Here is a 123,253-nt window from a genome sequence, read left to right on the forward strand (position 1 = left end):
ACACCAGGACACCCCCAGTCTGTGGGCACCCTTCAGGAACACAGAGCAAAATGATTAAGGCTCCTCACTGTGTTTACATGGCATTATGGCCAACTGGGGTTACGAAATTCCTAGCCAAAAACTTTAAGACCCTTCACAGAAGCACAATCTGTTAGTAGGTGCTAAGAAGGATTGTGCTTTTGTATAAGAGGATGGGTAATGGACCGTTAAGTCAGCCGCCTATGAATCCAGTGAACCAGTAGCAAGCCTTGTGATCAGTTCTGTCATATAAGTATTGATTACAAAGTCTAGAGCCCCCGAGACCACACAAATAAAGCCAATTACAATAGTTTATTTTACAGCTGAAATGCCACATAGCCTGGCTCCATGTGAGAGCATTTAACTGCAGGGAACATGTGTGTGCCTATGTAGTAGCGTACAAAGATTATTATATCAAAGATTTATTTTCTTTTGTACATGAAAAAATCATTACATCTGGAAGATATTTGGTCATCTTTAAAGAATTTGTTTTTAGTCGAAATTCACTATTAAACTGACAGCTGTCCATGTCATCAAATCCCAGTGGCAGATGGAAGCCATTTGCCTTTGTATGAATGGCAACAAACACATCATACTGTGAGATGCTATCACATGAAATAACAAGCACAAAGATGTTTCTAAATTACAGGTGCAAAAAGATCTTCTGCTGATATTGCACATAAAACTACTCAGGGTAACATGATCATTGTGTTCTGGACAGAAGCAATCCATTACTACTAGAGTTCCTCTATGTGACACCTTGATGTTTTTCCCACCTCACATTTGTCAGCAAAACCAGTGATATTTAAGTTAGGATATGAGGATTGTGCAACATCCCCCACCGGGGCCTAGTCTTATCTTGGGGCCTGGAGACAGCCGGGGCCCGGAATACCTGAGTGTCTGGCGGTTGCGGCCTAGGCATGCTAGTGTCACGGTGCTTGATATGGGGACCGGCAGGGTGGTGTTGGCAAGAAATTATGAGGGAGAGTCTGTTATAGTGGTTCTCCCTGGGGCAACCCTTTGGTGTCTGGAGTATGAGTCTCTGTATGGTGGATAGGGTGCCCGTGATGGTGACAGCCATAGTAGCAGGGACCAGACGGAGGCAAACGTTGAACAAAAATAACTTACAGTTCTTTATTGGAACCGTCAGGAACAGTAGCAACATGACTTGACAAATTTGAGATGGAACCACAGGAGTAGATCATCAGCCTGGATGCAATGGCAGGCTGGGAGATAGCTGTGTCCTAGTAGGATGCTTCAGCTTGTCCTGGGTTGCTTCAGATATCACCCTTGAAGGTAGGATGATACCCCTTTCTCTCACTAACTAGCTCTTCACTCCACTCAGGCAGTGAGCTGAGCTCTGGCTGCACACTGACTAACTAGATTCACTCTGCTATTCTGCCTCTAGAACTTTCCTGACCAGGGGTTTTATTACTCCCACTGGTCAGGTGGTGGTTCCTCCTCCAATCGCATCCCAGCTTACAGATACGAGATATAACACATGTGATTGTCTGACACATATTACATCACATTCTTCACTCAACTCCTGCCTTACCAGGCAGACTCTACCGCTGCAGTGTTCCCCTGTGTTATGTAGTGACCTGCTGTGGGGTTGATCAGACCCTTCACAGGTTGCAAGTTACATGGTGGGACGTATTCGCAACAACCCCTCTGCCTTGGATAGGCAGGGGTGTTGCAATTGTAATATTCCAAAAAGCTTTTCAGTGTTCAAAAAATAGAATAAGAGCAGATGAAATTGACAACTTTTAGGAACAGCCTAAAGTAACACATCTACTGTCCAACAATAAGCTTCAGGTCATTTGACATATAATTAAGGGATTCAGCACACCAAACATTAGCTTCAAAAAATAACTCTGTCCTTTATTGTAAAAATCTTATAATGTAGACTGTACAGGCAGATTGACGCATTTTGACAATTTATGCAGGGGCGTAACTACAGTATCAGGGGGCCCCGTTACCTGATCTGTCACTAAAGAATGGAGGATGTACACCATTATATACATATTATGCTACAGATTGTACAGGGTAATATGTATTTAACATTTATGTGATGTATATATGCTGTATATGTGTGTGTATCTGTGATGTGTATATGGTGTATAGTGTGTATTTACTGTATTTGTGTATATATGCTGTACATCTGTATATGGCACTGTATATGTGGGCGTGTATGTAATGTGCATGAGTATGCTCTTTATGTGTATGTGTTTTAATGTGTGAAAGAGTGTATAAATGTGTGTGTATGAGTGAGGAACTTTACGTTTATGTATATAGGTATAGAAATGTGTGTGTATATGTGAGTGTAATATGTATATGTTTAAGCGGGAAGGGGGGCCCCATTCCGCCATTCAGTCTGCCTCTTCCAGTTATGCCCCATGAATTGTCTTATTTTAGTTATGCGCAAATTTGCTAATCAGTCATGATCTGATATGCGCAAAATACGGATAATTATGCATGTCCCCGCCACCTCCCTATACTGGGAGAGGGAGTTGAATAAACGTCTCTCGCAAGACATGACCTCGCTCTCCCATGTTCCCAGCATGAGAAAGGGAAGTGGCGAGAGCGTGCTTAAATGTCAGCCCTGAGTGTCTTAAATGTCTTGTCCCTGTCCCTGTTCTGCTAATCATAAGTTTCTTCTCTAGGTGATTACGGCATGTCAAGACTAGTCAAGATGAATTTAAAGGTATAGTTTTTTTTCAGTGGTTGATTTCCTTTATAGCAGTGCTGGGTGTGTTGCTGTATGTGTGTATAGCAGTGCTGAGTGTGTTCGTTTGTGAATGAATGTATGTAGCAAGGATGAGTAAATGGATGTAGTCGAGCTATGTATGTGAATGAATAGATGTAGCAGTGCTGTGTGTGCCGTGCTTGTGCGTGACCAACAGAATTCCTAACTGGTTTAAAATATATATTTGTTTTTATGGATTACTAAATATGGTGTTCGTCTTATAGTAAGGTGCATCTTATAGTCCGTAAAATATGATAGATTTTTTGTACAAAAAAAGCGAAACATTTTTTGGCCAGATTTTTTTTGGGACTGTATGACCTTTTGATCACTGCTTATTAAAATTTTGATGTTTTACAAAGGTGCAAAAAAGGGGCAATTCGGACATTTGGGCGCAGTTTTGCTTTACGCGTTCACCGCTCTTATATTTTGTTAGGGCATTTTAGGAAGAGAGATAACTTACATGTTTATGATATTAGACTGATTGTTCCTAACATATTCTGCATTACTACAGGGTATACGATTTTCCTACTGGTCTATAACAGTGTGCCATGTGTCAGATTGTGCTGTATGACAGTCTTTGGAGTCTCATTCCAGGCTGTCACGGCAATGGATCATCTCTCAGTCCAAGATGGTGGTGCGCACTTGCTGCCAATAGCATTTAAATACGACCTGCAATTGGTGCCAGTGATGGATGTTTGCTACATAATGTAGCAGCACCCAGTGTGTATAAAAAGGGCTCAGTCTGAGAGTTCTTTTCATACAATACCGCGCCCTGACGTTAGGAAACCATTGACTAAACCCCAGTCAATTACAAAAAAAGCAGCCATATTTTCAACCCTCCAGACAAAACCTTTAACCCCTTACCGCCAATACCCTTTTTAAGTCTGCATTTCCATTTCTTGCTCCCCTCCTTTAAATATCCATTGTTTTTTTTTATGTTTTTGTCTACTGAGCTCTATAAGAGCTTGTTTGATGTGTAACAAATTGTACTTTTTAGTGACAGAATTTATATTCCATAACGTGTACTGGGATGCTGTAAAAAAATGTCATGAAAAAAAATTGACAACGTTCTGTTTTTAGTTTTCAAATTCTTTGTATTGATTTTTTTCATTTTCTTGCATTGTAAATAAACATAAAAAAACAGACACTTTAACATGGCCCAATATTAAGAAAGCTCAATGCCACCTGATGGTAAGTGATATATTTAGGTCCTTTTCCCATTGGCTGAGGTAAATGGGGCCTGGATCATTTGGGATTGACAGCAAGTATGAGTACGTTACGGACAAGGTATGTCTTATGCCGTTTGCATTACCACATAAGCATTCGAAGGTGGTTTTCTCTTTGGTGTATGTCACGGGTGGTCCCGCAATCCATATCGCAGATCGCGGGGTCACCCGTGCCTCTCGCTCTCCCCCGCCTGGGCGACGCAAGCGCAACTTACGGGTCCCGGCTCCTGTCCTGGCCTCTTCAGTTCCGGCTGCCACTGCTCCTTCGTCCTCGGCCGTGCGGGCGCGTCCCCTGCTCCTAGGGCGCGCGCGCACCAACTTCTGCAGATTTAAAGGGCTAGCGTGCCGCTAATTGGTACTGCCCATTTCAGGTAATCTATTTATTCCTGCCTCTTCCTGTGATCCCTGCTGGATCTTTGTGCCCTGTACCTTGGAGAAAGCTTTGTTTATGCCGTGTGCAGTTTATGTGATTTCCCGTTGTGACCCTGGTTCTGCTTTTGACTTCGCTCCTTTGCCGCCTGCCTTGACCTATTGCTACGTCTCTGACTCCGATCCTGTGCTGCCTGTCCTGACCTCCTGCCTGTCCCCGACTACGAGATTGCCTGCTGTTTCTGTACCTCGACCTTGGCTGCCATTGCGGACAAGTCACGCCTGTGGAACGACCTGGTGGTACCACGCCGCAGCAAGACCAACCTGCTTTGCGGCGGGCTCTGGTGAAAACCGGGTACCACTTAGACTCCAGTCCCAGGTTGTGGCTTGTGTCATCGTCCGCAGTGGTCCAGAGGATCCACAGCCTCGAATCCTGACAGTAAGATCCGGCCATGGATCCCGCCGAGGTTCCGCTTCCCACTCGGCCGACTCTGGCTACCATCGTGGTCCAGCAATCCCGGGAGATTGCCGCCCAACGTGAACAACTGGAACAGGTTACCGCCATGCTGCAGCAACTGCTAGCCAACCAGCAACAACAACAGGTTCCTGTCGCTGCTCCCGTGGCTCCCGCTATCCCAGCTAGTCTTCCCGCCGTTGAACCCAGGCCACGCTTGTCTATGCCCAGCAAGTATGATGGTGATCCTAAGATGTGCAGGAGCTTTATAACCCAGTGCTCCCTGTACATAGAATTCATGCCATCCCAATTCATCATGGAGCGTTCCAAGGTGGCATTCTTCATCAGCCTCCTCTCCCGGAAAGCCCTGGCCTGGGCTACCCCACTTTGGGACAGAGACGACCCGGTCACGACAAATCTGACGCCATTTCTGGCAGAGTTCCGGTCCGTCTTTGAAGAACCAGCATGGGCCTCTTCTGCTGAGACAGCACTGTTGAATCTACGCCAGGGGAACTCTTCCGTGGGAGAGTATGCCATCCAGTTCCGTACTCTGGCTTCAGAACTCTCCTGGAATGATGAGGCCCTGTCCGCAGCTTTTAAGAACGGACTCTCCTGTTAAGGACGCTCTGGCAGTCCGGGATCTGCCGTCTACCCTGAATGCTCTCATTACCCTGGCCACCCGTATTGATGTGCGATTTAGGGAGCGTGTCGAGGAGTTACATCTTGAACAACCCCAAGTCCGCCCACGACGTCTTCCCCGCCTGGCACCTACTTTCCACAGGCCGCTCCAGCCTCCTGTAGCACCATCTGCCGAGGAGCCTATGGAAGTGGACAGGGCCAGACTCTCTTCTCAGGAACACAATAGAAGACATAAGGGCAACCTCTGCCTGTATTGTGCCAGCCCTGAGCACTTCCTTGGGACTTGTCCCATCCGTCCCCAGCGGGAAACGCTAGCACCTAGGGTTCTTGGGAGAAGCGTCCCTAGTTGCAAGTAAAGCTTCTCCACGCCTGATGATTCCTGTTCTTCTCAGTGTTGTCTCAGTTGTTCTCAGTGAAGTCTCAGCTTTCTTGGACTCCGGTTCTGCAGGGAACTTTGTGGATGCCGCCCTGGTCTGCCGGCATCACATCCCCGTGGTTCGTCTAGAGAAGCCTTTGGTCATCTCCTCTGTCAGTGGCCAATTCCTCTCCGACCCGGTCCAGTACTGCATCAAGCCTCTGTCCATGCAAGTCGGTGTGCTGCACAGGGAGAGTTTGTCTTTTTATGTACTTTCGCGCTCCACCTCCTCCATCCTGTTGGGCCTACCATGTTTGCAGCTCCCTGCACCCGTTCTTGACTGGAAGTCGGGGGAGATCCTTCAGTGGGGACCTAATTGTCTGTCTCGCTGTGTGAAGATGTCTCTTCCAGTACCAGTCCTGGCTTCAGCTGTGGCTCCCAAGGCCCTGGAGGGTCTTCCTGCTTGCTATCAGGACTTTTCTGACGTCTTCTCAAAGAAGCAAGCCGAGACATTGCCGCCTCACCATCCTTACGATTGTCCTGTGGATCTGCTGCCCCGTACCTCTCCTCCGCGTGTGTACCCGCTTTCAGTACCTGAAACAGCGGCCATGTCTGACTATATCAAGGAAAACCTGCAAAAGGGATTCATTCGTAAGTCCTCTTCTCCGGCTGGTGCAGGTTTTTTCTTCGTGACCAAGAAAGACGGGTCACTCCGTCCATGCATTGACTACTGCGGACTTAACAAGATCACAGTTAAGAACCGCTATCCATTGCCGCTGATCACGGAATTGTTTGACCGTCTTCATGGAGCCAAGATTTTGGAGCCAAATTGGATCTTCAAGGGGCCTACAATCTCATACGTATCCGCCAAGGAGATGAGTGGAAGACCGCCTTTAATACCCGTGATGGACACTTCGAGTACCTGGTAATGCCGTTTGGACTTTGTAACGCACCGGCCGTCTTCCAGGAATTCGAGGACCTTGAGACCCACCAAGTTAATGTACGGCAAGTCCTCAGCCGTTTAAGGGCCAATCGCCTCTACGCCAAACTAGAAAAGTGCCTATTCCATCAGCAGAGTATCCTATTTCTTGGCTATATCATCTCTGACAGAGGCCTCCAGATGGATCATGCAAAGTTGTCTGCGGTTCTTCAGTGGTCCCGTCCAGTAGGACTACGCGCTATACAGCAGTTTCTAGGCTTTGCAAATTACTACCGGCAGTTCATCCCACACTTCTCCTCGCTGGTATCCCCTATTGTGGCACTCACCAAGAAGGGTGCTAACCCCCGACTCTGGCCTTCGTCTGCTGAGGAGGCCTTCACGAACTTAAAGTCCAAGTTCGCTTCAGCCCCAGTACTGGTACGTCCCGCCACAGAGAAGCCTTTCCATCTGGAAGTAGATGCATCCTCGGTGGGGGCCGGTGCAGTGCTCACGCTGAAGGGTTCCGAAGGTCGAACTGTCACCTATGGATTTTTCTCCAAGGGTTTCTCCTCTGCTGAGAGGAATTATTCCATAGGAGATCGTGAACTGTTGGTGATTAAGCTTGCCTTAGAAGAGTGTCGTTACCTCCTGGAGGGAGCTTGGTTTCCGGTCAGCATTTATACGGACCACAAGAACCTTCTCTACATCCAATCTGCTCAGCGACTAAATCCACTGGTCGACTGGTCACTCTTCTTCGCCCGGTTCGATTTCCTCATTCATTTCCGCTCTGCCGAGAAGAACATCAAGGCTGACGCCCTTTCTCGTGCCTCGGATGTCCTTGGGGAGGAACCAGCTCCTCAGCATGTCATCCCTCCTGACCGACTGGTACCGGCTGCGCCTGTGGATCTTCGACAACTACCCCCTGGCAGGACATACATACAACCTGCTCTACGTAGGAAGATTCTGTCTTGGGGTCATTGCTCACATGTGGCTGGGCACCCTGGGGTGCAGCGTTCTATCGCCCTCATTTCCCGGTTTTACTGATGGCCATATCTGGCCAAGGACGTTCGGGACTTTGTGGGGTCCTGTGCTTCCTGTGCCCGCAATAAGCCGTCACGTCTCAAGCCTGCTGGTCTTCTTCTGCAGTTTGTCGATACCCAGATGTCCTTGGACTCATATTGCCATGGACTTCATTACGGACCTACCGCCTTCATCTGGCAATACCGTCATCTGGGTGGTGACTGACCGATTTTCGAAGATGTCCCATTTTGTCCCTCTTCCAGGTTTACCATCTGCTCCACGTCTTGCCAGCCAGTTCTTCCATCACATCTTCAGACTCCATGGACTTCCCCAGCACATTGTCTCTGACCGTGGGGTTCAGTTTGTCTCGAAATTCTGGCGTTCTCTCTGCAACCAACTTCAGGTGAAATTGGACTTCTCTTCCGCTTATCACCCCCAGTTTAATGGACAAGTGGAAAGAGTTAATCAGACCTTGGGCTGCTATCTACGCCATTTTGTTTCTGCCCGTCAGAACGATTGGTCCACTCTGTTACGGTGGGCAGAGTTCTCCTATAACTGCTTGGACTCTACATCCGCGGGTTCCGCCCCATTTTTTGTTAATTATGGATTGCATCCCCGCCCTCCTCTACCCCTGCCCGTGCCATCGGAAGTTACTGATGTTGAGGAATTGGTGCGGGACTTTAAGACCATTTGGGAACAGACTCGTCTTTCCTTACTACAGGCTTCGGCTCGAATCAAGTTCCAGGCCCAATCAAGTTTCAGAACCAATCCTGGTGATAAAGTCTGGTTGTCCTCCAAGTATGTCCAACTTAAGATTCCTGGCTAAAAGCTTGGTCCTTGTTTCCTGGGTCCCTTCGAGGTGCTGAATAGCATCAATCCAGTCTCCTACAAGCTGCGTCTCCCTCCCACCATGCGCATCCCGAACTCCTTCCATGTCTCCTTGCTTAAGACTGTTATCTTGAACCGCTTCTCCCGACAACTCTCCCCTCCTGCTCCTGTGGCCGACTCCTCTGACATCTATGAGGTTAAGGAAATCCTGGATATGAAGACAGTGAGGGGTAAGCGGTTCTTCTTGGTTGACTGGAAGGGGTTCGGGCCTGAGGAGAGATCTTGGGAGCCCGAGGACAATATCTTGGACCAGGAACTCTTGCAGAGATTTCTCCAGCCCAGGAAGAGAGGGAGGCCGAAGGGGGGGGGGGTACTGTCACGGGTGGTACCGCGATCCATATCGGGGATCACGGGGTCACCCGTGCCTCTTGCTCACCGCCTGCGCAATTTACAGGTCCCGGCTCCTGTCCTGGCCTCTTTAGTTCCGGCTGCCGCTGCTCCTTCGTCCTCGGCCGTGCGCGCGCGTCCCCGGCTCCTAGGGCGCGCGCACCAACTTCTGCAGATTTAAAGGGCCAGCGTGCCGCTAATTGGCGCTGGCCATTTCAGGTAATCTATATATTCCTGCCTCTTCCTGTGATCCCTGCTGGATCTTTGTGCCCTGTGCCTTGGAGAAAGCTTTGTTTATGCCTTGTGCTGTTTATGTGATTTCCCGTTGTGACCCTGGTTCTGCTTTTGACTTCGCTCCTTTGCCACCTGCCTTGACCTATTGCTATGTCTCTGACTCCAATCCTGTGCTGCCCGTCCTGACCTCCTGCCTGTCCCCGACTACGAGATTGCCTGCTGTTTCTGTACCTCGACCTTGGCTGCCATTGCGGACAAGTCACGCCTGTGGAACGACCTGGTGGTACCACGCCGCAGCAAGACCAACCTGCTTTGCGGCGGGCTCTGGTGAAAACCGGGTACCCCTTAGACTCCGGTCCCAGGTTGTGGCTTGTGTCATCGTCCGCTGTGGTCCAGAGGATCCACAACCTCAAATCCTGATAGTGTATTTCTGACAGTGGAACAATGAGGCTAAGTAATGTCTCAGCTGACCGACTCTCCACACTCCAAGGGGACAGGGGTCTGTTAGTTCCTGGTTCGTCATCTAATTTGAGTCTTTAACCGGTTAAGGACCGGGCCCGTTCCTGTTTTTTCATGTCCAAAAAAAAAATCTATAACTTTTTTATTTTTACACGTAAAGAGCTGTGTGACGGCTTGTTGTTTTCTGCGTAACAAATTGCACTTCATAGTGATGGTATTAAATATTCCATGCCATATACTTCGAAGCGGGAAAAAAATTCCACATGCAGTGAAAATGGTGAAAAAACGCATTTGCGCCATTTTCTTGTGGGCTTGGATATTACGTCTTTCACTAAGCGCCCCAAATGACATATCTACTTTATTCTTTGGGTTGGTACGATTAAGGGGATACAAAATTTGTATAGGTTTTATAATGTTTTCATACATTTACAAAAATTAAAACCTCCTGTACAAAAATTATTTTTTTTATTTTGCCAACTTCTGGCGCTAATAACTTTTTTATACTTTGGTGTACGGAGCTGTGTGTCATTTCATTTATATTGTGGGACATATCATTTTTTGCGAAATTTGATAATATTTTCAATTATATAATTTTTAGGACTGTACGACCTTTTGATCACTTTTTATAGATTTTTTTATATTTTTCAAAATGGCAAAAAAGTGCCATTTTCGACTTTGGGCGCTATTTTCCGTTACGGGGTTAAACGCATTGAAAAACCATTATCATATTTTGATAGATTGGGCATTTTCTGACGCGTCGATACCTAATGTGTTTATGATTTTTACTGTTTATTTATATTTATGTCAGTTCTAGGGAAAGGGGGGTGATTTGAAATTTTAGGTTTTTTTACTATAATAAATTTTTTTTAAACTTTTTTTTATTTTTATTTTTACTATTTTCCAGACTCCCTAGGGTACTTTAACCCTAGGTTGTCTGATCGATACTATCATACTATCATACTACAGTATGGCAGTATATGGGGATTTTCCTCCTCATTCATTACAATATGCTATCAGCATATTGTAATGAAGGGGTTAAAACGAAATAGCCTCGGGTCTTCGGAAGACCCAAGGCTACCATGGAGACGGATCGCCACTCCCCGATGACGTCACGGGGAGCGACGATCCCAGGTAAGATGGCGACGCTCATGCGCCGCTATCTTTTAGAGGCTGCCAGCAGCTATGCAGCAAAGACTTACCGGCTATGGAGAGGGCTCAGCCCGTGAGCCCTCTCCATGCAGCGCGACCCGACCGCCGCCGTGAATACACGGCGGGCTGTCGCGAACCGGTTAATGCTCCGCCCTAAACTTACCCACTCCCCTCCACTGTTTGAAAGTTTGGTCTTCACAACCTGGCTGAAAAATCTGGATACCCAAGAATCGGAGTGAGAGGAGATTTCAGGGGAATGAGTCTGTCTCGGACAAGTTTGGATTGGCATATTGTCAAAGTGGGGCCTACCGTAGGATGTCTCTTTGAAGGTATCGTTTTAAAGGGTTCCAATCTGCAATGGTATTTGTGTAAAGGATTGCTCAAGGTGGACCCAAGGCTTCTCATTCTGGTTGCAGCACCAGTCGAGAACTCTGGCCATATGTGTTGCGTTGTAGTAAGTCCTGATATCAGGAAGACCTATCCCTCCTGACCTTTTAGGCCTAAACAAGGTATTGCAGCTAATTCTAGCTGGTATACCCACCCATACAAAGCCATGTTGTAGGGCATTCAATGAGCGGAAAAAGGCTGTGGGTAGGTGAATGTGAATTGCTTGGAATAGATATAGCAAGCGGGGTAGGATGTTCATTTTAAAAATGGCGAACACAAGAAAATTCCCTTGGACAACTTGGCACAGTCTTTCTGAATGTTTTGAAGAACTGGGGGAAAGTTCAATGCATATGATTTAGATAAGTCTGCCGGGAGGTGTATCCCGAAATATTTAATACTGTCTACGCAAATCTTCATGATGCAGCCTACCTGAGCATCGGGTCGCTCCCTGCTGACATGTGTTAGGACTGGTAACTAATCTCTCTTTTTTCAGTAATGTGCACATATTGTGAATAATCTATACATGGCTGGTTACTGCTATTTTTAATTAGAATATCATGTAATTTTGAACTATGGAGACCATTGTAATTGATTAATACATATATTTTTTAAAAACATTCCTATTGGTGTTCTATTTCATAATATTTATTGATTATTCTGCTCTCTACACTTGCAGTAACCCATTTGGAATATATACCGAGTGCACATTTATAATTACCAATTCATGAGTCCCACACTATTGTCTGTTTGTTCACTTCGTATGTCCGACTGAGGACTTTTTAATGGTTTTTAATTGTGTTTATGTGTACTCATAATAAAAATTACCTTGTTTATCTTGTACATATGCATCCCTCTTTTCTCTTTGTTATAGTAAATAAGTCTTATTGGATGCAGCTGGACTATTACACTCTGGCCCAACCATGATATATAGGATACAGAAGATGAGTGACGTTTTCTCAGAGAGTCTCTTCTCCTTGGTGGTGCAGGAGCATTTCTTGCATGGTCAATAGTGAGCCATTCATGGAGCGAAACTGGAGGCATATTCAGAAAAAGGAATAGTCCCGGCAGGTTTCCGGCTTCCTCAGGAAGTAGTAATTATGTGTGACAATTATATGAAACGGGTGTCTCATGTTCAAAGTACGAGCTGAGATGTCTGGATAAATGTGTATCTCGGAACCCTCCACTTGGATAACGCCCTCTGCCTAGACAGCTCTGGTAATCTTTTCTTTATCAGTGAAGTAGTGGAGTCTACACAGCACATCCCTGGGCATGGTGGGGTCCAGAGTAGACATGCGTGAAACTCTGTGGATATGGTCTATCAATAGCTCCGTGTCTGGGGGGGCAACATAGCAATTTGTTAAAGATGACTAATACTCTTTCAGACAGGTTGTCACTGGGGAGATTATCAGACAGGCCTTTGATGCAGACATTATTTCTTCTGCCTCTGTCATCCAGGAGGAGAGTCAAATGTTGCAGGTGCTGCCTAGAGTTGCTAATTTCCTGTTCCAGCACAGAGACCTTTTCATTTAAAGAAAGTCACATTTTCAGTGTTCACAGATCAGGTGGTAAGTGTCACCCCAAATTCTCTGTGAATCCCTTCAAGGCCTGCTGATGAGATGTCTCTACCCTTTGTAGCACAGAATCTAGGTCCTGTTGTGTGGCAAGGGCTTGGATCAATTCCCTAAGGAACTGGAGCTCAGTATCTATCGTGCCACCATATATATCTGTGGCAGGGTTGGGAGAGAGAGTGGCTCCTGGGGCTTTCATTAGGGCTAGCCCAACTGGGGCTTGGTGATAAGGCCGGCTCAGATACCTGATGTGCTTGCGAGGAGTGTGTTTACCTGTGTGAGGTGGGAAACTCCACTATTCCTGTGGGTTCATGTCTGGCTGCCGCCATGTTGGATTCTGCCATCGTCTCCCGTGGCTTGTGCCTGAATCATTCCAAGCTCATTTTTGGCACCGACGCTTTGTTCCCTCCGGTCCCAGAACATCCCACGCTCCTCCCCCTCCAGTTGGGCATGCCAGGGGTCAGGGTAAAGTGTCGCCGGACCAGGTAACGGCGCCTGTCAGTGCGGAGCTCCTGCGTCGAGCATCCTCACTCCGCCATGCTCAAGCCACGCCCCTTCACTGCTCATTTTGTGTAGTACAATCTGAGTTTTGTACCACCTGGATGTCAGTTTAAAGCTGGTTTCCTGGAGTGTGATACACTTTGAGGGGCCGCAGTATTTGACTGGTTGCGGTGGGATCTAAGGATATTTTGAGTTCCCTCTCCCTTACTGCATTGTAATGTGGAGGAGTGAAGCTATCTAAGTCTAACTATTTTTTGTATATTTTTGAGGTCAGCTTGGGATAGGGTGAGGCAGTGGACAACATTTTTACAAAATTTCTTCAATTATGTTAGTTTCATATGAAATGGTCCTATCTTTTGTGTTTTTAACATGGATTTGGGAATACCATAGGAATTGGATTCTGGGAAACTGTTGTTGGAGATCCATGAAGGAGGGTAGAGATCCCGCTTGCAAAATATCGCAGACTAGCTTGTTTCCTAGTAAATCCTGAGCTGGGAGCCAGTTAGATCACTTAATTTTGTGAGAGGGGATGGAGATTTTCCTAGATCAGTGATTTTGGAAGTGTTCTGCCAGGTGGAGACAACTGCTTGGGTTGGTACATTTTTTTGTTGTGGCCGTTTTTAGTAGGACCTGGGTTAGCGATTTACCCAGAACTTCCTCCTCAATATGAACATACGTTTTTGTGTTGTTGTGTTTGGCCCAGTCTCAGATTCTGGTAAGTTGAATGTCATTGTAGAATTGTTATAGATCTGTGAGACCTAAACCTCCATTTTTCTGCGTTAATACAGAATATGCTAGTCTATGGCCTTTTTTGTTCCCGTTAAAGGAGAGTGAAGGCCTTCTCATGCTGGTGAAGAATGAGTTAGGTAAAATGATGGGTAGGACCTGCATCATGTAAGTAATTTTGGGGACTAACATCATTTTATAGAGGTTGGTGCTCCCCGTCCAAGATATATAGGGAATTTTCATTTTCATTGTGTCCATGACTGAGGTCAGTAAAAGTTTGAAGTTAAGGTTTTACCACTGTGTATGGTCATTGGAAACATTAACCCCCGAGTATTTGATTGATGTCGTAAAACCAGGAGAAGGAAGAGTTTCTTTTGGCTTCTACTATGATCTTCCTGGGGCATGATATGTTTAAAGCTATTGATTTTTCCGTGTTGATCTTGAAGTTGAAGATTTGGTGGAAAAGGTTTGAAAGAGTTGGGTCGGGAATGTTGGAGGTTGGTGGTAATGATTAAAAGGTCATCTGCATAGGCCACTGTCACGTGAATCTTGTCCTGTTTTGCAATCCCCTGTATTTGGGCGTGTTGTGTAAATTTTTGGCTCAATGTTTCCAAATATGATAGGTGAGAGTGGGTAACCTTGACATGTGCCATTTTATATGTGAAATGATGGTGAAAGCTTTCCATTTACTCTTATCTCAGCTGAGGGTACAGTGTATAAGGACATAATTAGATCGGGAATGGCGGATGGTGTTGTCTTTCCCTTTTCTTCCAGTGATAAACTCTACTTGTTCAGGGTCAATGAGAGGTGGGAGCAGAGATTTGATTCTATTAGATATGAGCTTGGCAAATATTTTTATATCACTGTTTAATAAGGATATCAGGCGATAGCTGCCGCATTGTGTTGGGTCTTTACCCTCTGGGAAGTATAGCTATGTGAACCTAGAGGGCCATTTACTTGTGATTTCAGTTTTTATGGTTTTTGACTTCGCACTTTTGATGCTAATAACTTTATCATACTTGAGTTTACGAAGCTGTAAAGTGTAATTTCATTGTTCCCATTTTGGGCACTGTACGACTTATTGATCACTTATTTAAAGGACATCTACCACCTGGATGAAAGACAGTATGCAAATGAGCCTGAGGGGCTCCAGTCTCTCAAAGTGTTAATGGAACCTGGAGCCCCTCAGGCTCATTTGCACACAGTCTTTCATCCTTTAATTGTTTAAATGTCCTTTAATTTTTTACAAGTCTCAAAATGGCAAAAAAAAAATTTAATTTTTTTAATTTCTTTTTTTTATTTTTTATTTTTTTTTACTAATTTTAGGCCACCCAGGGTGCTTCAATCCTATGGTGTGTGATCAGTTCTTCCACTGTATTGGAGCATGAGGCAGTATTGTACATGATCATCGCCTCTCCATTAACACGCTAGAGGGTGACAAACTGATCCAAGATGGCGGGGCCCATGGGTCACTGGCTGTTACATGCTGCCAGCCTTTTTGCCAGTGATATGTAAAGGGTAAGCACCCGCGATCGTTGCCAGCAAACACCCAGTCTGTACGGAAAGGGCTCAGCGGAAGACTGATCTGCAATGGTCCAAAGTGCAACACGTTGATAAATCTCCATCATTGTACTTGTAGATAAAGGAAGTAAAGAAAGACCAAATAACAGGACAAATACTGACTGGTTTCATACAAATATGCAAACAGACATTTTGAAGACCTTTACTAGGTCTCCTTTTTAAATAACTAATGAACTGAAATGAACCAAAAATAATCACATGCACAAAAACATTGCAATAAAAATGGAAGAATGGAGGCAAAGGGGGGGGGGAGGGGGGGAGGCTGTGGTATCCGCATAAACAGAATGCTGTCCCCGCTGAGAATCTTCTTAGACCACAATTCTTATAGTACAAACACTTATGATTTTAGTGCCCCAGTTTATACAGTTTTTCTTATAAATAAAACACCTCATGCACAATATACATATCAAGTAATTCATGATTTTAGGTGGAGAACATTGTCTTGGGAGACAAGCTGTTTAATCTGAAATCTGATGAATTCTAGCTAGAGTTAGAGTTTCCATTTCATTTAGAATTCTTTGAAGTATGACTATATCCAAGCTGGCTTTATTAATAACTCTAAATACTGGGTTGTGTAGGTAACACCTCTTAAAATAATAAAATGGGTACCATGTATCTTTGGCATACCCTAGAGTCTTCTTCTAATTAATTGCATGACCCCACGCATGTTGCTTAACCAATGCAAGTTTTCACGTAAAATACTATAAAACTATTAAGAATGTTTGGCTTGGATAATTCTTTGGTTATTTGTTAACTTTAAGTGATCATTCACAACTTGTTATTGCACAAGTACAATTCAATGTAGAAAGATAAGGTATAAAACGTAACTTTTACGTAAATTATTAAAAACTAGATTGGCCCTATACATAGTAAACACCTCATATCGCACACGGTGACAGGAGTGACAGGAGGTCCCAATTTTTTCAAAATATTCATCAAAGTTTGTAAAAAGAAAAAGGATGGGACTTACCGCTGTAAGTGTTCACGGGAGGCATGTGGATTAAAGTCCAGGAGATGGGACTATTTGCATAAATAAGTTGTCAGGTGTAGTCTGTCCCTATAACCCCATGAAATGTATGAACTCCTGTCCTAACAAGGACAGTACCCACTGCTATCCCTGGCTGCGAATACCAACCCAGGAAAATCCAGATGCATTTCTGGTGCTGTTCGCACTTTCCTTAGGGGAGTTGCAGTTGGTGAGACATAAAAGGGATGTGCAAGCACTTGGATTGTGGCATTGGGATCACAACCGGCTTGCTATGGGTAGCGACGCATTAACATTAGTATGTGTTAAGAGATAAACTCAATAAACCCCTTGTGAGATTCATGCACAAACAGAGCTTGGTTGCTCGCAATAAAGAAAAATATTATTCATTGATTCTAATTACAAAGAGTAGATCAAAGCTAAGGACTAACAAACAAGAATACATGAAAAACAAGGTACACACAAGAATATATTTACATAAAATTTACATATATTTAAATGAGTCTCATGAATGTAATTTTGTTCACATTAGTCCTCCATGACAGCCCTCCATGGGGCCATTATGGACGACTAATGGAAACCAAATTTGGTCTAGTGAGCTGGCAGGTTGCAAAAAGATCCCATTGAGGGATAGAGAGTGGAAGACCTCTGGATTTAGGCACCATTTGTGGGAGCCCAATTTTTTTTCTGCTCAGATTTCACCATCTGGTTTTCTATTTCCCCAAGATGAGTGGCTTTCAGAGAAAGTAATTTTTTTCTGCCCAGGAGAAATTTCTTTGGGAAAGATTGAGAAGCTTCTCTGATTTTGTGTTGGCCTGTCTCTCTAGGCAGGGGACTGTCGTCATCATGTTGTCTGAAAGTATCCAAATGCAATGGTTGGTCAATAACTGAATTTGATTTCATTGTTTGCCAGATGGCTTTGAGCTCCCTGAAGTTTGTTGAACTTCTCTATGACTCCTTTCCCCAAGAGCCTTGTACAAGTTGATTGAGGAATTTGGTTTATGTTATACTTGTAACTCCTCCCAGCTAAAGGTTGCTCAGGTAGGTTACCACCCCAATAAGTCATATAGCTTATATGAAAATACCATTCCAGTTTATTGAAAAACATATGGCAATCCAAAATATTTTCACGTTTTGGTCTATTTGCCCTTCAGAAGCTGTTTGTTATGTACAGGAAAAAAAAAAGTAAAATGAGAAAGAAAATCCAATTGCTGGTGTACAAATGTCAAAGGTGAAGAGGTTTCAATATCATGTACATTTCAAGTATTGGGTAGAGAGAATTATATGAGATATCGTAGATAGGTATACAGTGCCTTGCGAAAGTATTTGCCTCCCTTGAACTTTTCTACCTTTTGCCACATTTCAGGCTTCAAACATAAAGATATAAAATTGTAAATTTGTTTAGTGAAGAATCAACACAATTGGGACAGGTGGGACACAAATGTGAAGTGGAACGAAATTTATTGAAAATTTAAAACTTTAGTAAAATAATAAACTGAAAATTGGGTCGTGCAATATTATTCGGCCACCTTAGGTTAATACTTTGTAGCACCACCTTTTGCTGCGATTACTGCTGCCAGTTGCCTGGGGTATATCTCAGTTTTGCACATTGAGAGACTGAAATTCTTGTCCGTTCTTCCTTGCAAAACAGCTTGAGCTCGGTAAAGGTTGGATGGAGAGCGTTTGTGATTAGCAGTTTTCAGCTCTTTCCACAGATTCTCGATTGGATTGAGGTCTTGAGGTATGTATTTGGCTCCATCCATCTTCCCATCAATTTTATCCATCTTCCCTGTCCCTGCTGAAGAAAGGCTGGCCCAAAGCATGATGCTGCCACCACCATGTGTGACAGTGGGGATGGGTTGTTGAGCTGTATTGTAGGTTGATGAGCTGCATTGCTTTTACACCAAACATATCCTTTGGCATTGTGGCTATAAAGTTTGATTTTGGTTTCATCTGACTAGAGCACCTTCTTCCACATGTTTAGTGTCTCCCAGGTTTTTGTGGATATATTTGAGAAATGGCTTTCTTCTTACCATTCTTCCATAAAGGCCAGATTTGTACAATGTACGACTGATTGTTGTACTATAGACAGACTCTCCCACCTCAACTGTAGATCTCTGCAGTTCATCCAGAGTAATAATGGGCCTCTTGGCTTTGATCGGTCTTCTCCTTGTTTGAGATGAGAGTTTAGATATGTCTTGGTAGATTTGTAGTGGTCTGATACTTCCATTTCAATATGATGCTTGCACAGTGCTCCTTGGGATGTTTAAAGTCTGTTAAATCTTTTTGTATCCAAATCTGGCTTTAAACTTTTCCACAAAAGTACCACGGACCTGCCTGGTGTGTTCCTTGGTCTTCATGATGCTCTCTCCTCAGAACCCTGAGACCATCACAGAGAAGGTGTATTTATATGGAGATTACACACAGGTGGATTATAGTTATCATCATCAGTCATTTAGGACAACATTGGATCATTCAGAGATCCTCGTTGAACTTCTGGAGTGAGTTTGCCGCACTGAAAGTAAAGGGGGCCAAATAATATTGCACACCCCGCTTTTTTTAAATTAATTTTGTTCCACTACACAATTGTGTCATATATGTTGTTACAAATTTGTTGATACAATTTTATATCTTTATGTTTGAAGCCTAAAAATGTGTCAAAAGGTAGAAAAGTTCAAGAGGGCTGAATACTTTCGCAAGGCACTATACATAGTTTACATATACAATGTAGAATTATCTATCCACAAGCATATCTAGGGCATCTCCAAGGATTGTAAATCACATAATGCTAACTTAAAGTAAATATAAACAAGACACAGTATAGTGTATAGTGATATCATGTTGAAGGCCCTTATGGCCCGGAGGCAGCGTTTACAAGTCACATGTATGGTCATTGACCAGTACAGATATATTGGGGACAAATCCGTAACCACTATTTGCAAATATTGAGGGTTATAAATGTATGCGCTTTTATGATCAAGGAATTTGGCACCCCATCCGGACTGGCTAGTGTCCGTCTGAATGGTAATCTGACAAGGAATCCTGATGGGTGATATGGGTTTTTGCCCATGAGGAAAGAATCCAGTCCTGAAGAGTTCTGTAATGACTTTGGGCCCAGGCAACAGACTGAATACAAGCGGTCATCTTCATGGTTTCCTGGATGGACACTTGATTCTTTTAACAAAAGAGTGGATCTGCTGGATCAGACCTTCATTTAAGGAATAGAATGAAGCGGAGACCGGATAAGGCTCCCTACTTTACAGCTAATCAGACATTCAGCAGAAGAATCAGCTAAAACCCTGGCCAATTTAAGGACAGGGATTGGTTCTAAGAGAAAGTCTTTAGGCTTATCTGTTTTAATATGGGATTCCAATTCATTAAGCCAGAAAAAAAAAAAAAAAAGAGTTTAGGTTACAGAGGAAGCGGCAATATAAGATTTAAGACTGATCATGGCTGCTTCCCAGGTCTTCCTGTCCATAGGATCCCTTACTCTTAGTTGGGCTGTGTCCTCAAAAGGAAGGTCACTATTTTTGACCACCTTAGACATCTGGGCATCTATTTTCGGGATATTACATTTTGGTTTCATTTGCATTGAACGGAAAACGCTTCTGAGATGCTCTAGTAAGCTGCAACCTTTTTTCTTTCATTAGTCTCTTACTAGCTTCCTTAAGGATAGGCAACATCCGCCTCTTCCTAAATCTTAAGCCACTAAAACAATTCGTCCCGAATAGACATTTCCGGGACAATATCCTCCTATTGTAGAGTATCCTGTACTGCTTTGACCAAATTATCCAGGTGGTCATTAGTAAAGGAGCAACTAAATGAAATATTTTGTCTAGATTTTTATCGGTTCCATCTTGGTTTATAAAATAATCATTGAAGCAATAATTATTATTTCTATAGTGCACACATATTATGCCGCGTTGCACAGAGCTTGCCAAATCAGTCCCAGTCCCCATAGGGCTCACAATCTAAGCAACCTACCCGTATGTCTTGGAGTGTGGGAGGAAACCAGAGGAACCCCACACAAACACAAAGAGAACATACAAACTCTTTGCAGATGTTGACCTGGATGGAACTTGAACCCAGGACCCCAGCGCTGAAAGGCTAGAGGGAACCTCTGAATCTGGATCAGATAATGAATCAGAGATAAATTCAGATAACCTAGGTATTTACATGGTAGTGGAAGCAGGAAGAGTGTCTGCAGTAGGAGGAATAATGTTCGATCCGAGGGCTGACTTAAATAGTTCAAACTTTAGGGCGGAGCGGCCTTCCATTAAAAGTCTATACAGGCAGCATTACATACTGGTCTCTTATGTTTATCACCTAGCTTATAGTTGCATAAACTGCATGTCCTAGCAGCCACTTTTTAGTTTTAGGATCCTCAGTGTCTTTTTTTTTTTTTCTTCATTTCCTTAAAGGGGACAAATCCTTAAAAGGGTATTCCCAAGAAGACAAGTTTTTTATATGTACTCAGGATCGCAAAAGAACTCATTTCACAGATATAAGTCCAACCTGTCTATCAGTCCTCCTGTATACAATGTCAGTTTCCCTTAGACACCATCCTGTAACTTCTGACTTGGGGGGTCGGTTGGCCACCATCTTGTGCCATCTTCTGTGCAACGCCGTGCATCTGGGATTTGTCTCTCTGCTCTGTGCCTGTAGCCCCGTCCCCTGCAGTCCAGCAAGGAGTTCACAGACTTGAGGAGAGAGAAGCTGCAAACTACAGGCAGATAAGTTATCCGGTGGAAGGGGGAGGCAGGCACATATCTGCGAGAACAGATATGTAGCAGAGCTGACAGTTTAACGTCTGTCAGCCTTTGTGTAATAAGCATCTCATGTGTCTCATCTCTACTTCTATGTATCAGTGAGTTAGTACAGTGTTAGGATCCAGATGAAAGTGTATATACACCTGTACCCTGATAATCTAACCACATTGTCACCTCACAAAACTAGATGGATGTATCACTGTGATAGGAGCCAAAACAGCAATAAAATAAAGTAAACAGCAATATTATAAAGTAAGGAGTTAAAATGATCTTATTGTGTAAACTTCACCAGTGTATTAAAATTAGAAAATTTCCTTTCATGGGAAACCCCCTTTAAAGAGAGAGAAAGGCTGTGTTAAGCCCAACATAGCTATAACAACCCCCTTACACAACACGATCCCAACAGCACCTACTTATAGTAACCTGGTAAAGCAGGGGACCAGGATCTGCCTCATCAGTCATAGTGGAGCGTCAGAAGAGCAAAGAGAAATAACTGGAAACCTCAGATCAATGTGCATTTCATACAATACATTTTATACAATACCGCTCCTGCCGGCATCCCATGCCGATTCTGTGGCGTTCCTGTAGTCACTTCCGGTTTCGGACCAGAGGTCGTCATACGTGTTCAAGTGCTGCATCTAATTTGCAGAGTATGCCGGATAGAAGAGGAACAGGACTGAGGCCAACTATAACCCCAGTGGCGCCAGTATAGCCTCCATGATGAGCACTAGGCAACCACCGGGAAGGATCCGCATGGGGGAAGGGGGGGGGTGTTTAGATTTCTGAGTGGTCCACGCCCCATTACTCTGGTCCTCTCCACCCACCTGAAGGGTGAGAGGAGGAGAGAAGAAATATTGTCTGCTGACAGCTATAGGGACAGGAAGAACAATGGCAGGAGGTGGTGGGAGGGGCCTTTTAACCTCTCTTTTTTCCTATAGAGGTCAAAGTGTTTCCTCCAGGTAGGCCGTCATGTGGGACAATGTGGAAATCACAAGTGATTTTAAAGTAGCTGCCAGCTTTCCAGCTAACACCCCCTCCCCCTTGAGCCACAAGAGGAGTGTCCCACTCATCCTAGTCACATGTGTCCCTCAGGAAATTTCTTAAGCTGATTCAACCATCTCTCCCATTCCTGAGGGAAAGGGAATGAGGGAGCTGAGGGAAACTTGCCGAATAGAAAACAGTATAAAGAGTTCTGTAGGATGGTGAAAATTTCAGATTTGTTGCAGGATATTGTCATCATGGTGTAAAATAAGACTCGTGTTTATAAGGCTATAATTCCAGTCACTTGTGCAACATTGTCTTCATGGTCGCAGGAGCTGTGCTGGACTCAGCTTCCGTCCGTCCGTGGCCAGCCATGCCCACCTGTTCCTATTCACAGTATTTTATATGCGGGACAGATATACGGAAGCTAAATCCAGCAATGCTCCCGCGGCCATGTTTGTTTAAATGGCGCGCATACCGGATCGACAGCAGCGCGGGTGACCCAGAGGGCGCCGGAACATAAGTACATCTATTTTTTTTTTTTTTTTAAAGCAGCCCACTCCCGTCACTTTTGTTTTTTTAATAAGTCTCGGACAACTCCTTTAACTTATTGTTTTGTAATGAAGAAAAACCTAAAAAGGGAGTGATCCTAGAATATGTACATTGTATTCATCTGAATCAGAACCAATAATGGCCTTGTATTTGTAAAGCTGGGACAGCACCAGGAACCGAAATTGTGATATGAAGACGAAGAGTTTTTCTTCCCTGTGTGAAAAGCAATTAATTTGGAAATGTGCCAGTAAACATTTATCATGTTTGCAACAGATAAGGAAAACAAAACTTGTGACACAAAGTTTTATTAAAAAAAAAAAATGTTTAATTCTTAAAATAGGTTTGCATAAACATTTAAATACTACACAGGGTAGTACCATTATACAAAACATTTTTTCCATTATATATTTTACTTTAAACTGTTAAACTTTATTATAAATTAAACGTCACAAAGAAAAATTGCACATAATTGACCACTCTTCGGCTCTGATGCACTGGCATTTTGCATTTAGTATAATTTTGTCTTCAAGTTTAACAGTCTTGGCTTTAAAGTCCAAAATGCAGAAATAAGGAAACAAAAGAAAAAAAAAAAGGAAAAAAAGGAAAAAAAAAAAAAAAAGCCCTCCCCGCCAAGTGCACTTTGCAGACTGACAGCCTTGCTGAAGACCTGCTGCTTTTTGCATGAACTCAGATTCCCTGATACCTCCCACCGTTCTATTAAAACAAGAAATGACCAAATTGGTGAAAGATTTAGACAGAGACCGATTGCTCAGGGTCTCACAGGCATCAGTGAGAGAGTCAAGCAAGTTAGAAAACATCACAACAAATGGGGATTGCAAAAAATAAATGAAGAGGGAAAGGGAGGAGAATAAACACAGAACAGACAGAAACAATAAAACAGCAGTCACTTAGATGAACTATACTTACGTACATGATGTATAGAGTATCTTGTGGGGCCATGAAGCAGGCCTGAGTTTGGAATTCATGTCTCCAGTTTTAGGTGGGCAGTATATGTATGTAGATACAGAAAGCATGGTTGACTCAGAGTAGGTCTGATTTTCACAGCCTAACCTGAATCAAACACTCCTTGACCATTTTGGCAATTTAGAATTAGACTTTGGCCTGACTGGAAAGTGTTCAGCGATTCTTGCTTTCTGTATGTAAATTTAAGAGCTCATCTAGGCTGACTCCAACCTCTTGGCACTTGGAAACTAGTTTTCTCAGGTTATCAGTTTTACCTCCTCCTGATGCTTCAAACAAGAGTTGCTGCAAAAGATGGGGAAGCACATGTGGTAAGCCCTGTGTCTTATACACGTGCCAAAAGGTATGGCAAGCAAAAACAACGTTACTATAACCCCCTTAGAGAAATAGAACATAAAGAAAACATTACATCTTTCCAGAGCTCAGCACACAGAGGCAACTTCTGCAGGGCTCTTTGATACAAGTGCTGGACCTGAAAAAACAAGATACATTTGAGAAGTACAAAGAGAGAGAAGGACCATAATACATAACACTTAGGGTTAAAAAAAACACAGCCGTGGTCAAGCATTATAGCAACATTAGTCCCCTTCTTCCCACAAAAATGGCAGCACCAAACACTGCTTTCTATATTCTTGGGAGTGATTTAGATTAGATTTTTTAAAAAAATATTTTATAAGTAAAATATGGACCATATATTGACTAATTTCTAAAGTGAAAACTGCCTGGGGGTCAGATACCAAAGTTAGTACGGATGCTGCACCTCCCTAGGGAACCAATGTCTTGCACATAGGTATAACTACAGTACAGGGCAGTGATCCCACAGAGAAACTTAAGATATCACAGTGGACTAAGGATACGTGGACAGTGTTCAGTACAGAATATATGACCATCATTTCACACAAACACCATATGTTGGCTTAGGGCTGCTTTTAGATCTGTAACAGTAATGCTACACAATGACCACTATGGGTGTCTAGTTTTCACCCATATGAATGGAAATATTTTTGCAGCATGAGCATGGGATAGTAGCTGAAACTGCTGTAAACTAGTATTACTGTGGCATAGCATAGCAGCACTATTCGTTTTGATGGACCAGTTATGCTTGGTCCTAAAATAAAACTCACCTCCTTGTGTCCCTTTAGGAAAGTCTCCACTGCAATGGCTCTAAACAACACAATACAAAATAAAACATGTTATACTCCTTACACAATCCTGCTGTGCAACACTATACAACCAACAGTCAAGAATGATACAGAAATTTTCTGAAAAAGTTCTAAGCTTCTGTGACGTGTGTGCCAAAAAGAGATTGTATTCTCGGCTAGCACTGGGTTTATAGATCCTAACCAAAATATACAGGTACATATGGGGCATAAAGGTTACAATACAATTTTTGAAGTTCTGTTCCGCCATAAATAAAATAACTATAACATGGATGTGATTGTTCCTGCATAAAATCTCTACCATTGTGAATCATTACCTGCACATTACAAGACAATAAAACAGAAACATTGAGTACGTTACATTTTCCAGGCAGACAGGCACATTGGGAAGTTATACGTTAACATCTTGGATTGCATTTTCACAATTTGTATATTGTTGTCATCCATTTCTTGTTTAAGTACCCTGTAAATAGATAGTGTAACACACACTGTATCCTGTTACTGGTTATTTGGCCATATCATTTATACATAACCGGTCCTGCAATTGTTGCATGTCCTAGTAACAGAAGAGCAAAGCGCACTGAAGTGTCAATCATATTGCACAACTTTGAAAACAAAACACAATCAATCATAGTAGACAGTGGCCTTCACCTATTTCTGGATCCATCCTCCAAATATTTACATGCTTCGAGGTAAGATCATGGCCTTTTCCCATTGGAAATGTATACGTTTTAGCCTTGTTAAATTATATGAATAACTTTGGTTTGCAGATCAATAAAAATGCTAAAAGTACATCAAACAAGGATTCACAACTTTACACATATCACCAATTACATTTCCAGCATGACAAGCTACTCCACTCACCTGAGAGCAAGTCCAAGATTCATAGGCATCATGGATGAGAAGCGGTCCAGTATCTTAGAATGCTGTCCTTTAGGGGCACAGCTTAAGTAGAAGAAAATGACCTGGAGATGCAAATCACAGAAATGAGCAGTGTAATGTTACCAACAGCTCTTCCCATCAGTTATTTGTTGACACATACATTTTAAGACTAAAACTACTTTTGCTTTTACGATAAAATCTAGTTACCAGGAACCCCTTACCGAATTGTGGAATTCATAGCTGGTCCAGTATTCAGCTGTGCTACAAGGAGTAGGCTGGCGCGTGGGAACCGTCAGAAGGCATCTGTTAACTAAATCTGCAAAATTCTTACTATCTTGCAATTTATTTCTGCTTCCCGTTATTTTGCTGTTAGTAAAGACAAGATAACTGAAAAGAAAAGGGCCACTAATTATTAGGACACTTGTGAAAGTGACCATTAGAACATAAACATGCTGCAGATACTCACTCCAGCCAAAGCCTCTGCAGAACATCCTGCTGCATCATCACAGCCCCTAATGCTGCTTCATATGCATCCACTGCCTCCTCTCTGGTGGCATGAAGAGACTGCCACAAGCTACAAGTCACAGCAAAGGAGAGATTAGCCTAAAAAAAGCTGGATACTGCCTTGACATGGAGGTTTCATTATAGCATCAAATATGCTTACCAGAAAACAAGCCAGAGGTATGGTCTTTGCATATCTGAAATGTCAAGAGGTTTATTTTTTAACGCTGGTGCTATGAAATCTAGTGGCACTGAGAAATTCAAGAGGAATCTGAAAATTAATGCAAAGGAGTAGTTAGATCTTTACAGACACCAAAATCGTAAATCTCAATAGTTTCGTAATAATAGTAGATAAGGTTAGGGGGGAAAATTGGCGCATCAAGTACAACCTATAAATGACAAATCAAATTCTGTGGGAAATACGCAATACATTTTCCAGGATGGATTGAGGAAAAACATTGCCTCTCTTGGCTACTTTGTAAGCATGACTTTCAGGAAGTCTAATGACGTGGGATTAAAGAAAAACAAAATTATCTATTTCGGAAGGAACAGATTCCCAAGTGTAGACAAGGCCATTTCCATGTCTTTGCATCTCGTCAGTTCAGTGAAGGGAACTAGTTTAGTTGAGTTAGAGGCTTTTCACTCGGGTCAGGAAGTAAGAGCTCTCCTTACAAAGACTTTGGCAATTAAGACTGCCTTGCAGGCGCGTGGAAGAGTAAAGCTATTGAATTTTTTTCCTTTTGATAGATACACACACTGGTTTGGCTTTAACCCCGCCTCATGTCATTACGCTTCTTGAAAGGCATGCTTGATGTAAAGTGGGCTTATTTACAAGGTGGCCAAAAGAGGCAATGTTTATCTTATCCCATTCTTGAAAACTTTTTTTTTGCATATTTTTCTAGAATCCCCCAGTGGAGCGCCAATAGCTGTAAGACTCCACACGTCTGCACAACTGGCAAAGTCGCTGTAAGGAGAACTCTAACTTCCTGACCGAAATTACATTTTCTGATATTTTACCATGGAGGCTAAGGCTGTTGCCTACAATCCCCATTTTAAGCATGGCATTATATGGAAGCTGTGGCAAAGTGGAAATCACCACTCTCTTGGTTTTCAGGAATATTCAGAGTATTGCAAGCATGTCCTTGGGGCCATCAATATCAGACTGAATCCATGTTTGAGCTGACCGTCTTGCAATATCATAGAAGTAGTGCATTCAAGTAAATAGGACAAAGCTGCAGTGCACCACTGCTCCACCAAATAGACAATTGTAAAGTGTGAAGAGGCCATAGCAACACCTTTGCACAGTGGATGAATGAGAATGCATTTATTACATTTATGTTCAATGCAAACAAATAAAATGATAATGTTACCTTATAAGGTCTGTTGAAGTGTATTTTTCATCACTGTTTTCATAGAACGACGTTATAAACTCTTCCATTAAAGTGGAAAGGCAATCTGCACGACCCTAAAAAATGTACAGATTTATAGTTCAACTCCAACGATATACACTATATAGATTAGCAGCAATAAAGAATGACACCAATGACAAACATAGGTCCAAGCTTAAACTAGCAGCGGCTATGCTAGTTGTTTTAAACTTTACTACATTGTCCAAATAGTGACTGTGAATAGGAGAAAACATTGCACTTCTCCAAGCCAGAACCACTGGCAGGTTGTCACTAGCACTGGAGTTTCCAGGACACAAGATCCTTCATTTACCTGCTGTACCAATAATTTGCAGACATTATAGAAAATTTGTGCATTCCCAGGATTATTTCTAAAAGCAGAAATCCAGACATCCATGGCATTTTCCAGATCTCCTTTCTTCATATACACAAAGCATAAAGCTTCCAGCAGATCACAATTGCTACTAGAATTCGCCAAGAGCTGTTTACAAAGATTCACAGCTGCAAAATACCTTAAGGAGACAAAAAAACAAAAAGTCATTCTCCACATTGGACATAGGTATTATAGGTAATAAAATATATGCCATTACCTATCATGCATAAGATGGAGTGAAATCATATTCTTATATAGTGGTAGACAAACTTGTATCCTTTCTTCTGCGTTCAAGTTTTCATCAGAGCAGGAAAATACAGCAGCTAGTAATAGAGGAAGCACAACCATTATATGGGCACATTATAGCATTAAAACCACAGCAGCTTCTATGTATGTATGCAATGTCATTAGAAATGCAATCTTATCAGTTAAGCTTTATTCATGCTATAGTATAGAGATTTTCCTACACAACTTATCGCTTATCCGCATGTGTGAATGAAGGGAGTCAAAGTGCAATGATCCAAAAAGATCACTAAACCAGGAATCCCCAAACAGCTGTCAGTTGTGTGGCAAATTATGGAGAAGTGAAAATAGATACAACATAATAAGAGAATTAGCACCATTATTAGTAGGTATATAGGATGCTAAATATGACTAGACTCTCTAATAGACCCTAAAATCTCAGTTCACGTCTGTGGTTTAGGTCAAATTTTTCTTTTACTTCAATAATGAATAGAGCAGGTAACCTTTGTAATGCTTAAGTAAAGCAACTTTTCTGTCTTGTTTATGCTCTTCCTCCTGCAGTAAGCAGTATATCTGAAAGAATTCAGAGGTCTATCCACTTTAGACAGATAAGGAGGCTAATGATTAACTCTTTCCATACCTAGAGAATATTTCCCTTTGAGATTCAACTTTCCGATAGTATTAGACTATTCAAGAACGGTCTATATAGAGTTAATTCACTAGGAATACAGTCCTTTATCTCTTAGCTGTCAGTGGATAAAGAGAAACCCGACTTACAAACTGCTTTAATAATGAAAGGCAGAGGGAAAAAAGAATACAAGAACATATCTCTTTAATGAAGTTCATTACAAAGTATGTGATCATCATCTGAACGATTGATAAATGTTGGTTGAAAGTTTGGTTGCGCTTTAAACCACACAATGGACACATCACAATGAGGTATGGCATATGATTGCCCTGTAGGCATGGAGAAGGGCATGGGTATAACATAACATTTAATAACATTCATAACATTAAAGAACCTTCTCTAATCATGCCTGCCATAGAAAAATAAACTTACATCTATGCTACAATGTGTCTGGTAACCACAGCAGTCCTCCAATTACTTACTGCCAGTCATCAGTTTCCACAAGAGCAGAGTGATTCCACATGTTGCATCACTTCTGTCTCATGAAAACGTGCGTCAAATCAGGAGACTTGAACTAGCAACAGTACGAACTAAGCTAAGTTGAAGGAAGAAGAGAAGGTATGCAAGCAAAACCAGCAACTATGTGACACACCTTCAAAAAGAGCAAGCAGCATGACAGGATCAGTCGTTACACTTTGGGGATTCAGCCAAGGTATTAGAAATGGCTCCTTGTTAACTATCCTGGAGGGGTTTGCAACTGTTGGGTCATAGAAATTAGCAGGCAGACTATTGAACTCCATGAGGTGAATGTAAGAAAGCCATGCTAAGCAGCGGTCCTTAGGAGTGAGGTGATCTGCTGTACTCTTCTCACAAGGAGACTTTAAAGCATTCTGTAAATTACATTTAAACAGAAGGGTGGATGTTAAAAGTGCTACAACATCTTTAATACATGACATATTAAATTAACACAATAACAACGTCTTAAAGCAAATCCATCATATTATAAGGCAGGCAGCTATACAACACAAATGATATATAGATGCAAGGGAAAATCTTCATTATAACTTTGCGATGTATTTATTCATTCCTCTTGTATGGTAGATGTATGTACAGTTTTACCATACAGAGGTAGCTGCCAGCCTTGGAAGTTTCCCCACAAAATTACAATAATCTGCTCCTCCTGCTATATAACATGCTGCCAGAGTGCACTGCATTTGCATGGTTTATGCTAGTTTCTCATTTACCTTAAATCAGACAATGAACATAAAATAGTCCACAGAATAAAACCATAGGACAGTGGTGGCGAACCTATGGCCCTCTCTGTGGGCACCCGGGCCATCACCCTTGCATGAAGTTCACCAGACAGGACTCAAAGAATCTTCCTACAATGATAGGGGAATTTGCCCTCCTCCTTTCAACTGCATTGGTGTCTTTAGGAGGCTGAACAATTGAAAGTTGTCATAGAACAAGGAGAAATAAATTACTGCTTATATTGCTGTGCTGGCACTTTGCAATAAATAAGTGGCTTTTGGTTGAAGTTTGGGCACTCAGGCTCTAAAAAGGTTCGCCATCAATCCCATTAGAAAAGAAAACAAAATATTACTTTGTGAACAACAGATGAGATTTGTATACATATAATGATGTACATCACATCATTAATATCCAGCTCCACTTTTGAGTCCAAATTCTGTTCTATTCTAATGATGTGAGGGAAGAGTATCTTGAATCGATATTATGTCAATGGCAGATGAGATTGGCAGTCATAAAATAGATGTAAAGATGGCACTGCATTACAAATGACTTAAGTGGATTTCTAAGATTACATTAAACCTCCATATATTATTCCTTTACATGCAGCTGTTACAACTGATTTCGGAGACCTGGCATATGTCATAAAGCAGATTAGAGTATGTATGGGAACACAAGTAATCTACCCAGTCTCTACTCACTTTCCACTTCGAAAGATGATGTTAAAAATAAAAGAATAAAATAACCTGTAAAATAGCGAGAGCGTTTTGAAGTCTTCCGGTGAAGAGGTTCACGTGTACACGGTACAATAACACTTCAAGACACTGCAGTGAGAGCAGCTCAGAACTCTTCCCTGCTTCTACCCGTTGTATCAGGTACTGTAATGTTCGAGCGCACACTTGGTCTTTCCCTTCAAAGGAATTCTCTAAAGTAAGGAACTGCAGAGGCAAAATATACACCAGTGAGCAAAAGGAAGATATCCAAACACAGTGCTGATATTAGCCCTAAAATGTTACACGTGAACAGATGACATGGTGAAAAGTACTGATGGAAAGTAATGGTGCAGAAGAAGAATAAAAGGATCAAATCAAAACAAATATATATATATATTTTTTTTTAAACACTGGTTGCTTGAGCTCCTCTTCTAGTACCCAGACCATCACACCAATAAGAACTTGTTAGACATCCCATCCAATCTGCAGCTTTTAAATTCTCTTGGGCATAATTGTTGTCTGACTCAACCCGTGTTCCAATCCATACTTATTAGTATTGATGTTGGAGATTGGAGTGGTAATTGTGTGGTTGTACTAAAGTGTGGTTGTAATAAAGTTATCACAACATGTTGTAACAACCCATTCAGAACTTTGTAGTGATGTCCATTTGTCAGCATTAAAAAGGGGTTGTCACACCTATTTAAAGAAAATCTACCATCAAAATCACAAGTGATAAACCAGATCCAGGCACCATGGCTGAAGTAATGGTATATTTGTCATCAGTGGCTTCCTTCCTTCTGGCTCATTCCCATAATTTAAAAAATTGATTTCAGAAGGGCTCTGGTTGGTGTCCATTAGCTATCGGTCTCCATTTTACCCCCTGCACTTGCTTTAATCTCTGCAGCAGTGAGCGGTAAGTTCTCCTTCAGAATGTAACAGCCTGTGAATCTACAGCACTGTTGGGCTCTGATATCACATCCAATAGTCTTTCTGGGTCATTAGCATTGTTTTTAAAGTTGATTTTAGGAGGCCATGGATCTATGAGTAAGTGTCCCTGGTCTTGACTGTAGATTTTCATTAAGTTATCCGCTGTATACATGATGAAAACTAGACCATTAGTAAGGGTCCGAATGCCGAGAGCTCCACGGATTGCATGACTAGAACACCCAGTAATCTGGAGGACAGGGATCAATGGTGGGTGGAGTTCTCCCACTCCATTCATGGTCTATGGCAACAGTGGGAGATAGCAGGACGCTGTGCTCAGCTATTTCTGTCATTCCCACAGAATTGAATGGTGTAGCAGGGAGCATACTATTCTCATACATCAGTGATAATAGGAACTCTGTTCCAGGAAGAACCGAGTGTCCCAGCAGTTGGAGCCTCAGAACAGCTTATGGATAGGCATTAACCAATACATAGGACAACCGTTTTAATACTATGCTTCATAGACTCCTAAAAATGCATGGCTATGTGCTTGAATGTATGCACCTTTTTGCTTCATTTATGACAAACAACAATAATTCAGAGGGTAGTCCATATATTTTGATTATATATTTACATAGAAAATTTCAGAAAATACTCACTGTCCGCCATGTCTGATAGGAAGGTGCATATTCTACAGCAGTTTCACACATTTCTTGGACTTCTTCTCTCGATCCTCTTTGGGAGAATAATTTGAGGTAGTGGCTCCAAATCTCAGGATTGTCTCGGTTATGCTCCAGTGCACGGGACAATACATTTAGTGCTGAATCCAAGCATTCCGAGGAAGTCCTGCAAGTGGAAATAATAATACTAATAATTCGCTTATTTCTGAGAAAGCTCTTAACTGGAAAAAGAAGGTTACACCCTGCATTCCCACCTAAATGAATTATCCAAGTCTGACCATCTGCTTTCTGGAACAGGAAAAAAATACATCATTAAATTAATAAATGGGTTGTCCAGTTACAGCAAGGAGGAGTGCTCGGCTGCTGCGGCCACATGTTAACTTCAGGGTGGAATCAGGACTAAACCATATGACACCATAGTTTTTCATAGTTTTTCTCAGTCAAATTTACTATAAAAAGTATGCAAAAGTACAGTACAAGTTCCTATTCAGGGCACAGAAAACAATACAGTATGAAAACTGTGCTGTTCTTAACCGATTAACGTCGTGCGCTGTACTAGTACGTCGAGTGTCGGGTCCAGGTGCATGGAGAGGGCTTGCGTGCTGAGCCCTTTCCATAGCCAGTAAGTCTTTGCTGCAAATTGCAAAGCAAAGACTTACCGGTAACAACCGTGATCGGTGCTAGCAGCAGGCATGGGCGCGGCAGGCATCTTGCCACGGATCGCCGCTCACCATGACGTCATCGGGGAGTGGGGATCTGCCGCCATGACAGCCTCGGGTCTTCCGAAGACCCGAGGCAGTCTCGTTTTAACCCCTTCATTACAATGTACTATATACTGTAGTATGGCAGTATATGATAGGATTGATCAGACAACCTAGGGTTAAAGTACCCTAGGTAGTCTGAAAAATAGTGAAAGTAAAAAAAAAAAAAAAAAAAAATTAGAATAAAAAATAAAAGTTCAAATCACACCCCTTTCCCTAGAACTGATATAAATATTAATAAAAAGTAAGAATCAAACAGATTCGGTATCGAATGCCGGTCAAAATATAATAGCGGTTTTTCACTGCGTTTAACTCCGTAACGGAAAATAGTGCTCAAAGTCGAAAATGGCACTTTTTTGCCATTTTTAAAATATATATAAATCAATAAAAAGTGACCAAAAGGTCCCACAGTCCTAAAAACGATAGCAATGAAAAACGTCGCAAAAAAAAAAAAAAAAAAAAAATTTACACCTCCAACAGCTCCGTACAGCAAAGTATGAAAAAGTTATTGGCGCCAGAAGATGGTAAAAATAAAAAAAAAATATTTTGTATAGGTGGTTTTAATTTTTGGAAATGTATGAAAACATCATAAAACCTACACAAATTTGGCATCACTTATCGCACCGACCCAAAGAATAAAGTAGACCTGTCATTTGTGGCGCACAGTGAAACCTATAAAATCCAAGCCCACAAGAAAACGGCGCAAATGCGTTTTTTCACCATTTTCACTGCATTTGGAATTTTTTCCTGCTTCCCAGTACACAGCATGGAATATTAATTGCGGTCACTATGAAGTGCAATTTGTTACGCAGAAAATAAGCCGTCACACAGCTCAGTACCTGGAAAAATGAAAAAGTTATAGATTTTTGAAGGTGGGGAATGAAAAATACAAATGAAAAAACAAAAAAAGGCCAGGTCGTTGAGGGGTTAAAGTTCCTTTTTAAAAAGATGTGGACTAAAACATGGTGTAAACCAATCCTCAAAAGGATCAAAATTTTGATGCCGTTTTCCAATAGAAAAATTAATTCTGAAAAGTTCTACATTAGTGGGGAGAACGTTTCAAACTTAGTTCTCTCTCCGCACAACTTTGCTGCTGCAGAGAGTGGCTACACCTTATAGGAAGATAAGAAATGGGGAATAAGGAACAGGCAAAGCTGTCCTAGTACACTGCACAAGAATCCTGATTTTCCAAGAAGACTCAGGTACCCTTAATGACGGTTACCAAGTTAAAAAAAAAATATATATTTTTTTTTTTTTTAAAAAGGAAAAATAAAACCTGCCCAGCTTGGCAACACAAACTGTCGGACGCGTTTGCAGAACATTTCTGAAATAGAGTTTAAAAAGAAAGAATTCCTGGCAAAAGAAAAGAACTGAACATGTTTCAATGTTTAGCAAGTCTGCAAATTAAGATTGCAATATCTTACCCTCCTGGGAAAAAGCAGTGATTTTGGCTGCATCAAGTGTTACTGATAAAATGACAGCCAATCAGATAAGAATACACATAAATCAAATAACCCAGAGGAACGGCTGCGTCATCTTCAGAGAAATGACAATTTTGGCGTTATTAACAGAATGGATCCCATTAGCTGCAGCGGCTCTGGTAATGTGCATTTGGCCCTGTAGATGTGTTAGGAGACAAACTATTTCTTATGTCTGCACACGGGTACAGCAAGCCTAGTCTTAGTCTATTCCAACCAAAGGCACAGAATTATCCAGGACAGGCCTCACAGCCACTTATCTGAATGGTTTGGGTTTCTTTAGCATTGCACAGACATCAGTAAGGATGACTTGCAAAGGACCTGCAGAAGAACAACCCATTACACATTCTAAATACAGATGTATGGTCCACAGAGGGCATTACTTATACAAAGTTTCATTAGTTTCCCATGGGCATCATAAAATATAACGAGGCTGTGATCTATTCTGTGTATAACCAATGGATACCTGGAAAATCTGACAGCCCTAGGACCATGTGTATGGAGCCCATGACTTGAATGGGTAGGTCTAGGTTTTTAAAATGGAAATAATAAACTTAGCCTAAACCCGCCTGTCCTCTTCTCCCAAAGCTAGTCTTCTACGCTTAGCACTGGCTTCCCGGCAGGGGCACGTCTATGATCTCTTCCCGCACGCGCTAGTAGGCCATGCTACGTCACAGTGTGAGAATGCAGGCAGAGAGCATAGACGTGGCTCTGCCCTCACCAACGGGAAGCCAGTACTGGGCATTGAAGACCAGCCGGGGGAGAAGAGGACACTGTGGGTTAGCTTATTATTATACACACTGGAGCGCTGCTTATACTCAAGTATATAGAGTATTCAGTGTTCAGTCAGATAAATACATGTGTGGCAAAATTTGTTGCATGAAAGGGTCTTTGCTGTATAAATAAGGATTTGAAGTTACCCAATATGAATGTCGTCCTTTTGGCCAGTCTGAAATACATACAGCAAGAAGATGGTGATACACGTAATGTCAATACATTTTACGATGGGCTTCCTCAAGTGGGTCTCCATCTTCACGAGTGAGTTTTAAATTTATGATAGAAGAGCTATTATCACTGTATATAATGAATATATACACACTGTATTGTGCTGATAGCGAAATATTGTGAGACGGGAAAAAGCTACTAACCCCTCATTTTGGTTTAAGCACTTATACGCTAGCTTGATCCACAGTTGTATATCTTGAGGGTTTTCAAGAACACTAGCTTCCAGGTTAGAAATGTCATCCGTTTCATTTGTGAAATATCGAACATCATCTGAGGTGACAACCGCATCTTGTACCTTTGTCTTTGAATCAGGGACACGGGCTGTAAAATAAAAAGATTATAGTAAATTTGTCTTTTCAACTAAATGAATCCCCACCTCTCACACTAGGAGCGAGGGCCCTGCACAGAGGAGCTTGCAGTCTACAAGTTCTCAGAGTAATTTAATAGTCTTACCATTGCTAACTGCTTTGGAAGAGTCATCTTCATCACTACTGCCACTATCCAACAATGGCTTTTTCCAATACATAGGCTTCCATTTCCGCTTTTCTTTGTAGGTAGTATGAGGGGGTGCTGTGAGATACAAAAGCTACACTGTTGGAATTAATATAACCAAAAATGACAAGAGATACAAGTATACTTAAAAGGCCAGTAATAAAAGATTCAACAAAATATACAACAATACTTTTCTTTACATTGAGAGCAAGCATTTGGTACTTGTACTTTTTGATTATATATAGATAGATAAAGAGGGAGAGATTGATATATTTTCATATTGTTATGACTTGGTTTCCTGGTTCTATTTACACACATTACAAAGCACGTGTCACCATCTATTATGCTGCATACCACAAAGATAGTTCAATGCATACTAAAGCCACATTTAATAGAAACATGCTCTTCAATAAAGCCTGCTTCTTGACACCAATTTTTCTGCAGGGGCTTTTGAAGCACAGCAGTATTCTTTGTTAGGGTCGGGTCAGTTAACCTAGGAGCCGATGTGTCATGGCAGCTGTAAACTCCCTGAGCCCTTTCCTCCATGACATATTGGTCCTGAGGTTGTAATGGTAAAATCACCACATTAAAAAGCCAATTGAAAAGTTACAAGTTTACTCACTGTGATGACGGCTTTCATTTACATGACTAACAAGAAGAACAGACATCAGATCCATGGACATGTGATCCCGTTTAACACCAAAGAGTTTGTCAACATATTTTTCTGAAAGAAAAACAATTAAAGCCAATAAAAACAAACTGTTTTGTATGTGTACATAGTAACACACACAATATAATAGGAAAAGGACACATTCACTATAGTAGAAGTTCCAGCATTACATTTACCAGCTTATTGAACCGAGATGAAGAGATTCCTAGGCTATGGCCTCTTTAGCAATTTATTTGGTTTGCCAACCTCTTGGACACATTGCAAGTACTTTGGAAAGCAATGCTCAGACAACAAAATGATACTTTATTGGAAAACTAGTAACATTTAAGTGCACTGGTATGTATCAGAGTAAAAGAAGTGCAATATTCCATTTTCTCTTGATCTGTAAACATTTGCATATCAACACATCAAAGTATACCACACATTTTACAAAGCCACTGTGGAGGAGAGAATCAGTAACATAAGAAATTTAACAATCTAAAAAAAAAAATAAAAAAAAAATCAGGAACTAACCTGCTGCAGCTACTATTTCTTCATCTGTACTATTCTCAGAACATCCAATAAGGTCCAGATTGTAAGACAAGATATCTTGAAAAAGTTGCTTCCTACTTAGAGTACAGTCACGCATATGCTGCCTAGAAGAACAAAGGAAAGGATAATGGTTCAACAAAACTGCTTGCAACATTTATGTAACCCTGATTTGGCTTAAGCTGTCATCTATACCATGAAGTACACTTACCACTGGCAGTCGTCATCATTACATGTGCCCGTAAGATCAAACCGACAGAAGAAAGTTTTAGGTTCGATCATGTTGCTGTGAGAAACAGTACTCAGCAGCAGTTTCTCTTTTGTGCGGAAATATGGACTAAACCTGAAAAATATGTTACTGTTTAATACAACCTTATTTATCAAAGACAGAAAAGAGATAAAGGCAGTCTGGCGTAGCCTAGCTATGACTCCCAGTACTTGGGAATCTTGTGTAGATTTCCATGAGGCCGGTCATCACATCTACATCGCTTAGTAAAGAACAGCCTTGCCTTGTATATGTCATCCTGATACGTCAAATGGTGCATGCAAATAATTTCAGTAAGTGGCAATGTGACATTGGAAAGGCCAACACAAAAGTCATCTGACAGGACTTTAAAGTTTTAGAATTGAATGCATGCATAACCACATCATCCAATCTATATCAGAGTAATGAAAATCAAGGTGTATCCATCTTTTGGCTTCTACCTTGAAGTGACCACCAGAAGCAGCTTTAAGGTCTCATTTGCTCATGAACAAAATGTCAGATGTATTTAAAGGGAACCTGTCACCAGGAAACCCATTTTTAGCATTCTCCCAGTCCCCACAGAGCATAGTACATACACTGCCAAAGTGTTTTTGTACCAAAAATTGGTTTTACAGAAAAAAAGATATGTTATATTGTACCTTTCATTAGCATCTGCTGTGTGACCAGGCAGTTGCCAATTAGGAGGGGCTGGAAAGGAGCAGTTCCCCCCCCACCCTTGGGAAACATGTGACCTTTTCAAATATATGAATAACTCCCCACACTCGGGATTGGCTGTAGAGGAGCAGGGGGCGTCGCTAAGCCAAGTGATGGGTGTTTTCATACATTTGAAAAGGTCACATGGAGAAGCTGTTCCCCAAGGGTGGGGGGGCAGGGGACAGCTCCTTTCCAGCCCCTCCCAAAAGGCAACTGCCTAGTCACACAGCAGATGATAATGAAAGGTACAATATAACATATCTTTTTTCTGTAAAACCAATTTTTGATACAAATACACTTTGGCAGTGTATGTACTATGCTCTGTGGGGACTGGGGGAGTGCCAAAAATGGGTCTCCTGGCGACAGGTTCCCTTTAAAAGAACATTTGTCTATAACCAACAATCCAATATTATATCTGGCAGCGAAGCAGAAACAATTTTAATCACTAGATAAATGAACCAAATTATGTTAATGATCAAGAATTTAAAAGGGTTGTGGTTGGAGAAAGGTGGCATTTCAAAATCCCAAGCCTGACAGCTGCACTTGGAAAAAATTGTGAAACGAAGCCACCTTGTGAGCAAACGTGGTATAAATGGCCATTTTTTCAGACTAAGAATTATAATAGAGATTGAATCTGTGTTTAACACAAACACAATACACTTACATTAATCATTCCAAAATATGGTAGTGTAAAGACTGTGCCTGGATGGAATGTGTGGATTTCAGTATGCCAGATTGCATAAGTAATTTGTAGATACTGCCACCAGAGAAATGTGGCCAATGCTTATTACTGCAACCAATTGCTAGTATGTATAAGGGATCCACAAGGGACAAGTCTGAAAGCAGTGATCCTGAAAGTACATGTTCCTCCTTGAAGGAAACCTACCATTTCAGATCGTCGGTGTAAGCTGTAAAATGGTAGATTTCCTTTAAGGAGAGGTTGGAAAATGTAAATTCTAAACACAGTAACTGCTTACCTATAGGATTTAAAAACAAGAAGTGGACTCCGATATGGACCAAAAGGAAATGGTTTTGCATCAGTCTGTTTTGTTTGAAGGGTAAAAAGATCTACATCCACAGGTATTTCCTGCAAAAAGAATAAAAAATTATAATAATGAACATCCAGAACACTACAAAATAAACCTCAAGCAAAAAAATTAAAAGAAAATGGAACATATGCAAAATGGGTCATTTTAGCATCGCATATTTCAGAATGTCAAAACCTAACATTTCAACAAACTTTCACAAGTAGACAAAGAAAAACACTTTATATCTTGTAATGTCCATACAGAGTGTGATTCACTTATGATGTATATCAAGAGGAGGGACCAGCCACTGACTCCAGGACAAGGTTCCCCCTATCTACGGTTTCAAAGGTGAACCACTATAGGCAGAAAAACTAAAAAATATGGTTGGGCCACTGGGAGAAGTGGCCACACATGTACAACTCTGTACAGGCAGTCCCCGGGTTACATACAAGATAGGGTCCGGAGGTTTGTTCTTAAGTCGAATTTGTATGTAAGTCGAAACTGTATATTTTATAATTGAAGGTCTAGGGATTTTTTTTTCTTTTGCCCCACTGACAATTGGAGTTTCAAAATTTTTGCTTTAATTGGGCCATGGATTATCAATAAAGCTTCATTTCAGACTCCTTACAGCTGATCACTGCAGCCTGGGACTATAGTAAAGCATCCAGAGAGCTTCACCAGTGGTCACAGTGCGCAGAGAGGTCCGTCTGTAACTATGGGTTGTAAGTCGGGTGTCCATAAGTAGGGGACCGCCTGTATTCAACTCTACGTGAAAAGCTACTGTGGCAGTTTGCTCAACCAATTTTTGTTTCCATATACTTGAATGGGAGGAGCTGTGCATATTAACCCCTATGTGACTGAGGGTTACCGATGCCTGAACGGCCATGTAGGTATCTTAAGAAAGGGTTTATATATCATAACAATTTTTACATTTTTTAAAATTGTTTTAGTTTTTATAACCTGTGCAACTTTAACTTTATAGCATAGTTTAATTACATTTTTTCTTTAAAAATTAGCCAATATATGACTACAAATGTGAAAAAATAAGCTCGTCATTTTTGCAATTAAAGTTTATTTTCATAAGTAGTAAAACTGAATAAACTTTTACTAGAAAATGTAGTGTCATCCTGTCCCTTTCAGGGGCATCTACCACCAGGATGAAAGACTGTATGCAAATTATCCCGAGGGGCTTCAGGTTCCATAAACACCTATGGAGCCTGGAATCCCTCAGGCTCATTTACATACAGACTCATCCTGGTGGTATATGTCCTTTAAAAGAAAGAGATGGACACAGGAAATTGGGCAGTTACCCAACAATTTCTGGCCGACAGGCTTTGTTTGACAATTGGCTCTTTAATTCTAAAACTATGGTCTTAAAACTACATCATTTTACAATGGATAATAGTTATTTATAGTACAATACACTATACAATAAATATACAACTGTTGACACATAAATGAAAATGGATATAATCACCTTCCCAGAGGAGAGTTTATCAGAAGATACAAGTAGTGTGTCACCCACTGACAGGAGCTGCGATAAGTTACTGGAGCTAGAATGAAGCCTTCTAACCTCATCAATATTCAAACCCAAGATTAGTTCTTGTCCTTCTGTGGCCATCTTGGAGGGTGTGCTAGAAATCTCCTTGTACGGAGTAAGGTCTGCATGTTTCAGATTCGGTTTAGTAAAAGAGTTGGAGTCACGGAATGACCTCCTCCGTTCTTTAACAGAGGTAGATAAATCCTCATCATCCGGCTCATTCTCCTCTGAGTCCAATGTTATCTTGTCCTGAGAAAGGTCATGTAATGACGGCTGTGGCAGTGTAAATTCTGCTGGCTCCTCTACCACAGGGGGGTTGAATACAGTCTGCTCTTTTATCTTTCGAGCTTGCATTTCCTTTAGTTTTTGGATTTTCAGGGCATATTCCTGTTCCAGTTCTTGCAGCCGTTTCTTCTCCCGTGCAATAGCCTCTGCAGACTGTCTGTTGGGACTGCCGACCAGGCCTGTATCTAATTTAAACATTTTATTTGCCTAAATGAAAGAGAAAATGGACTGACTTATCCATAGATTGGAACCCTAAAATATCCACATCATGCCAAAGCTCCAATAAGGCAGGTCTCTAAACTGCTCATGTGATCAGGCATGTCAGGTTTCCATTTCTGAAATCCAGACTGGTTGGCAGAATGCATTTACTACTACATCTACTAGGTAGATGAAAATATTGTGAAGCTCTCCCTTACATACTTTTTTACAGATCATATATGGGTTGGTCTATTAATATTTATTTACTCTATTCCTATTAAAAATCCTGATCAAGCAAATCTGTTTGTATATCATATACAAGGGAACAAAATGGCAGACACGTAGTAAAGTCCAATAGAACAATAAAAACAAAGGAACAGGGTAGCGGAAGTGGGGTTAACTTATCCCACAAATTGAAATTTACATGTCACAATGTATGGAATGGAATGTATGTGTATGGAAAACATTGGACTGTACTTACTGCCATATTGCTGGAGTCCAGCTTTCTTTTCCCTAGCTCCTTGCTAGCCACTGCTTTTGCTCGTGCAAGCTCTTCACCAAATTTCAGTGAAAGGGTCCTTTTTTCTTCAACTCTGTTCTGTACTTTCATAATCTAAAAAATAAGTGTGTTGCAGTGCATCAGAATGGACAAAGGAGCACAAATTAATAACTGCTTTGTAAGACACCTAGGAGAAAGGGTCCTAGAAAAGAGAGTGGAGCGGATTTATCAATCTGTTTACAACAGAAACCTGTCATAATTTGCATCAAAAATGGTTTTATATGCCTTGTACTGGATTTATCAAGGGTTAAAAATGGTTATTAGATGCTTTCCAATTAGTAAGAGAAGAGGGGGCTTGATTTTGCAGGAAAAAGTCCACACTAAAAGGAGGCAGAACTAATAGGAACCTAAGCCAACTAATAGGAGGTGCAAAGAATGACTAGACAATCTTATACTACACCAGATTATTCGGCATCAGAAACTTCACAAAATTTACACCATCCTTTAGAAGATGGTTTCACCAAGTTAGAATATTTCTTTAGTCCTTACCATTCCTGAGAAATTAACATCAATATTTTAGTCTCTCCACTGTCAAATAGGCTAGGTTCCCAACTCCAGACCAAGACTGACTGTAGAACTAAAATTACAATATTGGGTACTACACTGCAACTATGTTACTTAGACTCCCTACTGGCATTGGGCCGAATCAGAAAGCCAGACACCACCCATTTAAAAGAGAATTCAGAAATAGGAAGCAGCATAAACACCATCAAAAATCCCTTTTAAAGGTTGCAGATAAAATGAAATTGGTGAAGGTCATCTAACTTGTTAATGTTAAACATGACTAAAAGTTTCCTTATTAGTGAAAGAATGATGCTACTATTGATCGATTATATAAAGCTACAAAGTCAGTAGAAGCTGCGCTCACTTGTTCTTGCAATTTCTTCAGTAACGCACGATTTGCATTTAGAAACTTCTCTGTTGCTTGCAGCTGTTCTGCGAGTCGGGTAATCTTCAACTCCGCAGTTTTGATCGATTCCCGTTTCTTTTCCTCTTGTTGCAAGAGATGTTTTAATAGAGATTCATCCTTTAATAGCAACATTCTGAAAGAAGAACAATGAAGTCTGTCAATAAAACCAATCGCTATCTTTAGACAAGTCAGACAGGGGCCAAAAGCTTAACTGCTTAATGCTTTCTCTGCAATTTGTTGTTTAATGTTGGATTACAATGTTTAAATCTTGTACATTAACTTCTCGCTAAATAAAACTGGACTGTTTTAAATAAACGTATGCTTTTACAATCATTTCTATTTTTCTATGCAACTTGTAATCTTAATTTTTTAGTCAACATTTACCTCACCGTGTTAATTCACGCATGTCAGATTTGTTGCAACTTAAATTCAGTTCTATAGAACTAAAAACAGAAGATTGGCAACATTTTGATGTAGGCCATCAATATCTAATTAATGTGCCGCTGGCCATTCACAACGCAGAGGACAGAGCCAGAAGAACATGTCTCTGTGTAATGTGTAGTGCCTGTTTTAAGGAAGATCTACAGGCGAGTAAAAAAAAAAAGAAAAACTGAAGAGTGCAAATAAAAGAGAAGACATCACTGAGAATTCAATAGCTTAGATATAAAAATACCATAAATACTCGAGTATGCCAAGATTTTCAGCACAAAAAAAAAAGTCCTTTCTAGGCTTATACTCGCCATCGACACACTATGACTGATATCATGGTGCATGTTACGGGACTGCGTAGGGAGTTAAAGACAGCAGAGGACTTGCAGGGGGCATCGCAAAGATGAGTACAGAGATGTTTGTTTTTTTTACGGGTAAGCAGGGGGCTGCTAGTTATATACCAAGGGGGCAGGCACTGGCTATATGCTGGTGAGCATGTGCTTGCGGGCTATATAATGGGGGGACTGTGACTAATGCATTTCCCACCCTCGGCTTATACTCGAGGCAATAGAATTTCCCAGGGTTTTTTGTGTTAAAATTATGTGCCTCGGCTAATACTCTGGTATATACAGTAAGTAATATAATTTTAACCCATACACTTCTATTGATTTCAGTGATCTACACCAGTGAAAAATCACTAAAGCAGCAATGTGAAAAAAAACTACGCCAGTGTGAAAAAGCCCTTAAGTGAATACAGCGTGCTTTTGTTCCAATTATCAATGACAAACATTGTTATTCCATATAACCCACTTCTGTTTCAGGTGTCTTGATTCAGCCTCAGTAACTTTTGGATTTTTGGTGAGTCTTCTGCTGCCATCTCCTTCCAGGTCAGAATTTGTTGGAGACACGCCCGACTTTGACTGGTCTGTTTTCAACAGCTTCTGTTTTTCTCGACTGAAGAAAATGAAAGAAAATGATCTACAACAGTTCACATATTACCTGGAGGGAAAAAAGCAACAAGATCCAAGCTGCAAAGCTGCATTGCAATGTAGAAAGCAAGGATGGCACTCACCAAAAAGTAGTTGTGGATATCTTCTTTTTATTTCATCAAGTATATATACTCACAAAAAGTAGGTGCGGGGGAGGGAGTGGGAGCTGAACGCCCAAAGGAGGGCAACGGCCGTTTCGCGCTGTGCTGCGCTTCTTCCGGCCCTGAAGGTGAAGTGATTAAAAGCCGTGGGGTTTTTAAATGCTGGTGGATCACTTGGACACTCCCACAGGGGGAGTATCCGATGGCCACACTCTTTGGAGTAGGCTGATGGCACCCTGAACTCTGTAGCCAATCAAGGGGTAAGCAACACCCAAATGGGAAAAAGAAACAGCTGGGCTTACCTCTTGTGCATTGGGTCATTTTTCCTGCTGGGTGTGACGTATCCTCGCCGCCAATTGTGGGTTCCGGCGGGCGCTAGCCTATTCGTCCTGAAGCCGGACCGAGGCCCCGCCCCTTCCGGTATTTCCCACGTGGGGTTTGTCACGTGCGCGGACAATTTGTCTACACCCCTTTTCTTCCCGGTCATGTGACTCGTTGCCTCGACAACAAGGCACGGCGTCACTACACCAAGGTGATCGAGGGTTTTTTTTTTACACTGTCTGTACCTAGGGGATAGACCGCACTGTGCACTATAAAGAGGCATAGAGCCCGCAAATGCTAAAGAGTAGGTTGTGCCATGTACCTTGCCTTAGTTCTCCTGTTATATCATATAATGCATTATAAACCTGTATCTGAAAACGGCATGTATTAAAAACAAAAAGGTGAAAGACACCTATAAAAATCACGTTACACATATTACACAGTGCAAGATATCAGATACTTAAATACTGCACATACATTTTATGTTTGCTAGCATACATCTAGCCTATGTTTATACTTTGGCAGGTCAATGAATATAACATCTGTGGGTATTCATAAGAACACCCCCATATCTATTTTGTCGTTAAGACCAACGGGCCCCATAGCATTCGATCTCAGTATCCATCTGCTCTCTGCATGCAGTAGCAACCTCTGTCTGTCCCCTCCTTTTTTTGGGGGTGGGACCACCTCTAAGCCTGTGAACCTAATAGAGTCTATATTGCCCCCATGCTCTTCTCTAATATGTTGAATCAATCTCGGGGCCCCGGCTCCTGACTTTATGGATCCTAAATGCTCTCTGACTCTCAGGTATAGATTTCTTATGGTTTTGCCAATGTAGAATCTCTGGCAATCGCAGATAAGGATGTACACAACATAGCTTGTTTTGCAATTAATAAAACTTTTTACCTTAACTTCCAAACCACCAAATGACACTACCTTACTGTTTGAGTTATACGGACAGCACTTGCAATGACCACATTTGAAGTTCCCAACAAGTGGGTGTTCTTTAAGCCAGTTCCTATTCTTCTTCCCTGAATTAAAGGCACTGTGAACCAATTCGGATCTAATCAATTTACCTCTCCTGAAGCTAATAAGGGGTCCTCCAACGGCTTGCTCAGCGAGATCTCTATCATTCTCTATCAAATGCCAGTTGTCCCTCATGGCTTTTTTTATGGTGTCGGCTAAGGGAGTGAAGTCAAAGGAGAAGGTGAATCTTTCCCTCTCCTTCTTATCACTATTCCTCAAGAGTTCTTTTTGGTCTTTACTTTTAACTCTTTCATATGCCTGGTCAAGTATTCTTTCTGGATAACCCCTCTTTAGAAGTCTCTCTTTTAGCTCCCTGGCCTGTGTTTCAAAGCCTTCTGAGGTATTATGGACCCGTTTTACCCTTAGGAATTGTCCATAGGGGACGGCTTCTTTCACGTGCCTAGGGTGGTAGCTTTCAAAATGTAGGAGGGCATTGGTGGCTGTTTTTTTCCTGTGGACCGAGGTGCATATTTCGTTATTTTTTACTTCGACCAGTACGTCGAGGAACTCTAGTCTCTGTTTGTTTATGGTGCACGTGAACAACATGTTCATTTTGTTGGTCTGGATGAGGTACTGCACCATTTCGTGGAAACCCTCTTCCGTGCCAGTCCAAATCATGAACACGTCGTCCACGAATCTTCTATACATCTGAATAAAGCGCACATAGGGATTGTCTTCACTATAGATGTATATACTCTCAAAAACCGCAAGAAAAATATTAGCATATGTACAGGAGACCGGGGTCCCCATGGCAGTTCCGTCTATTTGTACATACCAGGTGCCATCGAATCGGAATGCATTATGTGATCATATATACATGAGAGCCTGACATACAAAGTTCCTGTAACTTTCACTTTTTTGGGCCTTACTGATGATTTCGCTCACTGCTGAAACTCCATCTTTATGCGGTATACGCGTGTAAAGGCTCTCGACATCGATTGATGCCAAGTAAGAGCCTTCCTGCCATTGTTGTTCGCTTAATGCAGATAAGAAATCCTTTGTGTCCCTAAGGTAGGAGGGTATATCTTTAAGAACTGGCCTAAGTAGCCAATCAATGTACTGCGATAGCGGCTCGGTAACCGAGCCTATACCTGCGACTATTGGTCGACCTGGCGGGTTACTGATGTCCTTATGTATTTTTGGTAGGAAATACCAGTCTGGTTTTTTAGGGAACTGGGGTAATAGCCTTTCGGCCATTTTTTTGGACAGGACCCCTCCTATGACCTGTGATCTTAAAAACATTCTTAGTTGTTCACAATAAGCTTGTGTAGGATCCTTAGACAGCTTTTTATAGGTTCTGGAATCCCCCAATAATTTAAGCGCTTCATTTTTATAATAATCACTTGTCATAACCACTATGTTCCCCCCCTTGTCTGCTGGTCTAACCACAACTCCTTCGTTGTTCTTTAATTTCTCCATGGCTAAAATTTCTTTTTTAGTTAGATTAGAACCCTCCTGTTTGTATATTAGGGATTCCACGTCTTTCATAACCTGCCTGCGGAAAAGATCAAGAGAACCACCCTGTTGTACTGGTGGATTAAACCTAGATTTTATACCCCCTCTTAAGGGTTCTTTTACTCCTGATGCTTTTAATCACTTCACCTTCAGGGCCGGAAGAAGCGCAGCACAGCGCGAAACGGCCGTTGCCCTCCTTTGGGCGTTCAGCTCCCACTCCCTCCCCCGCACCTACTTTTTGTGAGTATATATACTTGATGAAATAAAAAGAAGATATCCACAACTACTTTTTGGTGAGTGCCATCCTTGCTGTCTACATTGCATTTTTGTTGTCTGGACTTTGCTTCACGCTTCGAGGATTTGAGCACCACTGAGGATATATACCTCCACATATATGGAACCCATGCACTCCCAAATGTGAGAATCTACCCCTCTATCTTGTGGATAGGAGAAGTGCCATCTTCCTTTATTTACTCCGAATTTTTCAAAGCTGCATTACCTGGCAATCTCTTCTTTCAGTAGACGATATTCAATCTTCTTCTCATCTGGTAAAGCTTCTGGGGTCCTCATAGGGTCATTTTCTTTTTCAGACTTAGGAGATGCTTTTGGTTTGGATGCCTAGAAATATATAAAATTAACTCAACTTTATTATGGTAGACAAAAAAAACCTTACTATTTACTTATCCTGCTAATACTACTGTTATTTGTGTATGTGGGCACGCTCAAAAACGGTCTCGGAAGTGAATCACAATATTTCAATATTTAATACCACATTCAAAGTATAGATAAAAAGTATAGATAAAAACATTCACAATGGTCTTGATATAATAACAGATGGTTGAATTACTACATGTACTGGAATTTGATTATTACTCGATAGCTCTGACAAATTTGAAGTGTGTATACACTTATGTGTTTACTGTAAACTTATGTGTTTACTGTGGACTGGTGTGTTCACTGTGAACTGTAAACTTTTGTGAACACACCAGTCCACAGTAAACACATAAGTTTACAGTAAACACATAAGTGTATACACACTTCAAATTTGTCAGAGCTATCGAGTAATAATCAAATTCCAGTACATGTAGTAATTCAACCATCTGTTATTATATCAAGGCCATTGTGAATGTTTTTATCTATACTTTTTATCTATACTTTGAATGTGGTATTAAATATTGAAATATTGTGATTCACTTCCGAGACCGTTTTTGAGCGTGCCCACATACACAAAAAACTTTTCTCGAATTTTCTCATTGGGGCCCTTTTTGGTGTTAAGACCCTTTGTGGCTGCACCCAAGGCGGTGTGACAGAGATCAATAAGTGCCACTAAACCCACTGTAATACTACTGTTAGCTTGCCTAGTGCCCGGTTATTTTTGACAATTCTTTCTTCCACAGAAACCTCTTAACTAGAGAACCTTAAGAATTCTGCAGCTCATCCCATATATTGGTCCGAACAAGGAGGCTATAATAGTCCATAGAGAAACACTGAAGCCACCTGCTGCCCTGCCCATAGAGACACGTGCAGCCTTAGGTTAATGGAAAAGATGTACTCTTTCCATTATATTTCCTTTTTGGATTTCTCTAGGAGTCATGGAAGGTATAACACACATGCAGAGAAAACAATTAAAGGGATCTACATGCAGCCTTGTATGTTTATAGCAGCAGACAGTGTAAGGTAGCAACACTAGATAGCTTTGTTACTATGTGGTGTTTGTAGCCGAAGGACTATGAAAAATGCAGTTATTTTCCAAAATTGTAGCTGGACTCGGAACACTGTGGTGCATTCCAGTGCGATATCTCTTCACTAACCACAGCACAGGCCCTACAAGTAACTGTCAGTGCATCAGAGCATTTCAAGTCCGGCAACAATCCTGGAATAAACACATTTTTCATAGTCCGTCTGCTACTAACTACACATGCATAGCTATGGTTACACAGAAAGCTTGGTTTGCCATCTAATGCAACCTAACATAACTGATGACAGATTTCCTTTAATGCACATAACAAATATATGCCTCTAACTACATCAGTCATCCAATACACATAGATCACAAATATTGTGTACACAAACTTTTCTTACTTCAGCAGTTCTTCTGGCTTCTTTGATCATGGATTCAAGCCCTCCAAAAACTCCACCTCCTGGACTGGATGGTTCTGGATCAGATTCACTGTCATCAGATGCATTCAGAGTAACAACTACAGATTTGTGCTTTGGGAGCTTTTGAGAAAAGAACACAAATGTATATGTATGAAAACGCTGGATGCGACAGTAGAGATTTATATAGTCTCAACAGACTCATAGATCAGAGAAAATAATCAGGGCTCGTAGAGTAAGGCATACAGTAGACACTGAACCGGGCTAGTGTTAAGGCTGAAGGTCTAGCTGCTGCATACTCTCTGACCAGATACACAATGCAGTGAAAGAATTGAGGGATGTACATCTGCTCTTCTGCTTGTGTCTTCTACTACCTGGGCTACTCAGCATCTGCTTCCTATCCTCTCTAGCCAGCTACTGGGCTCCCCCCAGAAAAAAATTAATTAGATCAAAGTTTACCTTTCTGTATGCAGAGCTGTCTCCCTGGTCCCATGAGAGTGGTCAGAGAGAAGCATTCCCCCCTCAAGAAACCACTCTGTCAGGCAACGATTTCAAATTCATAAAACCTTCCATGTCTCCCATATTTCTGCCATACATGTCTGCCCCACTCCTCACTGGCCACTCCTATGGAACAAGGGACACAGCTCTGCAGAAAGGTAAACTTAAGGGTACATTCAGACAGCCGTCTGTGGGGATGCATGGCTGTACTCTATGGAGGGGAGAGGGGTGAATGGATGAAAGATTCCCTTTAAGATAATGTAACATTTAGATTACATTATTTTCACGTACATATGATGTAAGAGGGGGGGGGGATGACTAACAGTAACTAGTTTGTAATTTTGTAATCTTCTGCAAGAGGCTCACTTCTATAGGCACAAATATTTGTTCTTTATATCTATGGTCATTACATACTATCTGATGTTTCTGTGTAGGTAGATGCACAGACATTTGGCCTCTCAACCTATTAAAGACGCAAATATTGCATTGGCAGACTAAATAAATATTAGTGTGTACAGTTCCACTGAGAATGGCACCTTGCGGTTGTAAGGCAACAAAATTACTACTACTGGGGTTAGATAGTTACACAGGTTTGCATTTGTGCATCATTTTGTATCCCATTTTATTTAAAAGAATTGACCCTTAGAGAATAGAATATGCCCTTACAGAACATTGTCACAAACCTCCCTTTAACATTAACATTAAAGGGGTATTCCAGGAATCAGCACAATTCATATGCAAATGGATACTCAAAATATAAGCTAATGTGTAATTGGTTGTTATTTAAAATTTTGCTCCCCTTAGCAGAAAAATGCTGGTGATATAGACTGTAATGAAGAATTAAAATGCTACTGGCCCTTTAATCAGTCCGTTAATTTCCTCCGCGCGGTCCGTCGCAGAACAGAAGATGGCCGCTGGTCACATGTCCACATCACATGTCCTGCACCTGCCTGGGCAGGTCATGTGATCACCACTACATTTAGCTGTAGTTGGTTGGTTGCAGCGCATCCAGTATGGACAGTGTTGTGGTAATGGCAGTTACACATCATTACTATGGTAACAGAGCTAGAAAACCTGTTAGGGGAGCAGAGCAAAAGAGGTAGGAGGAGTTACTGAGAACTAAAGGATCATGGGACTTGTATTTTCCAGTGGCGGCCATCTTAGTGATAACTCCACCTACTTTAGAGAGGCCATAAATTTTGTAAATCATAAAATCAAATTATTTAAGCTCCGTTTTGTGACTAATGACATTGAGTTTTGTTGTATTCATTTATTTATATCATCATGGGTTTTTGTATCAGACGTTCATATTCCCGGAATACCCCTTTAAATCTTGAGCAAAAATGTTTAAACAAAGGATAACATGTAAATGGTGGGGTACAACTGCTCCAACCACCACCAATAGCCCGAAGAGGGTCCTTTTCAACATCAAAAAAATGTGTCCTGCCACCACACTTCAGTAGGTGGCTTCATTTAGACAGAGGAACGGGAACTTCATTGTAAAGATCTGTGGACATCACAGAGGTCGGTAAAAACGTATACATTCTGCCTGCTACACAGTTATTAATGCAAGTATACATGCTATGTTCCATTATAGCACAAGAACAATTTTCAATGTTAAGAATAGGAAGAAGTCAGTTTTAGAGAAATACATTCTTAGTCTGACCCTGTATAAGAAAAAAAATTCTATTTACTAAGACAACCTTTTATGTGCAGTTATCCAAAAGGAACGTTTCAGTTCCTGTACATGCATATGGTTAACCATAAGAAGTGCGTACCTTAATTACACGCCTGATGGGTCTCAGGACTCTTACAATCTGAGTGGTTGTTTTCCTATGTGCAGCAGAATTAACACTGGCTGATGTCAGAGTAATCCGTGGTACAGGCATTATATTGGCGAGAGGTGGGGAGGAAGGCTGGCTATTAGTGGTTTGTTCCTACAAATGAAAAACAGATTTGCATTGATGTCAACTATGCTTATAAACATCCATTTACCTTTAAATGGGACACTTCACTCTTGGGAGCTGAATACTCAACTCTTTTTACAGTTTAGTATTTTTGGAAACCATAACTTTCAATAAGCTTACAAATACCTCTGATTTGGTAGCCCTTTTATTTGCCAGAGATTTTAGGAGCTCCTCACGCAGCAGCATTTCCTCTTCCTCCTCTTCATCTGCAAATGGAGGTTTTGGTGGTTGCTCAGGTTCTTCAGGGGGGAGTGGAGGCGGCACTAGTGGCACATCTGGAGAGCTCTTAGATATGATTGGGTCATACATTGAGGCCTCACAACGGACAGGCTGCAAAAATAATTCATACTGTACAAATACATATTTTACAGAGAAATGAATTCACTCCAAAATCAAAAGAAACTCACCCAAACTGAAGGGAATTGTTCTGTTACACATAATACTGATGGCACACATCCTACTGTGTTTCCGGGGAAAGGTCTTGAAGGAGAGGCCCCTATGCAATAGAAATATTGGCAAAATAATAGAATGGAAATATCCAACAGCAGAATATAATACAGATTTAACATAAATAACTACTACAACAGCAATATAATAAATAGATCTATCAAACAGTCAACACTACACAGATTCACTATTGTCACAAAGGAAAGAAAAAACACTTACCTGGGGAATTTGTTTCACTATCGGTGTCCATTGCAACTTCCTCATAGTTATCATACTGGTATATTCCACCAGAATTTTCCAAACTCTGTTTCTCTGCTCGCTTTTGCTCTGCATCAAAAGACTAGGAAAAGAATAAAATGCAGGTAGTTGACAAAAGGTGGAAAAGTAGGGGTTCACCAGCATAAGCAGATAACCTACAAGATGACAAGACAATAAGAAGTGCCATGTAGGATCACATCAAAATAAATCAATTGGCACTTATAAGCAGGACATGTATGTACATTAAGAGAGATTTTCTTTACGGATCGTAAACACAATGGTCATATATCTTTAAGAGGGTGCCATTAGTTTGGGCAAGTAGCCCATGCACTTAGATCTGAGAGTTAAAAAAAGAATGCACACTGTGGGGTTCTTTCAAAACCTGTGGTAAAGCGTGCTGAAACGCAACATCCTAAATGCCCCCCTAAATTAGTGGGTCGGGGAGGTGTTCGTAGGCATATCTTAATGCACACAAGATCCATCATATATATATATATATTGACTAATTCTACCGTTATTGGAACAGTTATAGACACAGTTGCTGGAGCTATTTAATGAGAAACTAAACTTTTAAGCCAAAATGCATAAATCAATAGTGCAGATAATGGTAAACTTTGTATTGTTGTTAAGCAATAGGTTTGTCTCTTCTACATCTTTATAATTATAAATCACACCCTGACAGCTAATTAAGAGTTAATGTTTCAAACTAAACTTAATTATTCAGAGAAACACTACTGTTCAAAAAAAAAGTAAAAGAACGGAGGCTTTAACGAATCAATTAAAAATCCCCTTTAAAAATCCCACTGACATCAATTTTTCGTCATCCGTTATATTCCATTTATAGTAATAATGCATGCATTTTTTGGACGGCATAAGGATGGAGGCCTCAGTACTTTCTCTGTTTTAATAAACCACATGCATAATGGATGACTGACCAAATAACTTTAACGGATGACATAAAATTTACATTGATGTTAATAGGATTTTTAATTAAAAAAAAATGTGACAAGGTTTAATGTAACGGAGGTATAGAACAGAGGTTTGAATGATAGTGAAACTTTGAAAAAAACTTTGTACAGACTCTTAGGCTGTCATTTTTTCTCCGGTGTACAGAAACATTACCCACTAAAGGAAAAATCAGGAGCAGAAAATAGACACAGAGAAGCTGCTTTACAGGTCCAAGCCTCATGCCGCATCCACTGTGGTGGCGGGGCTTTATCAGACGCCGATGCACAGAGCTCCCAGAGTCACATTTAATAGTATATATTATAAATGTCAAATATTGCAATACTTCTTTACTGGTTCTTAGATAGTTTTTAAAGAGGAGGCTGCAATGATATGAAAGGACTATATAAATGTCTAACGTTTTACATGAGAGTGAGTTGTAATGAGCAATCCTACAGACAACCACCTAACCAAACTGCTAAATCTAGGTTATTCTTGTCCAGGAGTAATATATGTATGACGCTCACCTTGCTGCGTTTACTCCTATCCCCTACAAGTTTCATAAATCTATTATATTGCTCTTCTTGGTTTGAGAGATCTCTAATCTTTCGAATTTCTTCCTCTCTTTTTCTTCTCTCATCTTCCTCGGCTTGTTTTTTTTTCTCTTCCTCCTCTTTTCGCTTTTCTTCAGCTTTCATTTGTTGCAGCTTTTTCCAGGCCTTTGTTTGCTGCCGCCTTCTTGCTTGCTTAGCTGGAAGGAAATAACATTAAGTTACATCTCAGACATATCAGTAACAGCTTTCACACCTTACCATGTACATTGGGTAATCTGCTACATTACCTGCAGTAGTTGTATTATTAACTTTCCGTGTGACAGCTGCGTTGGCATTGGTCTTTTCCTTTGGAGATTCTGACTTTAATCCGTCCTTTGGAGATTCTAATTTGCCCTTTGAAAGTTTTTCTTTGCTTTCTTTCATTACTAACTGTTCTTTCTGCTGCCATTTTTTACTTGCAGATTGCAATGCCAAAAGACGCAGGTGGAGTTCTGACAATTCTTCTTCCTCAATAGCAGGTTTCTAAAAAGAAACAATTTTGTATCCAAATAAAAATCTGGATCAGACAAATATTACCCTGTTTCCGCTAAAATAGGACTTCCCCCGAAAATAAGAGCTAGTACAATTTTGTTCAAGCTTAGAAATATAAGGCCTCCCCTGAAAATAAGACCTAGCGGCAGTCATTGCTACAGCTCCCCCCCATGCCATACATTAGTATTAGTAGATCATTTAGATGCTGCAAGAGGTTGTGACATGGGGGAAGAAATCATGGGATAAAATCTATGATTGTTGTGCTGCAAATGCGATACAAGCAACTAGCCGGACAAGAAGGGGATCATTGAGAGATTGAGGCCAATGATTCCAGTAGAAAAGGAGTCACAAGAAATTCAGCATGAAATAAGTTTGGAGAATTATAAGGATGTAAGAGAAGTTGATATTTTATTCAACAATAAATGCGAATTATTTTTAATGGAAATATTAGACATCCCCTGAAAATAAGACCTAGTGCCTCTTTAGGAGCAAAAATTAATACAAGACACTGTCTTATTTTTGGGGAAACAGGGTATGTAAACAAGTAAATTCTATCACAATTCTACAGGAATTATTATAACGCAAAAGTTCCTGCTCCTTCTCTTAAAATAACTGCATCTTTATTTGACAATAGGCAAGGTTCAAGAATAAATTGTAGTTTCTATGTGACTGCACACAGACATTTATCAAATGTAAGGCATTGTTTCTAGAAATAGTACACTGCGCCATGTATTTCAGGGGGCTCCCACACACCCCCAGTTTCCATGGCCGTGTGTAAAAGTGCATGCAGTTACTGCCTTTGGGAGTTTTAGTAAATAGCCAGGATATTGGGACCAACTTCACAGGACTGTAACAGCAGTTTTTTTAATGTTGAAAATTACTGCCCAAATCTTTGCTCCACTATCAATTTGGAGAAGGTCACTATCCCAATCACCCTTTTTTGGTGTTTTATGAGTATGTCCAAAATTGACCCCATTAAAACCATTAATTGCAAAACGATTCCCAAACAAGCAGCGGAAAACAAGTATGACTTACCACAACAACTTCTGCAATGTTACTCTCAGATGGAACGTTCTCCTCAGTTTTATCAGGTTCTAGAAAAGAGTGAAGCACACAAAATCACATAAACATAAGAACCTCAGGCAGACTTCAAGATTGCTTATACATTTAAAAAGGTTGTTGGTCATAAAGCATATCACTGCCTACACTATTCAGTGCATGTTTAGTGAATCAAACAGAGAAACCTTTTGCAGACACCTCTAGGAGCAGCTTAGGTCTTCAGTTATTTTGAACCAAAAACCAGGAGTGGTAGAACACATATAACAGGTGCAGGTTACCATTATACCTCCCCTCTGTACAGTCTGTACTTGCACCTGTTCTGTGTTTGGCCACAGCTTTTGGCTCAAAATAACTGAAGACCCAATGGAGATGTGAACTGCCCATTATATGTCAGAGGAAAAGGAGAGGCAGATGAAACGCCACTGACAAATCTTTATGTCCCCAACATCTTCTACAAGGGTAAAGGAAAGTCTTTGAAAATACTCATCTACTGCACATGACCAGCTATGTGTCTGTGTAAGAAGGAGCAGTGTTTTTATAATGTGCATTATGATCACAAATCAGAGTTGCTATTTTGCAGGGAAGAAAAGCCTCCTAGCATTAGATATTACTACGAAGAATCGGCCACGATCCTACGCCACTAAACTCACAGCACTTTTATTCCTGATCATTGGTCAACCTTTTTCTTGTGGGTATAAAAACATTGCTATTCAGAAGTGCACCCCCTGTGTAAACAGCCAAAAACAATCTGAGTATAAGAAAACATCAGATGATTATAAAGTGAAAATAGAACGAGACGAATGAACTGCCTTTCTATGCTCCAAATAAGCAGATCTGAATAGGTGTGACAATGCTAACAATTCTGGGAACCTTGTCATATGGCGCCATTTTAAGCCTCCTTTATTTCATTTACTGTACTTGAAGGTCTATTGTAACTGATTGTGAGCAGGAGGACTCACATTTATCACCTGTATACGATTTCCTTCATAATAAAAATTACTATTGGAGACTTGGACTAGCCTAAAGAAAGTATGAAACTGGTATCAAATTATACAGGGTTTTTAGTAGCCAGCTACATGGAGATAAATAAATCTGTATAGGTGGCACACACACTAAATAATGATGTACATGTGAACAGAAGCTGTTCAATACTAGTACATACATGGCAAATCCTCTGGTGAGGAGACCAAAAATTTACAGATTCCTACAACTATTCACAAAAAAAAAAATTACTTTCCTTTACTGCAACTATATGACTGTTGGGGCGGGACTACACAAATTTATCTGGATACTTCTGCCTAATATCCTTTTATACACCTTTTATATGGACTGCTTGCATGATGAATGATGGTTAGAAACACAACATACCTTTTACAATTTCTGAGTTCTGCACAGGCTTTTCTTCATGAACACTTTCGTTGGTCTTGGTTTCTTCCAAGTGGCTTTGCTTCTTTTCATCAGGGATTGGTTTTAACTTTTGCCGCAGAGGTTTCAGCTCAAATGCCTGAAACGTCTTCACTGGTGGTTTCTCAGCCACGACCGGCGGATGTGCTTCTTCCACAAGAGTTTTCTCTTCAGGGAGAGGAGGCTCTGTGGCGGTGCCCACAACAATGGCTACTTCTTTCACAGGATCTTCCTTAAGAGCGAGTTTCTCATCCTTATTTATTGACTCAAGTTCAAGTTTAATCTGCTTATATTTTAAGAGCAGTTCCTCAAAGCTTTCCTCCACAGAGTGAGCAGGTTTCCTTGGTGGGGACCTCCCTTTCACTGAAAAGCTTGCTTAGAAAACATAACCATGAAAAAGCACTGTACAGCTGCAAGACAATGGGAGCCATGGACCTTATACTATGGATTGCCACTTCCATGGTCAGAAAATCAATCACTGACACTTCACAGTGTGCGATTCACAGACCGACCATGGTCATCTAAGTTTGTGCCTTCTGGGAGAGGTATAAGTTGTGAGGATTTCTAAAGAACACCATCTATAGCAGTGGTGGCGAACCTATGGCACGGGTGCCAGAGGCGGCACTCAGAGCCATTTTTGTGGGCACCCGGGCCATCGCCCCAGCACACCAGACAAGAATCAACTAATCTTCCTGCAGTTCCAAGCAACGCAAAAGATGCTGCTTTCAGTCATATTTTGATATTGACTTCGCCACTTGGGACTGTAGGAAGAGGGAGAATTAGACGGGGTCGAATTATTTTTGGAGGACCTCCTGATGGCCCCACCATTCTCTGTCTACTGAGGCAAACTGGAAAGAAGCTAAAATGATGTACAATTTCCATCTTTCTGTGTTGCTGTCCTCAGGAGGCCAATATGATTGAAAAATGTTGAAACTGTAGTGTGGTCTGCACCTCTGCCATGTATATATATTACATTATACACTGGCTGGGCAGAGCCTCAGTACTGTAGTGTGGTCTGCACCTCTGCCATGTATATATATTACATTACACACTGGCTGGGCAGAGCCTCAGTACTGTAGTGTGGTCTGCACCTCTGCCATGTATATATATTACATTACACACTGGCTGGGCAGAGCCTCAGTACTGTAGTGTGGTCTGCACCTCTGCCATGTATATATATTACATTATACACTGGCTGGGCAGTGCCTCAGTACTGTAGTGTGGTCTGCACCTCTGCCATGTATATATATTACATTACACACTGGCTGGGCAGAGCCTCAGTACTGTAGTGTGGTCTGCACCTCTGCCATGTATATATATTACATTACACACTGGCTGGGCAGAGCCTCAGTACTGTAGTGTGGTCTGCACCTCTGCCATGTATATATATTACATTACACACTGGCTGGGCAGTGCCTCAGTACTGTAGTGTGGTCTGCACCTCTGCCATGTATATATATTACATTACACACTGGCTGGGCAGGGCCTCAGTACTGTAGTGTGGTCTGCACCTCTGCCATGTATGTATATATTACATTACACACTGGCTGGGCAGGGCCTCAGTACTGTAGTGTGGTCTGCACCTCTGCCATGTATATATATTACATTACACACTGGCTGGGCAGTGCCTCAGTACTGTAGTGTGGTCTGCACCTCTGCCATGTATATATATTACATTACACACTGGCTGGGCAGGGCCTCAGTACTGTAGTGTGGTCTGCACCTCTGCCATGTATATATATTACATTACACACTGGCTGGGCAGTGCCTCAGTACTGTAGTGTGGTCTGCACCTCTGCCATGTATATATATTACATTACACACTGGCTGGGCAGGGCCTCAGTACTGTAGTGTGGTCTGCACCTCTGCCATGTATATATATTACATTACACACTGGCTGGGCAGGGCCTCAGTACTGTAGTGTGGTCTGCACCTCTGCCATGTATATATATTACATTACACACTGGCTGGGCAGTGCCTCAGTACTGTAGTGTGGTCTGCACCTCTGCCATGTATATATATTACATTACACACTGGCTGGGCAGAGCCTCAGTACTGTAGTGTGGTCTGCACCTCTGCCATGTATATATATATTACATTACACACTGGCTGGGCAGAGCCTCAGTACTGTAGTGTGGTCTGCACCTCTGCCATGTATATATATATTACATTACACACTGGCTGGGCAGAGCCTCAGTACTGTAGTGTGGTCTGCACCTCTGCCATGTATATATATTACATTACACACTGGCTGGGCAGAGCCTCAGTACTGTAGTGTGGTCTGCACCTCTGCCATGTATATATATTACATTACACACTGGCTGGGCAGAGCCTCAGTACTGTAGTGTGGTCTGCACCTCTGCCATGTATATATATTACATTACACACTGGCTGGGCAGTGCCTCAGTACTGTAGTGTGGTCTGCACCTCTGCCATGTATATATATATTACATTACACACTGGCTGGGCAGAGCCTCAGTACTGTAGTGTGGTCTGCACCTCTGCCATGTATATATATTACATTACACACTGGCTGGGCAGAGCCTCAGTACTGTAGTGTGGTCTGCACCTCTGCCATGTATATATATTACATTATACACTGGCTGGGCAGAGCCTCAGTACTGTAGTGTGGTCTGCACCTCTGCCATGTATATATATTACATTACACACTGGCTGGGCAGTGCCTCAGTACTGTAGTGTGGTCTGCACCTCTGCCATGTATATTTATTACATTACACACTGGCTGGGCAGGGCCTCAGTACTATAGTGTGGTCTGCACCTCTGCCATGTAGATATATATATTACATTACACACTGGCTGGGCAGAGCCTCAGTACTGTAGTGTGGTCTGCACCTCTGCCATGTATGTATATATTACATTACACACTGGCTGGGCAGGGCCTCAGTACTGTAGTGTGGTCTGCACCTCTGCCATGTATATATATTACATTATACACTGGCTGGGCAGAGCCTCAGTACTGTAGTGTGGTCTGCACCTCTGCCATGTATATATATTACATTACACACTGGCTGGGCAGAGCCTCAGTACTGTAGTGTGGTCTGCACCTCTGCCATGTATATATATTACATTATACACTGGCTGGGCAGAGCCTCAGTACTGTAGTGTGGTCTGCACCTCTGCCATGTATATATATTACATTACACACTGGCTGGGCAGAGCCTCAGTACTGTAGTGTGGTCTGCACCTCTGCCATGTATATATATTACATTACACACTGGCTGGGCAGAGCCTCAGTACTGTAGTGTGGTCTGCACCTCTGCCATGTATATATATTACATTACACACTGGCTGGGCAGAGCCTCAGTACTGTAGTGTGGTCTGCACCTCTGCCATGTATATATATTACATTATACACTGGCTGGGCAGAGCCTCAGTACTGTAGTGTGGTCTGCACCTCTGCCATGTATGTATATATTACATTATACACTGGCTGGGCAGAGCCTCAGTACTGTAGTGTGGTCTGCACCTCTGCCATGTATATATATATTACATTACACACTGGCTGGGCAGAGCCTCAGTACTGTAGTGTGGTCTGCACCTCTGCCATGTATATATATTACATTACACACTGGCTGGGCAGAGCCTCAGTACTGTAGTGTGGTCTGCACCTCTGCCATGTATATATATTACATTACACACTGGCTGGGCAGAGCCTCAGTACTGTAGTGTGGTCTGCACCTCTGCCATGTATATATATTACATTACACACTGGCTGGGCAGAGCCTCAGTACTGTAGTGTGGTCTGCACCTCTGCCATGTATATATATTACATTATACACTGGCTGGGCAGAGCCTCAGTACTGTAGTGTGGTCTGCACCTCTGCCATGTATATATATTACATTACACACTGGCTGGGCAGTGCCTCAGTACTGTAGTGTGGTCTGCACCTCTGCCATGTATATATATTACATTACACACTGGCTGGGCAGGGCCTCAGTACTATAGTGTGGTCTGCACCTCTGCCATGTAGATATATATATTACATTACACACTGGCTGGGCAGAGCCTCAGTACTGTAGTGTGGTCTGCACCTCTGCCATGTATATATATTACATTACACACTGGCTGGGCAGAGCCTCAGTACTGTAGTGTGGTCTGCACCTCTGCCATGTATGTATATATTACATTACACACTGGCTGGGCAGGGCCTCAGTACTGTAGTGTGGTCTGCACCTCTGCCATGTATATATATTACATTACACACTGGCTGGGCAGAGCCTCAGTACTGTAGTGTGGTCTGCACCTCTGCCATGTATATATATTACATTATACACTGGCTGGGCAGAGCCTCAGTACTGTAGTGTGGTCTGCACCTCTGCCATGTATATATATTACATTACACACTGGCTGGGCAGAGCCTCAGTACTGTAGTGTGGTCTGCACCTCTGCCATGTATATATATTACATTACACACTGGCTGGGCAGAGCCTCAGTACTGTAGTGTGGTCTGCACCTCTGCCATGTATATATATTACATTATACACTGGCTGGGCAGAGCCTCAGTACTGTAGTGTGGTCTGCACCTCTGCCATGTATATATATTACATTACACACTGGCTGGGCAGAGCCTCAGTACTGTAGTGTGGTCTGCACCTCTGCCATGTATATATATATTACATTACACACTGGCTGGGCAGAGCCTCAGTACTGTAGTGTGGCCTGCACCTCTGCCATGTATATATATATTACATTACACACTGGCTGGGCAGAGCCTCAGTACTGTAGTGTGGTCTGCACCTCTGCCATGTATATATATTACATTACACACTGGCTGGGCAGTGCCTCAGTACTGTAGTGTGGTCTGCACCTCTGCCATGTATATATATTACATTACACACTGGCTGGGCAGAGCCTCAGTACTGTAGTGTGGTCTGCACCTCTGCCATGTATATATATTACATTACACACTGGCTGGGCAGTGCCTCAGTACTGTAGTGTGGTCTGCACCTCTGCCATGTAGATATATATATTACATTACACACTGGCTGGGCAGAGCCTCAGTACTGTAGTGTGGTCTGCACCTCTGCCATGTATATATATTACATTACACACTGGCTGGGCAGAGCCTCAGTACTGTAGTGTGGTCTGCACCTCTGCCATGTATGTATATATTACATTACACACTGGCTGGGCAGGGCCTCAGTACTGTAGTGTGGTCTGCACCTCTGCCATGTATGTATATATTACATTATACACTGGCTGGGCAGAGCCTCAGTACTGTAGTGTGGTCTGCACCTCTGCCATGTATATATATTACATTACACACTGGCTGGGCAGTGCCTCAGTACTGTAGTGTGGTCTGCACCTCTGCCATGTATATATATTACATTACACACTGGCTGGGCAGAGCCTCAGTACTGTAGTGTGGTCTGCACCTCTGCCATGTATATATATTACATTACACACTGGCTGGGCAGTGCCTCAGTACTGTAGTGTGGTCTGCACCTCTGCCATGTAGATATATATATTACATTACACACTGGCTGGGCAGAGCCTCAGTACTGTAGTGTGGTCTGCACCTCTGCCATGTATATATATTACATTACACACTGGCTGGGCAGAGCCTCAGTACTGTAGTGTGGTCTGCACCTCTGCCATGTATGTATATATTACATTACACACTGGCTGGGCAGGGCCTCAGTACTGTAGTGTGGTCTGCACCTCTGCCATGTATGTATATATTACATTATACACTGGCTGGGCAGAGCCTCAGTACTGTAGTGTGGTCTGCACCTCTGCCATGTATATATATTACATTACACACTGGCTGGGCAGAGCCTCAGTACTGTAGTGTGGTCTGCACCTCTGCCATGTATATATATTACATTACACACTGGCTGGGCAGAGCCTCAGTACTGTAGTGTGGTCTGCACCTCTGCCATGTATATATATTACATTATACACTGGCTGGGCAGTGCCTCAGTACTGTAGTGTGGTCTGCACCTCTGCCATGTATGTATATATTACATTACACACTGGCTGGGCAGGGCCTCAGTACTGTAGTGTGGTCTGCACCTCTGCCATGTATGTATATATTACATTATACACTGGCTGGGCAGAGCCTCAGTACTGTAGTGTGGTCTGCACCTCTGCCATGTATATATATTACATTACACACTGGCTGGGCAGAGCCTCAGTACTGTAGTGTGGTCTGCACCTCTGCCATGTATATATATTACATTACACACTGGCTGGGCAGTGCCTCAGTACTGTAGTGTGGTCTGCACCTCTGCCATGTATATATATTACATTACACACTGGCTGGGCAGAGCCTCAGTACTGTAGTGTGGTCTGCACCTCTGCCATGTAGATATATATATTACATTACACACTGGCTGGGCAGAGCCTCAGTACTGTAGTGTGGTCTGCACCTCTGCCATGTGAATAGATTACAATGCACACTGGCTGGGCAGTGCTGCGGTACCGCTGCCATGCTGTAGGCCTCCATACATGCCCCCATGCTGCCTGGCACACTGATTACACCCGGCTATGAGGAAGGATACGTTTTCTGGGGGAAGGATCTCTCCATCCGCAGTTACTCGGTCTCTGGCCGCCGGGCTTCTGCCCCCGGTCCGCCCATTCTCTGTCCCAGAAGCGGCCTCCTCTGCCCCGGGACCGGAACCGGCCGAGTGTGTCATGGCTGCGTTCCCAAAACGAAGGCCTGGAGCCCATGTCCCCCATAGGCGGGGGCGGGGGTATGCGGGGCGGGAGCCGGTACTGCTCCTTAGGCCTGTAAGTGTGAGGAGTTGGCAAAAGCGTCCGTGAAGGGCGAGGGTGGTACTGGTGCGGGTGTCCGCGGCTGCTGACCCGGTGTCGGACGGGTTTGGGGCTGTCGGGTCTGACGCTGTCATCGCTGATCTCCCCGTCCTCCAGCTCACCCTCCTCTCTGGGAGAGGCGCAGCGCCGGGCGGTCATGGCTTTCATCGGCCCGAAGCGCAAGGAAGAGTCAGCTGCTACTGAGAACCTACGAGATCCAGGCCCGACCAGTGCAGATCTCGCGAGACTCCCTCCACACTGGTGACGTCATTTCATGTCTTGGAAGGAGCGGATTTCCTCCTGCACGTCTTCCCGGAGAAAAGAAAGAGCAAACTTGATGCTATTCACATGACACTGCGCACCTTGCGGATTATGTGCAGGATTTTTACGCAGAAAATCCGCAGCATTAAATTACAGTGTAGTTTATGTGAATGTGAAAATCATCAAATCCATGAAGATACGGATATCTACTTCAAATTAGGTCAGATATCATAAAAGAAAGGGCATGTGCAAAAAAAAGCACACTTTATAACACATTACACAAATATAAATAGAAAACGCACAAAAAAATGCCCTCCGGGCGCATTTATGAGATGTGTCACGTTTTTTGATGCGTTTAGATAGGCCGCGGTCACACGTACCGCTAGACGTCCGTTCATAACGCGACGCTAGCGCACAGGGGGAGGTCCTCGGCCCCAACGCACATGCGTTTCCTGAGAAACGCATGCGATCGGCTTAACAATCGCATGCGTTTCCCTGGAAACGCGTGTGCGTTCGGGCCGAGGACCTCCCCCTGTGCGCTAGCGTCGCGTTATGACGGACGCCTAGCGGTACGTGTGACCGCGGCCATACAGCCAAAGGCTGAAGCCTTGATCACATGCTGAGATTACCTTGCGTTTTAGCGAATGCAGAGGGAACGTAATGTAACCTTAGCATGTGATTACGGCTGAAGCCTTTGGAATGCATCAAAAACCGTGACTCAACTAATCGTGTGAAAGCGCCCTCAGGGTGCATTCACACGATCAGTTTCTCAGATGCACTGTTTGAAGCCAAAATCAGGTGTGGATGGTAATGGTTAAATCATATTCATATAATTAATTAGTCCTCTTCTTTTTCTCTACTCCTGTACAGCCTTAGGCCCCTTCCACACTAGCGAGTGTGATGCGATGAACTCGCATCACACTCACAACGCAAGCTGCCAGGAACGCACGGCCCGAACGCTGCACCGCGGGAGTGAACTGACATGCTGAGTTCACTCCCGCGGTGCAGCGTTCGGGCCGTGCGTTCCCGGCAGCTTGCGTTGCGAGTGTGATGCGAGTTCATCGCATCACACTCGCTAGTGTGAAAGGGGCCTTAGGGTGATGTCACACATGGCATTTTTTTTTAAACGCGTGTGTTTTTGTCTGGTTTTCTGAATTTGTGCAATTAAAAAACGGACAAAAATGCATGCGTTTTTATGATCTGAAAACTAAAAATGACCTAAAAACGCTGTGTGTGACCTTAGGCATTCACACAGCCTTAAGGGCTACCTATATTCCGTAGCCGTGAAAGGATAGGACATGTCCTATCTTTTCTCAGCATACGGCGCAGTGCACCATTTATCCCTATGAAGAGGGGCAGGGGTGAGCAGCGCTTCTCCCAAAGGCAACGTGTGCCCGCCGTGCTACGGTACGGCGGTCAACGTCTGTGTGAATGTAGCCTTAGGGTGCTGACATTTGTCGGATTCTTGAACCGTTTTTAAACCGATCAGAAAACGCATGCATTTTTAAACGTATGTGTGTTTGTAAGTGCAACACCCCTGCCAATGTGTAGGCAAGAGAGTGCTTGAGAATGAGGCCCTCCATCTGTAGTATCCCTCTAGAGAAGTCTGATCAACTCACTTTTACCTTAAAACAGTTCTGTAAGGCCGGCGCCACACAGGGCGCTTTGTCTTTGCAAACGCAAATGCAGACAAAGTCGCGCCCACCGGGGCGGGCCTCGGCTCGATCGCATCGGCGTTTCTATGGAAACGCCTGCGATCGGGAACGAGCCGCCGGTGTTTCGCGTTAAATTAACGCAAAACACCGGCGGCCCTGTGTGGCGCCGGCCTAAAGGGAATTAGCAGAGGTACATTCTGCCTGGACAGCCAAGGGTTAAAACTATTTTATACTGTTATCCAATGATGTTCCAATCTGTAAGCTGGCGTGTGATTGGAGAGTAGCACCACCTGACCAGGGAATGATAAAACCCTTGGACAGGAAGGGGCAAGTGCTCTTTAGGCCCAGCTCTCACCACATGAGGAGCTCCTAGGCCTCAGCTCTTCTAGATAGCACATCTTCTAAAACACACTGAGTGACCAGAGACAAGAGTGTCAGTGCACCACTAGCACAGACACGCAGAACACCCAGGACAAAGCTGCCGCTTCCAGTATTGGACACAGCTACCTCCCAGTCTGCACCTACAACCAGGCTGGTGAATCTACTCCTGAGGATCACTCTCCATGACCACTCCAGTAATCCGGAATCACTCCAGTTATCCGGCCTCTGTTCTGAAAGAGTTTGGCCCTTTGCCTACAGTTGTACCAATAAAGAACCGTGAGTTACTTTTTCACAACGTTGCACAACTGGACCCTGAATACTGCTGTACCATCAAGGGCTCCCCCATCCATTACCCAGGGACATATACTATGGACACTAAGGGGTTGCCCCAGGGAGATTCAGTACATCAGCCTCTCCCTCTACAATTTCTTGCACACACCACCTGCTGGGGACCTGCCAGACTGTAGGATATCTGGTCCCCATACCAAGCACCATAACCACAGCGTGCCTAGGCTGCAACCGCGAGCCAGTCCGGCATTATGGGCCCCGGCTGCCTCCAGGCCCCAAGAAAAGGCTAGGCCCGGTGGGGGATGTGGCATAAGCTCACCATGCATTTGGCTGGTTTTAATCCGTTGCACTGCTGCCTACACTTCTAAAAATGAAGATAAACAGGTTCAAAGCAGCCAAACACATGGTAAACATTCTAAAACATGTTTTAAAAATGCATGCGTTTTTAAACTGACTAAAAAAATGCATGCTTTAAACGCATATATTCACACTCGCGATCGGAGCCGGGTTAGTGTTAACCCCTTGACCAACCATGACCACGGCGTGTAAGGGTCTTCCCCCTATGGATCGGATCCCAATAAATTCTTTATTTTCAAAGTTCTAAATTCTCTACTTTTGATGTAGATAGTCATAGCACCCAAATAAATTCATAACTTACATTTCCCAAATGTCTGCTTTATGGTGGCATGGTTTTTTAAAATTCCACATATTTTAATAGAATGGGATAAGGCTCAGAATTTGTGTGCCATTTTTCAGATTTTTTGGAAAATCACCAAAACCCGTATTTAGATGGAACTGCTCAACTTTTTTTTTACAAATAATAGCTACGTGCGTAAATTGGCCCATTATGGAAACTACACCCCTCACCATATGAAAAAGCACTTTTAAGAGGACGAAAATGTGTTCTGGGGACCCTCAGTAAATGAGCCCCAATGTGTCACAAGAAAACAATCTCCAAATCCCCTTGATTTCTTATAGCGTTTCAAAGCTATAACCACCTATAGTGGCACAGGGCAGATATGAAAAATGGGCCCGCGTCCTAGAGGGCAAAATGGAGATAAAATGGACCATATGACCGTACCCTTATGCCACACTCCATGTTATATTTCAGTTACGTTTTTAAATGCAACTCAAACGGAATGGGGATGGGCTTGGCCAGAACCCTGAAATTTCCACTGAAATGTACACGCTCTAGAATAAGCACCAGGGGGGAGATTTATCACTGCTTTTACACCAGTTCTGGTGTAGAAGCAGTGGAATAATTGCAAATTCTTACGCAGTGCATGTATACGCCACCTACGCGCCATGTGGGCATAGGGGGGTGGGGCGTTCCCAGCAGCACCCTGCATATTCAAAAGAAATGAATAAAGCTGCAGTTCTTTCATTTAGTTGAGCTCATGTGAGCGATATGTCAAACTACAAGTTTCATGAAGCATTTGTTTCTCCAAGTATGAAATGAGAGAAGAGGTAGTTTGGGAGTCAGAAATGGTAACCCGGTCTGCTGCGTGTTCTGAATTACACATGGCCAGAGTGGTGTAAGCAAGGTAGTCCCCCCCCTAATAACCTATTTAATCAGCGCTAAGCTATAGCAGAATCCTCAGATGACCACAAGTTTGCTAATCTTGTGTTCATAACCAAGGAAGAAGATTTAGCTCTGTGCAGTCATATTGGAATCCTTCAAATACAAGGGCTTATTGCTCCAGATATTGATCCAGCTATTGTCCATTGCTGGGACTTAGAATGCAATAAATAGTACTGACCAGACATTACTTAAAATCTAATAAACGATGGCAGATGCTGTCGGTCCACTGTTGCTAATGCTTTCTAAAGCAGAACAAGAAGGCAGTCTGGAGGATAATAATAGTGCACAGAGACTGTAGCACTGCTAAAGGCAATAAGCAGAGCAGTACTTATAGTTGCTGAAATGTTTAATTATGTTACTAAGCTTAGGAAGGCTAAATGATGGACTGCATCAGGAATGCTGGACTTAGACCCAAAGGCGCATGAATTTCTCAATCTAGAGACAGCCAATTTATTTGGTCCAGATTTTATTCAAGAGATTAAAGGAAGGTGTAGGGCTAGAAAGTCATTTGCAGATTTAAAGAAACCTTCCCATGAAGCATCCCTTTTGTTCAGGGGTCGGTCATACAGGTCCTAAGGACAGGCTTGCAACTTCAGCCAGGGACAGGTCAAGAAGAGTTCAAGCAGGTAGGTTCACACTCAGTCCATTCCAGGGCATAGTTGAGCACTTGAGAGAGTTCAATTCGGACCATTAGGTCAGAAATATCATAAAGTTCAGTCTATACCTGTCACGACTGGGAGTCTGTGGACCCTCCGGACCACCGCGGGAGGTGGTACTTGCCGACCTGGGACCGGAGTGGAACCCGGTGTTCACCAGAGCCCGCCGCAAAGCGGGATGGACTTGCTGCGGCGGGAAACCACCAGGTCGTTCCACAGGTGTGACTAGCCCGTGGTGGCTGCCAAGGTAGTAACACAGGAGACAGTCTGTACCCGGAGTGACGGCAGGAGAATAGCACAGGAAGGCACACCAGGACTCACGTCAGGAATCGCAGGAGCTGGCACAGAGGTATGGAGGACCACAGGAACGGACTGGCACAAAGGAACGCAGGACTACAGGGACGGACTGGCACACAGGAATCACAGGACCACAGGGACGGACTGGCACACAGGAATGCAGGAATAACAGGAGCTTTCTCTTCAGGGGAGTTTGAAGATCCGGCAAGAGAAATAGGAAGGGGCTGGAATTTAAATCAGGCCAGTGCCAATTATTGGTGCGCTGGCCCCTTAAATCTTAGCGAGCCGGCGCGCGTGTGTCCCTGTCTCCTAGGGAGCTGCGGAGGACGCCGGGGGAGGTGAGTGGAGCCGGCCACCAGACTCTGGAGATGCACGGGTGCACCCGCGATCCGAGACAGGGATCGCGGGAGCACCCGTCACAATATCTTCCTTTGATAAAATATCCTTTGCAAAGAAACAAACACTGTCCAGAGACAAAAGGGCAAGGGCCATCAAGACAGTGGCAAGGGCCCTTCCCGGCCGCATATACACTTTTTTTTAGCTCTCGTACAACCACTTTAAGACTTTTGTTGGAGAAAGACATGTATTTAGTAAATATAGGTTTAAAAGATGCATTTTAAGCAATATCAATTGCCCCAAAACACATAAGGCTACTTCAATTTTATTGGAATGGAGAAACATTGGAATATCATGGTGTCCGGGCTGATGATAACTCCTTATACATTCACAAGAGTATTAAAACCTGTCACAACACAAATAAGATCCCAGGGTGTAATGTACCTAGTATGCCCAGATGATACACTAATTTTCCATTTAGAAACAGAACAGTTAATCTTACACAGTAGTAACACTGGTAACTGCTTAATGGAAATCTACCATTTCTTTTCATGCATTATGAATCAAACATACCTTGAGAATGCTGTAGCTACACTGATGCACAAACATATCTTGTTTAATCCAAGAGCTGAGTGGTTTTGCTGAAAAAAGTTTTAACATTCAGGACCTTGGGAAAGCTGGATTGCTTCAGCCTGCCATTGATAAACACATTACACAGAGATTTCTAAACTGTCCAGACAGGACTAATCAACCTGACCTGGATCACTCATACACACCAGCTGGGGGGTAGTAGTGCAGCGATTGATTACTTATACAGTGATTACAACAATTCTCTTGAGCAGAGGAAAGAGCAAAATTTTGCTTTTGGAGCTCCGTTTTCACACGGTTGGATTTAGAGTGCCATGGCATGTTCGCAGGGCCTTGAGCAGGGCCGGCTCCAGGAATCAGTGGGCCCTTGGGCGACATAGCCTCAGTGGGCCCCTTAGCAGTAAACTCATGTGGCGGCATTAAAAACACACAATTTAATGAATAAATAGTCAGCTGGTCCAAGAATTAACCTCTTAGCGCTCTACACCGTACATGTACACATTGTAACGAATCCTATGTAAAAAAGCCATATACTGCAATACAGTAGTATTGCAGTATGTGGTGGGAGTGATCAGGCCATCTAGGGTTAATTTATCTACAGCTGATATATAACCGTAAGTAAACAGTAAAAATCCTAAAAACATCACTGCTTCTCAAAAGGTCTGATCAAAATATAAAAACTGTTACTCCTGACAGTGAACCCCACAATGGAAGATAGCGCCTAATTATCCAAAATGGCACCTTTACACCATTTTATATCACATAAAAATTTTTACAAAAAGTGGCACAGTCCTCAAAATGGTAGCAATGAAAACACAGCTCCTTCACCACAGTATGAAAAAGTTTTCATTTTTGACAATGTATTAAAATACAATAAAACCTATAAAAACTGAACACACAATAAAGTGACACAAATGCATTTTTTCATACAGTTGTTCCATGAATTAATATACAGCCCCACAAACTTTTATCTGTGACAGCCAGGCTCCATTCATTAAGAATATATATCCCCCTGTCCCATGAATTAATTAAATGCACATTAGGTACCATATTATGGGCGGTAGAAAAATAATAAACATTAACTCACCTCATGCACGCAGGTCCAGGGCTCCATCCCGCGCTCCACTTCACTTCTTCTGGGGCCACCGTCTTTAGCACCGCGTCAACTGTGCGGCAGAGGACGCTGCAGGGTGAGGTCATCACGTCGCCGGCCGGCGTCCTGCACAGTGAGCAGAGACGCTCTGCCTGTCAGTGCCCCTGCGATTACCTTGCAGCCAATGTAATTGCGTTTTGTGATCGGGCCAGCGTGTGCCGTGGGCCCCACTGGGAGCTCCGGGGCCCCGGCACTTGCCCGGGTATGCCGGGTGCTGACGCCGGACATGGCCTTGAGGTACCTGTACAATAGAAACCCCTGAGAAGTGACACCAAAGTCTAATGCAAAGTAAATGGTGCAGGGTAAAAATTGTGTTATCTCAAAAATGCCATTTTAGTGCCAAATTTATTGAGCCCAACTCATGCCACTTTAGACAAACACACCAAAAATCATTCTGTGCGATGTCCTTAGTACGGCAATACCCCATATGTGCCAATAATAAACAGGTTGGGCACACAGCAGGGCTCCTGAAATGGGGTCACTTCTCGGGTGTTTCTATTGTACTGGTACCTCAGGGGCACCCCAACGCTAGTCTGCTAAATACGGAGCTCCAAAAGGAAAATTTCACTCCTTCCATTCACCCCTCAAAGAATTTATCTAAGGTTGTATGCGCATTTTAACCTCTAAGATCCTAGCTCAAATATGATACAAAGTAAATAGTGCAGAGTAATAATTCATTTTTTTCCCTCAAATATGTCATGTTAGTACCAATGTATTTTGAGAAACTCATTCCACTGGGGGTAAACATAAGAAAAATCATTATGCGGGTTATCCCGGTTATGGCAATACCCCATATGTGGCAATAATTTACAGGATGTGCACACGGCAGGGTTCAGTAGGAAAAAAGTAAATTATAGCTATTGGAGCACCATTTTCATTAGACTGGTAATGGGGTGCCCCTGAGGTACCATTACAATAGAAACCCTTGAGAAGTGACCCCATTTCAGGAAAGGGCACCCCTCAAAAAAATTATCTAGGGTTGTATTAGCATTTTAACCCTTTAGATCCTGGCTCAAATGTAATACAAATTGAATGATAGTGTCAAAAGTATTATGCCCAACTCATGCCACTGGAGACAAACACCCCAATATCATTATGCAGATCCCCCCAGGTATGGCAATATGCATCAGGGTAAATCGTTCAGGGTAAAATTATATATCCATGCATAATACTGGTTTCTCGGGGCACGTGTCACACTGGTAAATGGTTTGTTTCTTTTTGCTCCTTTTCGAGCACGTCCTTCCCTTGTTGGCAGTTTGGGGAACTTCTCCTGGAAAGTGCTGCCTTGGTACAATACGTGACCTCGGTTCGAGAGGTGCTGGCACTCTCCCCTTCCTGGTCTCCAAAAATCAAATTCTTGATAACCACCTCTTGAAATTAACACATAAGCATTATACAGTGCCATCTGCATGATGTGCATGTCCAGCTTCTTGTACCACACTATCAACTTCCGCATGGCATTGTATGGCTGAAGCACCTCATCTGACAAGTCAACCCCTCCCATGTACTTGTTATAATCCAGTATGCAGTCATGTTTGGGGGCCCTGTACAGGGACAGGAGTGCTGGTGTGCCCATGTATTGTTGTTAGTACAAGAACCTCTCTCTTGTACTTAACACACAATACTGAGTGGCTGCATAGTGCTTGGCTTGTGTTCCTACTGAGCTTTTGCCCTAGCAGCGACTTTGGGAAACCTCTCTGATTCTAACAGTGCCGCTTGCCACAGTATTTCTGGAAATGAGGCTCATGAACGGGGTAGTGCTGGTGTAAAAATTGACTACATAGAGGTCATAGCCCTGGTCCAGTAGCGGGTGCACCAAACCCCATGCTATCTTTCTAGCAATTTTTAGGAAGGGGGGGGGGAATTCTGGGGGCACTATTCTAGAGTCCTTCCCTTCATATACCCTGAACCTTTAAGTGTACCCTGATGCACTCTCACGCAGCTTATACATCTTCATGCCATACCTGGCCCTCTTATTTGGCAGGTACTGGCGGAACTGAAGTCTCCCTGTCACGGGTGCTCTTGCGACCCATCGCCTGAGTCGCAGGCACATCCGTGCCCCTCTATGCTACCCCGGTCCCCCGGTGAGTCTCTTACCTCGCCGTTATCCAGCGCCGACTCTGGCAGCGCGGCGCGCTACCCCGCCTCCTAGGGTGTGCGCCACCTTCAGTAAGTTTAAAGGGCCAGCGCGCCATTAATTGGCGCTGGCCATTTTTAGAAAAAGTACTCAAGCCTGCCTCTTCCTAGACTTCCTGCCAGATCTTTGTGCCTCACAGCCTTAGAGAAAGCTTCCTAGCGATTATCCTGCGTTCCTGTGTCTCCTGCGGTCCTGTGTGTTCCTATGTATTCCTGCGTCCAGCATCAGGTTCCTGAGACTGCTCCTTCGGTGTCTACTACTACCCCGGCTAGTCTTCCTGTCGTGGAACCCAGACTTCAATACCCGACAAGTATGATGGGGACCCCAAGCTATGCAGGGGCTTTATTACCCACTGCTCCCTGCACATTGAATTCAGGCCATCTCAATTTGTCATGGTGACATTTATCATCAGTCTCCTCTCCAGTAAGGCCCTGGCCTGGGCTACTCCTCTTTGGGACAGAGAGGACCCAGTCACGGCTACTCATATGGCGTTTCTGACAGAATTCTGTTCCGTGTTCGAAGAACCTGCTCGGTCATCCTCTGCTGAGACTGCGCTGCTGAATCTTCATTAGGGGAACTCTTCCATGGCAGAATATGCTATCCAGTTCCGGACCCTGGCCTCGGAGGTCTCTTGGAACGATGCAGCCCTGCCTGCAAGGGAAAGGGCTCTCTCCTCAAGTCAAGGACGCATTGGCTGCTCGTGACCTGCCATCTACCCTGAGTGGTCTCATCACCTTGGCCACTCGGATTGACGTGCGGTTTAGGAAGTGTACCGAGGAGTTACGTCACGAGCAACCCCAAGTCCATCCACAACGCCTACCTCACTTGATTCCTGGTTTCCAAAGGCAGCTCCAGCCTCCGGCTATACTGCTATCCTGCAGAGGAGCCTATGCAGGTGGACAGAGCTTGGCTGTTTTCCCAGGAACGATCTAGGTGACTACAGGAGAACCTCTGTCTCTACTGTGCCAGCCAGGAGCACTTCCTTTGGACCTGTCCACTCCGTCCTCAGCGTCCGGGAACCACACGCACCTATGGTTCTTGGGAGAAGCGTCCCTAGGTGAGAACAAAGCTTCTCCACGTCTGAACATACCTGTCCTACTCAGCTCCGAGACTGGTGATCCGTTTCCAGCCTCTGCCTTCCTGGATTCCGGCTCGGCAAGAAACTTTGTGGATGTTGCCTTGGTCTCTCAGTACTATCTTCCTTTGGTATTTCTCGAGAAGCCGCTGGTCATCTCGTCAGTCAGTGGGCAGATTCTCCAGGATCCTATCTGGTACCACACTGAACCCTTATGCCTGCAAGTAGGGGTCTTGCACAAGGAGAGACTTTCCTTTCACGTGTTAACCCGGTCCACGTCATCAGTTCTGCTGGGTCTTCCGTGACTGTCCCATAGACTTGGTGCCAGGTGCATCTCCTCCACGGGGTCGTGTGTACCCCCTATCTGTTCCTGAAACCGTGGCCATGTCGGCCTACATAAAGGATAACCTGCAGAAGGGCTTTATACGCAAGTCTTCACCTCCAGCCGGAGCATGATTCTTCTTTGTGGCCAAGAAGGATGGTTCTCTCATTGACTACCGCAGTCTCAATAAAGTCATGGTGAAAAACCGCTACCCACTTCCCGTGATCACTGAACTGTTTGATCGTCTATGTGGTGCCAAGGTTTTCACTAATTTGGACTTGCGAAGGGCATATAACCTCAACCGCATATGTGAAGGTGATGAATGGAAGACAGCCTTCAATACTGGGGATGGGCACTTCGAATATCTTGTTATGCCCTTTGGTCTCTGTAATGCACCGGCGGTGTTTCAGGACTTTGTCAACGACATATTCAGAGACTTACTTTATATCTTTGTTGTGGTCTAGCTGAACGACATCCTGGTGTTCTCTGTGGACATCGAATCCCATCAGGCCCATGTACGGCAGATTCTCCAGCGACTAAGGGCCAATCGCCTAAATGCCAAGCTTGAGAAGTGCCAATTCCATCAGAAGAGCCTCTCATTCCCTGTATATATTATTTCTGACATGGGACTACAGATGGATCCTGCCAAGGTGTCTGCAGTACTTCAGTGGCCGCGTCCAGTGGCATTACGAGCTATCCATAGATTCCTGGGCTTTGCCAATTACTACCGGCAGTTCATCCCACATTTTTCCTCTCTGGTATCTCCCATTGCGGCGCTGACTAAGTCTGCCTTCTCATCTGCTCCCTTTCTCAACCGGCCTGACTCTGAGAAACTGTTCCTGCTAGAGGTTGATGCCTCATCTGTTGGTGCTGGAGCAGTTCTCACACAGAAGGGTCCCAAAGGCCGAACCCTTTTCAGCTGCACCACGGAACTACTCTATTGGTGATCGGGAGCTTCTGGCTATTAAACTTGCTCTGGAAGAATGGGGTTATCTTCTGGAGGGTACTCGTCATCCAGTCAGTATCTATACTTATCATAAAAACCTCCAGACTGCCCAGCGTCTCAATCCAAGACAAGCTTGTTGGTCTCTCTTCTTTTCATGTTTCAATTTTCAGATATATTTCTGTCCCGCCGAGAAGAAAGTTAATGCCGATGCTCTCTCTTGTGCCTCGGATGTTGTTGGGGAGGACACTGTTCCAAGACATATCATTCCTCCTGAATGGCTGGTTCCTGCTGCTCCTGTGGACCTTCTTCAACTTCCTTCTGGAAGGTATACGTCCGACCTGCCCTTCGGAGAATAATACTAACTTGGGGACATTGCTCTTCTGTGGCTGGGCATCCTAGGGTGCAGCGCTCTGTTGCCTTCATTTCCCGACACTGCTGTTGGCCAGAACTGGTCAAGGATGTACAGGATTTTGTGGGCTCCTGCACTTCCTGTGCATGAAACAAGCCATGTCGTCTTAAACCTGTGGATCTAGCCATTACCGATACCCAGCTGCCCGTGGACTCACTTGGCAATGGACTTTATCACCGATCTTCTATCTTTCGGCCGTTCCTCTGCCAGGCCTGCTATCGGCTCCACATCTTTCCAGCCTGTTCTTCCAGCACATCTTCCGGCTTCATGGACTTCCTCTGTACATTGTCTCGAAACGGGGGTCCAGTTTTTTTCCCGTTTCTGACGGTCCCTGTGCCGTCAACTACAAGTGAAGCTGGACTTTTCATCTGTTACCATACTCAGTCCAATGGACAAGTTGAGAGTTAATCAGACCCTGGGCTGCTATCACCGCCATTTTGTCGCCGCCCAACAGGACTACAGGTCCACTCTGCTAACATGGGCAGAATTTTCCTACAACTCCCTGGACTATGAGTCTGCCGGTTCCGCCCCTTTCTTTGTTGTGTGTGGGAGACATCCACGTCCAAACCTACCTCTCTCCGTGTCTGCTGATGTTCCTGCTGTGGAAGAGTTGGTAGAAGACCTCACATCCATCTGGGAACAGACTCGTCAGTGTCTGCTTCAGGCGTCCGCCCGCACCAAAACTCACGCTGATAAGAGACGCAGGTCTCCTCCCATCTTCTCTCCAGGAGATAAAGTGTGGCTGTCCTCCAGGTATGTTCGATTGAAGATCCCCAGTTACAAACTGGGTCCACGTTTCCTGGTACCGTTTGAGGTGTTACAGCGCATTAATCCAGTGGCATACAGGCACCGCCTTCCTCCCACCATGTGTATTCCCAATTCTTTTCAAGTCTCCCTGCTGAAGTCTGTCATCCTGAATAGATTCTCCCGGCAAGTTCCTCCTCCTGCTCCTGAGGCTGATGCTACTGACGTCTTCGTGGTAATAGAGGTCCTTGATATGAAGACGGTCAGAGGGAGACAATTCTATCTGGTCGACTTGAGGGGGTTTGGCCCAGAGGAGAGGGCTTGGGAACCTGAGGAGAACATCCTGGATTGTGCTCTTCTACACAGGTTCCTCCAGTCCAAGAAGAGGGGGAGGCTGAAGGAGGGGGGGGTACTGTCACGGGTGCTCCGGCGACCCATGACCTGGGTCGCAGGCGCACCCGTGCCCCTCTCACTTACCTCGCCGCAATCCTGCACTGATTCCGTCCCCGTCTCCTAGGGTGCACGCGCTACCTTCACGCTGGGCATTTTTAGAAAAAGTACTTAAGCCTGCTTCTTCCTACACTTCCTCCCGGATCTTTGTGCCTCACAGCCTTAGAGAAAGCTTCCTAGCGATTATCCTGCGTTCCTGTGTCTCTAGTGTTCCTGTGCCTCCAGCATTCCTGTGTGTTCCTGCATCCCAGTGTGTTCCTGCTCCTGAGTCCTCTGTTGCCGTGTTCCTGTGTTACCAGAATCCCTCATGGTTCCTGTGTTGCCAGTGTTCCCCCGTGTTGCTGTATTCCTGCGTTGCTGTGTTCCTGTGTCCCGTGTGCCTTTTTTTTCCATTCCCATCTGCCTGGACCTCCCGTTGCTGACCACGGATTGGACTTGACCCTGCATTTCTGCCGCCTGCTCTGACCCTGTGACTGGACCTGTCTGACCTGCGAGACCGTCTTCTGTTAAAGTACCTTGACCTCAGCTGCCACCACGGGTTAGTCTCACTTGTGGAACGACATGGTGGTACCCTGCTGCAGCAAGTCCATACCGCTTTGGGGCGGGCTCGGGTGAAGACCAGGTGCCACTTAGACTCCGGTCCCAAGTGTCAGCTAATATCGCCTCCCGCGGTGGTCCAGAGGATCTACACATTCCGAATCCTGACACTCCCTTTATAATGTAGCAGGGACTTGTCTATCAATAGGTGCCTCTCGGGTGTATATACTTCCATAAATTTGGCATCATAACTAGGGTCATCTCTGGGTAGGCAGTGTGCATTGTTGGCAAAATGCATAAACTTATGGATGGCTATAAAGCACATCCTACTCATCACCATGCGGAACATCGGGGTGCCAATAGTCCCTGATAGCAGGCTTTTTTATCAGCCCCATAAGAAGTACCATGCCCCAATATTTCTCAATATCTGCTGCACTAATAGAAGTCTACCATGAGGGGTTGTGCATAAAAAGAATTGGGGTTTCCTTCAATATGTTGTGCAGCAAAGAGATGGGTCTTGGATACAAAAGAAAAAGAAAAAAGAACTTAAAAAATCCCACTGGTTTGAGCCCTGCCGTGTCTCTGCGTATCCTATGACTGCCAGTAAAATAACAAACCTTAGGAGCATAGTCATGCTTTTGCACAAGCTCATCGAAATTGGACAGTAGAAGATTGGAAAAACGTTGCCTGGTCTGATGAGTCTCGATTTCTGCTGCGACATTTGGATGGTAGGGTCAGAATTTGGCGTCAACAACATGAAAGCATGGATCCATCCTGCCTTGTATCAATGGTTCAGGCTGGTGGTGGTGGTGTCATGGTGTGGGGAATATTTTCTTGGCACTCTTTGGGCCCCTTGGTACCAATTGAGCATTGTTGCAACACCACAGCCTACCTGAGTATTGTTTCTGACCATGTCCATCTCTTTATGACCACAATGTACCCAACATCTGATGGCTACTTTCAGCAGGATAATGCGCCATGTCATAAAGCTGGAATCATCTCAGACTGGTTTCTTGAACATGACAATGAGTTCACTGTACTCAAATGGCCTCCACAGTCACCAGATCTCAATCCAATAGAGCATCTTTGGGATGTGGTGGAACGGGAGATCGCATCATGGATGTGCAGCCGACAAATCTGAGGCAACTGTGTGATGCCATCATGTCAATATGGACCAAAATCTCTGAGGAATGCTTCCAGCACCTTGTTGGATCTATGCCACGAAGAATTGAGGCAGTTCTGAAGGCAAAAGGGGGTCCAACCCGTTACTAGCATGGTGTACCTAATAAAGTGGCCGGTGAGTGTATTTATAAAGTGTCTTCAGTGTTGTGTCGCGGCTGCACTGTGTCGACAGAAATAATTTGCACCTAAAGGGACGTGTTAGTGCTAAGTTTGCGCCACATTAGGCTGGGTTCACATCATGTTTTTTGTATACACTTAGCGTATACATTGACAAATAGTGGCAGATCCAAAAATCCAGGATGGAAAGATGTAGCAAGCTTCATTTTTAGTTCCTGCAGCCTCCGCCTGAGTGACATATGTGCTTAGCAGAGGCAATGGATGGCTAACCAGCCTAAACCCCCCAGTGTATAGCCAGCCCCTTGCCCCCAGCATATAGCCAGGCTATGTCCCCAACATATAGCCAGCCCCCTGACCCCCAGTTTATAGCCAGTCAGCCCCTAGTATATAGCCAGACAGCCCATGTCCCCAGTATATAGCCAGTCCCTATTATATAGCCAACCTATGCCCCCAGTATATAGCCTTGCCGCAAATAAAAAAGCCTTCACTTTGTTGCATCAAAACTAGTTGTGTGCCAGGATTTATTGCATAATATACTCTGGAGTCAGATTCCAATCCTGTGCACCTTGGACACCATAAGGGAGTGCGATTGGAATATATTCTTTGAACCAGTATATAGCCAGACAGCCCCTAGTATATAGCCAGACAGCCCATGTCCCCAGTATATAGCCAGTTTCTATTATACAGCCAACCTATGCCCCCAGTATATAGCCAGCCAGTCCATGGCCCCCAGTATATACCCAGCCTATGCCCCACAGTATATAGCCAGCCAGTCCATGCCCTCAGTATGTAACCAACCAGCCTATGCTCCCAGCATATAGCCATCCAGCCTATGTCCCCTAGTATGTAGGCAGTCAGCCCCAGTATATAACCAGCTAGCCCCTAGTATATAGCCAGCTCATGCCCCCAGTATATAGCCAGTCCCTAGTATATAGCACATTTTTTGTGCTAATACTCGAGTATACACAGAAAATTTTAATCTTTGTCTGAGCTACAGTCATTGCTGTTCTTTAATTATGAATTTTTTCAAGATAAAGGTTTTATGTTGATATACTTTAAAAATTGTGTAAAACACTGTTCTAGTGGCATTGTGTACCCCTTACAAAAAAAAAACTTTAAATGTACACAATTTCAGATGCCCCTGGTTCTCGACCCAGTATCTTCTAATTTTAGGGTTGGCAGCAATCTTGGTTTTCTGTCTGAGGGCCATGGGGCTGCTTTTCTTTCCCTCTCACTGCCTCTAGACCCTCCCCCCTGCATTCCAGGATGGAGCTCACACAGATACACAGACACCGAGTTCCTGCTGACAGCAGCATAAGGAGTGTAAAGCTACAGACAGATAAGTTCTTTAACTGGGGAGGAAAGCACAGCAGATCTAGTGTGTTGTGGAATAACAGAGATGAAGGAGAGCTGACTTTGTCATTGTCTGCAATAGGTATCTAATGGATCTCATCTCTGATCTGTCTCACCTCTTTCTATGTGTCAGATACTAGTGAATGTTCAGAAGCTAAATAAAAGTGTATATAAACCTAGTACCCTGATAATCTAACCACATTTTCAGCTCAGAGAATTAGATGGATCATAATGTGTCTGCTTAGAGACTCCCACGATCTGGAATTTCACACTGACCATCACTGAGTGATAGGAGGTAAAACAGCAACAAATTAATAAAATAAAGTAATATTGTAAAGTATGGGGTCAAAAATTATTCTGACTGTGTTAACATTACTAGGGGGAATTTTACTTTCATGGTAAAACCCCTTTAAATACATTGAGGGGTGTAGTTTCTAAAATAGAAGCTAGGTAGTGGTCAATGTCTGACTGAGTCCTCATTCAGCTTAGACAAATTATCACAAAAAAAGCCTAGAAACGGCCTCACTAGGACCCATTGGTCAAAAGAAGAATAAGTATTAAAACAACTATCTTTATTGGTATATATTTTAAGAAAAATTAGTATGGGCAACACTACAAAGGAGTATTTAAAAATCTACAGTCAGTAGAGCCAAAGGAGTGAGATTTAGTTGTTGGATTATAATATGTATTTGTGGCCAGAGTGTTGTGTGTAGCACTGGTGTTTTATTTGTATACACCTAATTGGCGACAAAGTGGTGTGGTGTTTATGTTAGATCAAAATCTCCATTCAGTCTTAGCTGGACGAGGGACACTTTATATTTAGGACACTAGATGTCAGTAGTGGGTTATCGCCTATGATTCTTTTGATTGATACTGAGTATCCTTTCGCAATCGTATCTATTGGTCAGATGATACTATGTATGTGTCCATCCAGTAGAGGTAATTAGTCACCCTTGTCTATATCTGGGTTGATCGCACCAGCACACCACTCACTTCCCATTCTTTGTCTCTCACATATTTTTGCCACTACTTCTAATCCGACTATAATTCACATGGCTCTCTGACTGCTAAATAAAAAAGCGAGAACACTACAACGACCCCCCCCCCCCCCGACATGTTTCACCACCTTAGTGGCGTCCTCAGGGGTGCCAACAACTAAATCTCACTCCTTTGGCTCTACTGACTGTAGATTTTTAAATACTCCTTTGTAGTGTTGCCCATATTATTTTTTCTTAAAATATATATCAATAAAGATAGTAGTTTTAATACTTATTCTTCTTTTGACCAATGGGTCCTAGTGAGGCTTTTTCTAGGCATTTTTTGTGATAGTTTCTAAAATGACATAAAATGTATGGGGTTTTACTGTTATTTAGGCCTCTCACTTAAACCTGAGCAGGTGCCTCTAAATATGGCTTTTGGCAATTTTGAGAAAAATTGCACCCAAAATTCTGAACCTCCTAACAGCCTAGATAAAAAGCAAGGATGCATAAACGCCACGCCGATATAAAGCAGACATTTAGGAAATGTTTGTTATGAAGTTAATTGGGTGCCATGACTGAAATATATATCTGACTAAAAAGCAAAAAAAATTAGAACTATAAAAATGAATAATTTATAGACATTTTTGCCAAATTTCAGTTTTTTCATAACACAATAGATATCATCAAAATGTTTATATTAATTTGAAGTACGATGCGTGACAAGAAAAATATTTCAAAATAAACTGGATATGTTAAAGCATTACAAAGGTATAACCTTCTACAATGACTTAAAAAATCAGGCTTGATCCTAAAGCTCTAAAATGGCTTAGTCATGAAGGGGTTATAGTAAATCTACCATCAAAACCAAGACGATAACCCAGGGGCACTTCCTCATATTTCCAGGCACTGTGACTGTGCTAATCATCTTATATTTGTTATCCATAGCCTCCTTTTATGATTATGCTAATTCGCCTGAGGGTTTACCTAAGGGGCTGCCTGTGATCTGGCTTTACAGGTAGTTACACTGGCTCCCTCTCCCCATGCTTCCTCAGCACTTGTGCAGTGAGCACCTGCTTTCTTTAAATCAAATGTATTTGTATTAACCCCTTCACGCTCCGTGACGGATATATGCTTGCACCGACCGTGGGTGTTAACCTTTTCTTTGCCGCCGGCAAAGTCGCCGGCGGCACTTTAAATTTGGCGGTGCATGGGCGCCGCCATCTTACCTCCGATCGCCGCTCCCCCGAACGTCATCGGGGGGGGCGGCGATCGGTTGCCATGGTAGCCTCGGGTCTTCGTTTGACCCGAGGACACATGGCTTCTGCACATGCATTACAATGAGCCTGTGGCTCATTGTAATGTATAGTGAGCAGAAATGCCATATACTGCGATACAGTAGTATTGCAGTATATGGCAGGAGCGATCAGACCCTCTAGGGTTAATGTACCCCAGAGGGTCTAAGAAATAGTGGGGAAAAAAAGAAAAAAAAGTTTAAAAAATGTAAAAAAATAATAAAATATTAAAAGTTCAAATCACCCCCCTTTCCCTAGAACTGATAGAAAATATAATAAATAGTAAAAATCACAGACACATTAGGTATCGCCGCGTCCCAAAATGCCCGATCTATCAAAATATAAAAACGGTTATTGACGGCGGTGACCTCCGGAACAGCAAATTCCGCTCAAATGTCCGAAACGCGACTTTTGCACCTTTTTAGATGACATAAAAAATGTAATAAAAAATGATCAAAATGTCGCACAGTCCTCAAAACGGTAGCAATGAGAACGTCGGCTCATTTCGCAAAAATTAATTAACTTTTGAAAATGTATTAAAACGCAATAAAACCTGTATAAATTTGGTATCACCGCGATCCAAAGAATAAAGTAGAGGTGTTATTTGGAGCGCAGAGGGAAAGTCGTAAAGACTGAGCCCACAAGAACGTGACGCACATGCATTTTTTTTCAATTTTTCCACATTTGGAATTTTTTGCGGCTTCCCACTACATGACATGGAATAATAAATAACATCATGGGAAAGTAAAATTTGTTACGCACAAAATAAGCCCTCACACAGCTCTGTACACGGAAAAATGAAAAAGTTATGGATTTTTGAAGATGGAGAGCGAGAAATTAGCGAAAATACCCTGCGTCCTTAAGGGGTTAAAGACAAAACAGAACAATACAAAACAATTTAATTCCCCACCAAGCGATTACAGAGGTTGTAGTGGAAGAAGCTATCAAATTACATATCTGAGCTAGACCTTTCCAGAAGCCTGACACACTACTAAATACAAACATATACATTACAGTTACCATGTGCTGAACACTTCCTGCTGTTTTCTTAGTGCTGAGGGAGCAGGGGGTCAGGTGAGACAGTGTAACAGCCTGTAAATCCACATCACAGAGGGGCTAGGGGTTGATTTGAGTAAGGAAGGAGACCATGGATAACAAATATAAGAAGCTACAGGGCCTGGATCTCTGAGTTTATCATGCTTTGTTTTGAGGATTCCCTGAATGTCTGTATGTATGGTGGTGCAGTATTTTATGAGGTCTATCACGCCATGCTCGGTCTGTGCGGTTGTCATCAGACACATGCAGCACCATCCAGGCAGATAGCCCTAGTGAGGAGGACGGTATAATGCTCTCCTCCATCCCCGCTACAGTCATGTCCCCGCGGCCAGCTCCTCCGCACAAAACGGAAGTGTCCCGCCCGCTCCGTCCGCTAGGTCCCCGGAAGTGTTCCGTCCGCCTGGTGAGCGGCAGTGGAAGCGTGTGTCCCGCGGGCTGTGTGTGTGTGGCAGCGTTAAAGCCCGGGCGAGGAGCAGAGATGGCGGCCAGAAGCGGGGAGCCGGTGCAGGAGGGAGCGGCACACTACGTCCGGTTAGTGAGAGCGGTCCCCGGTACAGGCTTCTCTAGCCCCATACTAATAGCGGGAGAATGTCACTGAGAAGGTTTTTTATACGCGGATTAATAATTCCGCATCCTGCTGCAGTTTGATGACTCAGATGTTATTATGTCTATCTGCGGATATTTCATATCCAGGTTATGGAGCAGTACCACAAGTGCGGCAGGGAAGAGATCCATAGTAGTCATTGTGCATGAATCCTAGGAGTTCTGACAGATTAGTATACTTCTGGGGGGGTAACACACCCCATTCAGTACCCATACCTCCCAACCGTCCCGTTTTGGGCGGGACAGTCCCGTTTTTTAACCCTTGTCCCGCCTGCACGGATCGTTAAGTGAAAGTCCCGTTTTTTTTGCGTTTTCACGGATTTTTCCGTCTTGTCCCGCCCCCGAGTCCCGCCCCCCCGAGTCCCGCCCCCGTCCTGCTCAGGATACAGAGAAGCCAGGGGGCGGGGTGCAGCGTCCTCCTCCTCTCCAGCTCCCGGGCTGTCTGCTGCAGAGCCGGCACCTCCCCCCATCCCCTCCCCTGGGAGGCAGAGCCCTCCCTGTCCTCAAGCTGCCACTTGCAGGCACATGGATGGATGGATGGATGGAGCAGTGCAGAGTGTCATGTTCTCTGCACTGCCCCTGCACAGCAGCCCCAGGGGATCATCCTCCGTGCAGGCAGGAACTCTCCAGTACTGCTACATCAATGGCTCCCTGCCCCCACCTCCTCCTGCTCTTCACTGAAGTTCGTCTGATGAAGCAGAGCCGAGTGTGTGCAGCTGCTGCAGTGTGATAACAGGTACTCTACAGGGACTGCAGGCAGCAGCTAAAGGGTTAAACACTTAACTTTCCTCCATAGACCCCCTGCCCCCATCCCTAATTCCCCCAGTGCCCTTCTATTCTGCTTTTATTGTACCATATACTTAATCCCTTAACCCCTTAAGGACGCAGGGTTTTTCTCTCATTTCTCGCTCTCCAACTTCAAAAATTCATAACTTTTTCATGTTTCCGTGTACAGACCTGTGTGAGGGCTTATTTTGTGCGTAACAAATTTTACTTTCCCGTAATGTTATTTATTTTAACATGCCGTGTACTGCGAAGCTGCAAAAAATTCCAAATGTGGAAATTTTTTTTTAAAAAACCGCACGTGTCACGTTCTTGTGGGCTCAGTTTTTTCGACTTTGACTGTGCACTCAAAATAACACCTCAGCTTTATTCTTTGGTTCGGTGCGATCGCGGTGATACCGGATTTATAGGTTTTATTGTGTTTTAATACATTTTCAAAAATTAAACGAATGTGTGCAAAAAAAAATTTTGCCATCTTCTGACGCTAATAACTTTTTCATACTTTGGCGCACGGAGATGTGTGAGGTGTCATTGTTGGCGAAATGAGCCGACGTTTTCATTGCTACCATTTTGAGGTCTGTGCGACATTTTGATCATTTTTAATTTCATTTTTTATGTGATGTAAAAAGGTGTAAAAGTCGCATTTCGGACATTTGGGCGCCATTTCCCGCCTCGGAGGTCACCGCCGCCCGTAACCGTTTTTATATTTTGATAGATCGGGCATTTTGGGACGCGGCGATACCTAATATTGTGATTTTTACTGTTTATTATGTTTTATATCAGTTCTAGGGAAAGGGGGGTGATTAGAATTTTTAATATTTTATACATTTTTTTTATTTTTAAAACTTTTTTTTTCTTTTTTATTTCCACTATTTCTTAGACCCTCTAGGGTACATTAACCCTAGATGGTCAGATCGCTCCTACCATATACAGCAATACTTTTGGCTCATTGTAACGAATCTGCAGAAGCCATGTAGCCTCATGTCAAAAGAAGACCCGAGGCTACCACGGCAAACGATCGCCGCCCCCCGATGACGTTCGGGGGCACAGCGATCGTAAAAAAGACTTTGCCGGCGACAATGACCGATCGCGGTTATTAGCGGTGGGGGTTTTCTGCAACATGCAAAACCCCCCACCTTGTATGAAGAGGACTCAGCCCGTGAGCCCTCTTCATACACTCCTTATACTCTCTGCGCCGTAGAGCTACAGCGCAGAGCGTTAAGGGGTTAAAGGGGTTTTCCCACAAATACAAGTTAGGCCCTATCCATAGGACAGGGCTTAACCTGCTGATGTGTGGGGGTTTCAGTGATGTGACCCCCATAGATCATGAAAACGAGGGGTCTATTGGGGTCCACATAAGGTCTATGTCATCGCTCTATGACAGTAATGGAGCAGAATGGTCATACACGGCCGTCTGCTCCATTACTCTGACGGAACGATTTTTGCGTTTCCATATTTCACTCCCCACTTTCAAAAATCAATAACTTTTTTATTTTTCCATGTACAGAGCTGTGTGCGGCCTGTTTCTGCGTAACAAATTATACTTCCTAGTGACAGTATTAAATATTCCAGGCCCTGTACTGGGAAGCGGGAAGGAAAATATCAAATGTGGTTTTTATGGCTTTCACTGCGCGCTCCATAGGACCCCTCCCCTTTACTGCGCTCCATAGGACCCCTCCCCTTTACTGCGCTCCATAGGACCCCTCCCCTTTACTGCGCTCCATAGGACCCCTCCCCTTTACTGCGCTCCATAGGACCCCTCCCCTTTACTGCGCTCCATAGGACCCCTCCCCTTTACTGCGCTCCATAGGACCCCTCCCCTTTACTGCGCTCCATAGGACCCCTCCCCTTTACTGCGCTCCATAGGACCCCTCCCCTTTACTGCGCTCCATAGGACCCCTCCCCTTTACTGCGCTCCATAGGACCCCTCCCCTTTACTGCGACAACGAGCATGTCTCCCCCCCCCCCTAGACAACAAGCATGTCCCCCCCCCTAGACAACAAGCATTTCCCCCCCTAGACAACGAGCATTTCTCCCCCCCTGGACAACGAGCATGTGCCCCCCCCCTAGACAACGAGCATGCCCCCCCCCCAGACAACGAGCATTTCCCCCCCCCCTAGACAACGAGCATGTCTCCCCCCGACTCCTAGACAACGAGCATGTCCCCCCCCCTAGACAACGAGCATTCCCCCCCCCCCTAGACAACGAGCATTCCCCCCCCCCCCTAGACAACGAGCATGTCTACCCCTGACCCCTAGTCAACGAGCATGTCCTCCCCTGTGGCTGCGTGCCCTTTTTTGTGTGTTTGTGTTATTTTTGTCTTCCAGGACCGTGCCTGCTGTGGACTGCTTCGGATTCGAAGGATTACGTCGATGACCGACATTTCTAACAAATAAAATGGTCAACGAGGGTGTGTCTGCGTTTTTTGTTCAATAAAATTTTCTGAAAACGGTGTGATTATTTATTTTTTTGCGACACTCTTCATAGTTTGCCATAGTAGTGGTGCCGGCTAGGTGACGGTGCTCATTACTAAGGGCTGGCCTTAGTGTTTGCCTTAATTTTTTTGGCAAATTCACACTAACGCCCATACCATTACCCCGGTACCCACCGCCACCAGGGGTGCCGGGAAGAGCCAGGTACAAACCAGTACCTGACCGTCTATAGATGGTCAGGTAGTGGGGCGGCTGCAGGCTGTTATTGTTGCGCTGGAATAGCCCCCTAACAGTGGCCTATCCCAGCTCAGTAATGGCGGCTGCTGCTGCTTTATTGTATCAGGCTGATTTGAACAATAGGGGGCACCCCATGCCGTTTTTCACCCCATTTTTTTGTAAAAATGGGGGAAACAGCCTGGGAGCCCCCTTTAAAGGGGGAACCCCACGCATATTTTTGTCAAAAATTTGAAGAAAAAACGGCATGGGGTGCCCCTATTTTTCAAATCAGCCAGATACAAAAAAGCAGCAGCAGCCTGCCATTACTGAGCTGGGATAGGCCACTGTTAGGGGGCTATCCCAGCGCAACAATAACAGCCTGCAGCCGCCCCACTACCTGACCATCTATAGACGGTCAGGTACTGGTTTGTACCCAGCTCTTCCCGGCACCCCTGGTGGCGGTGGGTACCGGGGTAATGGTATGGGCGTTAGTGTGAATTTGCCAAAAAAATTAAGGCAAACACTAAGGCCAGCCCTTAGTAATGAGCACCGTCACCTAGCCGGCACCACTACTATGGCAAACTATGAAGAGTGTCGCAAAAAAATAAATAATCACACCGTTTTCAGAAAATTTTATTTGACAAAAAACGCAGACACACCCTCGTTGACCATTTTATTTGTTAGAAATGTCGGTCATCGACGTAATCCTTTGAATCCGAAGCAGTCCACAGCAGGCACGGTCCTGGAAGACAAAAATAACACAAACACACAAAAAGGGCACGCAGCCACAGGGGAGGACATGCTCGTTGTCTAGGGGGGGGGGACATGCTCGTTGTCTAGGGGGGGACATGGTCGTTGTCTAGGTGGGGGTACATTCTCGTTGTCTAGGTGGGGGTACATGCTCGTTGTCTAGGGGGGGGACATGCTCGTTGTCTAGGGGGGGCATGCTCGTTGTCTAGGGGGGGCATGCTCGTTGTCTGGGGGGGACATGCTCGTTGTCTAGGGGGGGCATGCTCGTTGTCTGGGGGCGGACATGCCCGTTGTCTGGGGGGGACATGCTCGTTGTCTAGGGGGGGACATGCTCGTTGTCTAGGGGAGGACATGCTCGTTGTCTAGGGGAGGACATGCTCGTTGTCTGGGGGGGGGCATGCTCGTTGTCTGGGGGGGGCATGTTCGTTGTCTAGGGGAGGACATGCTCGTTGTCTAGGAGGGCATGCTCGTTGTCTGGGGGGGGGACATGCTCGTTGTCTAGGGGGAGTGGAATATGCCCCCCAATTATATACATAAATATACATTGGTGCCAGTGGATGCGTTGAAGGTATGAGCAGTGACGTGGGCAGGGGGTGTGGTTAGGGGGCGTGGCTAGGGTGTGGCTTCTGTGGGTAAAAAAATTCGCCGCGGCGCGCTTCGCGCGCCGCCATTTTGTCCCTCTTTCTCCTCCACAAAAGTTGGGAGGTATGCAGTACCTACCTGCTGAACACCACATGTGCTACCTGCTGTATCCATGACCTCATTTATATCCATGGAAGCCAGCACATGCTCACAGCCCAGTGTATGAGCCCGATGCCCAAGGCAGGTCCTATTCCTGCCCGAGTTTGTGTCATTTCTGCAGAGAGAAGCTCACACACACCCAAAACTCATAGGTCCATTATTTGCACCCTGTGAAATGTACATGTTGGTGTGTGGGGAGCCTGTGGTAGTAGAGCCCGAATGCATATGATCGGTAACTAGCACCCTGCGTCCCACGTTGTCTGATCACATGCATTTCCAAGTCCTGCAACTGGCCGATTGCATTGTGTTTGCAAATGCCACGCTAGCACCCGTTATGACCGCACCTAGGTAGGAGATACGCTTCAGTTAACTGAGTCAAACGCTGACGCGTGATCGCATCCGTATGGTCCCAAATTGGCGTAGCTGGTACTTTTTTAAGCTGCGATGTAGTGAATTGTAGGAGGAACCTTATAATGTGAGCCCCTATATGGATAGAGACTTGTGTAATGACTGCGTACACAGAATCCTTCATCTAGGATAAAGGGTGCCATGTCTGCTTTATCTGGTGTTTGGGAGGGGTGAAGGGACAGTACCTTGGTATCAGAAAGGATTTTGTCAGAGGTGTCATTGACCCTCTAAGTCATGTGTATTACATGTCCTATGTGCCAGTTCAGTCTTCTGCTGTTTTCCTAGCCGGTTATTTTTTTTGATGCGTTTTGAAACGCATCCGTTTTTACATATTACTTTGCGTTTGGCAGCTTGAAAATCATTTTTTTCCATGACGTCCCCCATGACGGCCCACCTGGAGGATTACCCCTTGACCTCTGCAGGGACAGGAAGAAGAGAGGTTAAATGTCCCTCCCCCTGCATCCCTCGCCAGTGTTCTTCCTGTCCCTACACAGGCAGGGGGAAGAGAGGGTCTCTCTCCTTCTCATCTCCTTAGGGGGGTGGGAGTGGAGGGGGACGCCTTTATGAGGCGCGGTACCTGGTACTAAGATCCTCTCCTCTCCTGGCCTCGATCGATCTCCTTCCTGGCTGACATCTAAATGGGGAGGTATTGGTGTGATCCCTGCGGTCCTGCGTTGATCCACGGCAGCACCACATGTTCCGGCTCCCGATGGTGAGGCGCAGCTGCGTTCCACCGGCCTCCGATGACGACTTCCGGTTTTGTGATGACGACTTCCGGTTTTGCGTTCCACTGGCCGGATGACGACTTCCGGTCCGCGCGCACCGGAAGTGACGCTCGTCATTGGCGTTCGGGAGTCAGGAGCGTGGAGCGGTGAGTTTAAAAGGCAGAGAGTCTACTAGAGACCTTCTCTTGCTTCTGAGATATCCGCAGGTGATTTATTGCAGATCTAAGTGTGTCACAGACAGGTTAGTGAAACACACGATGGCTGATCATTTATCTGTACCACCGCTCCACTTACACCTCCACTTACACCTCTACCTCCTCCCCTGTCCACAGGCAAGCATGGACCCAGTTCCCCTTCCTCAGATATCTGTAAGTAAGGGGTCTGGAGGGTGGTTCGTGGAGGGGGGGCCCTGTATATATATATATACATCCCCTATGCTTCCTCTTGTCTTCTTCTCACATGTAGGAGAGAAAAGACAAAGAGAAGAAAGAGGATAAAAAAGAGGAAAAGAAGGAAGACAAGTCTAAGACTAAAAGCCTTCCATCTCGCAGATGCAATATGTGTTTTAATAAACTTCCAGAATCCTATAAAAAACCGCTATGCAGAGACTGCCTTGACAGCATAATGCGGGAAGAAAAAGCGTCCTTCATGGACGAGATGAGATCCATGTTCAAATCCGAAGTAAAAAACACAGTTGCATCCCTCTTTTCTGAAGGAATTCCTCCTAAAAGGTTCAAACCCTCTGAACCAAATCCGGAGGAGATGGATTCTGACCCAGACAGGGCTTCCTGTTCCTACCAAGGAGGCGAGGAAGAACAGTTAGATAGCCAAGAACAAAAAAACGACACCAGATTCCTTTTTTCTATGGACAACTTGGACACCTTACTAAAGGCAGTCCGAGAAACACTAAACATTGAAGATCCTGTGGAGATTAAGTCTGTACAGGACGAACTCTTTGGTTGCTTAAGAGCAAAAAAGAAGAGGGTATTCCCAGTTAATAATGTACTAGAAGACCTTATCCGGGAAGAGTGGAAAGATCCAGAGAAACGGCTATCAGTGACCAGGGATTTCAGGAACAGACTCGTATTCGACGAGGAGAAGTCAAAATACTGGAATTCAATCCCAAAGGTGGATATCCAGATTACCAAGATGGTTAAGAAGACCGATCTCCCCTTTGAGGATGCGACCCAACTTAAAGACCCCATGGATCGCAAATCTGACAGCGTCTTAAAAAAGACCTGGGAATCGGCAATGCTAAATCTGAAGGCAAATGTCGCAACCACATCTATCGCCAGGACAATGACCTGCTGGCTAAATGGGTTAGAGAACCAAATTATTGGCGGAACCTCGAGAGAGAAGCTTCTGGAGTCTTTGCCACTGCTAAAACTAGCAACTACCTTCATTGCAGATGCATCAGGGGAATGCGTCAGGTTTTCCGCCAAAGAAGGAGCACTCTCTAACGTTGCCCGCAGAGCCCTCTGGCTCAAGCAGTGGTCGGGTGACTTCCGTTCTAAATCTAACCTATGTGGCATACCCTTTTCCGGCGAATTCCTATTTGGTCCGGAACTGGACACGATCCTGGAGAAAGCTGCAGATAGGAAAAAAGGCTTTCCAGAACCTAGACAGAAAAGGCATTCCTTTCGTGATTCCCGCGACAAAGTTCCATCCTATCGTGGGAAAGGAAAACAAGGCAGATGGAGCTATACCAAAGGAGGTAGAGGTAGAGGTTACAGTTCCTTCCAGAATACCCAACCCAACCCTGCCAGAAAGCAATGACGCCAGGGTGGGGGGAAGACTAGCTCTTTTCCCCTCTCAGTGGGAGCAAAGCATAAAGAATGCCTGGATTCTACAAGTCATACGCGATGGCTACAAGATCGAATTGAATACCCCTCCCCCTCAAACATTTGTAACAACAAAGACATCTTCTCAACAAATGCTTCTGCTCATGTGGGAAGAGGTTCAATCCCTATTACTCAAAAATGTCATTTCTCCTGTACCTCCCCACCATCAAAGGAAAGGGTTCTACTCCCCCCTCTTCTTAGTTCAGAAACCGAATGGAGCCTACAGGATGATCATAAACTTAAAGAGTCTGAATACCCATATCAAATACAGAAGATTCAAGATGGAGTCCCTAAAATCCACAACACCATTGATCCCCAAAGGGGCAGCTCTTTGCACCATAGACTTAAAAGACGCGTATTACCACGTCCCAATCCATCCCATCTCTCAAAAATTCCTGAGATTTGCCATCCGGTCCCCGGAAAACCAGGTAAGACACTTCCAATTCAGAGCTCTACCATTCGGGATCTCCTCAGCTCCCAGACTATTCACAAAAATTATGGCAGAGGTGGTAGCAGTTCTGAGACAAAGAAACATACTACTGATTCCTTACTTGGACGATCTCCTCCTAGTCTCAGGCTCAGAAGAAACCTTGTTATCCCAGAGAGACATGACATTGGCAATCCTAAAAAGCCTAGGTTGGATTATAAATTTCGAAAAATCAAACCTCCAGCCAAGTACCAAGCAAAAATTTCTGGGAATATTGTTGGACTCAGTACATCAACACTCAATTCTCCCAGAAGAGAAGATCAAAAATCTCACCCTACAGGTATCTCTGTTCCAAACCAAACAGAAGTGCTCAATCCGGGAAGCTATGAAACTCCTGGGCCTTCTCACATCCTGTATAGCTGCTGTCCCCTGGGCTCAAAGTCACACAAGAGATCTTCAGATTTGGATTCTCTCGTCCTGGGACAAAAATCTAAACCACCTGGAAAGAAAAACCAACATTCCCTTATGGGTAAAAAGTTCACTAAATTGGTGGAAGACAGTGGAAAACCTCTCCAAGGGCCTAAAATGGAACAATTGGCCAATAACATCAATCCTAACAGATGCAAGCAAGACAGGTTGGGGAGCGAAACTTCCGGGGAAACTGATTCAAGGTCAGTGGTCCCAGTCAGAGATAAGCAGATCATCAAATTACAAAGAACTGAAGGCAGTCTGGGAAACCCTGAAGGCCTGCTCGGATCAAGTACAAGGAAAAAACCTAAAAATATTATCGGACAACACGACCACAGTCGCCTATCTCAGACGCCAGGGGGGCACACAATCAGCATCTCTCCAAAAAATATCAAGGAAGATCTTTCTCTGGGCGGAAGAAAATGTCCTGTCTCTGACGGCAACCCATCTAAAGGGGTCAGAAAACAAAGAGGCAGATTTCCTAAGCCGATACACTCTGGATCCCCACGAGTGGTGCCTAAACAAGGAAATCTTCTTCCAGTTAACCCAGAAATGGGGAGTACCACAAATAGATCTATTTGCCACCAGAGAAAACAAAAAAGCAGACCATTACTTCTCCCTACAGAAGAATACCCCAGACTATCTTCTAGACGCCTTCTGCCACAGTTGGCACTCAAGACTGGCCTATGCCTTCCCTCCACTTCCTCTGATCTCAAGAACAGTACAAAAAATAAGACAAGAAGATCTCAGAATCATCCTGATAGTACCCTTCTGGCCAAAAAGAAGTTGGTTTCCAGCACTGAAGAACTTGGCCCTGGAAGAACCAGTTATTCTCCCTCTAAGGAAGGATCTCCTATACCAGGGGTCCGTTCATCATCCAAATCCAGAATCACTCCATCTATCAGCCTGGATCCTGAGAAACAAATGCTGAAAGCTAAAGGTCTCTCAGAAGAAGTCATTGCAACATTACAGGCAAGTAGGAAGCCAGTTACTTCAGCAATCTACCACAAAATTTGGAAAAGATTTGTATCCTTTTGCCATCCTGAAATTCCTAATCTGTCCTCTCCTAACATACAGCAGATATTGGAGTTTCTTCAAGCAGGACTGACCAAAGGCCTAAGGACCAGCACACTAAAGGTCCAAGTCTCAGCCCTCAGCGTTTTCTTTGACGTCTCTCTGGCTGACCATAGGTGGGTAAGACGATTCCTTAGAGCATCCTCTAGACTAAGTCCTAAATGTCCTGTCAGGACTCCTCCCTGGGACTTATCAATAGTCCTGAATGGCCTTATACAGGGGCCCTTCGAGCCTCTAGAGGACGCTAACATAAAAAATATCACCCTTAAAACTGCCTTTCTTGTTGCTATAACAACTGCTAGAAGGTTAGGAGAAATCCAGGCACTCTCCATTAATGAACCTTACCTTAAAATTACGGATGATAGAATATCCCTGATGCTTGATCCAAATTTCCTGCCCAAAGTAACTACAGATTTCCATCGTAGCCAGGAAATTATTCTCCCCTCCTTTTGCCAAAAACCAAAAACCTCGGGAGAAGCTAAATGGCATACTTTAGACGTGAGAAGAATAGTGTTACACTATCTCGAAACAACTAATAACTGGCGGAAAGACTCAAACTTGTTTCTTCAGTTCCAGGGCAAGAACAGAGGAAGAAAAGCATCAAAGATCACCATCGCCCGCTGGATTAGACAGACTATCCGGGACTGTTATTCTATCCAAAACTTAGAAGCTCCTACAAATCTTAAGGCCCATTCTACCAGGGCAGTAGCCACTTCCTGGGCAGAGCGGGCAGGAGCTTCCCTGGACCAAATCTGTAAAGCCGCAACCTGGTCCAGTTCCACAACCTTTGCGAAACATTACAGACTGGACTTACATTCTACCAAGGACCTGTCATTTGGTAGAAAAGTTCTGCAAACAGTAGTCCCTCCCTAAAAAATTCCTTTTGTTATCTGGTATATCTCCAGGTGGGCCGTCATGGGGGACGTCATGGAAAGCGAGAATTAGACTCACCGGTAATTCGTTTTCCATCTAGTCCACCATGACGGCCTGGAATTTTTTCCCAACCCTTACAAAACGTGATTATCTGGTTTTTTCATTGTATGTGGAGTAACATGCTAATAAAACCTCTTGCATCCTTCCTTGGTGTGATTATTTGGTAGAACACTGGCGAGGGATGCAGGGGGAGGGACATTTAACCTCTCTTCTTCCTGTCCCTGCAGAGGTCAAGGGGTAATCCTCCAGGTGGGCCGTCATGGTGGACTAGATGGAAAACGAATTACCGGTGAGTCTAATTCTCGCTTTTTCATTGCTGAAGTGTAAGCAGCTACTTACACTACCAACAATAATGAGACCGCTTTCAAGCCAGCCAAACTCATGCTAACATGTAAAAACACTTCCGTTTCAAAATGCATCCAAAAACCGCAAGCTGTGAACGCACCCTTAGGCTGCATTCACACAGCCGTATTGGGGGGGCACACATACGTTGGATATGTCCCCCATAGGCGGCAATGGGCGCACAGCGCCGTATGGGAGCGGTATGGTGCCGCATGTTTCTATATGGAGAGGGGCGGGGTTGAATCGTGCTCACTCCCTCCTCCTCTCTCCGGCACTGATGCGTGCCCGTCGTGCTATGGTACGGTGGACACACAATAGTGTGAATGTAGCCTAAGGCCTGTGACACACATGGTGATTTTGTTGAGATTTTGAACGCATTGAAAACGCTTGATGTCCGTTGATTGCGTGCAGCCGTGTCTTTTGAAATGTGTAAATCGCAGTGATCTTGTCCTGTAATCGCATGTGTTTCAAAACACAAACCACAAACACATGTGTTTTACAAAACCGCAACCGCTTTGAAAAGTGCAATGAAAACTCACCTTAAAAACGGAGACACAAAAACCGCAAGGGAGAAAACGCAAAGTCAGGACGCTTTATACACAAACCCATTTAAAGGAAACCTACTGCCACGGATCTACCTATTATTCCTCTAATGAATAGTATTATAACCCCTTTTAGGGATAATTGTTTAGTGGCCCAAAACTTTTATAAATTTTAAAGCCTGGGTTCTGCGCATGCCTAGTAGCTCTCGTGGACGAGTGTGTGCAGCTCCTCGTAGCTGCGTGCTGAAGATGTATTGGTAGATGGAACGCATTAGGCCCCTTCTACACTCGTGAGTGTGATACAATGAACTCGCAACGCATGCTGCTCGGATTGCACGGCCCAAATGCTTCAAAGCGGAAATGAACTCAGTATATCAGTTCAGTTCTGGTTTACAGTGTTCGGGCCCTGCAATCCGAGCAGCATGCGTTGCAAGTTCATTGTATCACACTCACGAGTGTAGAAGGGGCCTTGGCTCCGGATACTCCGCGCCCCAGCCTCTTAAATAAATTCACATATTAGGGGCATTAAAATTTATAAAAGTTATGGGTCACTAAAGAATTGGCCCTGAAAGGGTTATACAACTCTACATTAGAGAAATCTGCCACTGGATCTACCTTGCTAGGTAGATCCGTGGTGGTAGGTTTCATTTAGAGCCAATATGCAAAACTGATGTGTTTTACAAGGATGCAAAAACACAATGCAAAAAAAAACGGACCAAAAGTGCCACGTGTCACTGACCTAACGCTGGACACTTTGTGTTGCGTCAAGACAACACAATGAAAGTGTGTAGGCCCAGTCTTACTGCATATGTGTTTCTATGGAAACACATGTAATGGGTAACCAGCACCCGGAGATTTGCATTGTTTACATAAAAAGGACTGGGTGCTCAATCATGGATAGGACTGATACAAGTACGGCTGTTAGGACCATCCCCATGACTATATAACTGTTTATAGACCCTGAATGAGCAATGATATAAATTATATAAGTTATAATAATTCTTTTCCTCCAACTCTAGAATGCGGTCAGCAGATTGTACATTGTGTTCTATGTCCTGACCGCATGGTATAGAGCAGGAGGAGCTAAGCAGAATGTACATAGTGTCCTATTTGCTCAGCTCCTCCTGCTCTATACCATGCTGTCAGGACATAGGACACTATGTACAATCTGCTCTATACCATGCTGTCAGGACATAGAACATGATGTACAATCTGCTCTATACCATGCTGGCAGGACATAGGACACTATGTACAATCTGTTAACTGCTCCTTTTCTATAAGATTTTATCCTGCATTAACGAACTGGAACTTGACCTCAGTGTGAATTGAGCCTAAATTCCCCTATTTTCAGTTTTTTTTCCCCTCCTTAATTTTCCAGCATTGCTGTGCTCTTTAACCTGCATTCTCCAAATGACATGCCATTTTCTATTCATGCGATGCAACAAGCGTGCAGTAGTGTGACTTGGAGATGTGTTATATACAAGTAGTTCCAGAGCTATGCAGAAGCTAAGCCACTTTATATAAGTACTTCATGTCCGTTTTGCTGGTGTTGCAGCGTTGGATTTCTCTCCCAAGTGAGTCCATCTAATTTTATAATTTTGGGGTGTGCTGAAGTGGTACCAGTCTTAATGATGTAGAAGATCCTTTCCTATATTCAATATTCAGGTTACGCGTAGTAATTCCAGATCTGCTATATTTTCCATTATGCTAAGGATTAATATGTTTTTTCTTTCTGTTTAGGAAATTTCCTGAGCTTCAGTAATGCTATTTATTCAGGACGACGTTTATAAGGAATATGCCAACATGATGATGAATATTGTCATTCTGTGTATGATCCTTTGCATATCGTTGTCTTTCTGGATCATATCAATCACTGCCAGTACATATTATGGTAAGAGGGGCATCGTTTCCAACTTAAATGTTTATTTCCTCATTTATACTTATTTTTGTCTTTATTTTCTTTACTACACTACCGCTATGGTTCCACACATCCTGCAGCAGTCTTCTTATTTTGGCTGTTTCTTTAATTATGTTTTAGGGTGGATTCACACTGTCAATGATCAGTCCATGATGATAGAACACGAAAAGTGCCACGTCTAGGACTGACCACACTGCCGAGGACAGAACTCTGTGGATCATATTAAGATATGATGCACAGAGTTCTTCATTTGCTGTGGAGCCAAAACAACACACTAAATGTGTGAATCCGCCCTAAGGATATATTCATTAGCCGTATTGAAATTCAATTTGGGGGTTTCTAAAAGCTGCCACGTATTATACCAGTTTTAAAGGAAACCTACCACTTAAAAGTGGTAGTTCTTACACACAGATACATGGCACCAGCTCAGCGTGAGCTGGAAACAGTCCGTGCTAAATTGCGCATGCACGAGTGTGCCGGATAGCTCGGTGACTTCACCGGCTCTCCAGCACTTCAGAATCCGGCACACGCGTGGCTGTGACCTTGGTGCACCGAGATGAATGTTAATATAACTTATAAATCTTTGATACTGGCTTTATTCTACTAATGAACATATGTTCCGGCACCAGCTCATCCTGAGCTCATCCTGAGCTGGTGCCATGTATCTGTGTGTAAGAACTACCACTTTTAAGTGGTAGGTTTCCTTTAATCTATTACTCCACTTGATAGAGATGCAGAATTATACAGAAACTCTGACTAGACTCTTATTCATAATATTGGCAAATTACTTGAGTCTGGTGCTCCAGTTTTCTATTAAATCTGTTAGCCGGGCATCCTCAGCCTGCCTTGATCTCCAGTGGCAAATGGTAAATGATAAATGAGTGCATTTTAGGCATGCAACTCCCATGTGCTAACAAATGTGCCACATGTACTACAGTTTTCTTGCATTATAACATTGATATATTCCTAAAGTATCCTTCCACTGCGGAAATGTAAGACTTAACCGCAGATTTCTGTCCCAAATGTATATTTTGAATATCCTTAAAGGGAACCTGTCACCAGGGACCTCATTTTCACTAAAGACAGGTTACAATATGTGACTTGTCTGTGTTACTCATTCCTCAGATCTTAGCCCCCACCTTTATGCTCCTGTACAGCTCCTCCCTGGTAACAGGTTCCCTTTGATTGGGTCTAATGCCTTGATATGTTTATTGGCTTTGAAAAGCACTAAATGAATATATTATTTTCAAGCACCTGATTGTAAGGTAAGATGGTGCTTTTGTAGATACACTTCCATTTGTATGTAATGGATAGAAATCTGTAGATTTCACAGATTTTTTATTAATTGTCGCTACAAACCGCAGTAGTAATACATGGAAATCTATTTCTTTTCACTAGGCACGCTCCGGCCCATATCTCCTTGGCGTTGGCTAATTTCTGTAGTAATTCCAATTATTATTGTATCCAATGGCTTAAAGAAGAAGAGTTTAGACAGCACTGGTGCGCTGGGAGGTATGTATTTAGCATTGTCTGTCTCCAGATAGAGATGGATTTATTTTTGTGTTTTTATTTTAATAATATTTTCATATTTTGCTCTGTAACGATTCTGTTTGACAGTTTCTATTCTTGTAATGAGTTTAGGATATTAATAACCCCTTTGACAATTAATATTCCATGGCGTGTACTGGGAAGCTGGAAACGCATTCCAAATGCAGTGAAATTGATATAAAAATAACCTATGCGCCCTTTTCTTTTGGGTCCTGTTTTTATGGCTTTCACTGTACTGTCCAAATTACACCTCTCCTTTTTTTGGGGGGGGGGGGGGGGGGGTCAGTACAATCAGAGATGCCAAATTTATATGTAGTTTTTATTGTTTTTGTAGGTTTAAAAATTTTATCTTTTTTACAAAACAAATTAATTTCAACATTTTCTGAAGCCAATCTTCAGTGTGCAGAGATGTGTAAGATGTCATTTGTTTGTGGAATGAGATGAGTTGCTATCATTTTGGGGACTGTAAAACCTTTTGATCAATTTTTATTTACTAAAAAAAAAGTTTTACTATATTTTTAGTGGTTTGATCAATTCTAACATATACTGCAATGCTAGTTGTAGTATATGGGTACATATGTTATAGTTGTTATGTTATAGATTAGCGCTAAATGCAGTGCATGGATACTAAAATTCAGCGTGGGGTTTTTTCTTGTTTAGGGCTGCTGGTTGGTTTTCTCCTGACAGTCGCAAACTACAGTTTCTTCTCCGCTCTTCTTATGTTCTTCTTTACATCCTCAAAACTTACAAAATGGAAAGGAGAGATGAAGAAGAAATTTGACTCTGAATACAAAGAAGGTAACATTAAGGTGTATATAAAGTCATTTCATAGTCCCTGCCTATTTTTTAACTGCTATCCAGTCCTGTAGCCCCTAGAACCATAAGCATAATGGGATCTGAAAGACGAGAGTCTTCTCCTTAAATATTATACAAAAGGCATGTTTTTAGATAAATAGAACCATTAGGGGTTTCTGAAATGCCACTCACCCTGCAACCAATAAACTTGACTTATTTCATGAGAAAAGTCATATTTGCCTGACTTTGTAAGAGAATTTTTCTTCTAGGTAAACAAGTGAGATTTAGAAAGGACATTTCATACTCCGAGGGGACTAGTACTTTGGTGGAATAAAACCAAGTAATAGGTTCTCTTCAAGAATTACAGCCTAGCCTATTACATATTCATAGTGGCCATTCTACAAAAGATGTGTATGGTCAGCAAGTTCCCAAATATTGGAGTGTGGTTATCGAATGTATTTAAGTGCTTATGTATAAGGACATGTGCATGGGGTTAAAATCTCCATACATGGCTACTGCTTAAAAGTAAATAAATCATGTGAAAGAGGATTATTTCTATGATTGATATTTTATTTCAGGTGGACAGAGAAATTGGGTTCAAGTGTTTTGTAATGGGGGTGTACCAGCAGAGTTGGCTTTGCTCTACATGGTGGAAAATGGTCCTGGAGAGATACCCATTGACTTCTCTAAGGAGTACACTGCTTCATGGATGTGTCTATCACTTCTTGGAGCACTTGCATGCTCAGCCGGTGATACCTGGGCTTCAGAGATTGCTCCAGTCCTTAGCAAAAGTACTCCTCGATTGATAACCACTTGGGAGAAGGTCCCTGTAGGTAAGAATGACATGGTTGTGTATGTAATATTCCCTTACTGTTTTTCTTCAAAAAACTTTGCCAGACCCTACCATGTGTAATATGTTGTTGTGACTTTGCTTTATTCAATATGATACAACTGAGCTGCAGTACCGAAGCAAAATGTGCACGGTTTTGTATGCGAACTGTGGACAACCCCTTTAAAGGGAACCTGTCACCACGTTTTTCACAAATACAGGTAGTGACAGGTTCCTATAGAGCCCTAGTAACTATCTGACGCCCTGCTTTTAGCTAAAAATAGTTTCCCTCAGATCCCCATAAAATCAGAGTTATAATCTTGTCTGGCATCTATGCATCTTTGGAGCGAGTCTAGGGGGCGTGACCTAATGTCATGTGACCAGGGTGACATCATCTAAGGTCCTTAAGCTACTATAGCAAACTATACCCTATGGTCATATCTGACCACATAAAATAATCACAGCAGCCTCCATGGACTTCTACTCCTCTCCATGCAGGCTGCTGTGATTTCATATGATACAATATGCTGCGCTTAGATGAGATACATGTGTGGTGTACAGTTTTCCAATGCTGCAAAAGCTATAGGACCTGCGATGATGTCACCCTGGTCACATGACATTACAGCTGCATACAGAGATAGGATGGAGAGGAGCTGCTGGATTCAGCCCAAGGAGGCCACGCCCACCTGGACTCGCTGTAGCTATGCTCAGATACCAGGTAGAACTATAAAGTTGAAAATATGGGAATCGCAGGGGAATCATTTTTGGCTAAAAGAAAGGTGTCAGTTAGTTACTAGGGCTCTATGGGAACCTGTCACTAGCTGTATTTGTGAAAAATGTGGTGATGGGTTCCATTTAAAAAGGAAACTTTAAAGCATTGCCTACTTCCCTTCTGCTTTGAAGAGAAGCAGTACATCATGGTCAAATATTTTACCATTGAAATGCAAAAGGATGAAATACATGGTAAAAAACTGCAGAAACAGGAATTTACTATTAAATCTGAAGTGGAATACTTCTTCCACATCTGCACCTGCCTTGACTAAAAGTGTCCACCATAATAAAGGCCTGTAGAGTGGGATTCTGGTCATAGATCTATATGTTGGAAGTGCTGATAATACAATTTCCTAATCCATTGGGGGACTTCATGTCAGCTATGCTTCGAACACAGTTATTTTACATACATTTCTTTTTCCCTTAGGCACAAATGGAGGCGTCACACTCATAGGACTGTTTGCAAGTCTCTTTGGTGGCTTATGTGTCGGCATAGCATATTTCATCTCTCAGCTTATTTTTGTGAATGACTTGGAAATTGCTGCTCCACAGTGGCCGATAATTTTATATGGGGCAATGGCTGGATTACTGGGCTCCATACTTGACTCTTATCTTGGAGCAATAATGCAGTACACTGGTAAGTTTTGAATTAGCCATTTATAAAGTGCAAATTGTACTTCGGCTGATATGGCTCTGTTCACATCTTTGTGGCTTCCATTGTTTAAAAAAAAAAAAAAAAAGTGGCTTGTAGGAAACATTCCCGCCCTTAAGCAACACAGGTGGTATCCCAGAAAATGTCAAACTATTCTTTAGAAGAAAAAAAAAAAGCGACCCCTTACACTCCATTGAAGTACAACTCATTCTGCATCAAGGCAAGCCCTTTCAGCTAGGTGGATAAAATACCGTATTTTTCGGACTTTTATATGAACCGTACTTACAGACCAAAGCTGCCTTGAACTGTGCACAGGTCTGCCACCTGCTGGTCATTCATCCTTATAATCAGGTGCGCCTTATATATGAACATAGACGTTTTAGCAGGCATTTTATTGATGGTGCGCCTTATAGTCCGAAAAATACTGTAATATATGTTACTGCTCTAGGAAAGTAATGGGGCATATTATAGGATACGTCATTAAAGGGGTTGTCCAAGACTTTCCAAAAAAACCAAAGATGGCTTCTTAAACAAATAAACATGTACTTGCCTTACGTTGCCCTCCGGGTGTCCCGAGCTGCTGTTGCTCTGGTCTGTGGCCCATTTAAACAAATATGGCCGCGGAAGCAGTGCTGCATTCAGCTTCTGTCCAGACCCGACACCCATCCGTCCCACATGTTGCTATTCACAGCATTGCATGAGTGGGTGTGGCCGGCCACCTCAACTGTCCGGAAGCTGAATGTAATGCTGCTTTGGCGGCCATGTTTGTTTACATTGGGCATGAACCGAAGCGACAGTCACACGGGACACCCAGAGGGCACCGGGAGGTTAGTACATGTTTATTTTTTTAAAGCAGTCCCTCCCGGCCAAATTTTTTTTTTTTTTTTTTAAAGTCTCAGACAACCCCTCTAAGACACAAATGGGTCTAATCGTTTTATACCGGAATAGACATGCATACAGTATACATGTGTGTTAATATATATTATCAGTAGTATGCAACTAGAATGTGTTGCTACAATAGAAACTACCATTCCTGTGTTCTGAATATTTTAGTTGTTTACCCTGGGTAGATTTTAACCCCTTTTCTATATTATTCATGTCCTAGATTATTTTATTGGGTTAAAATTTTAGTCACACTTTAATCAAACTAATATAAATAAGTAGGGCAGATAATGAATAAAAAAACATAATGTACCTTTTATTAAAGACGTCTGATCCTGTGTACTTCTTATCCCTACCTTTCTTTTTTTTTTTTTTTTTATAATCCGTTACCACCTTTTTTGGGGGTGGGGTGGGGGCAGGTTTTTCCTTATCACCCTCCAAAAGCCGTAATGTTTTAATTTCCCCAAAGTTGTATGAGGTCTTGTGATTTGCAGGACAAATTGTTCTTCCTAGTATTTTAATATTCCATGCACTTGATATTCTAGCTAGAAGAACCATTTTCTTCGGTTTCATATGTATGGCTTTCACTGTGTGCTTCAAATGACACCTCTTCTTTATTCTTTTGGTTGGTACAATGCCAACGATACTACATTTGTTATTCCGATTTAAAGAGGACCTGTCACCCCATTTATCGGCACTAGGAGCTGAACATTTGAAACAAAAACCCATAATGCTATAAATAAATGCAACAAAACTCAATGTTATTAATCACAAAATGAAGCTTAGTTTGTTTTAATGATTCACAAAATGATTCTTGTGGGCTTATAGGTGGAGTTATGTTCAAGATGGCCACCAAAGGATATCAACAGCTTATTAATGTCCTGGTGATATTGGTGGTGAAAATGATACTTGGTGCTTAAGGTTTATTAACAATTATGATTTTGTAGGTTTGGATGAAAAGACTGGCAAGATCGTTAACCATCCAACAAGTGGAGCAATATTGATCTCTGGAAAGCCAATACTGGACAACAATGCTGTGAACCTCTTTTCATCAATCCTCATAGCCATTTTGTTACCTGGAGCTGCTTGGAGTTTTTGGCCGAGAACTTAAATTATTGCACAATGGCAAGTGCACACACATGTTATATACCGCATGGTATTTACAAGGGCAGAATGTATTTGATATCACTTTTATCTCGTTTAGAGAACATAATACTAGTGAACACTGAATATTAGTTACTAGCGGAGACAGTAGAAATGGTCGACCTTCACCGACTGAAAAGCTAGCCTGACTCCTTTGGTGTAACACTCAAGGGTGATTTCTTTTAAAGTTTTAGATTGTGAACTAAATGATTGCTTTTAAAGATAATGGGATATAACTACACGTCAGCTTTTCTGATCACTTAGCTACTCTAACTGTGTTTAGTAGCTTTTTGTTAATTTTGATGTGTTAAGTGGACCAATTTTTTTGTGTGTGTTAAAAAGGGCATGCTATTAGTTTTGACTTTGCAAAACTGCACACAGTCTGCACATAATTTATTAGTAGCAGCAGGACTGTGAATAGGGCTTCTATTTGAATACAACAGCAGTCACATGGAGGGGATGGGCTTTGGAGTGGTTCAGTGCACCTGGAGAAGTAATAATGGAATATAAATCCATTTCAGACCCGTTTTAACAAACAGAAGGGTATGGTTACAGATATCCAGGACTGATGGCGAACACTGTGCAGTTTGGATTTGCCTAGACTCCCTTTAGACCACACTAACTGCATTTATCAGGCACAGGCTCTCTGCGCACTCACTTGTGCATAGTTAGTCAATCCGAATAATATTTGAAACACTAAATCACTTAAATGGAAGCTGTGCTGCAGTACTCCACAGTCACTAAACAGAGATATAAAGATGCCTGCTCAAGCTGTCCATGGTATTATTCTGAGAGCTAATATATCATGGTCTGCTCATAAACAGGGTGCCACATAATAATGACCTTGACCAAAATGCATGATACTCCAGTAGACACGACAAAAAGGTACATGAGATAAGATATTCTCAGGGAGCAGTAAAACCAGACAGGAGGAGTCTGATCTTTCCATACATCCTTACACCCCCAGGTAAGGGTATGTTTGCCTGCCATAGATTCAGGTAAATTTGAGGAGGGGTTTTATTTTGGGATGTATGCAATGTCTGTACAATTGCCCACATACTAAGAATAAAGGAACAAATGGGTGAGTAGATACAAAAATCTTGCACAGGCCAGAACTGTATGTCTTTAGTGCTGTAAACCAATTCATACTTCAGCTGTGTTTCTTTGCAAGGATATACTTTAACTTTGGTTGGACTAATAAAGAATTTCTAATTAATCATAGAAGACTCTTATATAAGCTGCTGTGATGGAAAAGGCACAGGATTTTACTGGTTCCTCTAATGTTTATATGCACAATAAAAACCCAGAACATTTCTAACAGAGCGGCCACAACACAAATATGTGGGTTCTGATTTCTGTGCTGGAGATTACCCAAGTTGGAGCTCTGGACTTGTTATCATACTTTAATATAACGTTTTGTGTCACATATTTAGGTAAAGAGCTTAAGGCTTACAATGGCTGTTGCCTTTACTATTTGCTATACAGGAATGAAGGAAGAAAATAAATCCAAAAAGGAACACAGGTCTAATTGCTTTGCTATCAAGTTCTTGGACTGAAGAGAAGTCAGCTTTGAGTCTTTGGTGTAATTGTTTTGTTTCTATGTTTAATAAATGTATTGATAAATTTAAGGATTTTTTTTTTTTTTAAGGATTTAACAATTTTAATTTTTTTTTCTTAAATAAACTTGATTTTATTTTATTTTTTTTTTGGTGTATGTATTTACAACTGCTCATTCCTTCTGATATACCCATGAAGATATTACAAGTTTTGTACCCAGTAGCTAAAGAGTGATGTGGTTTAGGGCCATGGTGCTGTTTTCTTCAAACTTAAACAAATGATTGTTGGCATGGAGAAGCCATATTTCTGGCCATGGTACGAGGTCCATAGTGCCATGTCGTATTCAGGAAACTTGTTTGAGTTATTAAAGTTTACATTTCATATTGCTTACTGTTTCTGGATTAAGTAGCCCATATAGAGACAAGGTAAAATATTGCCCCTCTAATCGGAATGCCTTTGTGAATAGGAAATTGTGTTGTCTGGATATATTTTATGATTGAAAGGTTAAAGGGGTTTTCCCTCAAAGAAAAGTTAGGCCCTATGCACGGGATAGGGCCTAACTTTTTGATCAGTATCAGTGCTGAGAACCCTGCAGATCCGGGTAACGAGGTCCAAGATCTCCATCGGCTCCATAGAGATTAACGGAGCAGAACGGTCATGTGCGGCAGTCTGCTCCATTAATCTGATGGAGCAACAAGGGGTTCAACGGACCCTTGTTTTCGCAATCTGCAGGGGTCTCAGCACTGAGACCATCACTGATTAGCAAGTTAGGCCCTAACTTTTATTCATGGGAAAACCCCTTTATTGACAACAACACTGTTAAAGGGGTGCTCCCCATTTTTCTGCTAATTATATTTTTAAATAACAGTAATTACATATTAGCTTATATTTTTAATGACCCATTTGAATATTCCTAGAATACCCCTTTAAGCCCAGACAAGTGTACAATTGGCATTGCAGAGACGTGGCATCTGGCCATAAACATGAGAAAAGATTGAGCATGCTATTTCCCGTGCACGATACAGTATGGTGACACACAATTCCCGCAGCCAGGATTAATTCTTAGTTATAAGGTAATAAGGCTCCTTATAAGACTGTGTTCCCTACATCATCATACAGTGGGAGAAATAAATATTTGATCCCAGGCTGATTTTGCAAGTTTTTTTCCCCTACGATGAATAGAAAGGACTAATTTTTATTCTTGGTACACATCCACTGTGACAGACAGAATCTGAGAAAAAAAAAAAAAAAGCCAGAATCATATGTATACTTCCCCCAATATACACTCACCGGCCACTTTATTAGGGACACCATGCTAGTAACGGGTTGGACCCCCTTTTGCCTTCAGAACTGCCTCAATTCTTCGTGGCATAGATTCAACAAGGTGCTGGAAGCATTCCTCAGAGATTTTGGTCCATATTGACATGATGGCATCACACAGTTGCCGCAGATTTGTCGGCTGCACATCCATGATGCGAATCTCCCGTTCCACCACATCCCAAAGATGCTCTATTGGATTGAGATCTGGTGACTGTGGAGGCCATTTGAGTACAGTGAACTCATTGTCATGTTCAAGAAACCGGTCTCAGATGATTCCAGCTTTATGACATGGCGCATTATCCTGCTGAAAGTAGCCATCAGATGTTGGGTACATTGTGGTCATAAAGGGATGGACATGGTCAGCAACAATACTCAGGTAGGCTGTGGCGTTGCAACGATGCTCAATTGGTACCAAGGGGCCCAAAGATACCAAGAAAATATTCCCCACACCATGACACCACCACCACCAGCCTGAACCGTTGATACAAGGCAGGATGGATCCATGCTTTCATGTTGTTGACGCCAAATTCTGACCCTACCATCCGAATGTCGCAGCAAAAATCGAGACTCATCAGACCAGGCAACGTTTAACCAATCTTCTGTCCAATTTCGATGAGCTTGTGCAAATTGTAGCCTCAGTTTCCTGTTCTTAGCTGAAAGGAGTGGCACCCGGTGTGGTCTTCTGTTGCTGAAGCCCATCTGCCTCAAAGTTCAACATACTGTGCGTTCAGAGATGCTCTTCTGCCTACCTTGGTTGTAACGGGTGGCGATTTGAGTCACTGTTGCCATTCTATCAGCTCGAACCAGTCTGCCCATTCTCCTCTGACATCAACAAGGCATTTCCGCCCACAGAACTGCCGCTCACTGGATGTTTCTGAAATACTCATACCAGCCCTTCTGGCACCAACAACCATGCCACGTTCAAAGGCACTCAAATCACCTTTCTTCCCCATACTGATGCTCGGTTTGAACTGCAGGAGATTGTCTTGACCATGTCTACATGCTTAAAGGGGTATTCCGGGAATATGAACGTCTGACACAAAAACCCATGATGATATAAATAAATGAATACAACAATACTCAGTGTCATTAGTAACAAAACGGAGCTTAAATAATTTGATTTTATGATTTACAAAATTTATGACCTCTCTAAAGTAGGTGGAGTTATCACTAAGATGGCCGCCACTGGAAACTACAAGTTCCATGATCCTTTAGTTCTAACTAACTCCTCCTACCACTTATACTCTGCTCCCGGTGATGATGTAACAGGTTTTCTTGCTCTGTTACCATAGTAATGATGTGTAACTGCCCTTTTTAATATTTTTATTATTGATCTTGTAATGGGTTTACATGGTCAACTTTCAATATTTGCAGAGGATACTAAGGTGTGTAAAGTAACAAATACTGAGGTCGATAGTTTAGCTTACAGAGGGATTTGTAGAAGCTTGAGGAGTGGGTGGAGAAATGGTTGAGGTTTAATGTAGATAAATGTAAAGTTATGCACTTGGGCTGTGGAAACAAAATGTATAATTATGTTCTAAACAGTTAATAACTTGGTAAAACTGGAGCTGAAAAGGACTTGGGGGGTATTGGTGGATGGTAAACTTTTACATTTTCATAAATTTTACTTTATTTAAACAAATCATCTTAGACAAAATGCATAGCCATAAAATTCATAATTACCATAACAGCAATAAACACAGCGAATATACAATTCCATTGCAGAATCACTACATATTTGGCTTTCCTCAACAATTCAAAAGACGTAGCCAGCGCCAGGCGGCTGCTGCTAAAGCAAATAAAATCACGGGATGTATCAAGAGAGGAATAGATTCTCATGATAAAGACATAGTTTTGCCCTTAAACAAATCCCTGGTCAGACCACACATGGAATATTGTTTACAGTTTTGGGCACCAGTGTATAAGAAGAGCAACCAGGATTATTAGGGGAATGGGGGGACTAGTATACAGGGACAGATTACAAAATTTGGGATTATTCAGTTTAGAAAAAAGACGACTGAGGGGAGACCTCATTACATTGTACAAATATCTGCAGTACAAGGATCTCTCCAAAGATCTTTTTATATCTAGGCCTGTGACCAGGACAAGGGGGCATCCTCTACACCTAGAGGAGAGGCGATTCTACCATCACCATAGACAAAGGTTCCTTACTGTAAGAGCAGTGAGACTGTGGAACTCTCTTCTGCAGGAGGTTGTTATGGCGGACTCTATGTACATGTTCAAGAGAGGCCTGGATGCCTTCTGGAGAGAAAAAATATCACAGGTTATGGGGATAAAACATTTATGTAATTCTTAAAGGTTGGACTTGATGGACTTGCGTCTTTTTCCGGCCTTATATAATATGATACTATGGTATTCAATATTCCATGCCGTGTACTGGGAAGCGGGAAAGAAATTCCAAATGCGGTGAAATTGCTGAAAAAAACGCATTCGCACCATTTTCTTGTGGGTTTGGATTTTATGGATTTCACTGTACACCCAAATGACATGTCTACTTTATTCTTTGGGTCGGTTTAATTTTGAGGATACCAAATTTGTATAGGTTTTTATAATGTTTTCATACATTTACAAAAATTAATACCCCCAATACAGAAATATTTTGCCATCTTCTAGCAACTTTTTAAACTTCGGTGTACGGAGATGTGGGTGGTGTAGTTTTTTGCGATTTTTTATGACGTTTTCATTGCTACCATTGTTAGGACTGTACGACCTATTATAATTTTTTATTGATTTTTTTAAATATTTTTTTCAAAATGACAAAAAAGTGCCATTTTCGACTTTGGGCTCTATTTTCCGTTATGGGGTTAAACGCTGAGAAAACCTGTTATTATATTTTGATAGATCGGGCCTTTTCAGAAGCGGCTTCTTTATATCAGTTCTAGGGAAAGGGGTGATTTTAATTTTTAGGTTTTTTTATATTATAATTTTTTTTTCTTAACTATTTTCCAGACCCCCTAGGTCAGTGATGGCAAACCTTTTAGAGACCGAGTGCCCAAACTACAACAAAGACCCGCTTATTTATCGCAAAGTGCCAACACAGAAATTTAATTTGTGATTTATACTCCCTTCTCTGTCACAGTTTTCATTGATACAAGCCCCTGAGGACACAAATAAAGCAGAAAATAGTCCCAGGTAGAGCTGTCAATTTAAAATACCTCTTTGCACAGCAAGTCCAGGGCTGTCTGGGACTGTAGGAAGTTACCTGGAGTCCTCTCTGGTGATGGCCTGAGTGCCCACAGAAAGGGCTCTGAGTGCCACCTCTGGCACCAGTGCCATAGGTTAGCCATCACTGCCCTAGGTTGATCGATCCAACCAACCATATACTGCCATACTACAGCTTGATTTTGATGGTATATTTCCTTTAACCCCTTAACGCTCTGCGCCGTAGCTCTACGGCGCAGAGGTATAAGGGATGTATGAAGAGGGCTCACGGGCTGAGTCCTCTTCATACAGAGGTGGGGGTTTTTGCATTTTGCACAAAACCCCCACCGCTAATAACCGCGGTCGGTGCTAGCACCGATCGCGGCTATTAACCCTCTAAACGCCGCCCGCAAAGTCGCGGGCGGCGTTTAAAAGACGGCGGCGCGCGGGCGCCGCCATCTTTTTTTCGATCGCCACGCCCCCGAACGTCATCGGGGGGCGGCGATCGGTTACCATGGTAGCCTCGGGTCTTCTCTTGACACGAGGCTACATGGTTTATGCAGGTTCGTTACAATGAGCCAGTGGCTCATTGTAATGTAAGACCTGCAAAAACGCCATATATTGCAATACTGTAGTATTGCAGTATATGGTAGGAGCGATCTGATCATCTAGGGTTAATGTACCCTAGATGGTCTAAAAAATAGTGAAAAAAAAAAGAAAAAAAAAAGTTTAAAAAATAAAAAAAATTAATAAAATATTAAAAGTTCAAATCACCCCCCTTTCCCTAGAACGGATATAAAACATAACAAACAGTAAAAATCACAGACATATTAGGTATCGCCGCGTCCCAAAATGCCCGATCTATCAAAATATAAAAACGGTTACGGCCGGCGGTGACCTCCGAGGCGGGAAATGGCGCCCAAATGTCCGAAATGCGACTTTTACACCTTTTTACATCACATAAAAAATGAAATAAAAAATGATCAAAATGTCGCACAGACCTCAAAATGGTAGCAATGAAAACGTTGCCTCATTTCGCAAAAAATGACCCCTCACACATTTCCGTGCGCCAAAGTATGAAAAAGTTATTAGCGTCAGAAGATGGCAAAAAATTTTTTTTCTTTTTTGTACACATTCGTTTAATTTTTGAAAATGTATTAAAACACAATAAAACCTATATAAATTTGGTATCACCGCGATCGCACCGAACCAAAGAATAAAGTAGGCATGTTATTTGGAGCGAAGAGTGAAAGTCGTAAAAACTGAGCCCACAAGAACGTGACGCACGTGCGGTTTTTTTTCAATTTTTCCACATTTGGAATTTTTTTTCAGCTTCGCAGTACACGGCATGTTAAAATAAATAACATTACGGGAAAGTAAAATTTGTTACGCACAAAATAAGCCCTCACACAGGTCTGTACACGTAAAAATGAAAAAGTTATGGATTTTTGAAGTTGGAGAGCGAGAAATTAGCCGAAAAACCCTCCGTCCTTAAGGGGTTAATGGTGAAGATGCTGGTATCAAAATCAACGCAACACAGCTGCGGCTTGTTTCTGGTGCTTGCAGCGGTTGCACGATGTCCCCTGGGATGAAGCCACCTATTCCATGACCGTGTGCAGCTCCATATAGTACATTGTGTTCACATCCGGACCAGTAATAACAGGATTGTAGGAATTGGGCACAAAAATGAATTTTTGATGGAACTGAACATGAAAAAAAAGACAAAAAAACCCCATCCTGATGGACCTCAGTGACTGCAGTAGGCGCCATTGGTATGAATACGATATATAGTGTACCGTCTGGACTATATAACAGCCCTGCTACTTCCAGGTGACCCGCCCAGGTAAGTGCGGAGCGTCCTCAGCGCCCTTCACATTCATATCATACCAAGTGACTACACGGCACCTGTAACGCTGTGACCTCGCGTCTGTACAGTGCAAAACAACAACATCATGTGATCACAGCCCCTCCCTCCTTTCCATGGAGCCATCCAATCAGCGCCAGGCATTATGACAGGTGCGCGCTGAATTCAAAAGTTACATAAATCGGGGAGTTGGAAGCAGCACCCATCACAGAGAGGAGACGGCGGGTCTGGGTACACTCCGGGTGAGTGGCAGGGCAGCCCTTGCTGTCATGTACGGTACCATGCGTATAATGTGGGGTTCGTGCAGACACTACTAGCGGGGCTACACGGAAACCTCTGCTCAGATTGGTGTTCACACTTAGGCATCCTGTTTGGTGGTCAATGAGCTATCGGATGCAGGGCAGCACCTATATGAGATCTATACTCTTTCTATACTTGCAGCCTCTAGAATGTTATTTATGTGCTAGGCTAGGGCAATCTACTACAAAGCCCAGCAGCAGTATTTGTAAGCAGGTAGATACAGTTAGTGTCTAGTTCCTTCATGCCACTTCTCTGTAGGGTCCCCTTCTGGGTTTGGCTTGATCTGAATACTGCTTTGTGAAGGTGTATGTGTGTTTACAATTGGATTGGATAATCCATTATGAATCTTTTTTGCAGATTTCTTCAAATATCATTTGAAATATTTATGGTAGTCAAGCAACCTGTCTGGACTCTAGAAATTCCAATAATCTGATGTTTTTATTGTGTCTTTGTCTTAGTGTGAGATAAGTGTGAAAAATGAGTGGCAACAAAGGACTGCAGGCGATAACGCACCCCAACCAGCTACTGCCAGTCACACCCAGCATAACAAAGCGAAAACAGGTCCAGCAGAGGTAGGTGCAGTAGCCCATTTTTTGTCTACTTCACATGGCTTGTTCCAGAACTTCTTTATTTACCTGGTTTAGTAAGAAACCTTAGTGGGGAAAGACACTTGGGGTAGAGTTTTATAAGGGCTTGTATGGCAGGAATTGTAATTTTGTATTTTTTCCACCTCCGTGCCAAGTTAAAGGAAATCTACCACTAGATTCAAGACCTCTACACTTACATGCGGGTGTGTATCCTCCTCTTTATAGCTCCTTATGCCCTTGTTTTTATAAAGGAAAGGCCTCAGGGGCTCACTGCTCAATTTACTGCTAAATTCACACAAACTTGCACGGCAGGCACATGGAAGCATTACTCACCCTTACCCCTCTCCATAGAGAAACACGTTGCTGTATTTCAGGGAAAGTTGGGACATGTCGTTCCTTTTCCCCGGGTATGGTGCTGCACCGTATGGCGCCATGTGCCCATTGCTGGCTAATGGGGGATATAAGTTGGGCATATATGCGTCCCCCAATGGCCGTGAGAATGGAGCCAGAAGCCCCTTGGATTCATCTGCATAATTTTTGAAGTCTTGTTTTGTAACCTTAAAGGAAATCTACCATTTGTTTTTATGCATTGTGATCCAAACATACCTTGAGAATGCTGTAGCGACACTGCTGCAGAAACTTATTTTGTTTAATCCCTGACCATGGTTTTGCTCAAGCAATTATAAAATTCAGGACTTTGGGAAAAGCTGGATTGCATGCAGACTGCCTACAAAAACACATTACACACGGAGCTTCCTAAACTGTCCAGACAGGACTAATCAGCCTGAGCTGGATGACTCTTGCATAGCAGCTGGGGGATGGTGCAGCGATTTATTACTTCTGCCTGTCAGGGACAACACTGTGATGACAGCAGGCCTATGGAGCTGTAAAATATAATGGATGGATCAGTCTTCAGAGCACTTTGCATTTGCTGCTGACAGGGATATTATTATTTTGTTGTAGCCCATAACTGTTAAGGGATGCTCATTGTGACATGAGTGAATGTTATCAGCAAATGCCAATGTCTGTTCTAAATCTTCTCTTTCCTTCCAGTAATGTATTTAGAAGTCCAACCGATAACTTAATATCTCCTTGCTCTTTGAGGATATTGAAGACAAAACACCATGTAAGGTAAGTTGCTAGTTTAAAGTTTGCAGGATGCAGTGCAGGTTTAGGCTACAGAACCTGTTTTTTATAGCTATGTACTACACCTAAGGGTTTTATCAGATATGGGGGACAATGGGCAATTGCATATATCATGACTCTAAAGACTTCAGGAATAGCTCTTCTTAGTGTAAAGCAGCGGTCTTCAACTGCCGGGCCGCGGTTAGGCGGTGAAGACCACTAGTATATGAAATTTTTTGGGAAAAAATTGGCACTTGCCTCCTGCGCTGCTCTGGCTTTTTCTATGCTTAGATTCCCAGCAGTGTGTGCAGGGGCACATCTATGGTCTCTGCTGCTTGCTCCCACTCTCATGCGGCCCTGTCACCAGCTGATGACATAGCGGATGCGCACGGTAGAGAGTAGAGGCGTGCCTACACGCACTATCGGAAGTTGGAGCTGCGAGGTGAAGAGGAGCGCTGTGCTCAGCAATCTCTGTCAGCTCCTTAGAGATTAATGGAGCAGAACGGTCATGCGGAGGCTGCTGCCGGGACACGTTGTTGGTGAAGGGAGGCTGCTGCCGGGACACGTTGTTGGTGAAGGGAGGCTGCTGCCGGGACACGTTGTTGGTGAAGGGAGGCTGCTGCCGGGACACGTTGTTGGTGAAGGGAGGCTGCTGCCGGGACACGTTGTTGGTGAAGGGAGGCTGCTGCCGGGACACGTTGTTGGTGAAGGGAGGCTGCTGCCGGGACACGTTGTTGGTGAAGGGAGGCTGCTGCCGGGACACGTTGTTGGTGAAGGGAGGCTGCTGCCGGGACACGTTGTTAAAGAGTGGGAGGCTGCATTTCCCACCCTAGGCTTATACTTGAGGTCAAATATTGCAGGGACGTGATGATAACACACCAGAGTCCAAACACTGGGTGCACCTACTCTATGAAGTCCTACTTCCTCAAAATGGTGTTCTAATGCTAAATTTACTCCACACACTCGGCACCCAGATCGAAGTCCACTCACTGCCACCACGAGCTGCTTGTTCCAAGAAGGCCGTCGGCACCTCAACCACACAGACAATTCACACTGATTCACACAGAACATTTACTATTTTCAAATGACATTTGGTAACGTAATTACCTCAGATCTTTTTAAGGCTACAAGCAGAGGTTTATTAAAGTTAAGACTAATACATGCAAAAAAATACAGTACATTCAGAACAAAATTGTCAGATTAAAAAAAGTTAGAAACAATACACGTATGAACAACCTTGCCATTGTTTCCAATCAACCGGGTACCTTATTAGCTTTCACCCCATACCAAACTAGGAGTGACTAAGCCTAATACTAGGGGTGTTCTGCAATTGGCTGGGTTCCCCTGCAGCTAGGCTTCCGATACTCGGTCCAGGAATGTATGTAGATCCGATAACTTTCCCGTGTAACTGGGGACCTATAATTATGAATTATGCCCCAGTTATGGACAACAAGCATGTTTCTCTGATTAAAGACTCCCTGGGGTTTGGGGACTCTGCCCCGCCCTCTTTCTGTGGTTGTAAAGCAATGTGCCCCTTCAGCCATTTGCTCTGGCCAAATGGAGCCTCGTGACTCATAACAGGACATAATGAAACAACTCAACAGAAAAAAAAAAATGTGCAGTGGTTATACGATCACAAGTGTAATCGTTTCTATGTGCAGAGCCCAGCTGGGTGAACTGACCTTACTATGCAACAAGTAAACCTGTATTGCAGATCTCTCGTGAGTGTCTGACGGAGTTCACCTTCTTTTAAGTGGTGTATGTACAATAAGTTCGACACAATTTGAAAGTTAAATCCCGAGCTCAGTCCAAATCAGTTGGATCATCTGACAGCACACCCCCCGATTTCTGTCAAAGTGCGACTGCAGACCCTTAATAAATAAGCCCCATTGTGTACATAGGAAGTAACTGCTTTCTAAATCTGAGTGAAATGAATTGCTTGAAATGCATGTACTAATGTAATTTCCATTGTCTTCCAGTGATCATGGCATCAGTACAAAGAATCAAATGTCCAAGTTGGACATAGATGGAAAAGAAAATGAAGTGTCCTGAAGATGTTTCCATGTACTGTTGTATGCTGGTCTCTTTTTGCTGCTTGCTGTGTCATAGTGTGATGTCTTTGTATGTGTGGCTTATACATGGGTACTTTGTCATTGTAAGAAAAGTGCAACTTTATTTGTACAACCTGTATATGCTTGGTCAATAAACTGTCTTTTCCTCATTTCTCATGTGTTATATATGTGTTAAAGAAGCAAGTCCATCAAGTCAACCTTCAGTAGATTGTGTTCAATCCTTATCAATATTGTAACCAGATTTTTGTTGCTTTGGATTTCAATGTTGCAGCTTTCTAAATTTCATTGTAATTTATATGGGTCAGGTATCAAATGTAATATATAGTACATAGTATTAGCACAGCAGTAGACATGTTTTACCACCATCAGCCAATAGAATCAGTTTCTTTGTAAACGGTGGAAAATATATCCTTCTACGCTCTGCAGTTTTCAATGGAGACCTGGATCGCGATCAAACTGTGGACCAAGGAACCACATAGAATGTGCTGCTGCAGTGAGATGGTAGGTAGGTTTGGAGCATGAATGGAGTGAACAGTTCCTCCTAAGGCAGTGGTTCTCAACCTGTGGGTCGGGACCCCAGTGGGGGTCGAATGACCAAAACTGGGGGTCGCCTAAAGCCATCGGAGCCGCAATTTTACTGAGTTTTTACTGCAAGTTGCATGGTTTGGGGTCACCACAGCATGAGGACCTGTATTGCGGGGTCACAGCATTAGAAAGGTTGAGAACCACTGTCCTAAGGCCTTGGGAGTCGTCATGGTGGTCTAAGACTCTACCAATGGCATTGTGTGTAGAATTGGCATAGTCTTTCCAATAAAATACCACTAGCCATTCACCAGAGGCTTGCGTTCACGTGATGTGTTTTGGATGTGCTTTGGGAGAGGCTTTGCCAGAATATGCTTTTTCAATAAAAGGCATGTGTTCTGGAACAAGCACCAGCATTTATGAAAAATCGGGTTTTGTTATGTGTTTGCAAAAAGGTGTAAAAGTTGTAAACCTCAAACTTTTCTACAGAGTAGCAAAGTTTACCAGGACCATGTTACACTGCTGCACCTGATTTCTCTTAAAAATCCCGATGTGGAAGGAATGACAGGTTCCTATAGAGGCCTATAAACTGGCACCCTTCTTGTAGCTAAATATTGTTTGAGGGGGTGTGTCCTGCTTAGCCGGCCCCTCCCATCTACTACTTATCCCTCCTATACCCTTTACATTTGCAAAATGTACCCCATGTATGTGTCTGATCACATGAAATTGCAGCAGCATCCATGGGCTTTGTCTTGGGGCCAGTTTCAGACAGTGGGGTTCTGGGCAAAACTAAGTGGGGGCTCAAAATAAAACTATTTTATGAACAGTCACATTCAGTAAGATTGCTCCCTTTAGACATGCACAATAATACTTTGTAGTTTACAAACCGTAGTATGGTAAGGCCATCTGTAATATGGGACTGTAGAAGAATTTTATACGACATATGATCAGTAGGTTGATAGATGCATATAAAAGATGATCTAGATTTATAAATGTATTCATCTAAAGTCTATTACAGTTGCAGTAGAAGAGATACAAGATCGATGGATAGGTAGACAGTGGTGTAACTGTCATGGCCAAAAGTTTTGAGAATGACAAATATTATATTTTCACATGATCTGTTGCTCTCTGTTTTTTATGTTTGTTTGTCAGATGTTTTTATCACATACAGAAATACAAATGCAATCCTATAATGAGTAACAAAAGCTTTTATTGACCGTTAGAATGAGTAAAAGCAGCAAGTCAATATTTGCAGTGTTGACCCTTCTTCAGGATCTCTGCAATTCTCTCTGGCAGCTCTCAATCAACTTCTGGACCAAATCCTGCCTGATAGCCGTCCATTCTTGCACAATCAATGCTTGCATTTTGTCACTATTTGTTGGTTTTTGTTTGTCCATCCGTCTCTTGATGATTGACCACAAGTTATCAATGGGATTAGATCTGGGAAGTTTCCAGGCCATTTACCCCAAATCTCTATCTTTTGGTTCCTGAGTCATTTAGTTATCACCTTTGCTTTATGGCAATGTGCTCCATCATGCTGGAGAAGGCATTGTTGATCACCAAACTGCTCTTGGACGATTGGGAGAAGTTGGAGGACATTCTGGTGCCATTCTTTATTCATGAATGTGTTTTTAGGCAAGACTGTGAGAGAGCCGATTCCCTTGGCTGAGAAGCAACCCCACACATGAATGGTTGCAGGATGCTTTACAGTTGGCATGAAACAAGACTGGTGGTATCGCTCACCTTGTCTTCTCCGGATAAGCTGTTTCCAGATGTTCCAAACAATCGGAAAGGGGATTCATCAGCGAAAATGACTACCCCAGTCCTCAGCAGTCCACTCCCTGTACATTTTGCAGAATATCAATCTGTCCCTGATGTTTTTTCTGGAGAGAAGTGGCTTCTTTTCTGCCCTCCTTGACACCAGGCCTTGCTCCAAGAGTCTCCGCATCACAGTGCGTGCAGATGCCCTCACACCTGCCTGTTGCCATTTCTGAGCAAGCTCTGCACTGCTGGTAGCCCGATCCCAAAGCTGAAACACTTTTAAGAGACGGTCCTGAAATTTGCTGGTCCTTCTTGGGCACCCAGGAGCCTTTTTGGCAACAATGGAACCTCTCTCCTTGAACCCCTTGATGATGCAATAGAATGTTGACTGAGGTGCAATCTATCTAGCTGCGATACTCTTCCCTGTTAGGCCAGTTTTGTGTAGCGCAATGATGACTACATGTGTTTCTTTAGAGATAACCATGGTTAACGGAAGTGAAACAATGATGCCAAGCACCAACCTCCGTTCAAAGTGTCCAGTCGTGTGATTCTTACTTAATCATGACAGATTGATCTCCAGCCCTGTCCTCATCAACACCCACGCCTGTGTTAATGGAGCAGAAACAATGTTAGCTGTTCCTTTTAAGGCAGGCCTGCAATGAAGTTGAAATGTGTTTTGTGGGAAAAAGTTCATTTTCTAGGCAAATATTGACTTTGCAATTAATTGCTGTTAAGCTGATCACTCTATATAACATTCTGGAGTATATGCAAATTGCCATTATAAAACCTGATGCAGTAGACTATGTAAAAACTAACATTTGTATAATTCTCAAAACTTTTGGTCATGACTGTAGAGTCCTCTAGGCTCCAGAGTAAAATTCCTTATGCCCCCCCCTCTCATAACCATTTTAAATTAATATCTCTGCCTTTTAACAAGGGACTACTGGACAACTGTCCACTATATAAACCCAATACTATGGTACAGAAAAGAGAAAACACAGGCAAATAATTGTGCAAATATATGTGATCAGGTGGATTACCAGGCTTAAGGTGATATTATGCTCATCTTCGGTGGTTGTGCATGTAGGCACAACGCTATCAAATGCGCGTAGGGCGCTGCCTAGTCCTTTCCGACAGGATAACCTCCAGTTAAATACAATGTATAGGTGTCCGAGAAGGAAGAAGAAGATAACCACTGCTCCGTTTGGACGACTGGAGAAAAAAAATGGGATTTTGCCCTGGCGCAAGCCGGATGAAAGCACAGAAATTTAATGTCATTTTATTACAAAAATAAAACAAGTTTCTTATTAAAAATTACTATGTGTTTCACGCCAGACCACTGGACGCTTCATCAGGTCTATAATACATAAATTTAAACAAGTTAAATATATGTTTAAAAACTGAAGTGATGTAATAATTGCATGTAAGCAAATCACGTGCAAATGTGATACATCATGTCAATATTCATTAAAACAATTAAAAATGACAACATATTTCGTACATAATAGTTATTATTGCATAAAAGCAATTAGATTTGATTACAGCTCGGAAAGTTTCGGGAGCCGGATGTGGTATCCATCATGGATCGCATAGACCGGAAGATACCTGAACAGGTGAGTCGCATGGATCGGTTGCTGTATGGAGGTTAAATACAAGTAAAGTATGAATGAAAGGGTGGTGGCCCGGAATTAGACGAAAAGGTTCGGATGAAACGCGTTGTCATAGTTTATACCAAACTTTTAGTTTTTTTGTAATAAAATGACATATTAAATGTCTATACTTTCATCTGGGTTGCGCAAAAGCAAAATTCCATTTTTTCCAGTCTCCAAATGGAGCAGAATTTATCTTGTATGAAGCATGCATGAAACGTCTGAAGAGACTCAGGAGGTGAATACAGGGTTTTTTTTTTTAAATGCCTCACCGCCCACCTCCAGAATTTTACAAACACTTGGATAACCCTGTTAAAGCCTTGTATCTTTATACTTAATCTGAATGCAAAGTTTGTTTAAACGGGTATTGCAGGAATATATGAATATCTGATACCAAAACCCATAATGAATACAACAAAACTCAATGTCATTATTCACAAAAAGTAGCTTAAATAGTTTTTATAGGTTTAATGATTCACAACATTTTATGGGCTTTTTAAAGTAGGCGGAGTTATTTCAAGGATGGCCACCAACTACAACTCCCATAATCCCTCAGTTCTCAGTAATAGCTCCTTCCTCTTATGCTCTTCTCTTATAATATTATCATACATTTAAAAAAATTAAAACCTCCTGTACAAAAAATTTTTTGGGGATTTTGCCATCTTCTGGCGCTAATAACTTTTTTATACTTTGGTGTACAGAGCTGTGGGTGGTGTAGTTTTTTGCGGATTTTGATGACGTTTACAATGTTATCGATTTTAGGACTGTACGACCTTGTGATCACTTTTTATAGAATTATTAATTTTTTAAAAATTGACAAAAAAGTGCCATTTTCGACTTTGGACGCGATTTTCCGTTACGGGATTAAACGCAGTGAAAAACTGTTATAATTTTTTGATATATCGGGCATTTTTGGACACGATGATACCTAATGTGTTTATGATTTTTACTGTTTATTTATATTTAGATCAGTTCTAGGGAAAGGGGGGTGATTTGAGTTTTTAGGGTCTTTTAATTATAATTCTTTTTTTTTTTAACTTTTTTTTATTTTTACTATTTTTCAGACTCCCTAGGGTACTTTAACCCTAGGTTGTCTGTATGATCCTATCATATACTGCCATACTACTGTATGGCAGTATATGGGGATTTTACTCCTCATACATTACAATGTGCTGATAGCACATTGTAATGCATGGGTTAACCTGAAGTAGACTCGGGTCTTCATGAGACCCGAGGCTACCATGGCGACGGATCGCCGCCCCCCCGATGACGTCACGTCACATCCTCTCAAAAGATGGCGGCGCCCACTCGTCGCCATCTTTTTGAAGCCGCTGGCAGCTTTGCCGGCAGCGATCAGCGAGTTAACACCCGCGATCGGTGCTGGCACCAATCGTGGGTGTTACCGGTAAGCCTTCTCCATGCACCCGCGGCCGACCCGTGACGTGCTATTACGTCACGGGTCGTAAACGGGTTAAGGGCTCTTTTTTGCAGGGCGAGTTGTACTTTTTATTTGTATCACGCAGAGGTAAATGTGACTTTTTGATCAATCTTTGCCATGGAAACAATTGTGCTAGTACAGAGGCTCAGCTGTCACATACACATGATGTTGGGGAATGGCATGGTGGCAGAAACATAAGCATGGGAATGCCACTTTTAGGTGGGTTTTAGGTGCAGTTTTGTTAATTTAACAGATGAAAGACATGAACATCACCTCTCCTCTGATGTTGTAATGCAATGTGTGACCTAAGGGTGATGCCACACGTCACGTTTTTGGACCATTTTAGTCCGTTTAAAAATGCATGTGTTTTTGAATGTTTACCATGTTTTTGGATGGTTTTAATCTGTTGCACAGCTGCCTTTTAGAAATGGTAAACAGGTTCAAAGCAGCCAAACGCATGGTAAACATTCAAAATGCAAACTTCAAAACTGTCCAAAAACGCAACGTGTGGCATCATCTAACTGTTGGATCAATATTATTCAAATACTCAAAGAATTCAATCAGTTGTGTTTCACTTTCTTGCCGTAAAAAAACCCCCCAAAAAACAAAAAACCATCATCTATGTATCACCACATTATCAAAGTGGTGTGACACATAGACTGCACTAACCGAATGCCCACATGTATATATGTTGGCACTATATTTAACCCTACAGCAGTGATTGCATGTGAGAATGATATCCAACAATCATAGCAATACATTTGCATATCCTGGGGAAAAGGCAGAACCTAAACGTTTTTTCTTAAATTATTTTTATTAATGGAGATCACTTTCCATGACAACCTTGGGTCTCTTCATAGAATCCTATGTAAAAACGCCATATACTGCAATACAGTTGTATTTCATTATATGGTAGGAATGATCAGCCCATCTAGGGTTAAAGTACCCTAGGGGGGGTCTAAAAAATAGTAAAAAAAAGTTTAAAAAAATTAAAAATTCTAATGACCTCTTTTCCCTAGAACAGATCTAAAACTAAATAAACAGTAAAAATAACAAACATAATAGGTATCACCACATCTTAAAATGCCTGATCTATTAAAACATAAAAAACGTTTTTTGCTGGAAACGCACAATTTTACATACCATAAAAATTTTTTACAAAAAGTGATCAAAAGTTGCACGGTCCTCAAAATGGTAGCAATTAAAACATCAGCTCATCTAGCAAAAAAATGATGTACACAATGTGAAAATGTGTTCAAACACAATAAAACCTACCGTATATAATAGAGTATAAGCCGACCCGACATAAGCCGAGTATAAGCCAAGGATAATTTTAACACAAAAAACTGGGAAAACCTATTGACTTCAGTATAAGCCGAGGGTGGGAAATGCATTGGTCACATTCTCCCCAGT

The 123,253-nt window shown here is 43.0% G+C and overlaps 2 protein-coding genes across 4 annotated transcripts; one reads left to right on the forward strand and one right to left on the reverse strand.

The window, feature by feature from the left end:
• Window positions 1-23,185: 23,185 nt before the first annotated feature.
• On the reverse strand, window positions 23,186-64,128 carry ZFC3H1 (zinc finger C3H1-type containing). Its single transcript, XM_072146717.1, has 35 exons — window positions 63,611-64,128; window positions 57,050-57,448; window positions 55,658-55,716; window positions 54,379-54,613; window positions 54,065-54,288; window positions 52,554-52,674; window positions 52,295-52,383; window positions 52,014-52,217; window positions 51,699-51,857; window positions 49,408-49,545; window positions 47,825-47,943; window positions 44,244-44,387; window positions 42,963-43,137; window positions 42,017-42,148; window positions 40,990-41,544; window positions 39,462-39,571; window positions 37,738-37,869; window positions 37,512-37,633; window positions 36,951-37,052; window positions 36,290-36,406; window positions 35,980-36,157; window positions 32,572-32,758; window positions 31,022-31,213; window positions 29,680-29,917; window positions 28,374-28,479; window positions 28,097-28,295; window positions 27,748-27,842; window positions 26,541-26,648; window positions 26,343-26,450; window positions 26,098-26,263; window positions 25,859-25,959; window positions 25,356-25,457; window positions 24,959-24,998; window positions 24,244-24,306; window positions 23,186-24,119 (listed from the first exon to the last, which is right to left on the reverse strand). Exons 1-35 carry the CDS (start codon window positions 64,029-64,031, stop codon window positions 23,991-23,993), a joined length of 5,769 nt encoding a protein of 1,922 aa, XP_072002818.1. The 5' UTR covers window positions 64,032-64,128; the 3' UTR covers window positions 23,186-23,990.
• Window positions 64,129-83,918: 19,790 nt separating this feature from the next.
• TMEM19 (transmembrane protein 19) lies at window positions 83,919-106,181 on the forward strand. 3 transcript variants are annotated; one of them, XM_072146719.1, is made up of 7 exons: window positions 83,919-84,063; window positions 97,686-97,836; window positions 99,262-99,375; window positions 100,072-100,209; window positions 100,785-101,039; window positions 102,234-102,443; window positions 104,288-106,181. In XM_072146719.1, exons 2-7 carry the CDS (start codon window positions 97,707-97,709, stop codon window positions 104,449-104,451), a joined length of 1,011 nt encoding a protein of 336 aa, XP_072002820.1. In that variant the 5' UTR covers window positions 83,919-84,063; window positions 97,686-97,706; the 3' UTR covers window positions 104,452-106,181. The 3 variants fall into 3 exon arrangements, with proteins under 3 accessions (XP_072002820.1, XP_072002819.1, XP_072002821.1); XM_072146718.1 differs by having other exon boundaries at window positions 83,947-84,191; XM_072146720.1 differs by lacking the exon at window positions 83,919-84,063 and adding an exon at window positions 84,292-84,999.
• Window positions 106,182-123,253: the final 17,072 nt, after the last annotated feature.

This window comes from Engystomops pustulosus, chromosome 4, assembly GCF_040894005.1.
Source record: "Engystomops pustulosus chromosome 4, aEngPut4.maternal, whole genome shotgun sequence".
Lineage (NCBI taxonomy): Eukaryota > Metazoa > Chordata > Amphibia > Anura > Leptodactylidae > Engystomops > Engystomops pustulosus.

Bases quoted from the DNA above. Each gene is read 5' to 3' on its own strand.
- ZFC3H1 (XM_072146717.1), bottom strand. From the start codon at position 64,031: ATGAAAGCCATGACCGCCCGGCGCTGCGCCTCTCCCAGAGAGGAGGGT. The intron at 51,858-52,013 runs GTATTTGTAAGC...TTTCATTTGTAG, and splicing joins AAAGGGCTACCAAATCAGAG to GAACAAACCACTAATAGCCA. The intron at 24,999-25,355 runs GTAACGTACTCA...TGTGTTGTTTAG, and splicing joins TGCCTGTCTGCCTGGAAAAT to AGCCATTGCAGTGGAGACTT.
- TMEM19 (XM_072146719.1), top strand. From the start codon at position 97,707: ATGCTATTTATTCAGGACGACGTTTATAAGGAATATGCCAACATGATG. The intron at 100,210-100,784 runs GTAACATTAAGG...ATTTTATTTCAG, and splicing joins TGACTCTGAATACAAAGAAG to GTGGACAGAGAAATTGGGTT. The intron at 102,444-104,287 runs GTAAGTTTTGAA...ATGATTTTGTAG, and splicing joins AGCAATAATGCAGTACACTG to GTTTGGATGAAAAGACTGGC.